The sequence below is a fragment of the Rhipicephalus sanguineus genome, chromosome 9, assembly GCF_013339695.2.
Source record: "Rhipicephalus sanguineus isolate Rsan-2018 chromosome 9, BIME_Rsan_1.4, whole genome shotgun sequence".
NCBI lineage: Eukaryota > Metazoa > Arthropoda > Arachnida > Ixodida > Ixodidae > Rhipicephalus > Rhipicephalus sanguineus.
This window is the reverse complement of record NC_051184.2, coordinates 32,114,193-32,258,371: the sequence shown is the minus strand read 5'-3', so window position 1 is coordinate 32,258,371 and position 144,179 is coordinate 32,114,193. Positions and strand designations below refer to the sequence as shown.

General features: G+C 46.1%; 3 protein-coding genes across 7 annotated transcripts in view; 2 read left to right on the top strand and 1 right to left on the bottom strand.

Moving 5' to 3' along the window:
• The window catches only part of LOC119404927 (uncharacterized), a 92,696-nt gene extending 75,063 nt beyond the window's left edge, over nucleotides 1-17,633 (top strand). For all 3 annotated transcript variants that reach the window (XM_049419121.1, XM_049419123.1, XM_049419122.1), the window contains exons 17-23: nucleotides 2,857-2,929; nucleotides 5,496-5,560; nucleotides 6,929-7,085; nucleotides 8,025-8,105; nucleotides 9,651-9,894; nucleotides 17,215-17,326; nucleotides 17,422-17,633. In XM_049419121.1, the coding sequence (XP_049275078.1) occupies nucleotides 2,857-2,929; nucleotides 5,496-5,560; nucleotides 6,929-7,085; nucleotides 8,025-8,105; nucleotides 9,651-9,894; nucleotides 17,215-17,326; nucleotides 17,422-17,551 (862 nt within the window). In that variant the 3' untranslated portion in view covers nucleotides 17,552-17,633. The remainder of the gene's footprint in view (nucleotides 1-2,856; nucleotides 2,930-5,495; nucleotides 5,561-6,928; nucleotides 7,086-8,024; nucleotides 8,106-9,650; nucleotides 9,895-17,214; nucleotides 17,327-17,421) is intronic.
• A 25,553-nt stretch (nucleotides 17,634-43,186) lies between these two features.
• Nucleotides 43,187-98,645, top strand: LOC119404926 (probable RNA-binding protein 46). Of its 2 annotated transcripts, none has more exons than XM_037671621.2 (8): nucleotides 43,187-44,369; nucleotides 70,774-70,948; nucleotides 77,981-78,212; nucleotides 80,655-80,754; nucleotides 90,220-90,345; nucleotides 91,985-92,114; nucleotides 93,974-94,087; nucleotides 96,619-98,645. In XM_037671621.2, exons 1-8 carry the CDS (start codon nucleotides 43,542-43,544, stop codon nucleotides 96,681-96,683), a joined length of 1,770 nt encoding a protein of 589 aa, XP_037527549.1. In that variant the 5' UTR covers nucleotides 43,187-43,541; the 3' UTR covers nucleotides 96,684-98,645. The 2 variants fall into 2 exon arrangements, with proteins under 2 accessions (XP_037527549.1, XP_037527547.1); XM_037671619.2 differs by having other exon boundaries at nucleotides 93,974-94,181.
• Nucleotides 98,646-111,850: 13,205 nt separating this feature from the next.
• Nucleotides 111,851-141,938, bottom strand: LOC119404925 (inaD-like protein). 2 transcript variants are annotated; one of them, XM_037671618.2, is made up of 10 exons: nucleotides 141,821-141,938; nucleotides 140,706-140,860; nucleotides 135,638-135,741; nucleotides 129,065-129,148; nucleotides 125,983-126,109; nucleotides 123,495-123,573; nucleotides 122,786-122,816; nucleotides 118,430-118,549; nucleotides 117,129-117,295; nucleotides 111,851-116,089 (listed from the first exon to the last, which is right to left on the bottom strand). In XM_037671618.2, the coding sequence occupies exons 2-10, from the start codon at nucleotides 140,833-140,835 to the stop codon at nucleotides 115,831-115,833; spliced, it is 1,101 nt and encodes a 366-aa protein (XP_037527546.1). In that variant the 5' UTR covers nucleotides 140,836-140,860; nucleotides 141,821-141,938; the 3' UTR covers nucleotides 111,851-115,830. The 2 variants fall into 2 exon arrangements, with proteins under 2 accessions (XP_037527546.1, XP_049275077.1); XM_049419120.1 differs by lacking the exons at nucleotides 140,706-140,860; nucleotides 141,821-141,938 and adding an exon at nucleotides 137,247-137,495.
• Between the last annotated feature and the right edge of the window lie 2,241 nt (nucleotides 141,939-144,179).

Genomic DNA, 144,179 nt, shown 5'->3' with positions numbered 1-144,179 from the left:
AAAGCTCTATTCCCGATCGTGAGTCTTGCTGTACATTTGCCTGAAGGCGTCATTACCTGGCCTCCAGCATTTCGAATATAAGGGCCCGTCCATTCCGTTCTGACTTTCTTGAGTTCGCCTGCCAGTCGCTCACTTATAATAGAAAAGTCTGCGCCAGTACCGACTAAGGCCGTCACTTCAAGCCCATCAATTGTCACGGTGAGGTCGGCAGTCACAGTTTTCTCGGCGTAATCTTCTTGTTCGTCGTTCTCTTGTTTCGGCAACAATGGGGGATTTTCGGCAATTCGAGGACCTGCAACCTTCCCCCCAGAGGTCGCTGCTTTCAGTTTCCCCGCCGTGGGCTGGGAGACCGACCTCTAACGGCGTCAGCAAAACTACGGCGGCTCGGTGAAGCAAAATGAGCCGGGGATGGTGAGCGCGTCCGGAAGGTGGCGGAGCTCTCCTGCCGGCCAGCCAGGTCGTCGTCGATGGGGGCGCGGCTTTCACAAAACTGTCGGCGCGTAGCAGCAGGTGCACTTCCGCGGTACCCAGCTGGACGATGGGGGCAAAAACGGTAAATGTGCCCTGGCTCTCCACAATTGTAGCACAGTGGCCGACGATCCGCAGTGCGCCATATATCTGTCTTACGCAGTTGAGGTCGCCTTATGGGATCCTGCTGGGCCCAGGCTGCAACAGGTGGTGGTTGGCGGTACTGCGGCGCGGGCATGGGCAACGGTCGACGAACAGTGTCTGCATAGCTGTATGCGTCCGGCTGGTACGATAGTTCTGGAGCCAATGGACGACGTACAGCGTCACCGTAGGTATATGTGTTGGGCTGGCACGACGCATCAGGGTATTGCTCGGGAGAGGCAAACGCTTGCCGAAGTTCCTGGCGGACGACTTCAGCGACGGATGCAACCGTGAACTCCTGCTGCTGCGGCGATTGCGACGGCGATGTGCATCTTGCGTTCTCCTTTGCAATCTCCTCGCGCACGATCTGTCGAATGAGTAAGCGTAGAGAACACTCATCGGTCGCAGTGAGTGCTGCGGCACCTGCAGGTGCACCGGTGGCTCGGCGATCGCATTGATGGTACCGTTGCTGCAGCGCCCGCTCTATTGCGGTGGCTTCCCTGATAAACTCGTCGACTGTTGTCGGCGGATTGCGCACGAGACCAACAAACAGCTGTTCTCTGACGCCTCTCATGAGATGGCTTAGCTTCTTAGCCTCGGACATGTTGGGGTCAGCGCGGTGGAACAAACGCACCATATCCTCGGCAAACATGGCGACGCCTTCATGTAGCTGTTGGATGCGTGACTCAAGAAGGCGTTGTGCGTTTTCACGTCGGTCTGTGTTGCCGAAGGTCTCGCGTAACCGACGGCAAAACTCGTCCCATGTTGTCAGTGTTGCCTCGCGGTTTATGAACCACGTCTTCGCACCGTCTTCAAGGGCAAAGTATACGTGGAAGAGCTTCTCGTCGGGGCTCCAGTGGTTCGACTTTGCTACCCGTTCAAACTCCTCAAGCCAGTCTTCCGCATCTTCGTTCGGGCGGCCGTGAAATGGTTCGGGAATCCGAAGATTCTGGACCATTACCTGCGTAGGGCTCCTTGAAAACGCCATTTCTTAAGCAGGGGTGGCTGTCGGCAGTGGGGGTCCTTGTAAAAGGCCAAATTCTGGTCTCAGACCTTGCAGGCGACGGCTTGAGCGGTGTACAGGCGTCTCCACGCGTGGCGGTCTCGTGGGGCTGGATGCAGGGCTGCTCACAGGAGTACCGATCATGAGGCGATGGTACCCAGCTCCTCCACCAGTGTCGCGGTTATAAAACACGGGGGCTTTATTTAGAAAGGCGTACGGCTTGTCGTACTCCAAGATAGCGCTGAAGGCGTGCAGCCGCCAAGAACGTCTTCTTTTTCAGTCTTTTCCGCTGCGCCTCTCGAGCGCACCGGTTGTCTTCCTTGTCGTCGCCAGCGTATAGACAGACACAAATATGGACGCGGCAATATGTTCAGTCTACATCATTGAACCTCAAGTGGGCAGCGAGCGTCGTTTGCCTGCTTTGCAATGTGCTCTGTGGTGACATGAGCTGCGTGACAGTGTTTATCTCGAGGTTTCTTTACTCGGACTCAGTGAATCGCTCTAGCTGAGTTGTGTGCCACAAATCAAGCGATTGGTGACTTGTAAAGCTGCGTCATCGTGTAAGGCTTGTAAAGCATCTGGCGGCGGGCGGAGTCACAGTGAGCGCTGGGCTCTCGCTATTCGGTCAACATCAGGATCTATGCATCTGCGGCTGTAACTTCGTCCTCGAGAACACAACCACATGGCCCGAGTTTACGCTAATCGGTGATCGTTGTCAAGTACTTTTTTGTTTGTCCGCATGCCTTTGCATATTGTCGCCGTACTGGAGAATAAAACAAGAACGGTTGGTAGTGTGGCGGCATCTGGTGGAGCAGATCTCAACTATGTGTGCTCTGTGTCTGTTGCCCGACAGCGCGCGCTGCAAAGGGCACTCGACGGAGCTCAACTCGTTCAGTGTGCTGCAGTTGCCAGCGAAACCTGGGTGTTTCACGAGTTTATGAGGCAAAGCAGTGGCGAGAAGGAGGGTATAACTAGAATTGCTCGTAGCTGCCTTGACACACAGTGCATCACTTAATTCGTGGTGTGAATGATTTGATAATGTAGCCTAAATGCAGACAAAATTTCATAATAGTTTCAGCGTCCCTTTAAGGTTTCGTACGCAAACCATGGTGGTCAGGCTCCACTGCCACTGACTCCCCCTCCCCTTTTTTCCCCCATTAAACTACTGACCTCTGCTTCCTCGAATAGGCTGTAAGCGATCAATGTCTGTAAAGGTCATTCATGTATTGGCATCACTGTTACAGGACATGTCTTCAGGACTTTAAGAAAGGCAACACTGCAGAATCGCCAGAAACTCCCTTGAAACAGTCCATTAAGGTAAGTGAGCAGTGACGTTGGTATAAGTTCCGTCAATCTTGTAAGTATATTTGCAAGTGTGTGTCACTGTCACTGTTAAACATTCATTGTTGGTCACAGAGTTAATTGCACAGTGTTAAAGAGAATCGGTTACTGGGCTGGTTGGCTGAAAATTAGAGCTGTGCGAATAGCAAAATTTTGGGTGCGAAGCGAATTCGAATAATAAAGATTGAGTGCGAATCGAATCGAATAATTTTCGAATAATTTTCGAATATTTCTCAAACATTTTTCGAATACTTCAAAGTGAAATTACAGAAAAAAGTTGCAGAGAACCTCTAAGTATGTTCTCATGAGATAGCAACATGGAAGTGTTTCTTTTTGCTAGGTTGATGAAGCGCTGGCGGGGTGGTGTTTCATAGTTGTCTTATCAAGAATGAGGCAATGTAGAGGCCGACTTGTATTTATGTACATGATTTGGTGCAACCAAAGTGTTGCCGACAACACTTTACATGTGATAGGCAAAGATGCCATTTCCTCAGCCTCTCCTCCTCTTTCAACTTCTGTGGAAGCCCAAATAATGTGGCGGACAACGGTGTGCGCCCTTCAAGTCCGGAGTTCCAAATCTGCCTCGTAGACATCGATATATAAGAACATCTGAAATTTTGGATGCTAAAAAGCTTCGGCTTCCGATTTTTCGGACTTCCTGCCCAAATTTCAGGTCCAAAACAGCATTAATTGAGCCCCCACCTCTGCCACATCTTTGATCTCCAAGTTGGAACCAGCGTTTTCTTGAGCTAATACATTGGCGACCGTAGCGGAACTTGAAAGGCAGCTTTGCCGCAATACCGGGGTGTGATGAGGTGAAGCATATTGAAAATCTAGGGACCACTTCCAATTGGATGTTGACTTTGTCTTGGCTAAATTCGACCGTAAAGGAGCTTGAAAGGCAGCTTTGCCGCAATACGAGGATGTAATGAGGTGGAGCATATTGAAAATTTGAAGGGGTCACTTTTAATCGTACGTTGACTGTATTTGTTTTTCGGAAGTTCGAATAGTTCGAATAGTAAAATTCTAGTGCGAATCGAATCGAATAGCAAACACTATTCGAAAAATATTCAAAATTTCGAATATTCGCACACCCCTACTGAAAATACATGGTTTATCTGAACTAAGCGCACAGACGAAGACTGAAAAGGAAGGACAACAGGACAAGTGCTTACTTGCAATTTTTTGAAGTAGCAATCGGCTAACACATGAGATGACTGAAGCTTTTCATATAAGAAAGAGGAGACCAGTGTGTCAGCCATCCTTCAGTTTTCCTACATGAGGAGTTTGCTTTCCTTGATAGTTTTTCTTGATAGTTTATTGCCATGGTTAACACAAAATTTTCATGTTTTGCCTGCGAGAATCTTTGTCTTCACGCGCACATGTCGGTCAGTTCTTTATATTTATATGCTTTGTTGTTAAAATCTTTCAATTGCAAGTAAACTCTTGTCCTGTTGTAAGTGCTTGTCCTTTTTTGTCTTCGTCTGTGTGCGCTTACTTGAGTTAAACCATGCACACAATGTTAGTCACACATGAGGAGAGACATTAAAAGTATTAACATATAGTGATGTGCTTTAGGTATATTTCTTTTGTAGATCTAGCTTCCTTTGAGTCTTGCCTTAAAAAAAAAAAGCTATTTTCTCAGTGTGTGGTGTAATTTCTTCTCACCGATATGGGTAGTACTAGTGTGTGTGCATCTGTGTGTAAGAGAGAGAGAGATGACTCATGCATGGCTTTTCTGTCAGGTCTTCATTTCTGCTGTTAAAGTAGCACAATAATAATGCATAGGTATCTTTGTCATGAATGTCGCACGATTTGTACGTAACTTGCTGTTTTGACCATATGAAACCAAGAGGTAATGAAGGAAAGGATAATGTAGAGGGTAGTTTGTAGTTGATAAAGGGAAATGAAAGTTTACGAGAAAATATGCTGCAGGTGGGATATGAACCCCGAACTGCCGCGTTACATGCGTGGTACACTACCAGTTGTGCTTCAACAAAGTACTAGCCATGTTACAAAATAATGGCTTCAAAATATCAAATAAAAAAAGTGTTCACTACCCTGTTTTCTTTTACAGCAACTTGCTGTCACAAGTGCAGACATAAAGGTGTCACATGAGCATCTGTGTACTGAACAAAATTTTCTTGTGTGTATGTATTATACACGTTTTCAAGTGTTTGGACTTTGGCTACATTTTTCATCGTTATTTGCATGTCATTAAATTTTTTCTGTTTGTATTTCTAAATTTGGTCCTCAAGGAAATTATTGTGAATAGAGGGGTTCAAATGTGTATACATGCACATAAGTATACGTGTGATGGCTTTCGGCACACCTCACCAGTTCAGCACCACATAATTCATGCAGCAATATTGCACTTGACTTCCACGGTGGACAAGTTTGACTCAAGGCTGCTCATGGTTTCTTCTGTATCATTGTTAGTTGCTTCATGCGGTTTCTAAAAAATTTCTCATTTTTTTAACTGCTTAAAGCTTTTCATTGTTCTTCTGTCTCTAATAAAAGATCAATGCATTCCACTTTGCAGTACTGGATGAAGCTTGTTGAAACACTACAGAGTTCCTGCAGCACGCAGGGAAATGTAAAAACACGGTGAGAAAACATTGAACTCTTCATGCTTAGTGCGTTACTGTGCCAGCACTATTCTTTGCCTTGTGTTCCGTCACATAGACTAGTTGCAAAAGGTGTCATGAATATGCAGTAGCCAAATACCACATATAGGATTTTTGTCTGGAAATGGGGTTTTGCAAACTTCATACAAAATGAAGGTTATATGTGCGCATGCGAGTGCATCTGAGATAAGTGATACCGTGTACATTAAATGAGGCTGTGATGTACTGCTAGATTTAATAACTTTAAAGCACCTCAGCTGATCAAAATTTATCTGAAGCCCTTCACTACTGTTGCCTTGAAGTCGTACTGTGATTTTGGTGTGCAGAGCTTTAGAAGTTAATTTTTAGTTTGTATTTGTTTCCGTGTATTTTAGACACTGACGATGCAGCTTGAGCAAAACGACTGGTGCTCTTGGGCAGAGATTATCAGATTATACGCAGTATACAAACAAGGCAAGCGTGCCGTATGAGTTTCTGTTACATTTTTAATAACTATTATCAAGGGGACCCTCACGTGGTAAAAAAATTGATCTACAATCTTATAACGTGTGTTATTTATGCTGCTTGCTAAATTCGTGCTTTATTGGTAGAGGAAGCAAACTCTACCAGGGCTACGGATAATTTTGTCTACTTGGGGTTCCTTAACGTGGACTAACATTACACAACACACAGATGTCCTTCCGTTTCGCCTCCATCGAAATGCAGCACCGGCCACTGAGATAGTTGTCTCCCGTCTCAGTATAGTTGAGTGCCCTAATCACTGAGCCAGATCAGCAGGGGTTCTCAGGCTTTGATCACACTCTGGAAGTAACAACAGTCATAGAACAAAGCCTCATTTCGTGCGTCCACTCTCTAAAAAAAATGACTCAACACGAAAGTGTTTTATACCAGGGTCCACCATGAATTGATGCAAGTCATTTCAGTTGGGAAACTGACATCAAAGAAGCACACACGCGTAGTTCACAAAGAAACTCGGGAAAAAAAAACGTTTAACTCGGTTGCCTGACCAAAGAATCCAGCCTCCGACTCCACAGCTTTCCAGCATGGAAGCCTGATGCACTGACCACTATGCCACATACTTCTTGTGTATTCAGATGCGTGTTCACCTGCAACTTGCAACAAGTTGCTTAGTCTACTTTCATTCTTGCTCTTCCTGCTGTTTTATGCAATTAATTTAGTGTTGCTGATTTCCCCCATATTTTCGCTGGCTTCATTGTATGCTGGCTTCATGTGATTGTAACCAACAGAAAAGCGAGTTCTCTATTTCCCTATGCTTTACTATGTATGACTTTCAGCTTTCTTAGGGGCCAGCTGGGCTCATAACATAGAGGATGCACTTCTCTTGCAGACAAGGTAGGAGGCTGAGTTCAGAGTGGACACCGGAGGACTCTTCCTTTAAAGAAGAGATGTTGTCGCTCAGGGACAGAGGTCGCGATCAAATAAAACGCCAGATGCAGAGTCTCCGTCGGCAGAAGCGAATGGAAGAAGAGTTGCAGCAAGACATCGTAAGTGCAGTCGCGTCAACTTATACTTCCGTGTCTCTTGAAATGCATGCTCTTTAGCAGTCTTGGAATTTCATGTTTCTACAGCATGTATTGGTAACGTTTATAATAACTGTCAAAGAGTGCTTTGAGGTGGGCATATATTTTTGTGGGTAAAAGTGGTTTGTAAGCAGCAGACTGCCGAGGAAAATTGCTAGAGCTGGGCAATTTACTGCGTGTCACAGCACTTGCTCCCCCCCACCCCCCACCCCTCTCTTCGTAACTCACGCCTGAAATTAATAAATATTAAGCTCGCGTATGAATGCTAGTGCTTTGAAGTATGTGTGAATCGACGGGAGTTTAAACGGGAGCCAACATAAGGCTGATATTAATGCTGAAGTTGTGTAGATAGAACCATAGGTCGGCAAAAAAGTGTGAAGCTCACTCAGACTCACTCAAGAAATATATTTTTCGCTTAGGACTCGCTCAGGCTCATCAAACTTTTCCTCAACTGGACCCGCTTAAACTTGCACTCACCAAAATTTTTCTCAGCCAGACTCGCTCGGAATCAAATTCATCAAAATATTACTCACCCGGACTCGCTGAGACTCACGGCTCGATGCGAGTCTGAATGAGTCGACTCATGAGTGATTTTGCCAACCTATGATGGCAAGTGGGCTAGCCACGGAAGCAATGGCCATCTCACTAGCCACTGCCAGCAAAGGTGCTGCTTCGCTTTGATGGTGACCCTTTGTCACATGGCACATGGCTTGAAAGGTGCATGTGCAGACAACTTCATGTCCTGTTGGCCGTAAAAGCTTGCAGGATCTGCAGCGCGTGGCGGAGCGATGGAAAACTCGGTGTTGCTGGAGTCACGACTTTTATGTTATTATAAATTGCTCATTCATGCCAAAGTTAGCAAGTATTCACTAGTTACTGAGCTGTGCTTATGCAAACATGCAGGACATTCTTGACAAGCTAGCCAAAGAGCTTGAGGACAGAAACATGGATGTCATCTATAAAATGCGTGAGAAGCATGTACATGTAAGTGGAGTGTTTTATACATGTGCTCTCATCAAAGTGATTCACAGTTCTTGACCTTTGCATTGGTACAGGCTTAATTGGGATAAAGTTATCAATCTGTGGATTGTTTGCATGCTTCTAGCCATTTCACCCGTTAGACGGGTTAGTCCACACGTCATTTCTTCAATGTGCTTAATGTCATCCTGTTGTCTTACAAAAAGGAATGGCCCTGCCCAAAGGCATGTTGGCATATGTTGGTTATTACTTCGAGTTCAGGTATGCATGACATTCTGTAGATGTGCTCGGGTAGCTCAAGCTGTTTGGGCTGCCTCGTTTCACCATGCTCTTGGAGGTGCATCAACCACAGAGACCTTTTGTAGCACAGTTTTCAGCCAGTGGAAGTGCTAAACGTAGCTCATCACGGCGCATGGTGGTAAGGGAGCTAGGCCTCATCCAAAAGTTCCAAGCATAATGGCCCTGGGCATGAAATGTTAGCGAGGGGAGGTACAAGGGGCAGGCACAAGACAAAAAATAAGTACTACACAAATATTACACGGTATCTAGGGGATAATGTGCACCATGAAAGCTTTGAAAATTTCCCTTTTGTCTATATCACAAAGTTTGTGGAATGCACATGTCCTTGAATGCTGGAGTGCATAGGCATTAGTGACAATGATCAGCCAAATCTCCTCTTGCTGCCTGCACTTTGATGGCTGCACACTGCTTTTGTTTGTTTTTTGTCATTAATGCACATTCCTGTCTGCCCTAGGCATACCTGCAGGGGCGTAGCCAGGGATGGGGGAAGGAGGTTGGGGGGTTCAACCCCCCCCCCCCCCCGAAATTTTTCAGTTTTGCTTGCGTATATATACACGTGCACATACAAACGCACGCACGAACATACATAAAGTATGGTTACCCCCCCGCCCCCCCGAAAAAAATTCCTGGCTATGCCCCTGCATACCTACCTGCTCATGATTTTGGCACACAAACTCCAGACTTCAGTTTTTATTTAAATACCTGCCAGCATAGTATATTTTTGTCTCGGCACTTTTTCTTGCATGAAATAAATGTCTGAAACCTCGAAGCGAAAGAAAAAATACTGCAAAATATCAAAACAGCAGAAGTTATTGACAGCAATACTGGCTTCTGCCAATCAGTTGTTTTTGGTATCTTGGAGGTGAATGCATTACAACGTCATAACGTATTGGGAGACTGTTGCTGCTGTCACTGAGGCTGCCGCATGTGAGGGCAGTAGGAAGACTGTCTTGCATATATTTTGCAAGGAACAATTTCCTCACCTTATTTTTCCGCAAATAGTGCTGCTGACCTCGCTGTCATGTGTTCATTCTTGACCACGGTGACTGCATTTCAGCGAGGGCAAGATGCAAACACTCGTACGCTTTGATTCTGCATGGTTTGCTACAATGTGCCAAAGTGTGATCTCGGCACTTATAACCCCGAAGTTGCTACGCGATGTTGGTGAATTTGGCTGTGCAATGACATCGTAATAATAACACTGATGTAAGGGGCAGCATTTAGATGTCCTTGTGTGTATACTGTACACAGGGCAAAACGACGGCTGCCAAGGAGCACCAGCGGCTACTGTTGAAAGTGAAAGACCTTCACACGAGTCTACAAGCATGGAATGTGAAAGCGCGGGACAGTCTCTTTTCTTCCAATGTGCGCATAGCTGATGAGAGGCCGCCAGCCTACACTGGTGGCTCGGCAAAATGCCGAGATGTGATTATCCAGGAAGCCCTCAACTCTCTTGACAACATCCAAACACAAAAGGGCGATGTTGGCATGTCAGGTGAGGCACAACGTATACTTCATTTCATACTTCAGTTGAATCCGTATGTACGGTATATTTTGTACGATTTCTGTGCTCCGTACGGCCTGCATACTGAATTGTTGTAGGAGCAGAAGCCTTTGTCATGTCACATGGCCTTTAGCTTCTGCTGCTTTTGTATAGTAAACAGGAGAAATCAATTTAATTCACTACTTGGGAGGAATGCTGTGGAAGTTGCACAAGGAGAAAATCATAAGTCTTATTCGGCACATTTGCAGCACTGTTGTGTTGGATTTACAGTGCTTTGTTCAGTACCATATTTTCTGGTGTATACAGCGCTTTTTTTTACATTTATCTAACATCTTATACAACGCATGTCCTATATGCGAAAGTCATGCGCACTGGCACAAGCAACGTATGGTTTTTTTTTTTTCATGAGTACTATAATCTGCACATGGCAGCATTTGGAAGAAAGCAAATATTGCTTCAACAGTGGAGCGACCATGATGACAGATGTCAGCTCATGCCATGTGAGCAGCATGGCTGCCACGGCAAGGTCTATTTTTGTCACTTGTACTGTCTTGCTCTTACTGCTGCCACAGTAATTTAGAAAAATGCGGCAATACTTTTCACTGTTGTAATGTCCACCATGTACTCATTGGTTGTGTCATAATCATTTTCCATGTGCATTGCCTTAGCAGGGTGCATATACAGTCAACTCTCACTGCAAGACACTGCACTAATCCAGCAGGAAAGATCCGTTATATTTGAACTTCATTCAGTCTGAAATTGGAGCTGCAGTACATTTGCGAATGGCAGAACCTAACGTATACCTGCACCTAGTTCTTGAATACTAGAACCCATATCAAACTGCTAAAATGGTAAATTGAAAGTCTGTAAACAATAGCAGATTCGCATGGTAATCTACACGCTAGTGGCACATGCAGCACCTTGTTCACCATTATTCGGATGCTGGTCAGCAAGAAACGGCAGTTTCTCCACGTAAAAGCAAGATTTTTCTATTGTTGAAAAAAGTCAGTTTCGCCGCAACGGCGAAGCAATGAATACGATAGCAATAAATTGGAATGTAACGCGAAGAACGAAAAGCAGCTCAAAATCGCCAGCGCGTCGCTCGAGCCCAAAGGACGCACGAAAATAACGCACACAGGACGAGCGCGAACTAATGTGTCACAGCTCGACACTTGAAGCGCACTGTTCAAACATAACTCAGGACGCACAAAACGAACGAACAGGTACACACAGGACGAGTGCGAACTAATTGTCACAGTTGTTACTTATTTCTTTTTGAACAGCGCGCTCCTTTCGAAAATGCGGCCACTGCAGCGAGCGAAGTGACCTTCGTGCCCCCCGCTCCACCCCACCGGCCGCCCCTTCTTTCCTCGAGATAAGCGCATGAAAGCGACCACGCCCTGTAGGGCAAAGAGCAACGGCGTTCGCAGGAGCGGGGCAACGATCTTTAAAGCGCACCACGCGTGCACTTCGCGCCATCTATGTGGTGACTAAGAAAGCATGCTGAAGTAAATGGTGTATATAAACAGCTTGCCGTTAGCAGGCTGGAAGACGGCATTGTTCGTGGCCTAACCGGGTAACTCCGCGCGTTGCGAAACGAGAGGTCGCCCGTTCGATTCCGTGCGTCGGAATGTTTTTCTGAATTATTTTTATTTGTGGCTTTTATATATATATACACACATATACATATACAGTGCATGGCAGCGGCGACGGGGACGGCAAAAATCAGCCGAGACTGTCCATATACATAATTGCTGTCGCAATAAAAAATGTCCAAGCGATATTGAGCCCTTGCGGCTGGTTTCTTGTTGTCCTGCCGGCCAGCCTGAGCACACTACTGATTAGAGCACTGCACGGGCTTGGGCTTGGCATTGGCATGGGCTTGGCTTGGGCCTGGGCTTGGCTTGGGCTTGGCTTGGGCCTGGGCGTTCACTACGAAGCTTAGCTAGGACCTGTGCATGCACAATTGGGCCTTACCCGGGCATGCTGCAGGAAATTTGTGGATGATGAGGATTATTATTGGTACCTTGCCCTTTGTAGCGGGGGATCAGATGGAAAATCCGGTGGGCACGTGCATCTATATGTCTCCTTAGCCACACTGGTGTCACAGCAGTTAAGCTGTTGCACTGCTAAGCTCAATTCCCAGCAGCAGTGAGCAGTGGCCACATTTCGATGGGGGTGAAATGGAAGAATGCCAGTGTATGTAGATTTAGGTGCATATTAAAGGGACACTAAAGGCAAATATTAAGTCGACGTTGATTGTTGAAATAGCGGTCCTGAAACCTCGTAGTGCTGCTTTTGTGCCAAGGAAGTGCTTATTTTGAAATAAAATCACGTTTTTAGTGGTCCGCATCGCGTTAGCGCGCTTCAAATCTCCCGCCTGAAAATACGACTTTCATACGTCTCTGCTGCCGTGCCCAACATTGCCCGCTTTTACTGCGCGGCCGCCGACACAGTAGCAGCCGAGCGGAAGTAGCGGGACCCACAGTAACAGGGGCGTAGCCAGAAATTTTTTTCGGGGGGGGTTCAACCATACTTTATGTATGTTCGTGTGTGCGTTTGTATGTGTGTGTGCCTATATACGCAAGCAAAACTGAAAAATTTCGGGGGGGGTTTGAACCCCCCCAACCCCCCCCTTGGCTACGCGCCTGCACAGTAACAACAACGGCGCTGCGGCAAAGACTTGCTCGGATGGGCACATTCAAAGCCTTCACCAAGTTGCGGTTGGTCTCATAATCCTCAGTACGAAAGTGCGAGCACACACGCAGAGGTTTTGACTGTTTAGCACACTGGAGCAATGACATGGCACGTTCATTCCGCGGCACCCAGTGAAAAGACACACCGGTTTCCTTGCTGCAGCACTGGCGTTGTGCACTATTCGGGCATCCGGCAATATCACACGCATGCGGCATTTTGTCGAACTTTCTGTCAGAGCGACTTTCACGAGCGCGCAAAACACGCACGGCAGTACGCGATCCCGAAACTACCACTGAGACGGGCGAGGCGCTGTTCGGCGAAAACGGAACCTTTGAACCACACGCGCCGTTCCCCATGGCAACGCCACGGAGGTTTTGTTTTCCATGAATCAAGCGGAAACGAACAAACAGCATTTTATTACGTCTTTTGATGCTCGGAATGTTCTTTTTTTACTGCTGCTAGTTTGATTAATAGTGATTTATTATAGGCCGACTTACATACGTCATCGGGATCACTTCGAAAATGTCCCACTCGTGGCGCTCATCACGTGATACATTTAGCTTAATTCCTCGGTAAGTAGGGCACTGCTGTTGATAATATTGCCGTTTTAGAAGTTGTCATACATTGGGCTTTCACTCTGACATAAATTGTTATTTGCCTTTAGTGTCCCTTTAAGTAGAACATCGGTCCTGCGCACCAGAAACTTCTTTTTACAGAGCCGATCCAAATGAGCCCAAATTCAAAGCGTTGGTATACTGCCCCCCAGAAACATTGTCACTTGACGCTGCAGATGCGAATGAGTCTCAGTACCGAAAGCTGGTCCTGCGCGGCAGAAACTTATTTTCTTTGCGCTGATGTGAATGAGTGTAGATTCAGAACGTTGCTCCTGCCCGCCAGAAACTTCGTTTCTAGACACTTGTGCGAATAAATTCAGGTTCAGAATGTTGGTGCTGCGTGCCCGAAACACCGTTTCTTGATGTTTCTGCGAATGAATGCAGGATGCAACAGGGTCATGCAAACATACTAAATATTAGAAGTGGCAATGTGAAAGTCAAGCAAACACGGTCCAAAAGTCTATAAGACGCAGTGTGAAAAAAAAAAAGTTTGAAATTATGGGGTTTTACATACCAGAAACACCGCCGATTTTTTAGAGGGGCGTTTGATCTGAACGAAATTGATTTGGGTGTATTTACGATATAAAAAAAGGAAGCCTTTGGAAATACTGATTCTTCGATTTTCGAAAGGGTCATCTGATTTGCATGAAATGTATCATGGGTGCATCTCTGAGCAAAAAGCTAAGCCTATTGCCTTTAGAAATACGGTATTTTTCGATATTTGAAAGGGTAGACCAATGTGAATGAAATGAATCTCGAGTGCATTTCTGATCAAACAAGCAAGACTCAGGATTAATTCTGACCACCTGGGGTTCTTTGACGTGCACCTAAGTCTACGTACATGGATGTTCTTAGAGAACAATCTGCGCATAAAGTCAAAATAAGTAGTTATATCATGGTTTTGTATATGATACCATACCCGAGAATATAAATGCGATGCATGAAAAATTTACTATAAAAGTATGCTAACAATGAAACGTAGCAGGAAAATGCTTTTAATGTAATGTGCACAACAAACACGAAAAGCTGATAAAAGCAAACCCTGGCCATTCTCTATTATGCTTTTGTCGACACTTCACATAGGAAATTTTAATGGCTACACAAATTTCTTTGAAGAGGCTCTTTAATAATTTGTTTCGGCTAGATAAAGTAGCTTCAAGTTATACACTCAAACCTCATTATAACAAAGTCACATCTGCCACGAAAATAACTTCGTTATATCCGAAAATTCGTTATAAACGCTTATTTGTAACACTATCTATGATAAGACTATTCTTCATTTACTTCGTTATAACCGATGATTCGTTATATCCGTGTTCGTTATATCGAGGTTTGAGTGTTATGTGGTTTCTTTGTTTGACACAACCTTAATGAAAACCAGCAGATAATGAAATAAAGGAAGGTATAGGGGATGTTAATTGTACTGTTCTAACTGCATTGTGGTAATTATAACATAAATGTGAAGAAAGTAAAGTGGACAAAAAGACAACTTGCTGCTGGCAGGGACCGAACCTGCAGTTTTTGGATGATCCGTCCGATGCTCTACCAATTGAGCTACGGTGACAGTTGTTCTCTCGTCCACTTTATCGGGTATTTATGTGCATGCAAACCTGGAAATGTTGGTCAGCACCGCTTGTAGCCGTGACAGCAAGTGTGGAACACTCTTTTTTGTCAGCTATCGAAAAACCGTTGAATCCAGGTAACTATTGAACGAAATCGGTCAATGACTGTTGTCAGTCCCTCCTACTAGGTCCTGCCTGCTGTGCATTTTTGTTCACGGGAAAGCTACCGATTTTTGGCTGTCTTGGAAATGAAACTGTAAATCCCTGCTGCGTTCAGTGCAATAGTATCTGGCTAAAATGTTCAAAAGAACCTTCACTACAGATTGCTGGTGTTTTCTGGTGATGTTCAAAAAGTGTTGCAGACTTGTAAAGGTGCACTTCATAACCTTTTTTATTATTCACTAGTAGAAATTACAAATTTTAAACACAAAGAAATAGCAGGAACATATCTGCTTAGTAGGAAAGCAGTGTTAGAATCCCTTCAGGATTATCAATCCCCATAATATGCATTGTCACTTCAGTTGTCATCCTCATGACCTTGGGCTGAAGAGTAAGGCTGTTTACCAGAATACCAATATATCTGAAAACACAAGTGTCAAAATTGGCGTTTGTCTAAAGATTTTGACTAAGCGGGCATGACTTCACAACTGATAAATTTCACAATATTGACATACTGGTGGAAAGCAGTTGTGGAACATGCTAAAAAGTGGCATTCACTGTGTGTTCAGCAATGTACTAAAGTTTGAATCTGTTGGAGTTACTGCCAAGAATTGTTTTAACATCGTCCCTTAAGCCTCTTACTAACACTCATATACTTCTTTTTGCCACTGCAAATTTTTGTTTTTAGAATGTCCAAGTATTTGGTATTTCGGGCAGTCACCACGTACTCTGATTAATCCTCTGGCTACTGTATATGAGAGGGTTCCAAAGGTGAACGGAATAGCACTGCCCTGGACGAAGGCGCTGTAGTACGCATTTGTCCCAATCGGCGAGCTTCATGCAACTTCTTTCACGTTCATGCATCCGGTGGCTTTTCTTTGGAAGGTTTTCTCCGGGTACACTGACTTTCTTTAAAATGTGAAATCACTTTCACACACTCCTTGCTTTTTGTGATGGCTGATTTAAGTGAACAGTATGTAGGTGTGGAATTTTGTTTTGGGGTCATAAGAATGGCACTACTCGTCAAAACTAACAACCTAGGAAAGAAAGTGAGGGTCACTTTGGAGCTGTTCTTTCAAAGCACGGCTTTCTTCCATTATACTACCATTTTGCTCATTTGTAAAAATTTTGGGCACCCATTTCTCAGTAACCCTTCACATTCCCAAATCTCCTGTTAAAATTTGCTGAACCGAGCTGCAAGACATACCAGGTAACTTCTCTGACTCTTCAATGGTCTGCCGTCAGTCTTCAAGCACAAGTGCACAAGATTTTTTCATTTTCATACGTCAAGGAAGATGATGAACGTGTAGAACAGTTTCTTGTGAATCATTTCCTTTCTTTTTTTACTCTGGTAGTCACTCATACCCTTGAGTATTTCCCATAGCAGCGTACTTGTAAGCAATGTTTACCATCGAAACAGCTTCCAAAACATTTTTCTGGAGCAAGAGACAAAAGTTCACAGCCATACGCTCTTCACTTAAATCGGCCATTACAAAAAAACTAGGGGCTTGTAATTAATTTCATGAAGAAAAGTCACACTACTGAGATAGAACCATTCTGGGAAAAGGCACCGGACGCAACGAACTCGAGAAGAGTTGCGCATCGCTCAACTAGCTGGAGAATTGCGTAATATGACAGCTCCACACAGCACATCACTATTCTGGTTACTTTTGGGTACCCCCTTTGTAGCATTACCTTGTAAAGGTGACCACCTTGAAGTAGAATAAATAATGCATGTCATGCACATATTTGCACCGTGTCATGAACTTCGTATTGCAACATATGGGTATTTAATGGGATAAATGTAAAAAAATATTAACACTTCTGAAGATTTTGAATATGCTAGTGCAACTGGAGATTTTGTCATCTGATAAGCGATAGGGCCCTTTAGTGATTTATTTTCTCCCGTATTATTTTTGTTGTCTTGCTATTTATACTAGGTGAGCTGTGAACCAAAGTGTGGCTGTGGTTTCTGTAGCATGGCTAAGCTTTTTTCTCTGCCTACTTTTTTTTTTTAACTACAATGTGGGAGCTGTGCCGGTGCAATTCCTCATGCCTTAAATGCCAACTACTGCACCTGTCTTCCTAGTGGTGGCACTTCTCCCAATACAGCGTACAGTACCAGATTTTTCGGGTCGCAGCTAAGGCCGCACCAAGTTGTTCAAACGTGAAAGACAATGCTTAGTCATGATAGTTGATGCCCTCCCACTGTACAGCATTATTTCTGCACCAAATACATACTCTGTCTAAGCACTTCTTCTTTTCCTATTTCTTGGCAGAAGTCGCCAACAAACTTGAAATGGCTGAAGGAGCTGTCAGTACTGCAAAGTGTTTTGTGGAGAGTGACCCTGCTTCAGAGGGATTAGAAGTTCGGCGTTCTGTGGAAGCACTGTGCGTACCTACTCCTCTTTTTTTTTCTTCTCGCCCGTATTGTTTGAAGATATAACATGTGTGCATGATTTTTTCCTCTCTCTCTCTCCTCTCAGGTTGGAACAAGACCAACTTTTTGTGGAACTCCAAACAAAAATTGAGGGTCGAACCTTTGAGGAGTGGGTGCCAGAAGCCATTGAGCTACTTGCCGAGAGGCTTCACCATGAAGGCGCTTCACAAAATTGATTGCTCTGCGAAAAAGAACAGCAGCTGCCCCTGAGTCTTGTTTTTGTTGAAAATGTTTATTTAGTAAATGGTTGCAACTTCACTTACTGGCATTGACCATTTAGGGAGGAAGAGGGAAGGAAAACTTGAACACCATGATTAGCAGTCTGCAGACAAAGGTGTCTGCCTTATAGAGGTACTCCAAGAGAGATTCCAGGACTCTCCTGCGCTGTGGCTACCCTTTTGGCCTCGTTCCTTGCTGGCAACTTTGCAAACGGAGGGTTGCAATTTGCGCATAACTCTGGGTTGATGCTTCGTGAAAGCTGCAGCTCTCATTTTATTGTAGTGCCTAAAAGAGTCATTTGTAAATGTGTCCAATTCTCCAGTGCCACAATTGTTCTTTTTCTAAAAGAATGCCTGATGTGGTTCTTGAGGAGGTGAATATGATGCCATCCTCCTCCAAGACAACATCAGGTGCTTTTTTTACAAAAGAGAATTGTGGTGCTGGGGAGAGTCTCTCAAATGTTGGAACCATTGTCCTCTCACCACCGCTCTGAAATATCCACTCACACTTGCTGCCTCTCTAGAAGCCATTCATGCAAAAAAGAATGTAGCACATCTTTTATGCCATCTATGAGGATATCAAACTTACTTAAATGCACAAAAAAAAAACTTTGACTGCAGATGAAGCAACTTTCAAAGTATAACCAAATTTGAAATGGGGGACCTGATGGGCAGGCCCTAAAACACCTTTTTCAGTTATCTTAAATGGCTTTACTATCGGACTGCATCAAGTGTCACACAAATATCCTGCCAGAGAAAAGGTTTTCATGTCATTTATGATTGGGTTTTCAAATCACAGGTGTGCTCCAAGCGGCTTCTCTCTTCTTTTGTCCCCACAAGCACGCTGCAAGCTGTAGAGGAAGAGGGTAGGGAATCTATAGTGGCAAGGTATTATTACACCGCCCCGATATTATTACATTTTGTATATCTATGTAAATGCACACACATACAAAAACATGCCTGATCACACATAAAGGGAAGTCAGAACCTGAGAAAAAAAGTTTTTGTCTACGACCCTGGATAGGTACGTTCATGGTTAAAATCATGCTTATGTGGAAACGGGCTTACACCGACCTTTTTATCTTATTGCTTTTCACGGGCTTGCATATGAGCAAAGAAAAAGGAGAGAACGAGAGGCATTCCGACGTCGTGGCGCAGAGACGCGCTCATGCAATGGCTACAAAATATAGCGCAAGCCTTCACCTCCTCGAGAACAATTTCAAGACAGAAGATACGCTGGACCAGACGAAAAAAGGCAGTGATGTTTACGCAGACAAAGCGCCGACAAATTGCATGTCAGAAGCCACAGCCTTCCAGAAGATAGTGTTTCGTTTGTTGAAGGAAAGGAGCACCATTTAACTAGTCAAAGGAGTCTCTAGCCTTACGGGTGGTACCAGGGGGTAAGAAGGCGAGGAAGGGGGTGTTGGAACAGTGTGGGGCATGCCTCCACTGGTTTCAAACCTGTAGGGGCGACCTTCAAACCTGTAGCACCCCATTTGTGTCCTCAGGAAATCCCCGAGCGCATGTCTGGCGGACTCGGCTCGGCGCCCCCTCCCAAGTGGCACCCGGGGCACTTGTACCCCCCTGCCCCCCCCCTCCCCTAGTTACGCCACTGACTAACACCACTGCAATCGCCGTCGTGAACAATGACATAGATCATTCTAGTGGTCTGCTAGTTGCGCTCATCGGAGCTTCGGTTTCGCCGGTGAATTTTGTTAAATTTCAGTGCGCTGCAATAATTACCGGAGGCAGATTTCTCAAAATCTCAAAGCCGCAATGGCATTTTCGCAGGAAGGAGAGCAATTCTCCCTTTTGACCCGACTGCCTGTCTCCGATAATTAAAAGGTTAATTTAGTTAATTTTATTACGGCCGTAATTGATGTCTAGTCATCTTAAGATGTCTCCCACCACAGAAAAATGTGAGTATGAAGGCAGCAAGCAAATATTCCATTTTCCTTATTTTTGATGATTTTGGGACACATTTCTTGAAACTTTTTATGAGATGTGTGTCACAGTGTCACGGCGTTTTTTCCTTGGGTGCCATTCTGGACACTGACAAGATGGCGGAATTTGACAGATTTTGCAATGGTGGAATTTTAAGCCAATCAGAGGCCGTAGCAGCCCCCTGGGCCAATCACAGTTGACCAATGTTGGAATTTGACAAAATGGCGGAATTTGATGATGTCCAGAATAGCACCCCTTGTCTGTGTATGCAGACGGTACGATTTTCCATGCGATGCGACGTCCGACACGGCGGTGGGGAAACCGGAATGGTGACCTTTCATAGCATCGGACAGCCACCATTCCCTCTCTCCCACCGCCGTGTCGGCCGTCGCATCGCATGGAAAATCGTACTGTCTCGCCTACGGCATCCCCCTGAATTTGCGAAAAGCGTCTAAACTTTTTAACAGCGAAGCTGTTTAGCAAATCATTCCTTGTCCGGCGAACCAAAAAACTATCATCATCACAAACGGGTATGTACCATAGAAATTGGGTAAAGGACGACATGCCCGTAGATTTATGAGAGGTGCGAACTCTTGCTTTGAGCGCGAGGTTCTGTCTCTGCAGTTTGTACATCCGTGTCGCGTGGCTACAATATTAATTTCAACCGAGTGTTTGTCTCGCTGTACCAGCCCGCCAGTGCAGCGCGGAACTCGAAAGCGAAACAAGCGTAAAGATAGTAAAGACACACAGACACGAACAGCTGGATAGATGTTACATCTTTGAAAAAGAGTAATGGCGTCTTCTTTTACTCCTGGATAAGAACCACCACTCTGACGAGCCGACAAATTAAACTGTGGTCATCGCTTGATTTCCAAACGCTACACGTGTGTTATCAGACCTCCTGGCCTAGTTAGAACGGACGGCTCTTGCAGTTATTGCGAAGCCAGCGCTGGCGAAGCTATCACGATTTCACTCTACTCTTCGCAGGCTTTGTTTTACGTCTCAAGCATGTGCTGCCTCTGGTGGTGATTTTAGAAATCGTTCTAGTAAAACATATTTTAAGATTTCGTTAAAAGCAACGTTTAAGCAAGAAAAGTTTTCACATTGTTTCTACGTTTAATAATAAATTGCTAGAACACATACTTCGGGCCTGTGGGGTTGACGCGGAAAAAAAACAGTCGTTGCAGACGTACAGTAGCGTGCGTTGTATGTTGACGTGCGTCGCCCATTATGAGCTTGTGATACAGTGTAAAATATTGCGCGTAATCTTGTACATACGCGACTTGTAAGTTTCATTTGAATCACAGCACCGGGCTGACCGTAATCGAACTTACGATAACCGATTTTGCAATTCGCTTTTGGCGCCATGCTGCCGGCGGACAACTTCGCGGGAGACCGTTCCCAGTGGCGGTGAGTTCCTTTTATTTATTTTTTTTTCTTCTCGCAGTCGGCGGGTGTTATGAAGTAACAATTTTTCGCAAACTTTCTCCGGTCTGTAAGTTACGCTATGAAGCGTCGCATGCCACGAGATTTGTGAGTCAGCGGCGAAGGAACAATTAAAGACCGAGAGTGCCGCCGAGTCGCCCAATTCGGAAACCACGATAGTCTCGCATGACGCGCCGACAACCGACGCAGTTAAATTTGAAATGAAAGCATAACCGACACGTAATTGTTGTTTACCTGTGACACTGCTGTTGATTATCGGCGTTGTTCCGCGTATTTTTTCAAGCGTGCGTTTTTGTTGATGTATTTTATACGCATCGGAGCGCTAAGCGAGTCGCTTGATTCGCGCAGTTTGTCCTCCCCACTTTCGATTTTATGTGCTGTGTTGTGTATGTGCGTAGTGTGAACGTAGGGTTCATCGTCGTATTGTTTTGCAGTAAAGGTTAATGTTTAACAGTTACCACGATGACGACTGTACGAAGGGTTGCGCAACGTGTCGTCTTCTGTCAATCCCAGAGATGACGCAAACTACCTACGGCTTATTACCACGTTTTTAGTTGTTTTTATGCCATGTGTGGGAGCTTTGAAAACGTGCTTCGAGGCTTGTTGCAGGTCGATGCACGCGTTTCCGATTTTCTAAAATTTTGATCGCGTACGTACAGTGTTTAATCTGACGACCCTTCGCTTTTCTTGTGTTAAACCAGCGCCTCCTGGTTAAACAGTGCATGCGCAGTAATTTTTTGAGAAATAGGAGAGCGAACATAGGGGAATTTGTATTCCAATCTGACATGTTTGTGATGATGGGGAGGGGGGGGGTGATATCGCAGGAAAAGGGGTCGGCCTGGCATACATAGCTCACTCTAGCTTGAGCATCCCATGAGGTGATATTAATGACGTGTCACCAGGTATAAACTGAATAAGAAGGGAAATCTGGGCTAGTTGGCTATAGTTCATTTTCGATCAGCTTAGAGCGCAATAAAAAGACGAGGACGCAGACCTCGTGTCGTCACATCCTTGGTCTGCGTCCTCGTCTTTTTATTGGGCTGTAAGCTGATCGAAAAAGTGTCACCAGGTGTTGGTCAGCCCTTGTGTATATCGTATGATGACTTCGTATGATGACGTCGTCATCATGTGATGATTGGGGGGGGGGGGTCTAGTCTTACGGTGACGGCAGTTCTTGCTGCTAAATCCTTTTTTATGTTTTTTTTAATGTTTGCTCGAAGAGACCTTGTGGCGGTTGATGTAAGCTTGCGAACGTCTGTGATGTTATATTCGCTTCCATAAATTTTCTTTTCTTTGCTAATTCCTGCTGCCGTGTTCGATGTTAGGTTTTCAGGCCGGTGGTGCAAACATCGTCTATTCGGATGTTCAGTTCTTTTCAAGTGACCGCTTGTGTTGCGAGTTTAGTTGGAGATGTTTTTCTTGCTGCCAAAAAAAAAAAAAAAAGGCCTGACACTTCATGTGCTGCTAAATTTCAGACTATATGGTTACGCGGTTTAGCCAGGGAGGTAGTTCATGCGCCCGTCCCCTCCACCCCCAAACCGAAATCTTTATATTTCGTATGTGTATGTATACGCGCATACATACCAACGCGTACGAACGTGCTATAAAGGGGTGTAGGACCGCACACGAAAAAAAAAAAAAATTTCAGGCTACGCTCCTGCTATACCTACTACAGTGCAGGAAGTTGCATACATCTGGGTTCTTTGTCGTGCACCTGAATTGTAGTACACGACCCTTATTGCTGAACGTTTGTTCGTGTCGTTCGCCCGCGAATGTGCAAATTGAAGGCTATAATTACCTGTGGTTGACCCCACTGCATGACGTGAAGTGCGTTTTAGGAGGCCACTCCTCCAGCTTGCGTTGCGACTGCGCTGCGTATTCCGCGCAGACCAGGTGCTTTTTTTTTGTTTTTTGTACTTCATGGGACCATGTACTTCATCATGGATGTCCCCACGCTGTTATAAAATATTGCTGTTGAACACTCGTATTGAAGTAAATCTGTGCGGCCGATTGTTGTACGAGAGCACATCTGACGATGTCATGAGGTAAAATCACTTCTGTATATCACTTCATTTTTGTTTCTAACATACACTTTTCTTTATTTCTTTTTTTTGCGACATAGCGGAACATTGTCGCTTGACACATCATTCGCACGGCGTTTTCGCGGTACCTTCATGGTTGCTTGAACTGGCGACCTCATACATATCTAACTAATACCGGTGTCACACGGTCACTTTTGATCGCGATCAGACCTTATCCAGAACTAATTTCGCGATCGTGATTGGCTCCTTTACGCAAGCTGCAGTAGGGAGCCGATCACTGTTGATAAATTCTATCCTGATCGCGATCGACAGTGCACCGCGTGACACCGATAATAAAACAGCCGAGGCACGTTTACTAAAAATACCACCTTTTCCGATGCGGTATACGTGGTGCAGTGGTTACGGTGCTCGGCTGCTGGCTCGGGGGATCACGGGTTCGATCCCGGCCGAGGTGGTCGCATTTCGATGGAGGCGAGATGCTAGAGGCCCGTGTACTGTGCGATGTATGTGCACTTTAAAGGACACCACATGGTACATTTACGGAGCCCTCCACTACGGCGTGCCTCGTAACCATATCGTGGTTTTGGCAGTTAAAACCCCGGATATTATTACTAGTAAGTCGAATGCTGGTAGTTAGAGGTGAGCGCTGTTGACACCGACTATACAGCATTGCTTGAACCCCCTAAAACTACTTTTCTATTCTTTGTTTCTGTCGCGCGCAATGCCCCGTCCTAACTTTTTCCTTCCTCCATGCCGGGAATAAGACCTTCGTCCACGTGATTAGAAGCGCCACGCTTTGCTACAGGCAACAACGACGGTCACGTGTGAAACAATGAAATGCGACAGTGAAACGTGGCAACGTGAAATGGCAGGCGACCTCGATAAAAGGTCAGACTGTTGTATAAGAAACGGCTCATCGCCGACAAGCCCACGATCGAGAGGTCAATAATAATTGGAGAACGGCGCATACAATTATGCGCGCGCCTTCGAGGGTCGCATTTCTGTACACTCGCCGGCGCCGGGTTTTTCGCGTATTATGCCGTCGCCGCCACTGAAATCTGTAACTCGTAGAAGCTTCGCTCATAAAGATCTCAGCACTTAGGACTCGCAGCAGGTCAACAAACGTCCGAAAGGGAACCGCGTGTGCGTATACAACCCGGAACTCTTGTTCCATGAGAGTATATCGGGTGCGTTGCATGCTCTTCCCGGCACGTTCATCGCCGTTATCGTCGCGTGCGCCGGAAAGAGCTATTCGCGGGAGTGGCCCGTTAACTTTTTCTTTGCGAATTCTCTCAAACATTTAACTGTGGCTTGGCTGCTAATTCTAATGCTTATGCCGTCTTGCCAAATAGCTCGTGCACACATTTCTGCGCCTTGCACCTGAGCTTTACCCGGTTGAGCAGTAGCAGTGACGCCAGGACACGGTGAAAGGAAAATTGGAGAGAGAGAGAGAGAGAGAGAGAGAGAATACTTTAATACTGGGAAGGAAGATAGGCTTTCGGGCCTCCCAGTTCCAGGGCGTCCCCTGAAGCATCCTCGATCGCGTCGCCAACGAAGACCTCAAGGTATTGTTGGCCTTGCTGTGAGTTGGCTGTGGTTAGCCACTAGGCAGTGGCATCAGTGCCGAGGGATGTGGATGGCTGTATGTTACAGGGTGTAGTGTGGGGAAGGACGCAGAGGAACTATGATGAAGCTGTTCTCAATGATAACCTAATTGGTCTACTACCTACTCTGTGTTTATAAAAAAAGGTTGAACTATACTCAGAGTACTAAATGTATACTTTACGATGAGATAGCCGTATGCAGCTGCACCCCCCCTCCACCTTAAAGGGACACTAAAGAGAAACAATGAATTGGTTTAGATTGATAAAGTGTGCTCGGAGAACTCTTGTGTAGTTTATTTCACCACCATAGAATGATTATTAGAGGAGAAAACCAAGTTCAAAGTTCCATTTTTAAATTTCGAGCCGAACTTTGTAATTCGTGACGTAAAATATTTCAAAGAGCATTTAACGTATTTTGGCGCCACTGGCTCGACGAAATTTCCACAAAATCGTTATGTCAAGTCTCTGGCCTCCTCAGAGGACAATGTACTTCGATTTAACCGATTAGGAACTACCAAGAGGCGCCGTCAAAATATGTGACGTCACGGCAAATGGTGCGGGAATTCCAAGGTGGCGTCGCCACCTGTATTTTCTTTTTGCGCGTTTTCTCGTTTATTGAGCGTCTTCGCGCAGAAAGCGTGGTTTTTGGTATCGTGGAAGACTACTTTACTAATGCGAGAAAAATCGCTTTGCTCTTTAGTGTCCCTTAAAAAAAAAAAAGAATTGTGCGTATTATAAAAGTCTAGGTGCTGTTGACTATACTCGCCCATTTGCGTGACGTCAAGCGATCTTGTGTGTCTAATTTGCTAAACTTTGTCATGCATACAAGCCTTTGCGTCGCTGGTGTTCAGGTCGAAAACGTGAACGTCCTGGCGAACATTGAGAGACGTTACGCTAAGATATGCATCTCTCGCATATTAAAAATGTTGGTAAGGACGGTTTTTTCATCATCATCGGCCTGACTACGCCCACTGCAGAGCAAAAGCGTCTCCCATAATTCTGCAGTTAATCCACGGTCCTGTGCCAGGGGTGCAATTGCGGAACGATGCCTTTTCCGATGCCAATGCTCTTCGTGCATTTCGCGCTTGCCCAGTGGTCAGAGCGACGGTCTGGCCGCGTTATCAACGGGATCAAGCAGCCGCGAGTGGTGGATGAAGAACAGCATCAAATAAGGCATCGCTCCGCGATAGCACCCCAGTCTCACGATCAGGGGCATAGCCAAGAGGGGGAGGGGTGTCTCGAAGGGGGGGGGGTTCAACCCCTCAACACCCCCCCCTCCTCCTGGCTACGCCCCTGATCACCATCGCGCAGGGGCGTAGCCAGAAAAAAAATTTTTGGCTACGCCCCTGCTCACCATCGGTTATATCGTGCCTTATCACATGCCATGCCCATTTGTGTGACCTCCTTCTTATCGTCCTCGTCTCGGTAGTTGCGCTGTGGTTCACCATACATCACCAACTCGCCCAAATTTTCACGTTACCATGCCCATTTCCTCTTGATTTCGACTAAGACGTCTTTAAAGGGACACTAAAGGCAGACAGACAGACAGACAAACAACTTTATTGTGGTCCTGAGAGGCAAGGCAGCGGGCCAACTAGGTAGGCCCCCACCCAGCCGTTGGCTAGTCCCATGTCGGAACAGAGAGGCCATGCCTCTCCGCTCTTTCACGAGCCCTCTGGACAGCCTGAAGCTGGACGTCTTGTCTGGGGTCTGTGATTGCCGTCGTCCAGTCTTCTTCTCTTTTAAAATCCTGTAACGCAGGGCACTGCCAGAGCATGTGACTCAAGGAGTCAAATTCACCACAATCTGGGCAAAGTGGATCAATATCCGAATGAAGCATGCTCAGAAAGCCCCTAGAGGGGTAAGACCCCGTCTGCAGCATGCGGAGCGTGCTTGCTTGTGATCTGTGGAGCTTATAATGGGGAAAGGGAAAAGTCTGTCGCTCTCCTCTGTAATGAGATGTTATCTCGTGAAAAGTAACGAGAGGATCACTTTGGACGAGCTCTCCCGAATTCACCCGAGAGGCCACACCGTCGCGGCTTGTGAAACCTCGCGCACGGTCGTGGGCTATCTCGTTTGGGTTCAGGTGACCCGGCAGTACGTCTGGTCCCATGTGGGCGGGAAACCAGACTATGTGGTGAATGGTGTCTGAGGGAGGTTTGCTGCGGAGAATTTTGGCTGCCTCTGTGGCTATCAATCCCGATGCGAACGCCCTAACGGCCGCTCGGGAGTCGGTGTACACCGTTGTGCGTTTCGTGTCCAGTAATGCCAGCGCTACAGCAGCCTGTTCTGCTACATCGACCAAGGAGGTCTTCACCGAAGCTGCCGAGAGGAGTTCTCCCCTGTCACTGAAGACTGCCACGGAAAACTTGGTGCCGCTGGCGTGGCGCGCCGCGTCAACAAATGTCTCCGTTCCGGAGAGGCGCTTTATGAAAGCCCTAGCCCTCGCCAACCTACGACCTTTATTGTGTTGGGGATGTATGTTTCGTGGAAGTGGGTCTACAATAAAGGAATTCCTCGTTAGATAATCAAGTTGCGTAGTTTCTCCTTGATTGAAAATAGGACGGAGGCCTGCCGCATCGAGCAGTTGTCTTCCTGTTTTGAAACTTGATAGCCGAATTATTTGTGCTGACCTTTGTGCTTCAATTAATTCCGAAGTGGTATTGTGCACTCCCAACTTCATGAGCTTTTCTGTGCTAGTCGTGATTGGGACGCCAAGCACCTTTTTGACACTTTTGCGCATGAGTGTGTCCAATTTATCCCTCTCTGTTTTGGTCCAATTGAGAGCCGCAACTATGTAAATTATATGGCTCATGAGGAAAGCGTGGTGAGCCCTAAGGAGGATATCCTCGCCTATGCCGCCCTTCCTGTTGGACACCCGCATAATTAATCTTAGAATATTCTCCGTTTTTGTGGTGAGATGGGCTATAGTTTTTGCGTTGCATCCCTTAGAGTCTAATAAAAGCCCCAGAATTTTCATAGAATCGACTCTAGGAATTGTGCGACCATCCTTGGTGCAAACGCTAATGGGCACCTGATCGAGTGGGGTGAGACCCCTAGCACCCCGTCTAGCCTGTCTGTACAGCAGGAGTTCCGGCTTTTCTGGCGAAAGCGCCAGTCCTGTACCTTCCAGGAATGACTCTGTAACGTCCAGAGCCTCCTGCAGAGCTTGTTCAACCGCCGCCTCCGATCCTCCGGGACACCAGATTGTAATGTCGTCAGCATATAAAGCGTGTCCGACATTAGGAATTGTTGACTTTCCGACAGCTTGCGCATGGCTATGTTGAATAGAAGGGGGGAGATAACTGCCCCTTGGGGAGTAACCCTTCGTCCGAGTTTGAAAGGCTCTGAGATTGATTGTCCCAATTTTATTGCCGCCGTCCGGCTCTCGAGAAAGGATTCAACGAAGGAGAAGAATTTAACTCCCAGGTTCAAAGCCGATATCTCCTTAAGAATATAGTCGTGTTTCACGGTATCGAAGGCTTTAGAGAGGTCCAGTGCGTGGACCCCTTTTACATCTTTGCTTGGAAAGTCAATTATTTGTGTTTTGAGGAGGAGCATGACATCTTGCGTAGAAAGTGAGGGCCTGAAACCTACCATATTATATGGGAATAGGTCATTCCTCTCGATGTAGCGCGAGATCCTGTTGTGCACTGCATGTTCCGCTACTTTGCTAAGGCAAGAAGTAAGAGAGATCGGGCGGAGGTGATCCAAGCTGGGTGATTTACCTGGCTTGGGGATTAGGACCACTGTGGCCCTCTTCCAACTTTCCGGTACGACGCCCTCCTCCCATACCCTGTTTATCTCCTGCACTAAGGCCTGAATGGCTTTATCATCCAAATTTCTTAAGACCCGATTAGTAACTCCGTCAGGTCCTGGAGCAGACCTTCCGTTTAGGCTATGGAGCACTTCCCTGATCTCAGCTTCCGAGAAGGGAGCGTCCAACTCTGGGGAAGGCACGCCCTCATACCGGTGGGGGACAGAAGTTAAGTTTTGGCTAATTGGAAGGTACTTGTTGGCAAGTATCCTAAATTGGGAAGCTTCTGAGATGCCTGCCATTTTCTCCTTATTAATAAGTCGGTCTATGGCTAGTTTCTGATTGCCTTTGGATTGTCCATCGTCTAGGAGGTGTTTGAAGAGGGTCCATTTGCCTCCTTTGCGCATTTTCCCGTCCGCAGCCGAGCAGGCGTCCCTCCACTGTTGTTTGTGGAGTTCGGAGCAGTGCTCCTCAATGTGCCGATTGAGCTCCGCAATCTTTTTCCGTAGTCTGCGATTAAGCCTTTGTTTTTTCCATCTCTCGATGAGAGAGCGTTTGGCGTCCAAGAGGTGCGCTAACCTTGCATCCATCCCCGGGGCATCGAATTCTGTGACTATTTCTTTGGTGGCCTTCTCGACATCCTTCTGGATTTGTACAAAAAGTTCACTGAAGGTGTCGTGTACTGACTCATCTTCACCTCTGATTTGCCTAAAAAGGTCCCAGTCTGTATATTTATAGGTTCTCGGGGATGGTGCTCTTATTTCCATCCGGAGTTCTATGATGCTGTGGTCGCTTCCCAAGTTCTCCTGTAGGTTGGACCACTGGACCACCGCATTTCTAGTGAAGCTGAGATCAGGCATCGTGTCTCTGGCGACCGAGTTTCCCAGCCTCGTGGGAAAACGCGGGTCGGAGATAAGCGTTAGGTTTAACTCTATACTGGCGGCAACTAGATTGGCCCCTTTCTTTGTCCTCGTAACATAACCCCAAGACGGGTGGGGAGCGTTGAAATCTCCAGCCACTATTAAAGGGTGCGATCTGGCGGCAGTTGCGACCCTATGAAGGAGTGAGCGGATGTTATGTTTATAAGCCGAAGGAGGGCTATACAGGTTAAAAACGAATATGTTACTTCGGATTTTGCCGTTGGGAATGATTTCAATTAATTGTGCCTCAAGGCCGGATCTCTTATCCGAGTCGCAAATTTTGACTTCGTGCTGCTCAAAGGAGGTATCTTTCCTGATCAACGTCGCGATACCTCTACCATTTGCGCCTTTTTGGCTAATCGAACGGTAGCCCGAGAGAACTACCTTCTCGTTAAGGGTTTCCTGCAAGAGCAGGACGTGCGGCCTTGATGCTTGTGCTTTGATGAGCTGCAGTAGAGCAGCTTTACGCCTTAAGAAACTTGCGCAATTCCACTGCCAGATAATTATGTTTCCGGTTTGGCCCGCCATGTTGAATTTTATTGAAGGAGCATAGCTTGCGGCGAATTCGTAGCGTCCGAATCCTGCTGCACTATCTTGGCTTTTGGAATCGTACCAGTGTTGGTCGTCTGGAGTTTGCTAGAGTCGATGATTTTCATTTTAGATTCGAGGAATCCTACTCGACGTGCCAGGTGGGAGACGCTGCCGTCCATACGCTCGATTGTGCTAGAATTAACGGCTAAGGCCTCTCTCATCTGCTTGAGCGATTCCTCAATCGCCGCTAAAGACGCGAGTACATTTTGCTCAGGGACCTGAGCGGAGGACTCGTCACTTTGCATTGCCTCGCTTTCCGCGGTCGCGGGCGGGGAAACGGCCTTGCGCTTATTCGACCCTCCTGCTTGAACCGGTATGGGTGTGACGACTGCACGGGGTTCACGCGAGTTACGGAAGAGCTCGAACTCGGACCTCAGCGTACGTAGTGCTTCTTTAAGCTCTGCATTTTCTTTTTTAAGCATTAAAATCTCTGATTGTTCTCTTTTTTGCTCTGGTAAAATGCCCTGCGTTACCTCTTGGCCGCTTGGGATGTTCATCCTGGCCTTGTCCGCCCAAGACATTTGTTTCTGGACTCGGCCCTTGGAACCCGATCGTCCTCTGGAACGGGAGCGGCCGCTGCCCTTGTCACGCCCTCTGGAGCGAGAGCGCGATTTGCTGCCGGAGCGTCCTCTGGAGCGGGAGCGTCCTCTCGATGCCGATCTGCCGCGATGAGGGCTGGAGAAGGGTTCTTCTTCCGCCATTGCTTCTTCGCCACCAGCTGTGTCGGAGCCACGCCGCGCGCGCCTTCGGCGGCGCCGCCGTCTTTGGCGCACGATGTACGGCACCTGGAAGCGCTTCTTGCACTTGCGGTCCGCCGTTGGGTGCGCTCCGCCACAGATCGCACACGTGGGATCACACTGATGATCCGGTGACGGTGACTGCACGCCGCATCCGCGGCATTTCTTTTGGTCATCGCCCTTGGGGCAAACATCGGACCTGTGGCCCAGATCACCACACGCATAGCACACGTCCACTTGCCTGCGATACAAGGAACATGGGTATCGAACACCATCACACAGGACGTGTTGGGGGACCTTTTGTCCATCAAACAACACGATCACTGTTGGTGTCTTCTTGATTCTTCGAACTCCCAGAGCATCGGGGTTCCTCCGGTTGACGATCATCTCCGTCAGTTCTGCGTCACTGAGATCCACATTGATTCCACGGATCACTCCTTTACATGTGTCGTCCGACGCAGCCACGTAAGCCGCCAAGCCTATGACAGTCTTGCCCATACTTATCTCTTGGACCCTGGCGTAGGCGCGCGCGTTCGCCTCGAACGGCGTGGCAACGACGAAAATGTTCTGGAAGGGGTTCGTGCACAGCGTGTCGTCGAACACCTGCTCCGCTGTTAGGGAAGCCGCCTTTGCAAGCGAGCGCTTGAAGATAAGAAGGTCCGTCTTCTTGACATCCATTCCTCCACGTGGCCGTATGGTCTTAAAGTGATCCCTGGGAAGGTTCGGGATCCTGGAAGCTTTCACAACACGCCTCAACACGTTCTGTGAGGCGGCAGTGCGGGAGCCGCCGTTACCGCTTCCTGTCGCTGTCGTGGGCGCGTTACCAGCGTTACAATCCGCCCGCTCGGCAAGTTTCTTCTTCTTGCTGGCTACTTCAATCCATCCTGCGCACTCCGCTTCTTCCGGACTGATGTCCATGCCTTCTACAACCGACACATTGGGGTTGGAGGCCATGCTCTAGCCCGACGACGCGTTAGGCGTCGTCGCGACGCTGTTGCAGAAACCGAGAAACGCGTCGACGCGCTAGGCGTCTGCGTGGCGTGGGGTAAAAAGTCCTGAGTAAGTCCAAGAATTTCACCCACCGGTAAGATTTGGTATCCGCTGGTTCACTGCAAGGAACGGCGTCAAATGATGCACAGTTCTTGCTGGTTGAGGCAAAAAATCAGTGCCAAAACGCTTGCACAAACGGGAGCCGACGTGTTCGCACATCCGCACTGGACCACACTAAAGGCAAATAACAATTTATGTCAGAGTGAAAGCTCAATGTATGACAACGTCTAAAACGGCAATATTATCAACAGCAGTGCCCTACTTACCGAGAAATTAAGTTAAATGTATCACACGATGAGCGCCACGAGCGGCACAATTTCAAAATGATCCCGATGACGTATGAGAGTCTGCCTACAATTAATCACTAGTAATCGAACTAGCAGCAATAAAAAAAAGAACCTTCCGTTCATCAAGACACGTAATAAGATGCTGCTTGTTCGTTTCTGTTTGATTCATGGAAAAAAGAACCTCTTTGTCGTTGCCATGGGGAACGGCGCGCGCGGTTCAAAGGTTCCGTTTTCGCCGAACTGCGCTTCGCCCGGCGCCCTGCTTCGCTCACGCGGTCGTGTCTCAGTGGTGGTTTCGGTACCGCGTACTGGTGCGCGTGTGTTTTGCGCGCTCGTGAAAGTCGCTCTGACAGAAAGTTCGACAAAATGCCGCATGCATGTGACGTTACCGGATGCCCTAATGGTGCACGCCGCCAGTGGACGCCGCCGCGCAGTAAAGGTGGGCAACGTTGGGTACGGCAACAGTAACGTGAGAAAGGCCGCTTTCAGGCGGGTGATTTGAAGTGCGCTAACGCGATGCGGACCATCATCATCATCAACCTGTCTACGCCCACTGCAGGGCAAAGGCCTCTCCCATGTTCCGCCAATCAACCCGGTCCTGTGCTTTCTGCTGCCGCGTTATACCTAGAAACTTCTTAATCTCATATACCCACCTAATTTTCTGTCTCCCCCTCACGCGTTTGCCATCTCTTGGAATCCAGTCAGTTACCCTTAATGACTACCGGTTATCCTGCCGACGTGCTACGTGTCCGGCCAATATGCATTTCTTCTTGATTTCACCTATGATATCCTTAACCCCCGTTTGTTCCCTGACCCACTCTGCTCTCTTCCTGTCTCTTAAGGTTACACCTATCATTTTCCTTTCCATCGCTCGCTGCGTCGTCCTCAATTTAAGTTGAACCCTCTTTGTAAGTCTCCAGGTTTCTCCTCCGTAGGTAAGTACCGGTAAGATGCAGCTGTTATATACCTTCCTCTTGAGGGATCGTGGTAGACTACCATTCATGATTTGATAATGCTTGCCGAATGAGCGATGCGGACCACTAAAACGTGATTTTATTTCAAAATAACCACTTCCTTGACACAAAAGTGGCACTACGAGGTTTCTGGACCGCTATCTCAACAATCAACGTCTACTTAATATTTGCCTTTAGTGTCCCTTTAACACGCGTTTGACGGTTGCTTATGTCGGCACGAATACGGTCATCTAGTTGGCCGCGTGGAAGACGCGCCCGGACCCATCTCTCTCGCGGCACAAAAAGGTGGCCGCCCGGCAGTCACAAAGGCTTGAGTTTTTCCTCTAGCGTGGTCGAGCTTTCCCTTCTTGCGGTATCGCACGGACCGATGTCGTCAGTAGTTAGCAGGACAAGGGAGACAGACAGAGACGACGGATGTCGTCCTTCGTTGGCCACTGTTCCGCCGCCGCGGCAGTTAGCTGCAGCGCGGTAGGTCTTTGTCGGCATTGCTTTTCTATCTCTTGCTCCGAGGTTCCCAAGTTCGGCCGCATCGGCCTTCGCCCTTGAGATCTCGTGAGATAAGTTCAAGCTCGTAACTTCCAGTTCTCCCGTTCTTTGAATACGTACCGGATGTCAACACACTGGGTTGAAAGTGTCGGGACGGGAAGTTCGCTTTTTAATCTAAGCTTTTGCGAGTTACAGATTTCGGTGGTGGTGGCGGCGGCGGCGTAATTCGCGAAAAACCCGACACCGGCTAGTGTACAGAATTGACGGTGTACACAAATAGGCCCTCGATGGTGTGCCGGTCAAATGCGTATTTGTTTGTACTCGCCGTTTTCCATGTAACTGATGCTCTAGCTGTCGATTGTGGGCTCGTCGGAGATCGGCCGTTTCTGATATGGAAATCTGATCTTTTATCGAGTTCACTTGGCATTTTACGTTCCCAGTTTTCATTGTTGCCTTTCGTTGCTTCACGCATGACCGTCCTGTAGCAACAGAAGTGTTGTGCTGCTAAGCACGTGGGTGAAGGTATATATATATATATATATATATATATATATATATATATATATATATATATATATATATATATATATATATATATATATATGCCGAATGAACTTGCAGATAGCACATTTTGAAAAGGAAAAATGCCTTTACTAACGTTACGGCCGTGGCACGGCCTTCGTCAGAGTAAGTAGGTCTGTTACAATGCAACCGCTTTTATGGGCTCACGTGTTGAACTATCGGTACAGCATCAATGACAATCGAAAAAAAGATTAATGATAAACAACTGGTAATCTGTCAACTGACATGCGATGGGTACATGAACATAAAAGTTTCAAATTTTGCTTGTGCATCAACACGTGGGACACAGTGTGGTCAGCAGGACATGTAAAAAGAGCTCTGAAGTAAAGAAACCACGAATGACTAATACATACATACATTAAAACATTTTACTAATCCAAGAAGCCGTTTTGTTATAGTGCGAGACAGGTGAGCTTTCCTACGTTTTCATTGATGCCTGAACGAATGGTGTTAAATTTGTGGATTAAGAAGGATTCCCTCACTTCCCTATCGTGATTTGTCTTGAAACCGGACTGAATAATGGTGGCCCTAATTTTGTCGAAACCGTGGCCAGGCGTACTGACGTGCTTCGACAGTGGTAGATTGGGGAGGCTTACGGCGTGTGCACGATGATTATTAAAACGAATTCTGAAGCTTGTCTCTGTTTGACCTATGCATTGAGCTTTACATGTTGAACACTCGAGAAGATAGACGACGTTGGTACTGTCACATGTGTAGTCACCATTTATTTTTAATGAAAAGCTGGATGAGCTGCTTGAAACCGTTTTAGATGTCGTCATGTGCGCGCACACTTTGCAACGTCGTTTGTTGCAGGGATGACAGCCTTCATCAGGTAAACACGTGGTTTTAGATGAGGTTAGTAGATCACGAAGGTTCCGCGATCGTCGGTAAACCACGCGTGGTTGTTCCGTAAAGATTCCTTTGAGCCGCTCGCTCTGTATTAAAATGTTGAAATGTTTCTTTAAAAAATTGGCAGATCCCATGTACCGTGGCAATCGATGTTATGCGAAGCATGCGCGAGGTGGTGACTGTGGCGTAATTTTTCACATGACGCTAGAGAAATATGGAAGTGGTATACGCACACTCAAATGTTGAGGAGTCGCATATCTATTATATAAGCAGTTGTTTACAGATGTGTGGCAATGGCAAGAGACACATGGGTGTTACCAACACCAGACGCGGTAAGCTGATATGCAGTGCTTATATTTATCAATACTGGATAGAGCGAATGCGAACAGGACAAAGAAGGAACACAGACCTGCAGGACAGGCGTAAGTCGCAACTAAGCTTCGTTCAATAAAGTTTTCATAGATATATACAAAGCCGAATGGCACGCGCAGGCGCGCTGCACGTACGATTCAGTCACAGTTACCGTTGTAATGCTTACACTTGTCCGTTATGACGGAAAACGCAAGCACGTTTGACGAACCCGTGTGTATGTGTAGAAGGGGTTCTTGACAGTTCTCGAAGAAGGCCATCATCACCGTGATCAGTGAGCACTAGGGGTGTGCGAATATTCGAAAGTTTCGAATATTCGTCGAATATTACGTTTGAAATATTCGTATTCGATTCGAAAATAGTGTATTCGAAACGTTTCGAATATTCGATAACTTCGAATATTCAAAAAATTCGAATATGTGATTCGATTATCATGCATAAAGTAACTCGTCTTCCACATTTCTGCTGCGTTCGTATTGCTAAAAACGTTGCCGAGAGGAGCGATAAACATCGTAAGTACACGGAGGCACGATATCTGCCTGTGACGAGCGCCCCAATACGTATGATTTATTGCTGGTGCATCTCTGACGTGCAGCGCTGTTGGCGATCATGTAACCGTACATTTTCAATATTATGCGGCCGTAACGTGCCGCATTACCACTCGTTCACTATGCGGGACCACTTCTGAAGAAAGACAGTGACCCACGTGACTGGTGGCGGACTGTAGGCACCTTCAGGTACCCCAGTTTGGCAAAGCTTTGCCCCATGTAACTCCCTATACCAGCCACTTCTGTTCCAAGCGAGCGTGCCTTTTCAGTGGCAGGGGGGGGGGGGGTGGGGGGGTTGTCTCTGTTACAAGGGAGCGCCTGCTGTCTGATCATGTGGAGCAACTCATATTTCTTCATGATAACATCTAGTCATTACTTTCACTGTGCCGTGATATTTGCTTGTGTTGTGATGCGCATTGTGCTAGCCTGGACATTGTGTTCCAGTGAGGCTGTTAATGTTTTTTTTTTAAATATCTCCATGTTAAATAAAATATTGTTACTGGAGGTATTTTTCCTTTGATATTCGATATTCGATTCGATATTCGAAGGCGGATATTCGTATTCGATTCGTATTCGAAAAATTTGATATTCGCACACCCCTAGTGAGCACCAATGATCTATGATGCCTCTTGTCGTGGACGTGGCAGCGAGGTCTTTTGATGCCCTCGCCACATCCAATCCGTCTTACACGCAATGTAAGGACCAGACATTTTTGGGTCTTGATAAATCAATGTTCAAGACACCGGTAATGATGAGAGGCCTGGCTCTCTCAGCAGATTTATTGTAGGAAGCATTGACGCCAGTTTTTGCGTAATCCACGGGGTCTACGTTGCGGACCATGTGGACGAGTGGATGGTACTTAAGTATCTTCCAGGGGTGTTTTGTCTTCTGTTTCCTCACTTTCCTTGCGTTCGCCGCGGTGGTGTAGCGGTTAAGTTGCTCGGCTGCTGACCCGAAAGTCGCGGGTTCGATCCCGGCCGCTGCGGGCGCATTTGGATAGAGGCAAAATGCTAGATGCCCGTGTTCTGCGCGATCTCGGTACACGTTAAAGAATACCCAATGGTCCAAATTTCCGGAGCCATTCGCTACGGCGTCTCTCATATCATATCGTGGTTTTCGGACGTAAAAACCCAGCAATTATTATTATTATTATCACTTTCCTTGCGTGTGAATGTGTGTGTTCGCGGTTACTGTGTTGGTTGAGACTCGGTATCACCTGTGGCACATAACATTAGCTCTGGTTTACGGGTATGTGCCACACGTGACTGAGAGAAAGGGTTCGATCCCGGCCGCTGCGGGCGCATTTGGATAGAGGCAAAATGCTAGATGCCCGTGTTCTGCGCGATCTCGGTACACGTTAAAGAATACCCAATGGTCCAAATTTCCGGAGCCATTCGCTACGGCGTCTCTCATATCATATCGTGGTTTTCGGACGTAAAAACCCAGCAATTATTATTATTATTATCACTTTCCTTGCGTGTGAATGTGTGTGTTCGCGGTTACTGTGTTGGTTGAGACTCGGTATCACCTGTGGCACAAAGCATTAGCTCTGGTTTACGGGTATGTGCCACACGTGACTGAGAGAAAGGGTTTCATGACGTACGCGACAGGTATTTTGCGTTATTCATGTCATGGCCAGTGAATCGTCTTCGTCATACACTGATCCCCTGCTAGGCCAATTTTGGTATATTACAAGTTATGGAGACGACCAGGAGAGCGCCCAGACGTAGGCGGCTAGATAGATAGATAGATAGATAGATAGATAGATAGATAGATAGATAGATAGATAGATAGATAGATAGATAGATAGATAGATAGATAGATAGATAGATAGATAGATAGATAGATAGATAGATAGATAGATAGATAGATAGATAGATAGATAGATAGATAGATAGATAGATAGATAGATAGATAGATAGATAGATAGATAGATAGATAGATAGATAGATAGATAGATAGATAGATAGATAGATAGATAGATAGATAGATAGATAGATAGATAGATAGATAGATAGATAGATAGATAGATAGATAGATAGATAGATAGATAGATAGATAGATAGATAGATAGATAGATAGATAGATAGATAGATAGATAGATAGATAGATAGATAGATAGATAGATAGATAGATAGATAGATAGATAGATAGATAGATAGATAGATAGATAGATAGATAGATAGATAGATAGATAGATAGATAGATAGATAGATAGATAGATAGATAGATAGATAGATAGATAGATAGATAGATAGATAGATAGATAGATACGTAGATAGAAACGGCCAAAGTGCCTGAGGTTCGCTAAGAAATGCTTCGCATTTAATATGGTTGACATTTGGAGCTGAGGCCGCATGTGTCAAAATTAGGTTAGTCCGCGAACTAACTTTGGATCTTTTGTTAGTACTCAGCAGATCTGAACGATCGAGCTCTTCTGCGCATTTGATGGCGTCTGTGATTATGCTGGACGGATAGCTCTGTTTTTCGAGCGCGCTCCGAAGTTATTCGCAGTTGCGGAAAAATTCGCCGCTATCAGAGCATATTCTTTTATATCGGACTGCTTGGCTGTAGGGAATACTAGTTTTATTGTGCTTCACGTGACTACTACTAAAGTGAAGATATTGCTGCCTATCCGTGGGTTTCCTGCAAAGATTAGTTATCAGCTTCCCATTACGTAGAGTGACCATGACATCAAGGAAGCTTATGTTCACAGGTGAATACGAGTACGAAAAAGAAATCGTCGGATGAGCGTTGTTAAAATCTGCTATGAAAGAAGTTGCGATTCACTGTGGTGCCAGATTAGGAAAATGTCGTCGGTGTACCTCTTATAGTGAAATGGCTTATATTCATGGTTTGCAAGAAATTGGTTTTCAAGGAGCCCCATAAATATATTTGCATAGTTTGGTCCGATTCTTGTGCCCATAGCTGTACCGCTAACTTGCGCATAATGTGTCCCATCAAATTCGAAATTATTAAGTTCTAGAATGAGCTTGAGCAACGTAGCTAATGTAGATGCGGAAACTGGTTTGTCGGCGTCGCAATCGTTGTACGCGCAGATAACTGCCTCGATGCCGTCTGAGTGAGGGATATTAGTATATAGTGACGTGACATCTAACGTAACGAGAAACGAATTTTGAGGAACCTGTAGGTCAAGAATATCGGTTAGAAAGTGATCCGTATCTTTAATGTAAGAACAAAATCTGGACGGAATGGTGTTGATGAGGCGATCTACATAACGGGAAAGGTTCTCAGTCACTGTTCCAATTCCAGAAATTATTGGTCTACCGGGATTACCTTTCTTATGAATTTTGGGAAGAAGGTAAAACCTGCCGGCTACTGGGCTTAACGGTATTAAAGATTTTAGAGTGCTGTAGCTAATTTCTTTATCATGAAAGAGGGCAGTCAGAGTATCACGGACAACAGCTTCGAACTCGTTTGTTGGGTCATGATCTTGTCGCTTTAATATGATGCATCACTGAGCTGCCTCTGGCCTACGCTGATATAAGTGCTCCTGTCCATCACAACAATGGCGTCTCCTTTATCGGCAGGTTTAATAATTATGTCATTTCGACTAGCGAGGGATTCAGGGGCGTAGCCAAGGGGGGGGGGTTCAACCCCCCCCCCCCCCGAAACTTTTCAGTTTTGCTTGCGTATATAGGCATGTACACATACAAACGCACGCACGAACAATCATAAAGTATGGTTGAACCCCCCCCCCCCCCCCCCCCCGAAAAAAATTTCTGGCTACGCCCCTGGAGGGATTCAATTGCTTTTTGCTCCCTGTCAGTGAGGTTGCGGTGCAATAGTGTACGTTCTTTATATGCCTGCATGACATCGCGTTGCACAGCTCTGATATATAGGTCCAGACTTTTGTCTCTTTGGGAGAGAGGTGTCCAATGCTTATAAGATGGCAATGATGAGCTATTGGTATCGTGAGCCGAGGACCGATCATGAAAATATTCACGGAGGCGCATACTACGTTCGAAATTGTGAAGATCCTTCACCAAGTGAAATTCACTATAGCCTCCAGTTGCAGGGCAAAAATTAAGTCCTCGAGATAAGACACTACGTTCCTCAATCGATAGATCGTAACATGACAGATTTACAATGTTATCCTGTCCCGAAGATTTACTTTCCAGCTCGGCCGGCGCATTATTAGCTGTAGTTGAAATGCTTCCTCGCAGTGAGCATTCCTTTTTTCGTATGTTGTCACGGGCGATCTTCTTCGACTTTTTCGCATCCAGCTCGGCTAACTTCTGTGACCGGTATAATTCGAGATTTTTTAATTCTTCAGTCGTAAACTGAGAAGATTGCACAAGCTGTTTTTCCTGATTGCGCAGGTCTTTTTCTGATGATTCATAGTGGCTAATAAGTATGCTGGTTAGTTAAGGTATTATTCCACCTTGACAAGATTTTCTTTGACATCTCTGATGTGGCCGGCTGCAGCCTTCGTTGCAAACATTTAGGAGCACTTGTTGCCGCGACATACGTTCTAAGCATAGAAATGTGCGATTCACAACGAGTCCGTTTTTCTATAACCTTCCCGGTCCTTAAAAAGTTCATTGAGCCATTAGACAAAGTACTCTCACCCAGCTGGCGTTGTGGTAGTCAGCTCGTTCCTCTCGTGGTTGTGCCCCTGTTCCGGAGTCCGTATCGTGGTTGAGACGGCGAAAGTGACGCAACGACCGCAGGCGGCGATAGGCTAGACGTAGGCTGTGTAGGTTGCGACTTGTTCATGGGGGCACGCGATGGTTTTGAGACGACGTTCTGTCTTACGAAAGGCTTGCTCGTCAGGGTGCGGGATCGGTGCGGTGTTGTTTCTTGAGTTAGGCTGTGCTGTAGGATGACTAGGTGCTGAAGGTTGCCATGCTCGACCTACTCGATGCGGAGCGTCATTCGTTGATGAATATATATATATATATAGTCGGTCAGGTACGCATTCGCCAACTTCGCCCCCCCCCCGCCAATTTTTTGATAGGGGAAGGGCTCCTAATTTTCGTTGTGTGTGCGTGTGTGCTAAACGTGAACATTTGTGAGCAATCTTTCTGGTTGGGAACAAGCTGTGTGTTTGTGTTGAGGGCATAGGTCGGCGAACAACTCACGAGTCTGACTCACTCAGACTCAGATCGAGCCGTGAGTCTGAGTCTGAGTGAGTCCGGGTGAGATTTAGTTTGGTGACTTTGAGTCCGGTTGAGAAAAATTTTAGTGAGAGCGATTCCGAGTGAGTCCGGTTGAGGAAAATTTCAGTGAGTCTGAGTCCTAGTGAGCCCTATATAAGCGCAAAATATATTTCTTGAGCGAGCCGAGGTCAGCTCCGCCCTCCTTTGCCGACCTATGGTTCTATCTACACAACTTCAGTATTACTATCAGCCTTATGTCGACCCACATTTATACTCCCGTCGACTCACACATGCTTCAAAACACTAGTGTTCATACTCCAGCTCAATATTTATCACAGGCGTAAGTTACGGAGGGGGGGGGGGGGAGGGCAGGTGTCGTGACCCCCCCCTCCCCCCCGCGAACTATTCCACAGAAAGTTCGTGATAAATATACCTCGTGTGAGTCATCTCTTTCCATAAAAATGTCCTTACTGGATTGCAACCACTGATAACTCATGTTTGAAGGTATGAGATCAAAAGGCGCGCCAAATATTCGTGATATTGGTGTTAAAGAGCATTGACACCATGGTTGAAAAAGCTAATTATACGCTAACGGACTCGTGAGCCATCTCACTCAGACCTAGATCGAGCCGTGAGTCTCAGTAAGTCCGGTTGCGAAAAATTTCAGTGAGTCGGAGTCCGAGTGAGCCCTATATAAGCGCAAAATATATTTCTTGAGCGAGCCTGAGTCAGCTCCACATATTGCCTACCTATGGTTTAGGGTGTCCGGTTGGGCCAGGAAAAAGAGGCTTCCGCTTTATCTATGTTGGACGTTCTTAAACTGCGCGAAATGACCAGGACATAAGTAAGAAAACACAGAGAATACCACGAGCGCAGTCTCTGTGTTTTCTTACATGTGTCCTGGTCTTTTCGCACAATTTAAGAACGTCTAACAGCAATGAATCAACCAACTAGCCCGCCTGAACGTATTACTGAAGTGCTTTTCTATGGGCTGTTTTGTGTAGTGAGGTGTGAGCGAACTTGTGTTTTTTTTTTATCTTCTGTCGTCAGACGGAAGGACTGGAGGGTGTTTCTCGGAAGGAAACAACGCACGGTGTAACTCTTTAACAAGGCCAGCAGCGAGTATAACAACTGGTGTTTCTTGGCACAGTCACAGAACACATATATGGTATGGTTGTGCTTCTAAATCGTTAAAAAAATCTAATCGAGTACGAATATTCTGGAAAATGTGGCTTTGAGTTACGCTAGAAGGGGAAGTTTTTTTTTTTCTTTTTCTTAGAGGCTGGTTCCTTTGTTAGACATAACCAAATGAATATGAAGTAGGATGGCAGACAGACTGGGCGAGTTTGGTGAAATGCATGGTACTTAAACAACAGCGCAAAAAACGGGACCGAGAAAGAGAAGATACGTGTATGTGTTGGTCCCGTCTTTTGCGTTGTTGTTCAGGTATCATGCAAATGAGTCTAATAGCGAAGGAAAGCATAGATGACATTATTTGTTGTTTTTTTAACTGCAGGATAGTAATTACGACATGAATTGAAATGGATTAATGTAGACGAAAAAAATCACCCTTTTCGTCGGTGGGATCCGAACCCAGAACCTTCGTAGCTCAATTGGTAGAGCATCAGACGCGTAATTCGGCGCGTAATATTGGAACATTTATTGAGAAACGGGGACACTAGCCAGCGAACGATATGGCTCGACATCAAACGACGTGTCAATGGTCCAATCTCATCTCATCTTCCCTTCCAATTGTCTCCTCTCTCTTTTTGCTTTTCCCGTGCCCCGACCTTCTCCTACGCTCTTTTGTCTAAACTGTTTATCTGTGGCCGCTTATCGGTGGCCGCAGGTTACAGAAAAAGAAAAGCCCACCCACCTCCGCGCGTATAGTGCGTTAGTTCCTCCGTAGCCTTTCCCCCTTGCCATCGTGTCCGTTATCTCCTTCACACGACGTGCGTACGGGTGGCCGGCCGCGACGGCGGAGGGGGCAAAGTCTCATAGCCCCCGCTCCTCCATCACAAACATACGTACGCCCTAAGCTTTTGTGTACGTGAGCGAGAGAATTGCGTAGGCTCGTATAACACGGAGGATGGAAAGAGGCATGCGAGGAGGGAGGGAGAGGGAGGCGTAACTGTACGCACACCGCGAGGGAGGGACGCGGACGAGACTGCTGGCCGGCTTTTTGACGTAGAGTGTTTGCCCGCGTCCACGGTGCAACATCGCACGCGCGCGTGCCGTCGCCGACGCGGAGTATAAGGTAGACGGGCGCGTTTCTCACCTGTACAATCGCAACGCTTGTAGTATAGGTATACGTCCGTGTGTAAGCGGCGACGAACTTCGTTGTTTTGAGCGATCTCCCAGAAAATGCTCCCGACAGGGGAGCAGTTTGTGAAAGTAGCGACAGCGCTCTTGCATCCGACTCGTCGCATCTGCTGACAAGAAGAGGCAGTCACGTATACACTCACGTGTGACTCTGCAACTCTTGCAGGGGCGCTGCCGAGCGCGACTACAACAGACAGCCCGGTCACAGAAGACAGCGAGGATCTCGCCACCAGCGGCAGCAGTTCGTCGACCCACCGGCCCCGGTGGACTACTGCTACTACCGCGACGACGTCGGTTACTACCCCGAGCCCTGGGCGATGCCGGAGTCCGGTATTCACGACCTCGCGACCGAAGTCTGCGCAAGTGACGGTCGGGCTGCCGGACAGGAGAGAGCGGGAGGTTCGCAAGGTTTCTCATCTTCGAGGTCTTCGTCTTCGGCGTCTTGCACCGCCGCCGAAGTCGCCGCGACGTCGAGCCAGTCGCCCTCCGGCCCGATAGCACCGCGGGAGAGACGTCTCCTGTCGCTCATGGACCGTACGGGTTACCCCATGATCCAGGACAACGGACAGCGGCGCTACGGGCCGCCGCCCTTCTGGCAGGGCGAGCCGCCTCCCAAGGGCTGCGAGGTGTTTGTCGGAAAGCTGCCCCGGGACCTGTTCGAAGACGAGCTGGTTCCTTTCCTGGAACGCGCCGGACGGCTCTACGAGGTGCGACTCATGATGGACTTTGCCGGCTCGAACCGGGGCTACGCGTTCGCCACGTACTCAACGCGACGCGAGGCCCGGCGCGCCGTACGCGACCTGGACGAGCGGGAGATCCGGCGCGGTCGCCGGGTGGGCGTGTGCGAGTCGCTGGACAATTGCCGCCTGTTCGTGGGCGGCATACCGCGCGACAAGAACCGCGAAGACGTCCTCGAGGAGATGCGGCGCGTCACCGAGGGCGTGGTGGACGTCATCCTCTACCCCAACGTGGCGGACAAAACGCGAAACAGGGGTTTCGCCTTCGTCGAGTACGTGGATCACAAGGCGGCGGCCGTGGCGCGCCGGCGCATGATTCCTGGGAAGATGACCCTCTGGGGAGGCTACGAGGTGGCGGTCGACTGGGCCGAGCCCGAACCCATCGTGGACGAGGAGACCATGAAGAAGGTGAGCCATCATTTTTTTCTTTCCGCGCTTTTGTTTGCCCACCACTTTGCGATGGTCCCCCCCCCCCCCCCCCTTCAATTCCTTCATTTACAGCGGCCAGTGAAGCACTCCGTATGTGCGGATGCGTGTGGCCTAAACACTGAAACTGTGCTGACGTGTCCGCGTGCCGTCTAGACGCACAATGTAAACAGTTTCTTTCTCTCTCTGTATCTTTCTTTTTTTGCCCGCGGATACATTGCTGCAGTTTCAAGAACACCTCGCGCACCAAGTTTGCACCGAACCGCATTCATTGAATGAGAAATCATCCAGTCGATCATTCGTAAGGGGGGAAAGTACAAAGGAGAACTCTATTTACGAATACGTACACTAAACACTACCAAGTGAATAAATTCAACGGTATATAGAATAAGTATTGTTGTACCTCTCCGTTACGCCACCGCACCGATGCTTTTAAGCGTTTTTTGCCCCCTTTGTCCGCAGTAGCATTTCAAAGTTTTAACCTCCCCTGCACTGTGATACCGGTTTTATAAGGCGTGAGTCATTGATTCTGCGCGGTTATGTTGCTGTTTTCTTTGTCTTTTTCACCTTTTAAAATGGTGATCTTCGCAGTCCTGTGACAACTTCTGCGGCCTGCACTGTGTTGCAATAAACCGTAAAGAATGACGACAAATAGAATAACATAAAATGGTATTACGAAGCATTAACTTTCAGAGGAAATGCCTTTATACAGCTTCGTTTAGGAGCAGCGCGACTGGCTGGCCTTTCCCGCAGTGAGATATCGAGGTCACCGCAAGATAAGATAGCTTGCTAGCTCTGATAGACAGGTCCGAATTTGTCGGCCCGTTATCAAAACAATTACGAGTGTATTGTGCTTTTAATAAGCTTTGCTGGACGAACGGTGACGAATGCTACGCCTTGGTTCGTACTTCCCCGTTCAGTGCAGGATGTTTTTGAGCTCTAATAATAATAATAAGGATAAAAATTGGGGGACGCTTAAGCTTCGCCTTTAAGAGTTGAACGCGATAGCAATATCCTGCCCCTAGTACGCACTTTGAACACTACGAGCGTTTGACAGAATGCGCGCAATAAGGTGTGTGGCTTATGTAATGGGTAGCATGCTTTAAACCAGGAGCAAGTATGCGCGAGAACCTTTTTCGAAGCTGCGATGCACCCACTACGTGGTCTTAAGGGAATACGCGCAGTAATGTGTGTGCCTTTTGTAATTGGTGGCTGTCTTTAAACCACGAAGTCGTTATGATACTGACGTGGTGTGACGCCCGATGGCAATGTGCGCTTGTACCACGCAATGTTACTGCCATATTACATATCGTACTGTGACACCTGTATACAGGACGCGTATTTTTGGTAAGCATCAAAGTTACTTTCAATGCAGCTCCAAGCAGAGGCGTGGCTGTGTGGTAGAACACCTGCTTGCCACGCAGACGGCCTGGGTTCGATTCTCACTCGGACCCAACATTTTTATTATTTATTTTATTTGCAGCTTTTTCGATTTTTCGGTCACGGACAAGATGATGATTTTTCGCTCACAACCAACGGCGCCGACGCCGACGGCGGAATTTCTGCGATACGAGCTCTTTAACGCTATCGCGTTAATAATAATTGTACGGGTGTCCTAAAACTATAATATGATTACGAGAGACGCCGTGTATAGTGGAGGTCTCCGGAAATTTCGACCACCTGGGGTTCTTGAACGTGCACATCAAAGCACACGGGCCTCTAGCGTTTTACCTCCATCGAAAGGCGGCCTCAGCGGCCGGGATTCGATCCCGCCACCTTCGGGTCAGCAGTCGCGCACCATAGCCAGAAGATCACCGCGGCGAGTTGTCTTTGATCTCCATTTCGGATAATGCAAGTGGGAGTGGAAAACAACGGCATGCTGTTTTTTTTTTTCGTTTTTTTTTAGGATTATAACGTTATCGACTTTTTTTCAGAGTGGAGGATCGGTAATTCATGATTTGGTGATCGGATTGGATTGGAGTGAATGATGGTGATTCATGAAGTTGGGTGATCCATGATCTTGGTGCACTGCGCAGAAGGAGACAGGGACGACGAAAAAGGCTGCGCTCGTCTCCCGTCTTTTTCGCCGCCCGTGTAGTATATACCAAGACTGCGTTCAGCTTTGTGCGATGTTGGTCATCACACGACGCGTCAATGAGCGGCAATCACGCGTAAATCACGCCGCGCAGCTTTGCTTGTTCGCAGTTTTGTGCCAATCAATCAATCAATCAATCAATCAATCAATCAATCAATCAATCAATCAATCAATCAATCAATCAATCAATCAAACTTTATCTACTTGAAAAACGCAAGGACTGAGGTGGCCGGAACAAGCTTTTATCGTGAACGTGGGATGGCCGGCGGCCACCCCCACAATCAGAAGCGTAGCCAGAAATTTTTTTCGGGGGGGGGGGGTTCAACCATCCTTTTTGTATGTTCGTACGTGCATTTGTATGTGTGCGTGTATATATGCACATGCAAAATCGAAAAATTTCGGGGGGAGGATTCAACCCCCCCCCCCCCCCAGGCTACGCCCTGCCCACAATGACAGCGCGAGCGAGCGCTGAAACATTTATGAAATTGCTTTTAAGTTTTGCGCGGGTTTTGCGGCCTAACTCAAAATATGGCATAATATATTCCAGTTACAACAAGACTTGTTATTTCACAGTTCACATTTCACACGTTCACACTGTTCACAGTCGCTTTAGGCCTTGAGAAGAAATAATAATAATAATAATAATAATAATAATAATAATAATAATAATAATAATAATAATAATAACGCACTTCATCTGTGCAGGTAGGAAGTTTACCCGTACCGTTTAAAAGTGAGCGATCTTTTTTACCCGCCGCGGTGGTCTTGTGGTATACGGTGCTGACAGCCAGTGTTGTATGCGTTACCGAAAAAAAGTAACTAAATACGTTACTCGATACACTAAAGAAAAAGGAACGCGTTACCGCCCTGCGTTACCCATAAACAAAGTTAACGCGTTACCGTTACAGTTACCGAAAAAAAGTAACGGACGTTACTTCTCACGTTACCCCTTAGTCAGAATTCTTAATCAGTATGTGCTCGCCTCAAGAACCTACAATAGCAACTTTATAAAACCCATATTTATATGTCATATTAAAGTGATCGCCTAAACACAATTTTTACCCGAAGTACTGATTAAACGAGAATAATTTGCACAAATATGCCGTATCTTCGCTGTACATTAGTGACCTAAAGTTGCTTATATAGTTACACGTGGTGGCTTCTAACTCTGAGGCACATGAGGAAGCTATTTTTCAGAATGGGTCAATAAACACAAAAGGAACGATTTCATCATCAACGCTCTCAGCAATGAAAACATTACTGAACAAACATGCAGTATTTATGGCGGCATGCTTCTACTACCAAAATAAATGCGCAGATTTTGTAGGAATAAAGCAATGCTTAAATGGCATAAATCGGGGGGAAATTATTTGCGCATAAAAACAAGTGCTTTTTTTGCCTGTGTAATTGCCGCAAATATTGCGACTGCGTATGTGAAAGTGTTCAAGGTCAGCCTTGCTTGCTTAGGAGTTCAGTAACCAGAAACGTAGGCGCAGTTGCAAATAGCAAGAAGCAAAACTAATTTTGAATACAAAGTTTATAAACAGTGCTATAGAGTAGTGCAGGAACAGATTCCTAATGTAAGAACAATCTGCTGAATATAACAGCTGCGTTTCAAAGCTTTAATCAGACAGCTTGACTCGCTGATTAGCGAATACGTCCGCACCTATGCTAAACAGGAGCACGACGTACGCACTATATGGTACTCCTGTATTCACTTTAAGGCTGGTGAACGCGCGGAAAGTTTCCCTTCAGCCCGCTCATGGCGATGACATACGGCATCAAAGGTACCGAGACAGTCGCTCATCTTCAGTTGGCGATTACATTCAGAAGGCATTTCCGAAAAAGCCATTCTCTTTAGCGCTGGAGCTCACACCGAGTCTTGGTGTCCACAAGACGAGCAGATCTCGACAGCTCGCTTTTGATGGTTACGAGGACCGCATCACGCTTCGCTTCATCGACAATCAACGACAACTTGAACCTGAATAGCAAGATAGCCGAAACGATAGCGGATCCATTTAATAAATTTCAGCAATTTGCTCCCCATTGCAATTTTCTCTGCGCATAAAAGGACCCCGTGCGGGGTCGCTTTGTCGACGCTTGGAGGGCCGATAGCAGTCTGCCGCAGCGACAACATAACGTCGGGGCGAGCTCTCAGAAAGGCGCTTCTAGAAGACGAATGAATTTTGTCGAAGACTGCGAGAATAATTGTAATGAAAAGTAACGAGTAACGTGACACCTCACGTTACTGAAAAATGGTAACGAAAGTACGTTACCCGTTACAGTTCCAAAATAGTAACGAGTACGTTACTAAGTTACTAGATAAAGTAACGCGTTACCGGTAACGCCGTTACTTGTAACGCGTTACCGCCAACACTGCTGACAGCTGACTCGAAGATCGCGGGATCGCATCCCGGTCGCGGCGGCGGCATTTCGATGGAGGCAAAATGCGATATGCCCATGGGCCGAGCCTGAACCGTTAAAAAACAAACAAACCCAGGTGGCTGGTCGAAATTTCCGAAGCCCTTCACTACGGCGTCTCATATTGGTTTTGGGACTTAAAACCCCAACATTTATCATTATCAAAAGAGCAGACTTCGACCTCAAGACGCGCCGAGTTTATATTTATAGTTCAATGTTCTTCTTTTTTGTTTGTTCACTCATTTGCAAACAAAAGAATTTCACAACACTCTTACAGCCTGACCTGACCGAACAGTTGTTGAACAATGAGCTCGAGCTTAGAATCGCAACAGGTTAGTCGTTATACTAACAAGGTAGGGGAATACATGCTATCGCCAAATTCCCCAACGTGCCACGATTTATTTATTTATTTATTTATTTATTTATTTATTTATTTATTTATTTATTTATTTATTTATTTACGCTAATGGCCTGAGGGCATTATATAGGGGGAGGAGTAGTATAACATCGATAAAATCAAAGTGATCAAAAAGTGCAAAAAAGTTTGAAAAAGTAAACAAAATAGAAACGCTACTTTGAGGACAGATTGCACTAAAAAGGAAAGCGTAACGCAAAAACTAGCTCGGCTGTACATTTACCTCCTAAACAATAGTCAAGTAAGCGAATTATCAGTATAGTATAATCACATATACGTCTGAGACGGTTATACAAAGTCACTCGGACACTATATGATGAAGCTTTAATTTGTGAGTAAATTCGTCGTGGTTTCTTAGACAGACAGTATTGTTAGGCACCTGGATCTCTTCCGTGTCGTGGTACTTCTGTTCCGTCTCCCATTGCGGCCGACCTCTCGCGACCTTGTAACGTCGTCAACCCGCGAAAGCTTCTCGTCGTTCTCTCAAGGGCCCCATGGCTCTCGGGGTGATATCGAGGAATTCGCTGAGAACGGACGAGCTGTCGAGTTCTCACATGCCATTCATTTTCGGCAAATTTGTGGAAAAGTTAGGAGTACATTTTGGGGGACGGGGTCGCTATCACAAAAGCGCCCACTTCATCCGAACACACTAAGTGGGCTGTGCACATGCTCCTTGACCCAGTGCGCACGTGAGGTCAACAAAATGACGTGCCTTGGAAGCACGTAGAGTTTCTTTATTTTTTTTTGTGTGGTGGTGCTGAGAGGGGGGGGGGGAGGCAACCCAGCAGGCCGTTTGACCATTGCCACTACGCCATGGCGCTGAGTCGTGCTCCCGCAAGGGTTGCAAGAGATAGCGTCATTTTCCTTCTCTCCAAGACCACCTTCTCTTGAGCGCTGGACGCATAGTCCTCTGCACCGGCGGCTCCTAGATTTTATTCAAGAGAGAGAACTGCACCTCCACAGGGCAGACGCCCTGATAGATAGATAGATAGATAGATAGATAGATAGATAGATAGATAGATAGATAGATAGATAGATAGATAGATAGATAGATAGATAGATAGATAGATAGATAGATAGATAGACAGACAGACAGACAGACAGACAGACAGACAGACAGACAGACAGACAGACAGACAGACAGACAGACAGACAGACAGACAGACAGACAGACAGACAGATAGATAGATAGATAGATAGATAGATAGATAGATAGATAGATAGATAGATAGATAGATATAGATAGATTGATTGATTGATTGATTGATTGATTGATTGATTGATACCCCTGATAGTTCAGTGACCCATTATGCCGTCCTCCGATCTCCTAATGTTACTCCTATCATGAATATGTCGTGTTTGATGTTTTTTGTTCTTTCCACCTTATCATAGTGGCAACCTGAGGAAGCAAAACAAAAAATAAAAAAGCGTGCAAACTCTTCTTATCGCTCGAACGGAGGGAGTCACCGTGTCACATTGAGCTAAAAACGCGGAAAGGGTTGATGCTCGGCCCCTCGGGGTGGCTTGTTGGGATTATTACGAGTGCGCGCAACCCTTATCTCCCCGCGCCGTACAGGTTTATGACCGCGTGTATATGGCGACCTCCGGCGTTGCCGATAAAGTGGACGGGCGTCAACCGCGCACCGGTGACTTCCTTACTCCTTGAGTAACATGGTGCACTTTTCGACTACACAGAACACTGACTTATCCACATGGGGACCATGGGCGTTGCATGAAGAAGCATTAAACAAGTGCTTCAGCCTATTTGAGGCGCACTTGATTTTGGTACAATCAGTGATTCCACTCCTGCGCCAACTGCGCCAAAGTGCGCCAAATTGTATTTACTGCGCCAACCTGATAATATCGACGAAATTTGCGCCAAACTGCGCCAAAGTCTCGGGTTTGGGGGCGTCTATCACCGGCAATCGCACCGCCAGCGCGTCAGAACATGTGCAGCTCGATCTTGGGGCTGCCAATAAAGTCGCAATCATGGACCAAGAATTATTCCGCTGAATAAACAGCGCTCGCGCGTGCGTTCCGAGTAAGCCACGATGCCATGCACGGTGCCGACGCAGCTTCTGTTCTGCAAGTCGGCTCGACAGCAAAACGCGCTCTCCGCAGAGGCTTGTAACGTCTAGGCCTATCGGTAGCGAGAAAGTGCGACGGCGATTCATCGGCGGACGTCGTCTGTTCCAGAACCGCTGCTGATAGCTCGTTTCAAGCGTCGCACGGCACGCAAGGAAAGCAATGTTCAGTAATAACTACATGAGTGCCGCTAAAATGTCTGTCACTTCTGTTTCCGGACATCGCGGAATGAAATCTGGGATCGCTCGCAGTAGATATATGGGGCAATATCGAATTTTCCTTGCTTCGCGTTTATGGAAGAGCACGCGAACGGTGGAAACGCGTTGACACTTTTCCTCAGATATACTTTATCCATGGACCTTCATCCAGAACAGCTTTTTCGTAATTCCTTCCGCCAGCACGTCCGAGTTTGTAATCACTCTGCGGTAAATACCCCCTAAAAGGCCCTGCCCTTTCGAGCTCGTCAGTGCTAGTGTTCCGAATCGAATTCTTTGCTTGCTTTTTTAAAAATGTCATCTCATTAGTAAAATCGTATCTCCTGGTCGGAGCAGCCGCAAATGCGCAGCTGTCAATAGCGGGCCCGTCGCTGACGGCCCACAGTGACGCGGCTACGCCATGTTACACGTCCGCCCCTCGCTTTCGGGGGTCAATAGCTGACGGTTAAAAAAACTCTTTCGCTTAAGAGCGAAGCAATGAATGCGATACCAAAAAATTGTATTGTGAAATGAAATAAGACTAGCAGCTAACTCTTTTGGATCCGATCTCGCGTAACTCAACAAAACGCTGGTTTAAGGGAATATGGCCCCTCCAGGAACCGAAGCGTTTTCTTGCTCTGAGTTTTCTAAACGCGAAGTAAGCGTTGAGAGGACAGCAAGTTTACGAGCCATCTCCTGATGCCTCGAGATAGCGCGCGCGCAAGCGAATGCGCCCTTCGAACGATGCGCCCCCCCCCCCCCCTTCCGCTCCCCTGGCGTCCCTTCATGCTCCTTACGAAAGACGGGTGGGGCGTTTCCTCTCTGTTTAATGAGCAATCGACGGCAGGCCCGCACGCGGGAAGATGTTATCTCATGCGCTGTCCGTGCGGCGGAGACAGACGGCCGGCTAGTTTAATCTCCGCTTCAGCCGCGTTCGTCGCCAGCGCTCGCGAGCTTTTACCCACGGCTAGAATGCGCGTGGTGATGTTATTAATTTGGACTTTATACGGAAAATTACGGCAACGGCGACGGCAAAAATCTGCCGAGAGTGTCTATCGCAACGGTCAATGTATGGGGCAGATTTTGCCCGCCCCCCCTCTTAGGTGATTAAGGGGGGGAAGCGGCCGCCCCCCCCCCCCCCCCCCTGTGCGCACGCCTATGCTCCTGAGATGAGTTTTTCCAGGAGATTTGCAATGAATCGAAATACTTCTAGCCTTCATAAGAGTCCCATAATAATACTCAGGTGCTTGAATGTTAATGCAATGTGCTTCTGTATTGCACTCCAGGATATAAAATTCGCTGCTCCAAAGTGCTCCCAGATGCAAAATTATCTGCTCCAAAGTGCTCCAAGATGAAAATTTTGCTGCTCCAAAGTGCTCCAAAACGGAAATTTTGCTGCTCCAAAAATTGCTCCAAATCAGAAGTCCTCGGTAGCATCACTGTACAATACATATTTCAGTGTCGAAAAATCCTCGAAACCTTCCCGCCAGCACTTATTGAGTGCTTATTCCCCTCTGTCCCGTTTTCGCGCTGTTTTTCGTCGAAATGCTACAAGAGGCCCTGACGGAGACGGGCCCTCTTTTGGGAACGACGGCTCCGACGGCATTTTTTGCGCGATGATTTCTCATCAGCTCATCTGAAGTTGCAATCCCACTGTGGCGACTTCAGATTCCTGGCGAGCGTTCACTCGGCGCAAGATATGCAGTGAACCTCATTCGACAAAGACCTCTTTTTCTATTATTGTTGTTATCGCGTGTTTATGATATGCAGCTCGAGTGCTTCTCTTCTCTTGTCAATTAGATATATACAATGAAACCTCGGCTGGTGGTGGGAACATCGCATTTACGGAATACAAAAAAAAAAGGAGGTGCTGGAGGGAGTAACATATTAAAGCATGAAAAACGACGAAAAGAAACGAGACTGTAGCTTCTTGGCCCGTTTCGAATGTTCTGTTATTATTTAAAAGAATGTTCTGTTACTATTTAAAAGAAGATGGCGAAACCCATCTTATTATTGCGATAGCAATTATATGGACAGTCTCGGCTGGATTTTGCCGTCGCCGTCGTCATGCGCCGTATATGTATAAGTATGTATATATAAAAGCCCCAAAGAAGAATAATTCAGAAAAATGCTCCCGAAGCGCGGAATCGAACCAGGGACCTCTTCCTCTGTAGCGAGTGGCGCTAGCCACTACGCCACGAAACGCAGACCCTCCACGTAGGTAACGGCGAGCGTTATATACACACCCTTTACCGCTGGACGGGCTCAGAGACGGCTGCGCTTATAAGCGTTTCTTCATTACCAGCGAGATGGCGTTAGGAGCGCGACAGGCGCATTTAAAAGTCGTCGGCGAGCTCGCTCGCTTCTTCTTATATTTGCGCAGGGAGAACCTTGCCCTTCCGCTGTCTGCTCGCGCGGTTTTCTCGTAGTGAGGGGAAGAGGAATGTTTCAAGCTTTCACCGTGATGTCCGCGCTCATGTTACGGAGCGTACGAAAGTCGCTCGAGCTCAAGGGACGCCGCTAAACGAAGAAACAGAAGATGAGCGCGAACTATCAAGTGTCACAGCTCGACACTTGAAGCACGCTAGTTTCCTTCGCTGCTTCGGCCGCCTTTGCAACAGGAGCGCTGTTCAAACTGAGTATCCATTGGCGAGCCTCACTTCATATATCATTAGTTTCTTGCTATCGCATTCATTGCTTCGGCCTTGCGGCGAAACTGTGACTTTTTTTTATTCTAAGCCGATCTATTGAACTTCCCACGCACCCCTCCGAAAGCGTTCTGCAACTAGCGTGGTTTTGCAATGCCTCCAAGATTGGAGGCATTGTGAGCTTTCTGCAGCCTTACCTTGTTTTGCACATACCTCCGAGATCGGCCCACCTTTAACTAATGATGTCATGCGATGACGTCATGATGACATCGCGAAATTTTGCGATCTGTGACGTCATTCTGACGTCATATGGTGACGTCATCACGTGGGCATGATTTTTTTTTTGCGTCACTCGTGTTGACGCCGCCGACGCAGGACGCTGGTCATTGTTCGCGTTTGATGAGGCATCTAAGGCGTTTCGCCTCAAAACAATTGACTGATGCTGATGATGCTGTAATTTTTCTTTCGATGCCAGCTGTGGTCCTTTGTGTGAGAAGTTAACTCGGTGGTGGTTCTTGCTGTGTTGTAACCTTCCTCCTCCCCTCTTTCCCCCACCCTCTCTCTCTCTCTCTCTCCAGAATTTGACGCGACGGAAAACCTTTCGAAAAGAGAACAGCAGACGAGGGGCGTCAGTTTTCGGGAATAGATTATGTTGTTGCAGTACTATTGCGTACCCGCATTTGCGGCACTCGGCGCAACTCTTTTGACTGACAATTGTTCCATGACGATAGATAAAGGGGCGTCCCCTTCGACGCGTAGGTCTCGATATAGGGGTGGGACAGCGTCTTTTTTTTGTGTGTGTGTGCGTAATACTGTACTTTTCATAGCTCGCAGCCGACTGCTTTTTTCCCCCTTTCTTTATTGTCTTTTTTCTTCTTTATTTTTTCTTCGGAGCTTTTGGCTTGTTGTAGCTGTTTCACATGCTGTTCAAGTCTGTTTTCTCCTCCTTTGTACTTCGCTCTTACTTTTTTTTTTTTTTTTTTTTTTGAGAACGGTTTTTCAAGTGTTGCCTCACAAATTGGCGTTGCAGGTATGACCGAGAAAAAAAAAATGGCGTTCGGGAGTGTACAGAAATGCGGGTGTACAAATACGGCCAGCCTTCGAAGGTCCGCCGGTCGCATGCATGCGTATTTGTGTGCGCCGTTTTCCAATAATTGCTGCTCTCTCGATCTTGTCGGCGGTCAGCCGTTTCTGATACAGCTGTCTGATCTTTTGTCGCGGTGACTCTCAATTCACGTTGCGCATATCATTGTTGTCTGATATGAACGCATGGCCGCGTCGTCGTTGTCTTGTCTGTAGCAACTGAAGTGTAGTGCGCTGCTAAACAGGTGGATGAAGGTCAAATTCTCGGCATGGAGGAAGGAAACAGTTAGGAGGGAGCATTGCCTTGTGCGAAAACAAAGACTGAAAGAATGTAGTGCGTCATGCACGCAGTCGCAATGTTTCGCCGTTAGCTGAAGAGCTCCTGAATTTTACGGCGAAGCTGTTCTTAGTCGAGGCTTTCATGTCCGGGGTCGTGGTAGCTGTGTTCACGTGGCCTCGCTGTGTGGCGAGAGTGAGGCTCGGCAGGAAAGGGGAGGGCTGCGTGTGCTGCGAGATGCGAAGGCGGAGGATGTCGAGGGGTGAACCTTCGAGAAACGCGCCAATACGGGGGTGACGCGGTGAGGCGCAGTGGAGTGTAAAATAGCGTGTCAGTATCATTGTTCAGGAGTTCGCACTTTCAAGATGGCGAACGTTTCTCATTCTCCCGATGAAGACGCCGCCCGACGTGAGCGATGTCGTCGCCGAGCCAACCGCGATGTTCGCGCAAGGGAAGCCGAAGCTAAGCGCCAGCGAAGGGAACACTTGAAGAACATCGAAGTACGATATAGCCTTATGAATGACATGCATAAGCTTCACTGTTTCGAGTTTTTTGAAGTTCGGGAATGTTAGAAATGGCAGCGCTCTCCCGTAGTGCCCTCTCTTAGCTTGTGCATGCGTTTATAAACAAACTCACAGTGACTTTGTAAGCAAGGCACTGCGTTTTTCTGCCCTTTCAGTCTCGCATTGTGTATAGGGTTGACATGTTGTGCCCGGTATCAGATATTTCGTGCTTGCTTGACGAATGCAACCAACCGACTCGCTTGCGTGAACTTAGGTAAATAGGTTTGACGTTTTAAAGGACGGGGACGAACCGAAGACGCGAAATGACAAACGCGGGCACCCGGCCACTTCGTCCCCTCAAGTAACGAACCAACTAGCTGAGCAACAAGCCCTGGTGAACATATACCCCCTCGTGATGCGCCGGGAAAGCGTCTAAAAAGGGCCGGCCGAAACACAGACGAGCACCGATACGCTCTTTGCAAAGCGATCTTGCCGCCGCAACACTACGCCTCCACAGGTCCAGGCCCGAAAAGTATATGGTGACCTTGTACGTGCACCTGCCGACGCCAGTCTCGCCACCTATGTTAGGGCACGTGTTCGGTTTAGCCTGACAGCCGTTGATCCCGTTTATAGATCCGTAACACTTCGAGAGCTCCGTACGGAACAGAGACAAGAATGAAGACAGACCGGTCGAGCACTTTTACAGGACCTCTAAACCACTCCCAGTTCAAAGACGAGAGTGTGGTTTTCTTTCTCGCCTTCATTACCCTTCCTACTGGTGCTATCTATCTCCCCCTCGCCACACATTTATTTATGAAACACGTGTTGAGCCTATCATGAGCCTATGTGTTGAGGCTATCATGGTTTCGCGCTTTTCGGCTACACGCTGTGATCTCCGCTTGCGCAGTCGAAACGCACGAAATGAAGTGAAATGAGTCGAACGTGCACGATAGCCATGTGAGACGAGGTAGAACGGGCGTGCGACTCGATGACAAAGCAAGGCAGTGGACAATTCACAACTGAAATCTCTCGTATATATGGAGCAGTCGAGAGCGTATGTCCTTATGACGTCACGTGAACAAACTGCCGGCGTCACGAATTGTGCCGAAAAGACTGGAAACACCTGTAGAGAATAACGCGCTCGTACTTTTTTGTATGTTCAGAGGTTGCCAAAGCAACGTCGAGCGGCGCCACTGCTGCGCGGCTCCGTTCGCCATAACACTGCCGCCCCTCACTTCCGCGCACCACAGATTGCATCTGTGGTGCGTCACATTGTAACTATTGCTGACTAGCAGTGCTTCAGGCCGAATGAGGAGCGCATGAGCGCACGTGTCCTTGCCGCCGCCGCTGCCAAATCCGGCGGCAAACCGCCTTCGCCGCGCGAGCGTCGCGCCCAAACCTGAGCTTGTAATATACCTTTTCAAGAATTATATTACGAAAGAACACCAACCCGCCCTTGCTGTTCTTGCTCGACTATAAGTTGACTTCGTGCTTTTCTTCTGCTGCTTCTCTCTCTCTTTTTTTCTTTTTTTTACACATTGCAAGCGGCTTCGGTGGAAGCGTGAAGTTGCAGTAAACGCAATTGTATACTCAATAGTGTCACATTCGTATGTTGCCGGGGAGGCGCTTTGTGGTATATGACACGCCAAGCGCGGTCGACCTATTCTGGCATCAACTTCCGTTCACGCTAAGCGATTTTGCACAGCCTGGCGCCAGGCCAGAGGCGATACGTGCTCAGCGCGAATGCGCAGCAGCACCTAGCTGGGCGGTGCTGCTCGTTCGCCGCCGCTGCGAACTGACGCTGCTCGGCCGCACGCGACCAGCGGACACCTTCCCCCTGCGCGGTCGACAGGCATCGGTTTGCAAACGGAAGCGGCGGGCGACTGCCCCTCCACCTCCTTCCTCCTACACACACTCCGGGTCGCGGTACCGTACACCCGGCGCGTGGTAAGTTTGGAGCATACATACCTAGCCGGTGCGCGTCACACTCGTATCATACCTCTCAACACACACACACACACACACACACACACACACACACACACACACACACACACACACACACACACACACACACACACACACACACACACACACACACACACACACACACACACACACACACACACACACACACACACACACACACACCACACACACACACACACACACACACACACACACACACACACACACACACACACACACACACACTAATGTACCCTACACAGTCACCTCAACTAGACAAGTCCCGCTACGTGAAGGTAAAGCTATCCGCAGCTAGAACTACCCGCCACAAATACTCTCATAACCTTGCCCCTTACAGATTTCACACAGATGCTTTCAAATTCTCGTTCTTCCCGCTTGCGATCATAGAATGGAATAAGCTGTCCCCCTCTGTTACCAGTAGCACATCCTTAGCCACTTTCTCAAAACTAGTAGAAGGCGACTTAATAGCCTCGCAAACTCAATATGGTGTTATGTGATATTTTTTGTTCTTATGTAAGAGTAAAGTGCCGATGTGTTTGTACTTTGACAAATGTGCCTGTATGTTTTCTTTTTTTTGTTAATTTCTTCTTATTTATTTTTCTATTGACTGTAGTAAATCACGTTCTTAGATTGTCCCCCTGTTTATAATCCCTCTGGGATTGACAGTATGTATGAATGAATGAATGAATAAATAAATAAATAAATAAATAAATAAATAAATAATTGTGGGTCTCTTACTTCCCTAAACCACGATATGATTATGAGGGACGCCGTAGTGGAGGGCTCCGGAAATGTCCCCCTGGGGTTCTTTAACGTGCACTTAAATCTAAGCACATGGACCGGTCTGGCATTTTCGCCTCTATCGAAAAACACGCGCACACACAGCTAGGTAATTAAAGGGACACTAAAGCGAAACAGTGAATCGCTTTAGAGTGATAAAGTGCTATTTGAAAAACTCTAATAAACCATCATAAGTTTATCAATGTAAGAGAAAATCAAGGTCGACGTTCCATTTGTAGATCTCGCGCCGAAATCTCGCCGCTTGTTGTCACGGGCATCAAAGTGTATTTGTCTCATTTTGGGCCACATTGGCCCAACGAAATTTCCTGAAACTTGTCATGTTAAGTCTATGACCCCCCTCAGAGGATTATGAGTTACGTAGGCCCTGGTATATAGGCGCCGTCAAAATCTATGACGTCACGGTGTTTGATGAAGGAACTTCAAAGTGGTGTCGCCACCCGCGTTTCCCTTTTGAACGTTTTCTCGCTTACCGGGTGTTTTCTCGCGGCAGGCCTGGTGGTTTTGGAATTGTGAAAGAGTAATTCACTAATAGAAAAATAGTTTTTCTCTTTAATGTCCGATAATGCCCATTCATATCTCTTATTTACTTCTTAATCGCCCACTCAATTTTACTTCGGCATGTATGGAAAGGTGCTGCTGATTGAGAATTGGGCGGGGGGGGGGGGGCTGATTATCATGTTGGGCGTTGTGGAAAAGAGGCGAATGAATACACAGGGTTACCCACTTTTACAGGGCAGGATACGGCAGTAGGAACTAGGAGTCTTTATTACATTTTCGTGAAGCTTTATTAACACACGTGACAACATGGAGTGGCAGTACATCGAGTAAAAATCTTGCACGATTGACTTATCCATTTAAAAATACGTAGTATTTAAAGGGACACTAAAGAGAAACAATGAATTGGTTTAGATTGATAAAGTGTGCTCGGAGAACTCTTGTGTAGTTTATTTCACCACTATAGGTTTATTATTAGAGGAGAAAACCAAGTTCAAAGTTTCATTTTTAAATTTCACGCCGAACTTTGTAATTCGTGACGTAAGAAATTTCAAAGAGCATTTAACGTATTTTGGCGCCACTGGCTCGACGAAATTTCCACAAACTCAGTTATGTCAAGTCTCTGGCCCCCTCAGAGGACAATGTACTTCGATTTAACCGATTAGGAACTACGTAGGTCCAAGCAGGCGCCGTCAAAAATATGTGACGTCACGGCAAATGGTGCGGGAATTCCAAGGTGGCGTCGCCACCTGTATTTTCTTTTTGCGCGTTTTCTCGCTTATTAAGCGTCTTCTCGCAGCAAGCGTGGTGTTTTTGGTATCGTGGAAGACTACTTTACTAATGCGAGAAAAATCGTTTTGCTCTTTAGTGTCCCTTAAGTACACTTGAAAAATAATGAAACGCGGAAACAGTTGGTACAACAAGCTGTTATAAGGTTGCCGCACGCAAGCTGCTATAAAATCTTTACGATCGCTGGCTTGGTGTGCCAATACATTGATCACTGGCGCCTCTGTTATGCTTCGGTAAACTGAGTTCGAAGCGATAGCACTCGTCCTGTGGTTTTTGGGTCTTCAGTCCCGTCCTTCGTGCTGTTATATTTTGCAATTTTGCGATAGGTAAGTTTCTCACCTTGAAAGTTTGTTTGCACCGGACAGTGGACGCATGTCTGACAGTCACGCTGAGGGTTGTTTTTGATGTGCTGGATAAGAGGCGCCAGTTAAATGACAGTTAACAAATGTTCTGCTATCGTTCGAAAACTCCGATCCATGTGCTCCTCGATTCTGTGTCCCAGGGATTCTGCGTCCCAGGGCGATTCTGTATCCCAGGAGAAAGAACAAAATATCTGCGTCTTTTTCGCCTATGCAGCCTCAACGCAAATGCATCGTGTCAGGTAATGCGGTAAAAAGCTCCAACGGCTAGCGAGCTGTGACCTGCGGCGACATCGCGTATAGCAAGGAAGCTAGCACTCGTATGGGTGAACGCTCAGAACTCGGAAGATAACCGAAAGTGGAAAGATGGACCTCTCGATCTTGCAACAGTTTTAATTGGGAAAGTTAGATTTAATTTGTCTAATTTTTTTGGTGTGTGTGATGATAGATACATCATATGAAGTACAGGAAAGAGAACCAGCTTGCACCCTGTTTGCTACCTAAAGGGGGAAGAGAGGACGGCCGACAGAGCGCTTGCGAGGCAACTTATCCAAAACCGACCTGTCACGTCCTTGCCACGTCCACGTATCCTGCCACGTCCATTTAAGTTGTTGGCCAGCTGGCAAGCTATCGTGTTTCAAGTCCAGTATCGAACATCCTGTAGATGTCGCCGTGGAGCGCGGCGCTCTTCAATCAATCAATCAATCAATCAATCAATCAATCAATCAATCAATCAATCAATCAATCAATCAATCAATCAATCAATCAATCAATCAATCAATCAATCAATCAATCAACAGTGTGTTAACTTGACAGATCGCAGGGCGTTGCGGGCTTTTGTGTCTCCGAACGTGGCGTTGACATCTAGTTCGCGTTAAATTTAGTTCGCGTAAATGCACCCATGATCGGATAGGAGCTGTGTCAAAGCGTGTGAGGAGACCTCGCTAAATTACCACGTGCGCGTTCTGTCTGGGCTTTGCGATAAGCCGCGATTCGCGCGGTGCGACACGCATGGGTTCTCAGTTCTAACCGCTAATCTCACATAGCCTATACTGTCGTCGCCTCTATATCCCACACCGTGTTGCGGTCTATCTCAATCGCCTGCAGCGTTTGCTCATGCCCACAGCGCAGTGTTGCGGCGCTCTTACTCAACCCGCTATCGGGTGACTCGTCACTGCTTATCGCGCCGCTCGCCGGTTGTGCGCGTGTTTGAGCGGGGCGACGCACGCGCGAAATGCGCTTGCTTTTCGTACTCGGTAATTGCAGCAGGTCGGATGTTGCGACTCCCGATACGCGCAGATATTGATCGAAGAAAAAAAAAGAAAAGAAAAAGCGGAGGCGGCCTACATCAAAAGAACCATTTATTGCTTCACTTTACTGCATTTGGCGCGTTCAGTTGAGTTCTCCAGGGCGGTGCGTCATGACGTCAAGGAAGTATGCAAGTATGGCTCATTCGATGTTGAGGGACGGTCTTTGTAAAAAAAAATGCACGGTTATACATGTTGCCTGTGAGCATGCGCAGACTCGGTGTATCTTATTTATTTGATTTTCTTGACAGTGTCTTCCGGGACATTCTTCTACCCATATTCGTTGACGGGTTCTGACGTAGACGATACCTTAATTTTGACCGATTTCAGCTATAACTTTTGGAAGTGATGTGGAAGTAATGCATGTAAGTTGGTGGTGTTTAATGTCCCCAAGCTGCTAAGGCTATATGAGACGCCGTAGTGGAAGACTCCGGACAAATCTGACGAGCTGTGGAATTGCGCAGAAAATCGCACAGTTCACAGGCCTCGAGCGTTTCGTCGCCATCGAAATGCGATCGCCGCGGCCGGTATCGAACCCGCGTCTTTCACGTCAGCAGCCGAAACACCGTAACCACTGGACCAGCGCGGCGGCTGATAACCGTGGAATAAATATAAAGAGGTAAATGTAATTAAATGTAAATGATGTTGATTGAAATGGTTCAGACATTGTAATTTTAGTGTATGTAGACCGGAAGTGTAAACAAGAAGGGAGTCAATGATAACCCTCATACGTCATCACTTCAATGTACCTAATAGTTTACTGTTGAAGTTTTTTCTCTTCGCATTTTGAAGGGACACTATAAGAGAGAGCAGTTTTTTTTTTTTCGTGTGAGTGAACAACTCTCTCACAATACGAAAATCACCACGCTTACCGCGAAAAGACCCTTGGTAAGCGAGAAAACGCGCAATAAGAAAATGCGGGTGGCGACGCCACCTTGAAGTTCCGGCACCAGTCGCCATGACGTCACAGATTTTGGCGGCGTCTACTATGACCTACGCAATTCCTAATCGATAAAAATAAAGTACATTGTCCTACGAGGGGGCCAGAGATAACATACCAAGTCTGAGGAAATTTCGTTGGCCGAATTTCACCAATATAAAAAAAAAAGCACTTTGAAATCCGTCACTCGCGGAGATTTTGGCGCGAAATTTAAAAATGAGACTTTGACCTTATCCTCTATTACTAAAGATATGATGGCCACATTAGACTTTTCTGAGTAATGTCTATGAATCTAAACCAATTAATTGTTTCACTTTAGTGTCCATTTAAAATGTTACTGAGTATTCGTAGAAGCCCCCGGTATGTGCTCAGGAGGGCAGGCATGACGTTTAGGCACGCTCTATCCACACTAAACACACACGCGTCACCTGCGCGCACAAGCTTCAAGTTAAAGCACCGTTAGTAGCTCTTATTATGCTTCATCATAAAAGAGTGCACACACACAAATACAAAAGAACTGACGACACGAGTGCTTCCTTCTTGCTTCTTATTTTGTGTTTGTGTGTGTGCGCTGTTTTATGAAGAAGTTTGACCAACTCGCCCAAATAGCTACTTTGCTCAAGTTTATTATGCTTATATGTTACCGTTTCCGCCGTTCATTTTATTGTATATAATGTGCGGAGTTATGTTTGCACGGCTCCGTTTTCGCCGATTATGTGTGAAATTAAGCGGAAACGAAGCACGTACTTAATTGGTGTCGATTATTGGTAGATAAGGCATTCAATGCTATTCTTGTTTTTTTTTTTTGTATTTCTGTAATGTTCGAGCAGCAGTGTGCGTACTTCCGGCTGGTGTCGTTGCTAAAGAGGGCAATTGATATTCGAATGTGGCCATTTGTTCACTTGTGTACGACTGCGCAGCACAGCTGTACGAAAACGTCGTTTAATTACTGCGCTCGCATTCGCATATCTGAGGCAGCCGGCTCGATAAAACGCCCTTTGTTGCGTCTGATGACGCGGTTGCACATCGTCTGTGCTTCGTGGAATTCAATTGCGGAACTATCAGGGCGCATTTGCATTTAATTCTGCACGTTCACGTTGTCCTGACCTAGCTGGTGGTATACCCCTTAAACCATGGAGCCAAATAATTGCGATGCTTAGATAAACATTATCAAGTACTATGTACCCACGAGCGAAACTGCGGTCGCCTATATGAGATGGGGTCCCGATAAGAACGTGAGATAATGACAATAAATCGGTGAGGATAAATTTGAGGTGGCTTCTTTGTTTTATTGCGAGGGCATGTGCATTTCGTTCTAGCTGTAACTGATCACTCGACCTACCCCTCAATTTACCGGTACCATCTGGATCCGCCAGTTTGTAATATTACTTGTTTGAAAGAACGTGAGCCTGGGCATGTTGGTGCTCCATATTAAAGGGACACTAAAGAGAAAAACGATTTTTCTCATATTAGTGAATTACTCTCACAATTCCAAAGTCACCACGCTTGCCGCGAGAAGACGCTTGGTAAGAGAGAAAATACGCCAGAAGAAAATGCGGGTGGCCCCGTCCCGCACCAAACGCCGCGACGTCATAGATTTTGACGGCGTATATAAGGCCACTACGTAGTTTTTAATCGGTAAAAATGAAGTACATTGTCCTCTGAGGGGCCCATAGACTTAACATACCAAGTTTCAGGAAGTTTCGTTGAGCCAATGTCACAAAAATACGAAAAATACACTGAAATTCGTGACGTCCTGCGCGGAGATTTCGGCGCGAAATTTAACAATGAATGTTTGACCTTAATTTTCTCCTCTATTAACAAACCTGTAATAGTGATATTAACAACATTAGAGACGTTTGAACTTAGACACGTTTTCCATGCGTTGCGAGCTTCATTTTGGGCTCTTAAGCTTACAAAACTACAAGGCATCTTACCTGCGCAACAAAAATTCATGCACAATGGCGGCGCCTCCTGTCCTCGCTATAGAATTGTTACGTGCAGTGTAGCGAGGACGGGCATTGTACATGAATGCACGATGAGAGGTGGGGAAATTCCTTTCTAGCACGGCTATGGCCAAACACGGGAAACGCTACACTGCATGTAACACTTGTAGTGAGAACGGGAGACAGCGCCATTGTGCAGGAACTTTTTGTTGTGCAGGAAAACTGCCTTGTAGTTTATGCAACGTAAAAAGGCAACAGAGAGCTGAATAGGATGTTTTACGGGATGATCTCCAATTTTCTCATCGACACTTATGATCTAGTTGTAATACTTGAGAAGTTTTTAATAATGCTTGTGTAATTGCCGAAATTTCGCATGCTAAAGAAAATTGCTGCTGCTTTGATTCTGTTTCGATTTAACCCAAATAAGTGCCATGCTGATATGGTTCATCGATGATTGTGGAATATTGGGTTCCTTTGTGTACAAATTTCTTGCCTTTGCAGTTTTTTTATTGCCTTAATTGTATTAACTTCTGATGTACAGGTAACATTACTTTCAATTGCGAAGTGTGTTTTTTTTACTAATCACGTCAATGTGTATCACAATGTTAATGATGCATTAATAAAAAGGGGGGGGGGCGGAGGACCAGTCCATGTTTTTCCTAGTTTCCGCTATATCTACAATTTTCTTGTGAGAGTGCATTCAGTTCAGATATGTGTTATTTCCAACGCAATCACTTTTTGTACCGTGGTTCATTTTGCTGCTGGACTTTGTAGGGGGCCGGAACCTTGTCAAGCTGCAGCACTGCGGCTTTTTTTTCCATCACCCTCCATTTCTCAATGAGAAATGAAAGTTGATTGATTAATTGAGTGATTGATTGATTAATTAATAAAAAAGGCTTACTTCGGCGGTTTGGAGCAAGTCGCACTTGTATATTATTTCTAAACTATGGCACAAAGTATGATGGATGATGGTGGATGGACATCTTGTGTATGAATAGTCTGCCACTCGTTTGACTCAATAAGTGACCCTCGTATGATATGCGTGATGCGAACGCTTTCTTTAGTATATTTTATTAACTGTAGCGTACAACCTGCGCTCTACTATCTCGTGCAACAAGCGGCGCCGGTTTTATTGCGATAACAATCTGCCTTTTACACTGTCCCGTGCTGCCCTCTGCCTTTTATGTGGGGTGTTGGCAGGGGCCGCGGGCGTGGCCTCCGAGATTGGCTCCGGCAGCGAGCGCGCTGCCGGAGCTGATCTCGGAGGCCACGGGCCGGGACAACTGCATGGTATTGCCAGCTAGAACGAAAAACTCCGAGATGAGAGGTGTTTCGCGACTTTACCGCTAGGGGAAGGGCGCGTGCGCCGTGGCATTCGGACACTCAACTAGACGCATTCTTCGCCGTGACGCGTGCCAGTGGTTCAAGGGCGACGACATCGCCCCGCGCGTCGCGCGTCGCATGCGCTCTATGTGAGAGTGAAAGCCTGAGAGGGCAGCCGAAAACTGCGGCCCAAGCGGAGTGGAAACGCGCCGTCTACGTCCGCGGCCTCCGAGATTGGCTCCGGCAACGCGTCGACGCGGCAGGATCTAATCTCGGAGGCCACGCTCCGTTGCGCGAAAGAACCATTTGTGGGTCCCGGTAGGGGGGGGGGGGGGGCAGGGGCTGTATCGTTTCGGCAGGAACTGCGTACGTTGATCTGTCGTGCGCGGTCGCGTGCGCCCTGTCTTGACAGGGAGTAGCATACGGGTCATAACTTTTTACCCGCAGTGTTCTCACTGCGCTGTTTGTGCTTAAGGTGACACGAAAATTTTCAGTAGTTTTTTTTGCGTCAAATGAAAGGCCAAGCTCTCAAGCACCTAGAAAATATACTGCTATGAGTGCACCCTGGAAAAGTAATTACAGTATGTTTTTAAAAGCTAGTTTCAGTTTCTACTGTACCCTGAGGTCACAACACGGTGTGAGCTTTTCGTTAGGTGCTCAAGCAAGATATCGTGACGTTTCCATGGCCGCTCCGCACCGTGGCTCCATTGGTGACGCACAAGCAGCCATTTTGAAACTTTTGATGCCTGACATCGTCAAAACTAGCCAGACTGCTGCGTGAGGTCACCAGAATTAGTACTGTAGCCTGACGTCAAGCTAGTCTCGACGTTGGTAGGCATACCGTGGAAAAATTGGTTTTAATATGAAAATAAAATGTCAACATTTGCTAAGCTTCATTCACGGCGGCTCAGAGCCGTCTCTTTATACCGAGATTTGTATGACAGAGTAAACTCACCTTTGAAGAATGGTGCCAGTACCCCTTCAAACGGAGGTCGCTTTGGTCGCTGCAGTGGCCACATTTCCTTACGCCAGCATTTTTTTTAGTTGCGCCAGGTCAGATATGCTGAAGGTGTTAGCTGCTAGCTTTACGCCGTATAACATTCCACTTCATTGCTATCGCATTGGCATTGCGCCGCAATGGCAAAGCATTTAATGCTTTGCCATTGTGGCGAAACCTGTCTTTTTTTCGAAATCTGAATTATTTGTAAAATGCACACGCCACTTATCCTTGGAACTGATCGAGGATATGCATGCTCACCTGCTTGGCCTCCCTACTCATTCAAACCTACTCACCTTCTCATCCAAATTTAGCCACTAGTTTCTATTTAAAGCAGCCCCTTAGCTTTTTAAGTTACTGTTGAATTTCTTCTGTGTTTCTCAAATTTTTGTTTTGGCTGCCCTATTATTGGTTCATTGAAAGGTGTACTGGGACAATTCATGATGCGCTAAAAAATAGGTCTCATTGCTGTCCTTGGAAGAAACAAGACAACCCCTGCACCATCCAGTAAACATGACAGGAAACAGAGTGCTACAAGAAGACTAATGAAGGTGACGCAAATGTGCTTTACCATGGTCATTTGACGTTGTAAAAGAAAACTTTGTTTAGGACTACCTTTGCGACTGTGAAGGTGCAGACTACAATCCTAGCTAACTAGTTCAATCCAGTACACAATGTTAAGCATGCATTAGCGATTTGTGGCTGCCCCTGGCGCAGTCGTATTCTCCGTGATAGATATTCTACGCCGTTGTAGTGTTGGCTATGTGGTACAATCCTGGACTGACAATTATTCGATCCTGTCTTAGAACCCTCGCGCCACAATCGGAAACATGTAATTGTAATTTTCGCTCGAAGGGATTTTGGGATATCCATATGCGATGGACACGAGCAGATATCAAAATGACCAGGGGACCCTAAAGCTAGCTTTCACAAAACAAAAGGTGTAGGCTTCTGTGCCAGTTTCTCCTATTACAAAACGGAGTGCATGAGCAGATGACCTTTATCATTCCTCCTGCTTTGTGTAGTGCAACCAGTTTTACCAACTACTACGTTGATGATGCCACAAGTACAGGGAGACCTTAAGTTTGCAATGTAGTTTGGAAAAAGGAACTTCATTTAAAATGGGCTTTTAGCATATTGTCTTGATTTTTATTTGAATTTTCAAAATAAGATTATTGTAAAGTGTTGAGAAACATGTGCCAATGAATACGTGGCATTCAAAGTTAAAGGGACTGTCTGCCATCCTTCATCGCTTTTCTGTTTTGTACCGCAATAGAAAGTGTAACGTCTGAAGTGTCCACCTTGCAGCGGTTTATTTGGAAAGTGAGTAGAAAATTTTAAAACAGAATTTTTCGATGTGCGTTCGGTCTTCTTCCATTGGCGTGAAACATGCCCGCAACACTGGTTGGTGGACGTGATGACGATTGTAGTGCCGGTAAAAATTAAAACCGAAAGCACACGTGATTTCTGTAGGATTACTTTATTTTCGCTGAACACTATTGTAATGAATGTAACAGTCGTTTTCAGTGTGCTAGCGGTTAAATGAATCCTTATTATATGATTACAGAACACTTATTTTCTGTAATCATAGTCTATGCGTTTATTTTAGCACTGCTGCCGCAATCCAAGCCAAGTCATTTCATCAAAAAGAGACAATATATGCGCGCCTTCACAGCACAGCACATGTGAGACATCCTCACAACAATACAGGGGCACAGTACGACCATCGCGGAGAGCCGCATGGCATAGCGCATGAGTTGAAGCGGAAGAAATCGAAGACTGGCGCCGCAAGCAGTGCCACCGGGGGATGCGTGAGAAAAATAAAGGCAAAAAATTACTCTCTGACGCAACTGAAAGGTGCCTCAAGTGCGTAAAATACAATTTCAAGTTATACATGTTTGTTTTTAAGCAATATGAGTCCACTTTCGAGGATTTCTTGTCCTACCAGTGGATTGAACCACATCGCCGCTGGGTGATGCTAGCGGTCATTCTTTCACGATTTTCAACATCAAATTAAAAATATAGTTCCTTTTTTATGGGGCAAAAGCATGCTTGTTGCCGCCGATGTGATGAATGATCTTCATTTTCACCACAATCAGAAAAATTTTTCCGAGCGGTAGACAGTCCCTTTAAAGCCTGTCAGGGGTCCTGATTTGATAGTAATTAAAGTTATTACACTTCTGAGAGGGACCCAGCACTCGTAAAGGGATAAAGTGGTTGCTTGCACTATATATTGCTGCAACTCTCGCTTCTCTGCAGTCTGATGTGTGTTCCTCATTGTCGGTGCTGTGTTAGTGTTTCTTTATGTGGTGTTTGATTATCCCTGCACAGCATCTCTTAAAGGGGTACTGACACAAAATTTCGCGGCCGAGATAGCCTGCTGGATCGATTCCCGTGTACGTGCTTGTACCATCTGCAAAATATCGACAGCGAATAAAGCTTGGAAGGTATTTTATATGAATTTTGAAGTTCGCGAGCGCGATCCAGCATTATAGGCCGTACCTAGTGCATTGACACCCTCGGAGGTGACCGGAGGTGACCCCCCTACTTCCCCTACGTAACCGTTGCAGCCGGTACAAGTTATGATGACGTCATAGCCGCCATTCCTGTTTTGACGCGCTTCCCGACGAATCGCTCCTCGCCAGCGGGTCAAACCTGAAGTGATTCGCCACGTCGAAAGTTCCTTCCATCCCCGCCGCAAGAAAATCGTTGCCATCAGACGACGATGAGCCCGACGACGACAGACCGCGTGGATATGCGTCACTGTTCTGTGTGCTCACGTGACCGAGCGTTTCACTCGCTAGGTGGTGATAGTTGCACCCGGCGGCTTGTCGTTTTTGGAGCTCTGTCAAACCGAAACTGAGGCTGTGTCGGTAATGAGGAGCTTGTAATTAATTATCTGTCGCCCGCTGCAGCAAACGATGTGCCGTGTTATGAATAACAGACCCCCAGCAACACATTGCAGCAAAAAAACGCGGGGCGAAAATTTTTGTGTCAGGACTCCTTTAAAGGGGACACTATAGAGAAAAACGATTTTTCTCATATTAGTAAATTATACTATCTCATAAATAAAAAATTCCATGCTTGTTGTGAGAGGACGCTTGGTAAGTGAGAAAATGCTCAAAAAGAAAATGTGGGTGGCGACGCCACCTTGAAATTCCTGCACCAAACGCCATGATGTTGTACGTTCTGGCGGTGTCTACTAGGTCCTATGTAGTACCTGGACAGTAAAAATGAAGTATATTGTCCTCCGAGGGGCCGTAGACCTAACATGCTGTTTCAGCCAATTCCATCGAGCCAATGTTTGCCGAAATGTGAAAGACACACTGTGAAATCTGCGGCGTCACACGCGCAGATTTCAGCGCGAAATTTAAAAATGAAATTTTGACCTTCATTTTTTCCTCCGTTTATAAACCCATGGGGGTGAAATTAATATGTAGGGGAGAGGTAGAAGAAGAACGATGCTGCTACATTGACGTACGAAAACCAACTGATTTATTTAGATGCCCAAGCGCTCGCCCTGCACGCGCCTTTACTGACCTCGTCGTCGTCGGTGCCTCGGTACGCCAGCACACGACAAATAATTAAACATTAGAGTTCTCAGAGTACAATTTATCAATCTAAACCTATTCATTGTTTCACTTCAGTGTCCTTTGACAAAAGAAGGTATGGAGGTAAAACTGAGAGTGCAGTTCTTGCTTTGCTGTTTTGTTCTCCAGGTCACAGTGCTGTACGTTCGCAACCTGTTGCTGAGCACCTCGGAGGACGCTATTCGTGAAGCCTTCACCCTTGAGGGCCAGCTCAACGTTGCCAAAGTCAAGAAGATTCGGGACTTCGCTTTCGTCCATTACACAAACAGAGAAGATGCAAAGCTTGCACTGCAAGAAATGAGAGGTAATGTCTCTTTTCCCATTCATGGCACACTTCTTCGTGCCTGTGGTACTGCTCTCGTGGCTAGTTTTAGCTGGCCCTGTACTCCAGCATATGCCACGGCATTTGCGTGATACTGGGTTACGAGGTGCTGATAGCAACAGCTTGCAGCGCTTTGTCTGACCACAGTGCCTTCTACACCAGTTTCTCTGTTTCACAAGTACTGTTATAAATGAAAAATGCTAATAAGCAACTTCGTGAAAGCAACACATGTGCTGAAAATTTGCACCACCTGTGAAATAGAATACGCTTGGCTACCAAAGTAAATGTTCTGTAATTGCCTGGTTGATATCTACAATGCCAGGTGGTTGCACCAGTCCGGACACATCATGTTTATTAACCTTATGATACTCAAGTGCTGAGACAATTGTGGGCAAAATATAGCTCTCTTATTATATATATGTCAAGGTGTAGCAATTGTGTTGAGGTAGGAGGACTAGGAGAAGGCATATAAAGATTCAGTTTCATTGAGTTAGCTTCTGTTGAGAAATGAAACGCTTTTGTGCCAACAGTTTAGTGGGGAACACACCTCCTGGTGTTCAAACCTAATGTCAATAATCAGGTCAGTCGGGCTATTTGTACATGTAATTATGGATTACAGAGCAGTTGATACTGCTTGCGACAATTCAAGGCCGTACGGCCCAATTCAGTGCTGTGCATGCCACCCAATTTAATGTGATTCAAATTAAAACTCAAGTTGCAGTGATAAACCATAAACTGTTTCAGAAAGCTTCTAAAGTTGGCAGAGATCTAGAAAGGAAGAATGGAACATGTAAAAGAAGCCAGGCTAATGAGCCAACAAATGTACTTTGCTGTGGAGGCGAAACAGAGAGCTTGCGTGACACTGGATTAATGTTTACTACCTGGAATTTTTCAACATGTACCTAAACCTAGGCACACGGGCATTTTTGCACTTCGCTCGCACCGAAATGCGGCTGCCGTGGCTGTGAATTGAAGCCATGCCCCCATGCTTAGAAGTCCGACGCCTTAGCCGCTAAAGTACCCTTGAAGGTGAAAGAAAATAGTACCATAATAGACCTCTACCGGCCTACGTCACTCACGCCCTGTGACGTCAGGTCACGTGACCTCTCAGCGGACGTGCAACGGCGGGTGGTTGGCAAAACACTCCCGCTGCCGGCTCGGTGTGGTACAGTCGCACGGTGTTTGGCACACGTTTTTTTTCTTTTGGACATTTTCCTTAATCTTTCGGTTCCAATATTATTTGTGGTATGTGTCAAAGAACGTATAAATGTGTATGGACTGCGTGACGAAAAATTTGCCACGCTGCTGGCTGTTTAACTTGGAGAAGTGAACCTACGTGGTGGTCTGTGCGAGGAACAGCGATATCTTCGAAAATGTGCCTCGTTTACTGTGGCGTGTAGTGTGCGTTTAAAGGCAGCGACGATATCGGTTCACATTTGCGGACGTTGAAACTGACAATATTGTGCGTGGTGTGTGCTGTGTGAATAACGATGCATCTTGTTTGCGAAAACATTGGCGTGCGTCGTATCTAACAGGGCAATTTGCAGTGACCGGTTGTTGACGGAACCTCAGGATTGGACATTTTATTTGACGCGATGATCTGCGAGTGCGTACTGTCGAGTGCATCGGACGAGTAAGTGACACGACAGCCGAGTCTCCAGGCGGACAAGTGACGTCAGATTTATTGGCAGCCCTTATTACAGGAAGCAGTACATGCCGCGCTGCCATCTGGCGGTACTGCTGTACACTACATCCCCCCCACGGTAAACTTTAACAAAACACATGCACCTGCACTAGAACTCATGGTCCGAAACAAAACAATGTTCACAGGTCGAGTCTTTTCGGCCTGCGGATCCTCCTGCCATACCGCGACTGTGAGACGCGTGGTGTGGAAGCAGAACCCTGAGGTTCCTCTGCAGTGGAGGTGCTTTCCCGAGGCGACGTGGTTTGCTGGTCTTGTGCTGCATGATCAGCTCCAGGTGTTGTAGTCGTCTCGGGCTGATCCGCCACTGGGGTTCCAGGAGGGTTGGCAGTGGGGGTTCCCGTCGTTGGCACCAGGTGCATCCGGTTACGCTGAAGTACACCTGTCGGAGTCTCCACCACATAGGAGTGCGGGCGTTGAGCTGGCCCTAAGACTGTTGCTGGGGAGTTGACATCTCGCACCCAGACCTGTTCTCCCGCCTGAAGAGGCCGCAAGGTGTGAGCTGCATGTCTTCGGTTGAAGTCTGACGCTTGGCGCCTTCGATTGTCTTGGTCACGTTGAGTGATTGTGACCGAAGGAGGCCAGGCTGGCTCCAGCAGGTGCGACGTCTTCGGCAGCCGGGTTTGTAGGCGCCTACCCATGAGCAGCTGAGCAGGATTCACTCCATTTAACCTAGGTGTGTCCCGGCATGCCAAAAGGGCCAGGTAGGGATCATCCGCCTTCCGCAACAGGTCTTTGACTGTCCTCGCCATCCGTTCCACCTCCCCATTCGACTGTGGAAAATGGGGGCTGCTGGTGACGTGGCAGAAGCCATAGGACTTGGCGATGGCTGAGAACTCTTTCGCAGCAAACTGGGGACCGTTGTCGCTGCGCACCAGTCTCGGAATGCCATGGCGTGCGAACACGCTCTTGACGGCATTGATGACCGCAAGGGCTGTGATTGAACATAGACTGATGACTTCTGGGAAACGTGACCGGTAATCCACCAGAAGAACAAAGTCTTGGCCGTTGAGATGAAAAAGATCGATGCCGACCTCTTCCCAGGGCCGATTTGGAGTGGCTGAGGGCAGCATGGGCTCCGAACGCTGCACCCTGGTTTCGGCACACATGTGGCAGTTAGACACCAGTTTTTCTATCTGGTTGTTGATGCCCGGCCACCAGACCGATTCCCGAGCTAAAGCTTTGCATCGGTTGATGCCTTGATGCCCGTCATGGAGAAGCTCGAGCATGTGGCGCTGAAGGGCATACGGCACGAGGATGCGGGACCCTTTCAGAAGCAGTCCCTCGCAGACGCTGAGGTCTCCTTGGTACTGCCAGTACTTTTTCCCATGGAGAGGCAAGTGGGACTGCTGAGGCCAGCCGTTGGCGCAGTATTGAAGTAGCAGGCTGCACTCGCCGTCATTGGCTTGGGCCTGGCGCAGGTGCTCGAGCTGCGATGAGACGATGTCTGGGAAGGAGCGGACGACCTCTTGGGCAAAGAGCTCTACTTGATTCACCCGGGTGGATGAAGGGGAGTCCAGCGGTGCGCGCGAAAGCGTATCGGCTGTTGCCAGCAGCTTCCCTGGTACCTAGAGTACTTGGTACTGGAAACGCATGAACTTCAAGTGAAACCGCTGGATCCGCGGTGGCAGTAGGTCAACATCCATGGTACCCAAGAGCGCCACTAGCAGTTGATGGTCCGTCTCGAGGAAGAACATGAGTCCACGGACGTATTCCTCGAACCTTTGTACCGCCCAGCTGGCTGTCAAAGCTTCTTTTTCTGTTTGGCTGTACCGGCGTTCCGTACATGTGAGGGAGCGCGATGCGAAGGCGACGGCTCGACGCTCGCCGGACGGCTGTTCTTGGAGAAGTACTGCTCCGAGACCATAGGAGCTGGCGTCAGCTGAGATCGTGGTCTTGTACGTGGTGTTGTAGCGAGCCACGCAGAGGTCTGAGCACAGTAGCTTCTTCAGTTCGGGGAAGGCAGACTGTTGCGCCGGGCCCCAAGTCCAGACAGAGTTATTGAGCAGCAGTGCTCGGATCGGCGCAGTCACCTCCGAAACGTGCGGTAAGAAGCGTCCGATGTGGTTCACGAGGCCTAGCAGGCGACGGACCCCTGCGATATCTTCGGGTGGATGCATGGCTCGGATTGCTGCAACCTTGTCTGGGTCTGGAGAAATTCCTTCCGCGCTGACCACGATGCCAAGGAACTTGACACTCGAAGTCGCAAACGAGCATTTCTTGCGGTTGAGCGTGACTCCTGCCTTTGCTAGCCGGTCCATGACTTGTCGGAGACGGAGGTCATGCTCGGAGCATATCTTCCCAAAGACGAGGATGTCGTCAATCATGTTCACCACACCCGCTTGGCCTTCGAGGATCTGGGACATTTGCCGCTGGAAGTATTCCGGTGCAGACGTGATCCCAAACGGCAGCCAGAGAAAACAATAGTGTCCAAACGGGGTTATAAATGTGGTCAATTCTTGGGACTCTGGGGACAGCTTGACCTGGTGGAAGCTTGACGTGGCGTCTAACTTGGAGAAAACTGTAGCCTCTCCAAGCAATCCGAGGCATTGTTCCACTGTAGGGAGCACGTGACGCTCTCGAAGAATCACCTTATTGAGGCTAGTCAAGTCCACGCACAGCCGATAGCCGCCCGAGACCTTGGGGACGACAACCAGCCCAGCACACCAGTCAGTGGGTGTGTCCACTCGACGAATCACGCATTCTGCTTCTAGCTTGTCTAGCTCAGTCTTGACGACGTCGCGGAGAGGGAGTGGAATGCGCCCGGGTACGCTCAACGAGAAAGGCGTAGCATTGGGTTGCAGCATGATAGTGTAGGCTTCGGGGAGCGTCCCAAGTCCTCGGAAGAGACTGGGATCGAGACAAAAGTCGCCAGTGGGCTGTGAAGTCCTCGCGACTTCGTCGACAAACGTGCAGACGCCCAAGGCTTGGATTGCCGGGAAGCCTAGCAGCGGGACCGTCTTGGTTGCTAGGACGTAGAGAAGCTGCTTGGTTGACTTTCCGTGCCACGAAAGGGTAGCGACGTAAGTGCCTATGATCGGCAGAATGTTGTTGCCTGGGCCTTTCAGCTCGCTCTTGGGGTCTCGAAGCTTCGACGGGACGCCAGAAAACGTACTGGGTACAACTGAAACTTCGGCGCTGGAGTCCACCTTGAAGGAAAGTGGGCGGCCATCGACGAGTACCTCGACAAACTTCGCGTTCGGGCGCTCTCCCGCAACTGCATGCAACTCGATGGAGCTGGCCAAAGGCTTTCATGTGTGCTTCCCGTTTACGCGCTTCTTTTTGCGGCACACGTTCTTGAAATGGCCACTCTTGTGACAAAAGTTGCACGACGCACTGCGAGCGGGACAGTCGGCGCGAGGGTGTGACGCTCGTTCGCAGAATGGGCACAGCTGTTGCGTTGTCTTATCAGCTGGCGCTTGCTTTCCCTTGGGAAGGCGAGCGGCGTCGATGGCGAACGAAGATGCCTCTGCCGAGTCACGAGCTCTGCGCTCGTTACCTGCGTCTTCGTGCTGACGAACGTACGTCAGCGCTTCGCGTAGCGTCATTTTCGGGTTCCGACAGAGCTTGTCCGAGAGTTTGCGGTCGAGCAAGCCCACGAGAAAACTGTCTCGGACGAGCCGTTCTTCGACGTCGGGCGACGGATAGTTGCAGGACTTGACCATTGTCCGGAGCGCCGTAAAAAATGCGTCGGCCGTTTCACCTGGTTGCTGCGTACGGCGGTGGAACCGCGCTGACTCGTACAGCTCGTTCGGCGGGTGCACGAAATGGTCGGTGAAAGCCTTCATCACGGTGGCGACGTCTTCCATATCCGCTTCGCCTAGCGTGGTCGATGCGAGGACAACTCTGGCTTGCGGGCCTATACAGTAAAGCATGAAGCGCACTTGTGCCTCTGTCAGAGCAACGTAAAGTCCGGTAGCGAACGAGAAGTCCTCGAACTGCAGCAGCCATGTAGGCCATGAGCTGGGGTTGTCGAAGTCGAACGGCGACGGTGGACGCAGCTGGGTCATGCCTTGCAAGAACGGAGCTGCCGACATCCCGGCGGAGCCCTCAACACTGGTAGTCGGCATGGCAGAGCAGCGGCAGCAGCGGCGGGGCCGTGTCACGAGAATGCAAGCACGGGATCAGCGAAGATGAATCCCGCCCACTTCTGACACCATGTCAAGTGCATCGGGCGAGTAAGTGACACGACAGCCGAGTCTCCGGGCGGACAAGTGACGTCAGGTTTATTGGCAGCCCTTATTACAGGAAGCAGTACATGCCGCACTGCCATCTGGTGGTACTGCTGTACACCACTCTCAGTGTTTGTGCTGCGTGCACAGAAAGAAAAAAAAAGAGAAACGCGCATGATGCAAAAAAAAGAAACGTGCAGGTGAGACTACGCATGAGCTACCAGCGTGTTTTAGCATTGCCGAACATGCATGTACGGTTTACCACGGCGAATATACAGAACCATACGCGTATCGCCTTTTATTGAAGATGTACGTCTTAATGGAAGCAGTGGAGATTCTTGTTTCTCATATTCTAGTTGCCTTATCTTTACGGCTCGATATTTATGAAGTGACATTCCGAGTTTGTGTACCAAGTCTAAAGAAGGGGAGTAAGTATGGAAACATGTTGTAGGCATCAGATACAGCGAAGTAACCGCGCAAGAGATTATTTATAACTAAATTATTGTGTTTAACATCTCAAAACTGCTCAGCGGATTATGAGGAATGCCATAGGGGAAAACGTCACTTTAACTTTCATGGGGATTTGTTAATTGAATGCACGCGAATGAGTGTTTCCTTCGTTGTTTTTTTTTTCATTCATCTCCGATCAGAATTTTGCACCGTGAGTGAGAATCTAATCCGTGACGTCACGCACAGTAGCCGCCAATGCTGTACATCGTTTAAAACTGTAGTGCAGATTTTGCGACGGAAATTGAGTATGTTCACATCTATGCCATGCTAATATTTCTCCAAACACCAGTCGTCGTGAAAATGTACAATGTTTGCTTTTGAGGAGCATGATTTTTTTTATGGCTGTCATCCACGACGAACAAATCATATGTTGACCTAACAGAATCGTTCATTACAGGCAGTAACTCTTCCTTCTAACAGCTGTGAGTTCAGAAAATAGCAATTTGCAAAAACTTCTATCGAAGTAACGCAGACACACGCAGCGCTGCTATGCAGTGAGATCCCGCTGGCGGAACTTTCTTGCCAACCAGCGCCTGCTCCGAAGGCGGGACTTGGGGGCAGGACACTGCCAGTGACGTCACACTGTTTGCAAACAGGGAGAGGTCTATTTGGCGTACCGTTGTACTTCAGGTGCTGAAATCGAAGGGACTCCAATCGAGGTTGCGTGGTCGAAACCGGCGAATCGAGGGAAACGTTTCGACCGCCTCACCAATTCTGCAAAGAAAAGCAAGGCGCTTCCACATGGCAGTAGCAGCAACCTTTACGGAGCTCCTGTGGTAATGCCATCACACATGGGAGCTGTTGGCTACGGATTCTACCCTCTGGCATCGCATCCTGTCCCTCTGCCAATTGGATCTGGCAGGTTCGTTTCTGCAGACTTTTGGGTCTTGGGGAAAAAATGTGGGCTATGCATGCAAGCCTATGGGTGCTATCCCCTTGTTGTGGATTGTTTATTTTATTTATTACAACACCCACAGCGCCTCACGGCATTACAGTAGAATGTTTTAAAAATGTTTTTGTTTTGTGCACATTTGGTGGTGTCTTCAAGGCATATTTTATTCTGCAGGTTTCAAATGTATTTTTCGATTTTTATGGAGTGTTAAGTGCCATTAGGTCAACCAGCCTGTAGACTTCATGTGCTCCCCCAAGTGCGCACGTGATTCTTTCTTACCTCTCTCTTTTATTGTGTCTCTCTTTCTGGCCATTTACCCCTTCCCTCAATGCAGGGTAGCAAACCAGATGTGCGTCTGGTTAACCTACCTGCCTTTTCTTTCTTCTCTCTCTCACTCAATGTAAGGAAATGTGCATTATTTCGAACACTTAGGTAATGCACTATTCATGCTATGTGATTTCTCTTCTCCTCCTCCTTCTTTACGTTCTTGTTTGCTGTCGTTGATTTTCGTAGTGTAATTTGATCACTTAACGAAAATATGGCAACACAAGTGGACATTAGCCATTATTAGCCGGCTCTCGCGTAATATATCCGCACTGTCATTAGCAGCCAGCATGTTCCTCGTCCACGATAATTCTCAGGGAAGACGTTTTTCCACAACCAGCCATCCCTGTAAAGAACATGCGCTTGTCCCTGTCTTCTTGTGTCCCTGTGTAGTTGCGCGCTCATATTTCAAGTACCATGGATTACCAACCCACCCAATCAGCCAATCTGTAAAGAACACTCGGAAAGGAGCCCCATTAGTACACACACCTCATCTGCTAAGCTTTATCACTTCAACTTTTTAAGTGCGGAGCACTTTAGGGGCACGGCTTGTCGTCCACCCATGCATCGCATGTGGTGTGATCACGCTCGCAGTAAAGCGCTCAATACAGGCCATAAAAAGACTAGCAATGCTCGAAACCGGGTTAAAATGAACGAACAAGGTCTAAAATAATATAACAACAGAAATAGCCAAGAAGTAATCGCAATAATTAACTAAAAATCTCTTTAAAACGTTTCGAAAACCTGCGGCTGTTTCAGGGGCCGTGCAAGAGAGGGCGCCACCGCCTTGCTGAGCGAGCGAATGCCCCTCCCCCCACAGAGTTTCCTGAAATTAACTAGAGGGGACTCTAGCGCTGCGATCGTTCAGCCACCATGGGAACGATGGGTAGTACATGGATTTGCCTAGTCTTCGTACTTGCGGGCTTCGAATGCACTTGTGGCTTTGTTTATTGATGTGTTTTGGTTTTCTTTCGGATAAAAGAATGGATCGTCGCGAACTTCGTGACCAGATTTGAATTGGTGAACCTAAAAAGGTTAAAGTGGTGAAGTGGAACTGCTGACTTCATTTTGCTGAACTTCGTTTTGCGACAAAGCGGATGCAGGCGACGCGGAGCCAAACGGAGCCGAAAGAACGAAGTTTAGACAAATCCGTGTTCTACCCATCATTCCCATGCTGGCTGAAGCGCTATGCGTTGTAGCTCCCATAGACACTAGCGCCAGAGTTCCCTCTAGTAAGTATTGTAGGAAACTCTATGCCTCCCCCTACACTTCACGAGCGCTGCGTCGTTACATCTGATGGGGGGAAACAACCTGACAGAACTCGCTGCAGACGACACGTATCTCAGCTGCCGTAACAAGCAGGAAGTCGATAAAGTGCGGCAAAAAGTAGCGCACATGTTGCACACCGAGTTTGCAAATCTCCCTAATAAGATTCTACTCGTGCCGGGGAAACCCTACATGCTTACCTCAAACATTGGCGTAATCAACTCTTTGGTAAACGGAGCAGTGGGGACTCTACGAACGGGAATCGTTGGGTGCCCGTGCTACACAATTCCGCAAGGTTCACAGCAGTGGAGCGGCCATACGTTTTTTTTCTCCTTCCTCGCTTTGTGGAAGATTTTTCCCTGGATGGCATTGCTGCACTCAGTGGGCTTATTTCCCTGGTGAGCGGTTCCCTTCTCCAACACCCCCATGCCTTCCTCCTTATGCGCTCATTTCATCATGGGGACACAAACACAGTCAAACCCAGATATATTGAACTGAAGGGGACCGCAATATAGTTCTATATATAGGTAATTTGATATATAAAGTATATTACGTATCGAAAATATATTCAAGGGTATTTTACAACTGTTTGATATACACAACATTTCGTTGTATGTGGGTTCAATGTATGCGGGTTTGACTGTAACATCGTCAGTTTAAGAGATGGGGCATGTATGCTTGTGCGTAAAAAACACAATGTCAGTTTGCCTATGGCAATTTTTGTTGTGTGACAAGATGACCGAGAGAATGCAGCAATCTTTAGTGTGTACTGTAGAGTTTTTAGGGAAGGTTTCCACTGACAAACTCTTCTTTTGCACCCAGACCCGGCAGTGCCGAGGCCATTATGCACGGCCACAATGGAGTGGCTCCCTTGCCCCGTCAAGGCAACACAAGATCAACACGCTGTCAAGGAACAATACAGGTTAGATCCTTACATCTCTGCAGCACTGCTTAAAAGGCCAAATGCGACAAAATTTCGATTTGGTTAAATTACGAGTGCCGCATCTAATCAAAACAGCAGCGGCTAATAAAAATGTACTGCAGTCATTCCATTTCTAGACCCTAAAAAGGTTATGTGCAACAGAATTTTGTTTTGCTAAATCACGGGCTGATTGTACACTGACCAAACTTTGCTGCAGGGATATGTGTATGTGTGCTCTGCACATAACTATTTTCAGCCACTTGCACGTGTGGACATTCACTTCATCTTTTTTAAGAAGCAGATACATCAGCGGCTGGCATTTTGCAATGACGTTCACGGTGCAACGCTTTACCCCTTCTGCTAACGAATAGTTTTCACTTCAACACTTGAGTGTCTTAACACCACCCACTGTGCCAAATATTTCTGTTGCCCCTATGCATTGGTTTAAAAGAAGTCATGTAAAGAAGTAAGTATTACTCCAAGTCATGTAAGTTGGCCTTGCTGCCAAAAACTTGCATATAGAAAAACATAAGGTGCGCACACGAAGACAAGTAAAGGGAAATTAGACAGCACTCTTGTTTCCTTTCTCTTGTGCCCATATCTGTGCACCTTACATTATTCTGTGATGAATCCGAACCAACTAGCTGAGCCTCCTGTAGGTCCACAGAAGGAACTACATTGGCATAGTTTTATGTAGCAGGCAGCAGTTCCGTGGGCTAGTATGAGCAGCTGGTGAAAAAATAGTCGGCTACACAAGTTCAAGTTTTTTATTGCAGGAACGCTGCACTTGCTGAAAACACGTTTATTTGCCGTGAAAGCTATTCCTTAACACAAATTGTTTGAGCTGGGAATTTCTACTTTTCTTCAGTGAGGCCAGTTTAGCTTCTTTCAACTTCAATGCCATGAAGAGTGAGCTCTGTGATCTTGAAGACTGTGGCTGTTGTTGGAGACACTGCTTATCGAGAAATGGAAGCTGCCGATTGTTTCTGCAGAACTTGCTCTGCTAAAACAATCGGTAGCATAATTTTCTTGCCAATCGAGATCTCTTGCCAGATGCTGGCATTATTGCGTGTAAGTGAGGTAACGTTGCTTTAGTGTCAACACCTCTACATGTACTTATACTGTTAACTGACGATCCAAGTGTTTGTAGAAGTTCTTTAGCGGCACACACTTTTTCCCATGCTTTCTACAAGTAACTAAGAGTGTTGATGCTTACCGTAATGTACCGTGGAAGCACCCACCCCACTTTCGCTGAAAATTGTGTTAATAGTATAAGTATGGGTGCTTGTCCGGTCGAAGCACCAAAAACCAAGATGGCAGCCAACTAAAAGCTTCGAGTCAGTGCTACGGTGGCTACGGAATCGAAAGAAGCATGTTTATTTTGAAATTGTAAAACATGGGGTACACTAGTGCCCACTCATAGTCACTGAACACAGCGAACAATGTTGTCCAACTCTTCATTCAAGACGTGCCCGCCATCTGTGAGCTTGCGCTTCATCTTCTCTGTCCTAGTTGCTGTGCTTGAGGGCATCATACTTGCGAGTCCCGCTCATGGATTCTTTTTCTGTCTTGAAATGCTTAGCAGTGCAGCTTGCATGCTTTCTTGATGTGTGGTGCCACTTGATGACTGAGATAACTGATATTTTTTCTCCAACCAAAGTTACGAAGACACGTAAAAACCCGACGTTTCGGAACCAGCTCGGTTCCTTCCTCAGGGGGGACTGCGGCGGCTTGGCAGCGGCCTCTTTAAGGCACTCTCGCGGCGGTTAACGACCCCACGCATTACCGAGGAGCGTAGCCCATGCGCATACACCGGGGGGAGAGTTCCGAGTGAACGGTTGATATTTTGAGTGGTCCTCTGTATATGCCACGACTCCAGTAGTAACCTCCTCCTCCACTTGGTTTCACTTTCGAGGATGGCGGTTCCGTTGAAGTCTATTCTGTGGTCAAACGTCTCTGCGTGCTCGGCGACGGCGCTGCGTTCTTTGTTGAGTTTACGGACGTCGTTGACGTGTTGCCTAATCCGTTCGGGGAAGTTTTTGGTCTCGCCGATGTATGACGAGGGGCAGTCGGCACACGGTATTTTGTAAACGACGCCGGGCGCCCTGTCTTTTGTTGGTCGGTCTTTCGGGCGGGGAAGGAAGCGGCCCAGCGTGCATGAAGGCACGTGCGCGATGTGCACGCCTTCTTTCCTAAAAATCCGAGCCAAAGCCTCGCTGGCTCCCTGGACGTATGGGACCGACACGCGTTTTGGAGAGCTGTTCGTCAGTGCTGGCTGGGAGTCGCGTAACCTCTTTTTCTCTGCGCGGCGGGCGACGGATCGAATGAAATTTCTGGGATAACCGTTTTTTCTGAGGTCCGCAATTACGCGGGCCTCTTCTTTCCGGCGTTCCGTGTCAGTGGAACATATCTTTTTGGCTCTCTGAAGTAATGTGGACACAACGGAGGCCTTGTGGGTGGAGGGATGGGACGAATCGTATTGAAGGTACCGGCCGGTGTGCGTCGGCTTCCTGTAAACGGAGAACTCCAACCCAGACAACGCAAAGGCATCCTAGGGACACCCAAATGACATCCCTTTTGGGAGTTCGGGACATCCAAAAGACGTCCCACACAAGGTGGAAAAACATCCCAAGTGATACAAAAAAAGACCTTTTTGGGATGTCCCAAAACTGCATGCGTGTGGGATGTTATTGGGACATGTGGCCACTTTTTACTGCAGGATTATTTCAAAAGGGTGGGACATCTGCTCCCATAACATGTTAACTTGCTTCATCGCGCTCGACCACCCCCTACCTGAGAGAGCCAGTTGCCTCTCCAGGAAAGCATATTCCTCGTCCAACCAACCCACTTTTTTTTTTCACATAGATAACTTAAAACCAAGTCGTGTTCAGAAACCAAGCAACATGCATGGAACATCAAGTGACCAGCAAAAATGATTTATTGCCTCACTATTATATGGCACTACAATCATGCCGAGAAGGACAGAGAACTTGGTATTGATGAGCGTGTAGTCCAAGGTGCACACTTTCGAGTGGAGGGCCTTCCATGGCGTCCAGCAAAAGGGCTTGCAGAGGCAGCTGAGGACAACAAAAACAAAGCCTGCATATATGTATACGTACTGCACACAACATGCATGAAAATGGTGAACAACAGGAACATAGCATGACTATATTGTCTTATGTCTCCTGAGACAGGGTTAAACCTCATTCCAGATGCATAAGTGCCTGCTTTTACTTTACACAAACGCACAAAGATGGTGCACAACGGGGATATAGCATGCCTATTTTGTCCTGTGTGTGTGTTAAGAGGTTAAAGGGACCGACAACCAACTTTTATGATCCCTATTTTCTTTAACGCGACAGAAAGCTTACCAGTCAGAGTGTATAATCAAGGAATGGTGATGTGGAAAATGCCGTGAAACATTTGTAATTAGAATTTTTCTATCTGCAACGGATATGAAGTCGTATACACACGTGACAAGACATGTTGCAAACAGTGAGCGTGACAGCGGTTCGTGTTTGAGCGCGGCGGTTTACTGCGTGTGTGTACTCGCGCGCATGCGCTGCGGCTCGACATGGTCCACTGGCTACCGCGAAGGCAGCGCCGTTACTTGTCACCATGCAACTCCTTTTACCTCATAAGCAGCACAGAATAGAGCGGGGATGGAAAGTAATATACATACTAATATTTTTAGGACCAATAATGGCACACATGACGGTATCAGACTACGTGACTTTGTACAGCAAAGTGATCAACTCCGCAATCTAGCTTCAAGGCTCTTGCGATAGGTTGCACAACATGCCTTTTTTTTTTGTTACTTTTAAACACAATTTAGAGATATAAATCCTACTCACAGCGCGAAAAGGATGCTGGAATATGTCAGTATATAGCGCGGTCTTTTCATTTCTGACAGGATCTAATCACAAGTTCTGGCCAGTTGTCGGTCCCTTCTCCTTTAAGCCTGGTTCATACTGAAGTGCTTGTAAACAACAATGCACAATTTTAGTTATTGCTTTACCAATGAAATTCATGCCAGGAATGACAAAGGAATTGGTATTTACGAGCATGACGTCCAAGGTGCACGCGTTTACACACAGAACCTCCCAGCTGTCGTCCAGGAGCGGGGTTCGCAGAGGCAGCTGAGGAAAACAAAAACAAATCCTTCATGTATATGCATATCCACTGCAAGCACAAATATGCATGAAAGTGGCGCACAAAACAAACATAGCACAACTGTGTTGTTGCATGTCTGCCAGTTTAAGAGGAGTAAAACCTGCTTCATAATTGCTTGCTCATACGCAGAAATTTCTCCTTTTAGCTTACTCTAATTATGTCGGTTACGACTTTCGCATTTACAAGCATGAAGTCTAAGCTGCACGTTTTCCGTCTCGTAACCTGCATGCCTATGTCCAGGAAGCTGAGCACATTCTAAGTCATTACCGGTAGGCAAAGGTGCACACCAGGGGCACCACTACTAGAAGCAGCTGAAAAAAAAGAAAAAAGATCATGTAATATGTGTACACAGCTAGCACATGCAAAAAGAATATCATTGAGCAACAGTGCATATCACAAATGTGGTACATTTGTTTGGAAGTAAAACCTACTTGACAAACAGAGTGGGCTAGCTGGTCATTTCGGTTGTGTGAAACCACTTGACTGCTGGTAAAGGATGAAAACAACATGCACTGAAAAAAGGCGGAGGTATCGGGAAGCCAGACAAGGTGCCAGTTGCTAATATGCACCAAGTGACTGAGCAACAGGTTCTGCTGCTTCATAGAGATCTAGAAACATCAACATACATTTTTCAGTTTCTTGTTTCAGTAAGACAAAAATCATGATCATAATCACAAACGATACGGTATATACCAGTACAAAACTGGGCTGTGCCCTTTTCTTCTGATAACCGGCTAACTGATGGCCAGCAGCAGGACTCACACGTGCAACTGAATAAAAGAATATGCGCTGTTTTGAACATAAGTTCTGGCTTTTCTTACAAATGGTGTCATAATGAGAGCAAAAAATTTGGTACTGGGCATAAACTGAGGGCAAGCCAGTCTTGTGTGCAGCAATGCTTAATTCATGTCCACAGCCCACTACAATTGGTTAAACTTGACACATGCATTTGACCATTCCAATTTTTTTTACGTTTATGTCAGTTGCCGTGGAAAACATGTACAACAAACCTTTGAAGTTTTTTTCTTTGTCGTCCAGGACTTCTGATCGTTCTCCACGGCACTACGCACGCACCGGCTTGCAGTTATTCGAGGCAGATCAGCCCTGTGTTCCACGATCGCGGTGTCAATCTACACACGTGGCCGACAACAACATATCAGCATTGTGAGCGTAACAGTTTCTGCGGAAGATAAACCAAATCGCGTCACAAATAAAACTTACTCCCACGTGCCATTCTTGCTGCGAGGGTCCAGTTCAGCGTACGCCAACCTGCGCGCGGTGGGGAGCCAAAGAAGAAAGTGCTAAGAACGTGCTGATTGCAGTAATCCAGGCATGTCAAGTACTTACCGAAGGGGTGGAAAAACGTTGAAATCGGCAAGATCTTGCAACCAGGCAAACACCTACGGCATGCGCGCTTGTGATTTTTCGACGAAACGTCACGGATCAAACACCTAAAAACGAGGCCAACGAAGAGTCCGAACTACAGTGTTCTAGAAGTTTATAGTGCGCTCACTGAGCGGCGGAGCGTGACGCACTTCATGTCGCCGCCGACAGGCGGCGCGGCTCACAGCGTCACCTGAAACTTTCCGGCGGGTTGCAGGGCGCGGATAGCGCGCGTTGTTGTTTTGCGCGCAAGAAAAGTCAATCTTACGGTGCGCAACTCACGGAAGTTCTTTTGATGCAAGTTTTCTGTGTGTTGTGAAATAAGTTACTGTCGTTGTGACTGATTTACGGAGGGCGAGCGATGTTTTAAGCGGCTATTGCATAAATGAATGCTCCTCCACGCAGCCGCTGCAATAACAGAGTGTGTAGTTGGGGGCGTTCGTTTTTTTTTTTTTTTTTTTGTCCTGCTGATCGATACGATTTTCAATGCACTTGCGCCACTGTAGCTATCATAGCGACTTCACTCCCGCCTTTCGAGCCCCACTATGCCGAATATAAACAACGCCTCATTTTTAAAATTTTTTCGCGTATATATGATCTAGCTGGTCTGTGTAACTAACCCACTTTTTGTTCTTTTTTTTTCGCGAATCAATAATGGGGGAATCACTCGGCTTCATAATAAATGTATCCGCACCGTACGCTTAAAAAATTTTTATTTGCAGACGTAGATCGTACACGGTTACCAAAACTTTTTATTGCACCTTGGAATTGCACCAGCGCGGATAAAACAGGACACGAAGAAACACTCGACAGTGTCACGCACTGACATACTGATTATATGTACACAAAACCCTGCCTATGTATGCGCAAATGTTTGCCATATCACAATATGAATTATCAATGCCGAAAATGTCACTCGTGGTCGAACAATAAACAGATGCAACAAACGTGTATGAACATCTGCTAGTCGACTACGAAAATGAAAAATAAAGGACAGCAAGAAACGCCGGCGATGTTTGCAGTCGACAGCCGACGACAACGTCGATCTACCAGGAACTGGGGCATCCCAAAGAGAGCCCAATCCCTTTGGACCTCCATCGCTTCCTAATGAGAGCTACTTCAGCCCCCCTCTACATCTCCTTTTCTGTACGTCACTATCCAGCCCGTTTCATCCGTAAGTATAGTTCTGTGCTTAGGACTTCGATAGCGAAACAAGCAGCGATGTACCAGCGTTCTTTAGTATTTTTTTTAGAAGTACTACCCCTAACCCCCCCCCCTTTTTTTTTACTAAAGAACGAGTATGGTTTTGTTGTCACCACCCTCGCGCGTTTTCTTGCTTTTATTGCTGTCACACTTGACTCTGCGGTCACTCCTAGCTTCGTTGGGTCCAGCTGTTTTTTGTTGTCAAACGCAGCCCCAGAAATTTCTCTGCACGTACGCTGCATGCTCTATGTGCACGACCGCCTGAGGCTGTAAAAAAGCGCGTCCCTCCCGTCCAGATGCAGCGGCGGGCCGTCTTTGAGACAGCTGCGATTTGGGGATAGACACAGATGCCGATCCTTCAGAAAAACAAGCATATATAAGTGCAGTAAAGCAGCACGGGGGGTGCCGACAAAGGTCCTTCAAACGAATGAACGGCGTGAACATGCGCTGCAGGGCACACACAAATGGAAATAGTATAGCTTCAACTACTTGGGTCAGTTAAAAAAAAAGAATAAAATGCTCGACTCCCTCCCCTCCTCATTTTTTTTGTGATCTCTTTTTGTGTCATTGTGGTGGCCCTCTCCCCGCCACCAACCCTGCGTTTGTTGATACCCCCGCAACTACAGCGTAACCAGCCTAACCCCCACCGACGAAGGGGACGCGCTCCACACCCCGCAAGAGTTTTCAGAAGAAACTGGCGGCAGCGCCCCTGGCGGGCGCTCAAGCTGTCGACGCGGAGAGGGCCGCGGCGGCGCGGCGCAGGGATACGGCAGTGAGCCCACTGCCCCATTCTAGTACACTGTAGTCCGAACTGTCCAAACTCCAAACACGCCGGGCGCCATGATGGCGATGGCAATGTCTGCGCAGTGCTCGCAGCAAATCCTCCACTATTTGAGGAGGTGTTGGCTCGCAGTAAGCGCAATTAAAGAACAATTGCGTATTAAACCTAAGAAAGAAAACAATAAAATAACAATATTTCATTCAATTCTTCTAAAGTTAATATGTCGGTGTTTTTATAAATACGACACCACCACACCACCGCTCGTGCGGTGCGGCCGCCGTTCGTGGCGCGAGTACGTGCGCCGTACCGCTGTACCGCCTTTACCAAGTGCAACACTTGCTCACACAGACAGCAATCGATCCTTCGTCCTCATAACGGCGCGACATTTAGAAAGAAACAAAAAAAAAAAACAAACGAACACTTTCACAAAAAATGCGGATATTGTTTTTCATGTGCATGTAGATATGCAATTGTGCACGCGCGCCAACCATGCTCTCCGGCGGAGTTGCTGTTTCCGATTGTTTAGGATCACCAATTTTCAACACGGTAGCTTATTTCACCGCTAACTTGAAGTCCCAATCAGATCCTACAAGGGACGTTTTAGGAATGATCCCTATGCACATGTCTAAAGGACATCCTAAAAACCACCTTGTTGGGATGTGGGACGTTTGGACTTTTTTGGGAAGTCCCTGGGATGTAGTGTGTTGTCTGGGAAGTCACTGCCCCTTCTTGCCACCTGGACGTCGAGAAAGGGGAGGGTGCGGTCGCGTTCACACTCGACCGTGAACTGTATGGCTGGGTGAACGGAATTTAGGTGCAGTCTGAAGTTTTCAATTTCAGATGTCTTCACGACACAAAAGCAATCGTCCACGTAGCGAAGAAAGAGCTTGGGTCGCGGCGAGAAGGAGCCAAGTGCTTCCCTTTCTATATGTTCCATGGTCAGGTTTGCCATTGTGACGGAGATGGAGGCTCCCATTGCGGTTCCACTGTTTTGCCTGAAGATTGTTCCTTTGTAGGAAAAATACGTGCTGGACAGGCAGAATTCCAGTAGGCGGCAGAGTTCGTCAACAGTGAGTGGGGTCCTTTGACTCAAGCCATCGTCACCCTCAAGAGCAGCACGGGCACAGGATACAGATAAGGGTACCGGCACATTGGTGAACAAAGATACGACGTCGAACGAGACCAGGCTCTCGTCTTCGTCGATGCTCACCTCTGATGCTAGCTGCACGAAATGGCTGGAGTCGCGGACATGAGTTGGGGTATTCCGGGTGAGAGGGGCGATGATTCGGTGCAGGAAGCTTGAAAGGGCTCGGCATGGAGAGGAAGTGAAGTCGACGATCGGTCGGAGGGGGGCGCCAGGCTTGTGAATTTTGGGTAGTCCGTAGAAACCCGGTCCGTAGAAACCCAATCCTCCTGGTGACTAGTGTAGGAGCACATAGTGATGCTAGCGGATTGCCATAACGGCTGGAATATTCAGTTGAATACTTTGTCTGAAGCTGGCATTTTGAAAGGGAGGGCGCTTAACAAATACCGTATTTTCTCGCATAAAACCCGCACCAAAAAATGGAAAAATGTGCTTAAAAAGGTGGGATATGGGTTATATGCAGGGGTTATTCATTCATTCATTCATTCACAGAACTTCATTTACAAGAGTCCTGAAGCCTGTTCTTTTCGGACTGAGGCGGGCCGCGTATATGCACATATGCATATTTTTTTGTAGGGTTAGAGTTAGGGGTGCAGGTTATTATGTGAGAAAATCGGTAATTTTGAAAATTATGATGCGTTAATTATTGGGTGCTTGCGCGACAATGGGAGCTTCCACAGTAGTTCACGGTACATTTGGTGCATTGCAAGCAGCAAAAGGCAAAAACAGATATTCCAGGTGTTTGTACTGTGCTAATGTTTTGCCTGTCTTTGTCTTATAGGTTCTGACTGATGTGTGTGAAAGGCAAGGATGGGGTGTGCCACAGTTCCAGCTTGTCACAGTGATGAGCTCAGAGTGCAACCCTGTGGACAGCAGTGAACCACAGATGCCCCTTTACTTTTTCAAGGTTTGTGCACATTCAAGAAGCAGGTGTAGGACTGTGAGAGACTCTTTAGCCTTGCAAATGAGTTCTGCAGAATCCCACAAGGTGGCGGGGGGGTTAAGAAAGGGAAATTGACAACCATTTGTAGCACGAAGCCACAAGGAAATCCATACGGATTTCTCAGAAAGAAAGCTAGTTGCCAAAAAAGTCGTCCTGCTCCGGGGATTGAACCTGGGACCAACGCCTTTCCAGGCCGGTTGCTCTACCATTTGCGCTAACCAGGAAGCTAGCAATTGGTAATGCAAGGGCGAATTTCTTAGCGTTCAGTTAAAGCTTTTTATAAGGGCATATCTAGCTGCATAATTTAACCTGTGGCTTGTAGTAGGCTTATGAATGTGATTACGTAACATCGTGCCTTGGGAGTGCTTCTGTGATGCGTTTCATGTAATCACATTGCTAAGTGCACATTGACTAGATGCATAGATGGGCTATCGAGATACACAAAAATTTTAAGCTTAAAGAAAACCTGACATGGATAACTACTATTATGCATTGCTTTGTTTTTGTCTGACCACTACAAGAAGAAAAAAAAAGAAGTCATTACCATTTTGAAATATCGAGAAAGATTACATAACGCTATACTTGTGTAGTTGCCTAATAAAAACAAAAAATACTTGAATAGCCAGATTATGCTCACAATAATTGTTATGACCTGATGACATTATATGATCGTCAGATAACTTGTTTAGCTGTAGTGGTAAATAATAAATGGTTGCGTTCCGTAGTTGGCAGTGGTTACTGAAGCAACAGTGTGTATAGTGTATAAGTGTTAGGAACAAGAGAATCAGTTGGCTCCAGTTAAAGGGACACTATAAAGAGCAAAACGATTTTTCTCATGTTAGTAAAGTACTCTTTCACGATACCAAAAACACCACGCTTGCTGCGAGAAGACACTTAGTAAGCGGGAAAACACGCAAGAACAAAATGTGGGTGGCGACGCCACCTTGGAAGTTTCTGCACCATTCGCCGTGATGTCACATGTTTTGACGGCGCCTACTAGGGACTACATAGTTCCTAATCGGTAAAAATGAAGTACATCGTGAAGTACATTGTCCTATGAGGGGGCCATAGACTTAACATATACCAAGTTTGGGGTAATTTTGTTCTGCCAATGGCGCTAAAATACGATAACTGCTCTTTGAAATCCGTGACGTCATGCGGGGAGATTTTGGTGTGAAATTTAAAAATGAAACCTTGAATTTGATTTTCTCCTCCATTAATAAACCTATTATGGCGAAATTAACGACATTAGAGTTCTCAGAGCATGATTTATCGATCTAAACCGATTCATTGTTTCCCTTTAGTGTCCCTTTGAGCAGGTTTCTGTCATTGGTGCATGGAACCACGCGGGTGTGCGATTTGGTATTACAATTTCAGTTTGCCTTGAACACACATACAACAAAAATCTGGGGTTTTATATGCCAAAACTATGATAAGATTACGTGACAAGTAGTCCGTAGTGTAGGGGTGTGGAAGCTTTGACCATGTGGTGTTTTTTGGCGTGCTTTGACATTGCACAGTGCACGAACCTCTTGCATTTTGCCTCCATCAAAATGCGACCACTGTCGCAGTTGCAGATTAAGTGAAATAAACTCTCTTGCAGGTGACACTGCCAAACATCTCACCAGCAATGTACAATACCATCACACCAAACAAATTCTGTCGTACCATTGAAGAAGCTCGGGAGTATGCTGCTGAGTACACCCTCCACCATCTGCTTCTGAGACTTGACAGTGAGTGCTCTTGCTTTCTTTTTGTTTATTTGGTGTGCTTCACTGACGTTGTCTGCCTAGTATGTAAAAGCAGTTGTAAAGGTTGTGTTTATAGTTTCTCTCTAAACATCCTTGAACTTATATAGAATGTGTGATACACACAGCGTTCAAGCACTTCCTCATGTCAGCGTAACTGGGAGCTCAAACCTTGCAGAACTGTTCAGTCTGAGAGAGAGAATCATTATGCCCATTCCATAGTGCGCTACTGGATTGCAGTTCACGAAGTCAAGTCACAAAACCTACATTAACTATATCTCACTTTACAAACTTGCAAAGGCGTGTCAGGAGAGGTATAATAGCGTCAGAATTTCTAACTCGTAAACTATAATGATGCACAAATAGTCACTTTGTTTAGGCAACATTCTCAGACTCTTGATTTGTTTGTTGATTGCTGCTGCTGTTCGTAAAGTTCTGACCCCTCCGGTGGCGACACAATTTTATCATTTTTAAATGTTTACTCTTGGTAAACATATTGGTGCTAGACCTTGTTTTCAACTATAACGAATAATTGTTTTTAATTATAATGAATTCGAAGTTTCCTGCTTGTTTGGAATTTACTGAGCCAATGAACCCCCCACGCCAGGTGTGCATCTCCTTTTGTGCTCGCGTCCTAACGTGCTGGACCCCTTCACTTTGTCATCGTTTACAACTGGCCCAGAAAATTACACTGCTAAATTTTTTTAATCATGTTAAGTCTCTGGCTCCCTTAGAACACAACGTAGTATATTTTTACCGATTAAGAATTTTGTAGGTCGTAGCAGGTGCTGTCAAAAACAACGTCACTGCAAGTTGGTGGGGGGAAATCAAGGCCTTGCTGCCTCGAGTACTTTTTGAGCATTTTCTGGCTTTCCAGGCACCTTCTCGTGGCAAGAGGGGTGATTTAGTATTGTGAAGGTTTAATTTACTAGTACGAGGTAAAATTCTTTTTCTCTTTACTGTCCTGCAAAGAAGCACAATTTTCACCGCTATAACGACACATCACCATAGGTCTGCAAGAAATGTTGGAGCTCACTCCGACTCGCCAAAATTTTCCTCAATGGGACTCACTCGGACTCAAGCTCACCAGCATATTACTCAGCTGGACTCGCTCAGACTCACACTCATAGCTCGATCTGAGTCTGAGTGAGTCAACTCATGAGTGCTTTAGTGTAAAATTAGCTTTTTCAATAATATGTCAATGCTGTTTAACGCCAATATCTCGCATAATTGGTGTTCTATATGGTGCCTCTTGATCTCGTACCTTCAAATATGAATTTTCAGTGGTTGGAATCCAGTAACGACATTTTTATAAACGACGAGACTTACACGAGATATTGCTATCAAGAACTTCCTGTGCAGGAGTTCGGGGGGGGGGGGTCAAGGCACCCCCCCCCCCTAACTTACGCCTCTGATCAAGAAATTTTGAATTGGTGTATGAACGCTAGTGTGCTGAATGTGTGTGAGTAGACGGGAGTATAAACATGAGCCGATATAAGGGATATCGGGTGGCAGTAATGCTGAAGGTGAGCAGATAGGACCATAGGTTGGAAAAAATATGGAGCTCACTCAGACTCGCCCAAGAAATGTTTTGCTCGTTCGGGCTTACTCGGACTCAGACTCACCAATATTTTCCTTAATCAGACTCACTCGGACTCATTAAAATTTTTCTCAACCAGACTCACTTGCATGCAAACTCACCAAAATATTACTTACCCAGACTCACTGAGACTCAGATTCATGGCCTGATTCGAGTCTGAGCGAGCCTGAGTAAGTCTACTCATGAGTGGGTTTGCCGACGTATGCACGACATCGCTGAGTGCATGTCTGTGTTCTTCCCACAGTGGCTACCCCTGCCCAGTACCCGCACCTGACGAGCCCGGTTTTCATAACTACCCCAACACCTGCAGCCCTGGGCCAGGGCTACCCTCAGTATGCTGCTGTGCTACCCGGAGCAGGTAGTCCCGCCATTACTGGGCCCCCTTGGCAGCATCACCCAGGCAATCCGTCGCCTCCGCAGCTGTAGCTCTGCCGTGTGCTTTGCTGCCTTGTGTAAGCGCATTGTTGCCTGCTTCGTCCAGTCTGGCTTGGCCAGCTTGTGCTTGCATCCTTGCCAACTGGCTTCAGCATTTCTCCGCTTCCCATGCATTGTTGTGGAAAAAGATACCGTACTTTCCGATAGGTTGTGTAACTAAATGTGTTTGAATATTGAAAACTAATAATTGAAATGAATGTCCTTGAAGAGAAACATGCAGGGTCTGTCCATAAAGTAAAGAGACTGGGTCTGGTAAAAAAACATTGATCAATCCGATCGGTACATATTTAGTTCTTCAAGATAGCTACCTTGGGTGTTGATACACCGCTTCTAACATGAATCCCATGCTGCTGCAAAGGCTCCCGAAAGTTGCCTGCCGCGACCTCTATCAGAGAGACTGTGAAAGCCAGTTTGATGGCGGTAACATTGTCGAAACTGGGATCTTTCCGGCTTCTCGTGAGCTTTGGGAACAGGAAAAAGTCTGCTGGGCTCACATCAGGGATGGATCAGGGCTGCATCAGTCCCAATACAAACAGGTTTTAACACTGTATCTCAGATCATACACGCAGGTTATAACAATGTATCGGTTATAATAAGGCAAGTGCTGCTGCGATAGCAATTGTAGTTTACTGCATAATGTTCGTATTCCTCGTTCATTTTCTATGTGCCCATACTAATTGCTCTGTATATATGGTCTCTTTTTTTTTTTCAACTTTTGTGAACTGTATTTAAGTTCAACCCACTCCTGCATGGGCCCAAGAAGGGCCTGCAGTATTGTGAAATAAAATAATAATAAAAAAAGTTGTGACGCGCTGCATTTCAGTGAATTTTGGCTTGGTGTCATTGCTCTCGATTTTCTAAAAAATATCTCGTTAAAACGTTTGCTAAAATTTGCACTGGGACCTGGTTAGGGGGATCCATTAAATGTTGCCATCTGGTAGGCAGGTATGAAACACTTCTATGGCTCAGTGGCATCTCAGGCCTAAATAATTTAGCAATAGGAACAACTGAAGTAAACGTCACTAATGCTTTCTCCTTGGTGTGAGACAAAACTAAGGCTGTCTATACTACACTTAAACCTCGACATAATGAATATGGATATAACGAATTATCGGTTATAACGAATGAAGTGATGAATAGTCTTGTCATAGATACAGTGTTACAAATAAACGTTTATAACGAATTTTCAGGTATAATGAAGTTATTTTCATGGCAGTTGTGATTTTGTTATAATGAGGTTTGAGTGTATTTATTTATTGCTGTCTTAATGAAGAGCAAGTAGTAAGACTGTATACAGACTTAAGTGTGAAGCCTGTGTACTGTTATGTTATTTATTCAAGGCAACTGGTGAAAGCATGGAAGCTTTTTAGCGCGCTCCTGTGGAGAAACCACTCAAAGCCTGTAATACGCATAGCGCCCGCAATGAAAGCTGTGCCATCTGCTGTATGTATTCACTCAAATGCTTGACGCGTGTGCAGTTTTATTCTTAGTGTTATGTGTGCGTGTGCAAGGCTCTTGCAGATGCTAAGCTAAAGCTGTCAGTATTGCTTTGTCCTGCATACTTCATCTCATCGTTACTAAATCCAAACTATCTTGCACCTTTCTCACTTTCTTTCAGGTTCCTTTTATTAGTTCATTGAAATATCTTCCTTGGGCTGTTTGACATTACAAAAGGATGTGGTGTACTGGCAATGGGCTTATTGCAGAAAATGGGTGCTTATAATGAGAAGTATGGCGAAGCAGGAACCTTCAAACTTATATGCATGAGTAACATACTTCTAACGTATACACTCAAGTCGAACTCCGAAACTTAGCTTAGTGTTAGCTTATAGCATATGACAGTACAAGAGAACAGGGAATTGTTTGAGGGGCTCAGTTCTTTTTTTTAGACAAAAGTAATGCAACCAACATACATTCAAGCCAAGGAAAGCTTAGGGGACATTATTTGTTTTTATTTTAAACTGTAGTGTAATGATTTAGACCTAAATTTAAAGGAATTAAAGTGGACAAAAATATCTACCCTTTCTTTCGTGAAATAGCATATGTTCACTTAGTACAAGTTGGTTAATTACCGATAAATTCAATGGGCTTTTTATTGCTAGTTTAAAGATTTGTTTTGAATAGTGGCCCTTACATTCGTATTTGTGGTTACTTACACTCATTGGCATTCTTGTGTCTATGCCTACTCATTGATTTTCCCTCCTGTTCGTACTCACTTGTGTAGACAGTCACGTCTACTCGCTCTGATACACATTCATTCGTGCCCACTCACACTCACTCGTTTACATTCATGCTATTTGTCGGCCATTCACGACTCTTGATATCTGCATGTGAGTGTAAACTTGAGTAGGTCTACATATAGACTTGAATGCAAATTTGGTATGCTCCTTATCCCTTACTTATTTTCCTATATTTCCAAATATGCACACTGCATTCTTGTGCCGTCACTTACAGGTTTCTTCGTGAACACGACAGCACGGCCCATCTACATTCCAGCCTATCACAACGCAACATACTGACGTGCCTTGTGTCCTTGGGACTGCCTTCATCTATAGTATCTCAAAGTGTTTCGTTTCGCTCCACATTCTTTCTTGGCCACCAAAGGGGCGAGGCCAGTCTGCCGCGTCTTTGGCTTTGCCATTGAACCTCGTGAACATTATGCTCCAAGGAGAGATTTTTTGCTGATTAATGAACACAGCCCAGCACAGATAACCAAAAGAACACCTCATTTCCGGCACTCTTTGAGCACTTGATGCTACGACCTATGTGATAACAGCAGGCGAATCGATTGACGTTCTGAAGATGACCACCTAAGGAACAAGTTTAGGGGCATGCCGTCTCATCAAAATTGAACTTGACCATTCCACAAAGCAGGTTCATTTCTAACGATTCCTGGGACCAGTGTCAGGTTAGAGAAATGCGTGCTTGAAATGTATGGTGAAATATTGCTGCCGTCCAATCCCAAGTTTTTGTAAAGCTATGTCCATAGCAGTGTGGAAAAAAAATAGTTTAATTGAAGCAGCGGCACACTTTTTAACATGCTTTTCACTGCTCCTTTGAGACGACAGGTCTGCTTTGAATGGGTGTGCTTCGCATACTTGTTGACTCAATTTTGAAGCCATACTATGCAACCTGGAATCACTAAGTGAAGTTGACAGTGAAAATGGTTGTAGTCATTGGGGCTTATCATGTGGACTTCCGCTGCCAGGAATGATGGGTCACCATCTCTTAATCTGTGCTTGCCTGTGTTCAGTAATCACTTGTGTTCCCTTAAAAACTTGGCGTACTGTACATCTTTCTTTTTACAGTTTATCTTATATATTTTTTTATGCGTTTAAATGTTCGGTGTTTGACGTGTTTATGCATTCCATGCTTTTATCATGGTAGCATAGCCAAGTAGCTGTGCCTACATTTTTTGCCAAAGAAACCTCTTGTATCTCATTGTGTTCCCTTGCTATTTATGTGCACGGGAGGTCTTGCCAATTCTTTTAGCTTTTAAACTCAGAAATTTACAGTCTTGCAGCCATTTTAGCTTTGCCTGGATTGTAGGCTTTTACTGTCTACATTGAAAGATGAACTGCACCACGTCAATATTGGTTAGTGTGATGCTGCCCATAATTGCGCACTGTTTCCAGGTATGTGCATATTGCTTGCCTCGAAATTCATATATTTGGGACAGCATTAAACTTGGAAATACCACATAAGTATTTGCATCAAAACTTTATGCTGTGTGAGGCGCAGAAGGTTTACAATCTGCACAATGAAAAGATCTATGAATTAAAAGAAGTTTTTGTGTTTTTTTTTGTTGCAGAACAATACAATGCGCATTAATTTCATAAACAGTAGTTTGAAAGGCTACAAATACAGCATGAGAAGCTATATATAAAGAATTTCGGAACACAAATGTATTTTTGGAATACTTTTATCTCTGGTGCTTCGAATTGTGCATGTTGTTTCCCAACAATGTGTTTGAAAAGACGGGGCACTTTTGAGACAATCGCCTCACACAAATGACCAAACTGGATGTAGAAACGAATTAGAATCGTTATTTTACTTCAGTAACAACAGCTTTATCTTTTAAGGTGCATGGGAAGCAAACCTGTGTTGTGTCAAAAATGTACAATGGTGCAGTCTTCGTCTTTCGAATCAATCCTCCTGCCGAAGGAGGTAAGAAAAGGATATGAAAGTGTACAGGGCTGACCTCACTTAGTGGAAACAGCTTATTAGTAATGAAATTGAAGAGCTCATAGTAACTTATGTATAACTTAAAATGCTGAAAGCGATTCTTTCATTTATTGGCATCAATACTAAGGACTCACATAAGGCAGATTTACATGAAATGAAGCAAAAGACCCGTAGCAGTTACGCTGGCTTGAATACTAATGAAGTGCTTTCTCCAAGTGTGGTCGACCCTGTACTATTAGCACAATTCAAAGGCGGTGCAAACGCAAATGGTGCCATCTTTTCCCTCCTCTGAATTTTTTTTTACAAAGCTTATGATGGGGTATACTATTCCAGCTGTTTATTTTAACCACTAATTTTAACTTTACCTTTTTTTAATACAACTTGCAAGGCCTTCCTAGTGCACTGTCTTACATTCTCATACAAGCACAAACCAGTGCATAGTATTGTGAAGTGCACATAGTATTGTGAAGTGCATAGTATTATTAAGTGCACATAGGAGTTGTATCCTGTTTGGGACAAGGTCAGCTTGCACTTCATATTTATTACTTCTCATGCGGAGTGCTGGCGTTTGACTAGCTTTTAGAATTTGAGAAACTACAGCGCGTGCCAAAGCTTGCACATTCCATATTTGGGTGAAGCGTCCCTTGTCAGTGCAGCGCTGCTATTTGCTTTGTTTACTTGTGTTGCTGTTTGATTATTATTATTATTATTTGCTGTTTAGAGTTTATTATGCTCTATTACTAAGCTTATTTTATTGCACACATCTTTTTCTTGTGTTTCCCTGTTTCCGCTTTGCCATAGAAATGTGCTAACTTTGGGTTTGCTTGGGTGAGTCCATCTAGTCACGTGGTACCAAAGTCTTTGTTTTATCACTGCTTAGTGCTGGAGCTACCTTGCCTTCTCTGATATTTCATCTTAAACTTTGCTTAGCTTAAGTATTTTTCTCTTCATTGACATGCACCTTGTGCTTCCGAGCCCTTTACCTTTATATTTATGTCAAATACTTTTGGTTGCAAAAAAACAGACCAGCTGTTTGAAATGTCTTATCTATCGACTTACTAACGCATTCCATTGTTGAACTTTGATTTCTGTTTTTAGCGTGGACTCTTTTGCTTTACCAAAAAACGTTCCATTTTTTTTTTACCTTTGTGGTCGTGAATTTCACAAAGTGCCACACCTCTGTCAAGTTAACTATTATTAATGCTTCGTGCTCCAGACTTGAAGCTTCATGGAGAGTCAATTTGACAGTCACATTGATGCCTACTAACTTGGTACAAATGTGAGCAAATGTGTAAACTGATGGAAGCATCCTATTTTATTGTTTAGAGTGAGAACAAAAGCTCTTATTCATGTGCTTGTCAAATGACCTGTTCATGTAGCCGCATTAAGAAAGCTGCCTCGTTGCATTGTTAAGGTGTTACTAGTTTGACGTACTGGCTTTCGGTGAAACTGACATTTGCTAGCAAGAGAGCTTGTAGATGTTTCTAAAATGTCATTCTTAGCTACAGAAGTGCCTTTAGTGAAACATTCCAGTGAGATCTCTTAATAACTGCAATCTTCTTGAAATGCTCGCGATATCAATAAGTGGTATTTTTTGGGCTGATGATCTTGTTTAATTAAAAGATCTTGCCAAGTAATTTCAAAAACAATAACAGCCGTTCGTTGCCCTGAATATTGAAATCTGTCTTAATCCTTGTGCATTCTGCCGTAAAACATTATCACTTAATATTGTCAAATATTTTAGGACATCACATGTGCCTTTAATTTATTCTAAAATATCTTTCCACGCTCTTGTGATAAAGATTCTGAGCCAGTTGAAACATTGTAATTTGTCCAGATTATTTTGTGGAAACTGCCACATGCTGCGGATGGCAAGTGAATTTCTTACTGGTGAAATTTGTAGAATGCGTTTATTCTTTACCACGGCATGTACGAGATATATCAGAAATGAAAAATTTGTTCCTATGTATGATGCGAATGTCCATGCTCATTGGCTATTGCTACTTATGCTTCAAAGGCACAAGTGTATCAACACCACCATCATAATATAAAGAGTTGTATGCATGCACTGGTCATGCAGTGTTTGTTTTCTCCTTTCTTGAGTGTAGTTTGCAACTACGTTTTTGTTATAGAATTTGTGTGCTGATGTGTTATTTATGGTTTTTCACTGTCGCCCCCACAAGTTCTGAGTGTGCCCTTGTTGAAACACTAAATAAAGTTGCGTTCAAGATTACATTTTGTGTAACCTTCTTTGTGAAGAATGTTGGTAATTGATCGAGCATTATCCTGTATAAGCATCACAATGCAAAGTGTGTGCTGTCAAAGAAAGAAAGCATGTGTTTTAATTATTACGTATAGCATGAAACTAGGACACTAAACTCATTGTCAGTTGCTTTAGAAAAGTCTAAAAAACGGCAGTCAGTTTGTAGATCCTCGTCAACGGTAGCATGTAAATCATTTGTTAATTCCAATAACTACGTCTAGAAATTAATTCGAAGTTCCTGTTGATTAATGTAGAAAAATTAGCTTCCAGGTGCTTGCAGACATTGGATGCAGTTTTCCAGTGAATATTGGTTACCCGATTTGAATGTGCCTGTAACCTTAGCTACCTTCTAGTATGTATGACGGTGTTCTTTAGAATTTTAGGATTCATGAAGTCGATGCCCCAGGATAAGGCTAGCTTGAGGTTATGAGGTACGAGGCACCTTCAACTGAATTATTTCTATGGGTGAGACATATTGGTAGCTTTGTTCCAGCACATTTGAAAGTTTATAGACTGTTCTGTGGTGAATATAGAAGAAAAACGGGAATTAAAAGTTGAAGCACAGTGAAAGTGAATGTTTGTTAGGGGGAGGGGGGGGCTGTTATCGTTTTCTAAAGACATGCAATTGTGGTCGTGATCTGGGTTTATGTTGTGCCAGAATTTTCTGGGATTAGTGTTTCGAAGAGACGATAAGTCATTGGTGAAGTATTCACCTTTAGCCGAAAGGAGGGTATTGCAGAGCAGTAAATTTTTTAGCATTCTGTGCACGTGTTCCGAGCGCGCTTTTCCATATTGTACTCATCACCTGCCGGAGAGCAGTGGCGTAAATCCAGAAAAATCACAAGGGGGGGGGGGGGGACACACATCTTGCAATGCGGCCATTTTGTTTTATAAATATGTTTTACTTTTAATTGTCCGAAATAAAACCATGCTTTCAAATTAGATTTAAAAAAAGAACATCAACGACGGCGCCGGGTCAGGGAAAACAGCACTGAACAGCCAATAGTATAAGCGTACGGCTTATGGCAAAATTAGTTTCTAAGCGTTTTTATGTTCACGGGAGATTTTTATTTTAAAGTAACACAATCATAGTCGAGTAATTGGATTCATACGTCATTGTGAATGGCTTCCAACAAATATTCGACATAAATAACGGTAGATGATCGGTGATTCTGTATTTACTTTGCATTTCAAATGCCAGCATAATAAACATTTGCGGCACGTAAACTCGCAGCATTTCATGGAGCTCGTGCTGTACTGTGCTTTTTGAAACGATCAGCAGCTTTTACTAGGGATGTGCGAATATTAAATTTTCTGTTCGAAGCGAACAGTGATTTGGTCGAATAATTTCGAATCGAATATATCAGTTATAAAGAATATCAGGAATATCACAACATTTATAATGATGTTTATATCGCGATATTATAAAGAAAAACTAGCATATTTGTCATGAACCTACTAACCTGCACAATATATTTTTTTGATTGGAAAAGGCATGTGCAAATGTCATTCTTTTTGGTTCAAAGTGAAGTGGAAGCAACTTTCAATAGTAGCAGGATTTGAATTTCAGTAGGATGCAAGTGATGACCGGTAAGGTACATTACGTTTTAATGCTTACTATAATTCGAGCATATAAGCCCGTATAACAATCACTAAACTAAAAAAAAGAAAGATTAACCGATGTTAGGGTGATCTGTTCATTTAACCTTGAAATGTGGCTTTGCGGCAGTGCGGATTTTCCCTGAAAAGGTGGTTTAGCAGCATAGCATTTCTACGCTGCAGTGAAACCCTCTTTACAGGAGCACTACATGCTGTCTAACGCTCCTATTTGTTTACTTCGAAATTTGGAATAATCTGAATTCGTGCCGAAGCGAATTCGGATACTGTAATATTCGTTCGAATATTCCAAGTGCTAGAATATTCGCCCGTGTCAAGCTTTTACTTTCGTACTTCATTTCTACTCATTGGAAGGGCTTCAGATTTCAGAGTTCATTTTGCGAAGAGTGCAGTACACTTGTCAAGAAATTCAAATACACTATGACGTTCTAAAGATATATCTTTAGGGGGGACACTGCGCATTATCCACTCTTATTGTATAACATGAACATTTTGTTGTCTTCTTTTTTCTTATGTTTCCATTAAGTGAGAGGGCTCTATGATCACGTGTAGTGATAGATTTTGAGCACTGTGCTCGCTGCGTATGATCCTCTGGTCAGTTTTCTCTATATAAGACGTGTGCTGTGTGGCGCAACGAAATGATATCAGTTGAGAGTTCAGCGCTCTGTCCTGTCGTCTTTCTTGTGTCGTCTTGTTGCGCTAAAAAGTTACTATTGACAAGGACACGTATAGTGTCACAGCACGAGCTCTCCAGGCAATGACAGATTTCGACACAGCGTGTAAGGGTACCTAATTATTTATTCGTAATGAACGATAACGTTGAAACAATTGAAATACAACTCCTCAATATTATGAAATGTGCCAGTTTCCACGGCTCGATCTTTATGCGCCTGGGAAGGCCCGAGTAAGATGCGACAGCTGCAGCGCTAGAAAAAAAAACATGGCGGACGCTTGAACTTCGCCTTCAAGAGAAAACGCGATAGCGTAATCGGACCCCGTTCGATTTTGCCTTCAACCGTGCTACAAGGAAAGGAACGTTTGTGCGCGCAACTTTGGCTGGTTAAAACTATCCTAGAATGCCTATTGCAAGTTGCGAAGTGCCCACTACGCCATAATTCTTCCTTTTGCAAGTTGGCGAAGTGCCTATATACTACGCGTCAGTAAGGTGCCACGCGCACCTGCGCAAGTGCGCACTTTTTAATGGGTGGACAGCTTTAAATCACCCACTCGTTGCGCAATTCGCATGTTTTGACGCCTGGCGAGACTACTATTCTGCCAGGTAATATTACATCCGTTAAAGGGACTGACAACCGATTTTTTTCGACCCAATTTTTTACGGCGCAACGGAAAGCTCACCCTTCGTAGTGTTTGTAGCTGCAATGGTTGATCCCGAAAGCACGTGGTTATTTTAAAAGCAATATTTTTCGATCAGAAGACCCTCTAAAACTGTACGGAGGCGTCCTCCAGCAACGTTGTGAAGCAATAGCGAGGCTCATAGCCCTCCTCGCAATCACTTTATTACGCTCAAGTTTCTGCTTTCACAGTAGTGTGTGAAACAGTGGTAAACCACCATTTTCAACCGTTTTGGAATATAAAAACTAGGTACAATAAGTTGTCCGAACGCTAGTCGTCACGTGAGGTCCCTTTATCGCTTCGCCAGTCAGGCGCTCGTGGCCTCCGCGATTAGCTCCGGCAACGCGTTGCCGGAGCATCTATCTCGAATTTTAGCTCACGGACAGCGGCGATTTCTCGCTCACAACAAACGGCACTGACGCCGAAATTTCTGCGAAATGAGCTCTTTAAAATAATAGCACGTAAGTCTCTGTACTTTGGAACAGAGTGAGTACGCTTCCGGGCGTAATATGATCGCCAGTTTTAAGAGCAACGAGGTTTCCTCCTCGTCTCTCTGTAAATTGGAGCAGGCTGAGACTTCGTTTAGCTATAGCCAACGGGATACAAACCGAGATACGTTGAGCAGCCTGTAGAGCCCATAGCCTCTGAGCACTTTAGAAGATATGGGGGAATGTCCCTGTACTCTACTTGCACACTGAGCTTACTCCCGATGAGCCCCATCAACATATTCCGCTAGATGAGGGCATCTCTTTCAGGCGGAGCAGGGTGCTCGATTACCACGGTGGTATAGTTCTAACACCGTGCCCGACACCAACCTGGAACACCTTGCACCAACGACTTGGACTTGGTCTCCCATGACCGATGCGAGCGCTCACGTTGCTCGAGCACCAGCTCTGGTGACATATCAACATCCCTAAGGCATTATATAGCGATAGTACACGTTGGTGCATAGCGTCTTCCTCTCGGTCGCCTGATGAAATAGCTCGAGGCGATAAGAAATCGCCAAACAATGAAGTGGCACGGTCTCAGTGGCGTAAATCCACCAAAAATCACAAAGTGGGTCACATCTTGTAGTGGCGGCCATTTCGTTAACAGAAATGTGTTATTTTTAATTATAAAAAGAAACATTATATTGAAAGTGCGTTCCTGGCGTTGAAGCAAGCCCTTACATCCGACCCGGTACTGTGCCACTTCGATCCAGGCGCGCCCACCATCCTTCACACCGACGCTAGCAGTCATGGTCTCGGTGCCATTCTCCTGCAACGTGACAACACCTCGCGGGAACGAGTCATTGCTTATGCCAGTCGTGCTCTCACCGCTGCAGAGAAGAATTACACCATAACAGAGCAGGAATGCCTAGCTGTTGTTTGGGCAGTACAAAAATTTCGCCCATATCTCCATGGCCGCCACTTTACCGTCGTTACTGACCTCATCGCACTGTGCTGGCTTTCGTCGCTAAAAAACTTATCGGGCCGCCTTGGTCGCTGGGTGCTTCGCTTGCAGGAGTACGATTTCGACGTCGCCTATAGATCCGGAAAGAAGCATCAAGACGCTGATGCTCTATCTCGCTACCCTCTGCCCAGCCATGATATCTCTCCATCGCCTCCTGCCACTGAAAGTGCTTTACCCATCGCAGCACTCAGTTGGCTAAGATCTAGCAGCCCATCCGTACTTGTGTCGCACCAACGTATCGACCCATACTGCCGCACTATTTTGGAGCGCATCGAAGGTTCGTCTGCTCCTCCGAACGCCCGACTTCGTCGACAGCTTAACCAGTTCAAGCTTCACGGTGGTGTTCTACATCGCTATGTTTACCACGTCGACGGCAACAAATGGGTACCAATCATACCACGTTCTCTACAACGTGAGGTTCTTCAAGCATTTCACGATGATCCCACAGCCGGTCATCTAGGCTATCATAAAACCTATGACAAAATACGAAGCCGCTGCACCTGGCCTGGCCTCTCTTCAGCAGTTGCCAAATATGTTGCTTCCTGCGTCCATTGTCAAAGCCGCAAACGACCCACGACTGCTCCTTCTGATCTCCCGCAACCTCTTCCTTGTCCCGCTTTGCCTTTCGAAGTCGTCGGGATAGACTTGTACGGCCCCCTACCACTTATGAGGAACCGCTTTATTCGAGTCTAGCTCGAGCTGTTCTACAATGATGATGATATATACAGATGAGGAAGTTGCACAAATGATGATGATATGTCGAGATGACAAAGAAGAGTCACTGATTTGCTGCGCTCACACTATTTTCAAATAAATGTTTAAAAAGTTGATCGCAAGCTTGCAATAAGCCGCGCAAAACTCATACACGGCGAAGCTGATCGGCGTCATTCAAAGACCTCGACTAACTCCTCTTGTTGTTGTTGTTCCCGCTGCCATTGCTGTGCTTGCGGCGACTTCTTGGCGAGCAGTTCCTTGACCAAGGGAGAATGGAGTTCAGCCGGCTCGTATCCGAGTCGCCAGTTGCTCATTGCCGCATACAAATCTTTGTTGTATCTCGGAGGAGGCAGGGGTACCCAAGCTGGCATCACGGACATCTGTACCACCAAGGCCTTGTGGCCACTGTGGTACAAGGTGAATGGTTTGCACAGTTGTCTTATCGAGACATCGCGGAACTAATGGAGTGTGCAGAACTAATGGACGGACGCCACTATACCTGGACATTGCGCCTGGGGAAAACATGGGGCCGATCTTGTTCCTCTTTGATAGCAAGGCCGAAGCGCTTTTGTCTCCCCAGCACAGTGGCACATACCCGTTAAGATGTTGATAGTTTTCTGCGATCGACTCACAAGGAACGATTTGCTAAAGAGCTTCGCTGTTAGAGAAACGATCATGAGCGTCGGCGCCGGGTCAGGGAAACAGCACTGAGCAGCCAATGGTGCAAACGCACTTTGCATGACAAAGTTAGTTTCTAAGCGTAGCTCCTAGGTAGGCTCTAGCGTATTTCCAGTTAATATATATGTCATTCGGGTCAGACCATGAAGTAAAAATGCTAGCACTTTTTTTTGCGATATCGTGTAAACGTACAGTTTTTGTTTAACTTCAGCTCCATCGCCCATCATGCATACCTTTTGAAATAGCCGCCCACGATTTACCTTTGAAAGGCTTTCTTGCGAAGCATTGTTACTGTCCATCGGTGGTTTGTTTGAAATGACACAATCATAGCCGAGAAATTGCATTTATACTTCATTGTGAATGGCTTCCAACAAATCGTCGTCATAAATAGCGGTAGATGATAGGGGATTGTTTATTTACTTTGCATTTCAAAGCCCGACATAATAAACATTTGCGGCACGTCAGAATTGTAACCCGTATAATTTCCGAAAGCTCGTGCTGTACAGTGCTCCTTAAAACAAGAAGCTTTCACTTTTGTACTTCGTTTCTGCTCACTGTAAGGGCTTCAGATTTCAGAGTTGATTTTACGGAGAGTGCGCTATCCTTAACTGTCAAGAAATTCACGTAGTGCGTTTGAAAGATAAATCTCAAGGGGACACTTGCAAGGTGTTTAGATTGTGTTTAATAGCTCGTTACGCAGAAATTCCGGCGTCGCTGTCGGTGGTAACGTCGTTGGTAGTGAGCGAAGATCAGCGTTGTCCGTGACCGAAAAATTGAGAAAGATGCTAATAAAATAAACAATGAAAATCGTGGGTTCGGTTGAGAATCGAACCCAAGCCTTCTGCATGGCAAGCAGGTGCTCTACCACAGAGCCGCGGCATTGCTTAAAACAGCTTTGGAAAAACTATATGAATGTCACGTGATGAGAAGAATCACCTTATCGTATGAAATATTGCGTGACAGAAACGTAGAATCACGCCTGGCGTCAAAGCACGGGAACTGCGCAAAGAGTAGGTTTTTTAAAGGCCCACCCACTACAAAGCACTCGGACATATTAGGTCTCTATCAGCAAAAGCATCAACAAAGTGAGCAGCTGCGTAGGTTCGCGAGTTTCCTTACAACGCGTAGTGGGCCTTTCGCTGATTCGCAATAGGAAGAATTGTGGCGTAGTGTGCACAGGGCAACTGTACTAGCAGTAGGCATTCTACGATAGTTCGAAACGGCCAATGTTACGCGCACAGTCGTTCGTTTCCTTGAGGCACGGCTGAGGCATGCACCGAGAACCGAAGCCGGCCTAGCTATTGTGAAGGCGATGTGCACGGGGCCTGATTACGCTATCGCGTTGTACTCTTGAAGGCGAAGCTCAAGCGTCCTCCAAGTTTTTGAAAACTTAATGAGCATTTGACAGGATTAAGTTCGACTTCGCAAAAACATAAATAAATAAATAAAGGTTAATCTTAAGAGAAAAAATTGGGCGTGTGATGCCGTTTATTATTTGGAGACGTGTCTACGCCTGCCTTAGGGGGCGAAGCGTATGAAAATGTGGACAATACTAGTCAATAGCTAGCGAACATTAATAAATATACACAGTTTCTGTTTATTGCAAGCTCATCAGGCTAATTATTTATAGAGAACCCGCAGGGGCGTCTGCTTCTAAGGACGTTTGGTGAGCGGCGTCACCACGGACCCGAGCCAACGGGGGAGGGGGGGGGGGAGTTTCGACACCCCTTCCTTCCCGCCCCCGTTAATCTGTGTCGCACATTACATAAAATGTTTTTGTTCTCTACTATAGCTATGAAAATTGTATTTTTGATACTGATTGAGCATGTGGTTAATGTAATTCCAGTTTACTTCATATGAATGGTTTTGCATTCAATGTTTTTGTCTTGTGCCAAATGTTTAGCGTGTCGTGATGGAAGTCTTGCAATCGTATGTGGCTCAGTTATTATTCATGTTGCACTTTCAACACCATACTTATTACAAACAGGGGGGATCATAACCTAAAAATACATGCTTACAACAAAGTAATAACAAAAAATAAGGCCACATATTAAGAAATTTGGCATTGTCTACAAAAGTTACTAACCTAGCGGTGAAGATGGCTTTAATCATGCAAAGCTGATTAATATACTTGCAGAAAGCTTCAATGCGAAACACACTGCTGAATTCCGGCAACATTGGCAGCGTAGTCGTAATGCGGCAGATGGCTATTCTGTTCTTGCAAAACAGCAATGGGCTGGAACTTGGCGAGATAAAATAGGCCCGAGTTGCAAATATGTTTTATAAACATTTAGTGTGACGCTATCGTGCATTTGATTGTACGTTATTGAAACGTGTAGTGTTGCTCTGAACAAGTTGTAGAGAATGGGTGTGGTGGAGCAAAGCAGGGATCCAAGATAGCTGCCCCTTATTTTCTGCGAAGCAAAGACTTGCACAAAACTGACTTCGTGGGAGAAGCAGCAGGAGTTTTCATGGAAAATATAAACAGACGTGTCTTACAGGTGTCTGGCCTGATGCCACACCACTAACCCGAACACACTTGGTCGTGCCCTTCCACATCCCAAATATGACAAAAAAATTATTTTGATCGAGATGTGTAGGCTTTGCGGAGTAAGCTGCTTCTAAATCGTCTATGCAAAAAACCCTGGTGTTTCATGTTCTGTAGTTTCTTGTGGTTAGCTTACCATCATGGTTGACTTACCTTGAGGCGAGTGTAACTAATTTTAGAAAGCTCTGTGAAACAAGGCATTGTTTTCTGTTTTCTTCATCCAGTAGAACGAAGGAATCAGCTGCTTCTAAATCGTTTATACCGACAACTTCGGTGTAACGTGTTTAGTTTCTTTTGCATATCGTCATGGTTAGGTTACTTTGAAGCCAGTGTAACAAATTTCGGCAACTTCTGCGAAACAAGGTATTGTTTTATGTTTCCTTCATTCAGTAGCCCGACACCCAAACACGTACGTACCTGCCTGGTGCAGCACAACGTTTGAGATCTTAGGAGCCTGGTCGCGTAGCATATCAGCCCAGAAAGCCACACGAGCCCTCCTGCGGTACTTGAAAAGAACCCTATTGAGCGACCGCCTGTGAAACTCGGCACTGTGTGTGTCTGTGTGATGTGACATGTGTCTATCCTCCTCTCTCTCTCTCTTTTACTCATATTTTCCCCCTCCCAATGTGTAGGGTAGCAAACTGGACGCATAGTCTAGTTAACCTCCCTGCCTTTCCTACATTCCTTCTCTCTCTCTCTTGAGAAGACCTGTAAAAGACCCGCCACGGTGGTCTAGTGGTTATGGTGCTCGACTGCTGACCCGTAGGTCGCGGGATCGAATCCCGGCCGCGGCGACCACATTGTCGATGGAGGCGAAAATGCTTGAGGCCCGTGTACTTAGACTTCGGTGCACGTTAAAAAAACCCAGGTGGTCGAAATTTCCGGAGCCCTCCAGTACGGCGTCCCTCGTTATCATATTGTACGTTAAAGTCCAACAATTATTATTAATTAAAGGGGTACTGGCACGAAAATTTTCAGTTGTCGTTTTCTTGCGTCAAATGAAAGGCCAAGCCCTCAAGAGGCTAGAAAATGTACTGCTAAACGTGAGTGGACCCTGAAAAAAAAAAGTAATTACAGTATTTTTTTAAAAGCTCGTTTCGATTCTTACTGTACCCTGACGTCACAACGCGGTATGAGCTTCTCGTCACGTGCTCGCGCAAGATATTGTGACGTTTTCACGTGACGGTTAGTGACACACAAGCGGCCATTTTGAATGTTTTGGTGACGCACAAGCAGACATTTTGAATATCTTGGTGACACACAAACGACCATTTGGAAGTTTTGGTACCTGGCGTCATCACAACTAGCCAGCCCGCTGCGTGAAGTCACCAGAATTAGTACTGTAGCCTGACATCAGGCTAGTGTCGATGTCGGTAGGTGCGCCTTGGGAAAACTGACTTCAATATCAAAATATAATATCTTATCAGCGTTTACTAAGTTTCACACTTGCTCAGTGTGGTCTCTGTATACAGGAGATTTCTATGACGGAGTAAATTCAACTTGGAAAAATGGTTTCAGTACCCCTTTAAGATCTGTAAAAGGTAAGTTGAAAGGCACAGTGAAAAAAGAATATTCCTTTTATTCACTTCTTTACAAGAGCAGAGAGAGAAAAAGCGCTTCCGGTCGGTACGTGTCGCGAACACTTGCGACCAAAGTTAACGAAAGCGGCATACGCGCGCAACCAAACCCGTGTAAGCGTTTATTGCTCGAAACGGACCGCGACGGACAGAATTTGCAACAACCATGCTTGTTTAGCGATTAATGCGGCCTTCTCAGAGACTGCTATGCGTTTTTCGCGTTGGTTTAGCATAAGTACGTACCAGAAAACGCGTAGGAAGATGACATTTTGAACACCGGAAATTACGAGCTAATGATCTTGTGAGGCACTGTTCTTTTTTTGTTGTTGTAGCGGGCATGCGTCTCAAGTGCATACGCAATAAAAGAGCTGCAAATAAGGGAACGAGTTCGTTGGTTATGATTATCTCTCTAAACAGTAAAAGGGCGAGATGTGCGTTTTCGGGAATTGAAGAGGTTGCTTCGCTCTGCCCATTTCACTATGACAAACCATGGCGTATTAACTTAGAGAAGCTCATTTCGAGAGAAGCAAGAGATTATGCGTGTAAATATGGATGCTAAACAAGCCGTTGTCAACTTGATAAATGAACTCTAACGAATTATCTACAGCACACAAGCTTTTCACGAACACACGAGCTTCACTTCAAAAGACAGCACAACCAAACTACGCAAGCACTGAACACAACACAGATACAAGTGAGCAATACGGTAACACGGCTGACGTGGCGTCGAAGAAATAAAAACTGCCTAAGGAGTAACGCGACAGCTATGTTTTCGTGATAAGGATAACATAACATAAGGGCCTATAATTACGCACACCACAAACATCCACACAAAAGACAAAAACTAATAAGTTACTATAATATAACGCGCTGGAGGGCTGCGCAGTCATCAGTCCACGGGTACGTACCTATCGCGACAAAGGGATTAAACTGTGGCCTCCGAAACTGGAGGTCACAGGACTCCTTCCTTCGGTCATCTCGGAGGCTGCAGATTGAGCGGCGTCACAAAACGATAATGGCGATTGTTATATCATGATCCCACTGTTTGTGCGATGTTGATCCACTCACCAGCTGCCTATAGCGACTGCCCTATCTCTGAACTTCTCGTTATTTAGACGTCCACAAGTTGAAAGTGAAGGAATTGTCAAACTTCGCTATTTCACACAGCAAGTAGATATAATACATTTATGTAGTAGTAAATCCATCTTTAGAGGAACTGGCGTATCGTGCAGGAAAGGAAACTGGCCATATGATGGTCGTCGTCTGGATCGGTCACCTTTTTTAGTTGCAATTGAAATATTTTTGTCTTCGTTTAAAGGACTCCAAATAAACGCTCACTGTTACGAGGCATTCAAACTGTGTACAAGTGCCTATTGAGCGAACTCAGTTTCGTATGCGAGTTCGTCTACGGAATTTGTCTAATTCGGTAGTGCTACGTTCGTGTAGAAACATGTATCGAGAAACGTGCGACGTTTTAACTAATTACTTCGGTTTGTACCAACTTGTGCTCTATTGGGTAGCGAGGTCACTTGGTCAATTAACAGGGCCGCTTAACAAGCCTTTTTCTTTCGCAATTCACGTTCACTCGGTGTCTGTCTAGACGCCTCGTGCTATGTCATTGATTCGGGAATTGACAGGTCGTTCTGCACGGAAACACGTGTAATGCTCTCACCAGTGCAGCTTATGTGCTCCAGAGTTCTACGCCTTAAAATGTACGCTAGGGTTTCAAGCCTTTCCACGAATCGGGGCTGTTCATTTTTTGCAAACCACTTTTTGCTTCTCAAACTCCTTTTTTTACCGGAAGGTAGTAGCGAGACTAGCGACGATCAAATATGTCCCTGCAATCTAAATCGTATGTAACAACAACAACAACAACAAAAAAGTTTTAACTAAAGTCAGTATTTGCGTATACCATACTGGCCCTATACAATCGGGCCAGCTCTTCTAAATGTTAACGCCTTTGAAGCTTAGCGGCTGTGTCCCGGAGAGGGCCGTAGCCGCTGAACGTCATATCATAACGCATATAATATCGCATATAATATCGCATATATCGTCGCATATAATATAATAGCATACAATATGATAACAATACGAAGAGGTGAAGGCTCTCTGTCGAAACAAAAGCGCTTGAGAAAGAAAGTAAACTGTGTTTTAGCGAGTGACGCAGCCGTATCTGGGAAAATTAAAAGCAGCATGCGAAGGGATGAAGTAGGCTTCTCCACAGAACGACTATATTTGTGGCGAAGCACGCTTTCAAGGCATTTCTTTGAAAGAAAGTGCTTGAAGGGAGACCTGCTTGGGTTATTTCAAAGCAGGATATCGTTTTTGACTAAAAAGAAAAAAAAACGATACCATGGTTCTGTTGCATAAAATTAGTTTTACAGGATAGCTCTTTTCTTTTTTTTTTTCCTGCCGAGTTCACAAGAACGGTAGATGGCTTGCTATGTGACGCTTTACGACGAAACTTGCAAACGCTGCTGGCGAACAGACTGCATTTTTAGGGTGGACGTCGAAGAAATAGCAATTGAAGGGGATCGTCCGTTTTCGCGTACAATATTCCTTTAGTAGTTTGCCCTTTCATAGCTTTTTCACGCATTCAGTCGTTTCGAAGCAACGCAGGACGACGCATTCGCTACGCGATTGTCTGTCACGAAGTTGAGGATATATAAAATTGCTACCAAGCCCGACCTTCATATCTCCATTATATATTATAATATTTTGAAGATGGCGTTATGAGTTGCGCGTTACCACTTGCAACAGCAACGGATACTACTGCATACAACTGCGTACTATAGATACTGTTTGCGTCATTTGAGTACAGTGTTTGAGTCGCGTTATGTTCTTACCTTTAGAACGCGATTGTGCCTCTGTTGCTTGTTTTAAATTATGCGTACCGAAAACCAAAGCGGGCATCGGGAAATGGTTGAATAATTTCTACTGTATGTGATCCTGATCCATCTCCTGTGTCTTTTCTTTACCATAAAACACAGTACAAAGTGCTGTAAAAGATATCGGCTGAATATGTCTCGCTGTACAGCCTGATTCAAAAAGAATATTAAGATAGCTTTACTTTTTCACGCAGCTTAGCGACAAATCGAAATGAATTAACTGAAGACTTCGTGTTCTTAACTCCTGTATGTTATCAACTCTCTTGTTGAACATAGCTGCCTATGGCAATAACTGTAACTGTATGTACAGACATTTTCATTGTACAAGTGTGACAACCACAAGCGAATAACGTTTCGTGCATTAACAAACAAGCACATCAATGGAGCACATCACTTAAAACGCGCCCGTACCACTCGAGGAGCCATTCGGCCCACTCGAAAAACTTTTGTGGAGTACCACGTCATAATTTCTAGGTGCGCCTCAGGGATTCATATTTTACTTTGTTTAGTGCCTTATAAGTTGTAAAAAAGTCTCAGGGCCTCAATGTCACTTCAGAGAAGTTCGCATATTTAAAATTTGAATAGCGTATAAAGCCCTCTGACATTGCGAATTTGGCTTGAGATCGAGATTACTCTATGTGTCTATCTTAATAATTCGACAAATTGAATAATCGTATCTCACACACCCTGACGACGTTAAAAAAGAAAAAAAACAAACACGCAAAAAAAAAAAACAGATTTATGGTTAGTATAGTGACAAATGATCCGTTCTCATGCGCACTATATACTTTTTTTATCGCGCATTGTGCATTCGAAGAGACCGACTCGTATGCGGTTCAGGGTAGCGCGATCGCGATCGCAGCGATTTAAGTGACGGTTACATTTTACACTGTTGATGTGAGCGTCTCGCGTGGCTAACTCATGGAACACGAAAATCCATTTCTATAGCGGGGTACAACTTCAGAAGTTAGGAGAGGCTCCGCACAGATGACCGAAGCGCGGCGGCCGATTTTCTATGCAACTAAAGAAATAGTTTCGTTCATGTCCTCTGCCACGCTCTCAGTATCACTGGCTGTCCGTCTCATGACGTCACTCTTCAGTGAGCGCCCATTGGTGCAGGCTTATGTGCATCCGCCAGTGGTGGAAATGCCACCGCCTTCTAAAGCTGTACCCGACCATAGTGATGCGCATAGGTTTCCCAGAGGCCTGCGTACCATCCCGACAAGTATTTTGCTTTCTCGTAAGGAATGACATGATGGTACAAAAGACAAGGGTGCACCAGTCTCTGCATTAGCTTTTCAATGCTGCAAACGAACCACCTAACGCACTGGAAGTTACAATGGCGTGCGCTGTTACGCATTTAGAACAATAGCATAGCTTGATTCGAAGCCTGTAGTTGCAACAAAGTGTAGCCATCAGTAACACAAACGCTGACTGCGTTGTACGTTAGCGTGCATCTCCTATCCAATGTTGAAAGTTGGAACAGAAGAGGCGGGCGGTGCCTAGTGTCGCACGTGCGTTCGCAAGCGGACATGGTGGTGCACCTGCCATGCATTTACAATCGGCATTGCTCTCAGCGCGGTGTACGCTGTACGCCATTGTATACACGATATTCACACAGAAAGGTCACGAGGGGTCACCATTTTCAGTGTCTCACTATCGAATCGGATACGCGGCCTCGTGCTCTGTGAGTTCAGATTACTCCAGAAACAGGTCTGAACATGTCACCAGAGAGAGAGAGAGAGAGAGAGAGAGGGAACAGAAGACAGGGAAGGAGGGAGAGAGGAAGAGAGAGGAGATAGAAAACTTAAAGGAGAAAGGCAGTGAGGTTAACCTGGCGGAGTCCAGTGGGATACCCTGCCCGGGAAGAGGAAAGGAGGTGACACCTTGCACGGACACGCACACCGGCATAACAAGAAAAGTCAATCGTCCAGTTCGTAACAAGCGGTCACATTGACTGGTGCATCTCACGAAGCGCAGCAACGTTCTTGCACCTTTGCACATCGCAGACGCACGAGGGTCCAAGATCTCTTCTCTAAGGGGCCTGCCTTCTTAGAGCCCCAACGCTGTCCAGCGGTTCACGGGCTCTGTTGATTATCCAGAAGCCGGAAATTGTCGTCGTAAGATTGGCGAGCCCCTCACGATCCGAACGATTTAATTAAAAATGTAGCTTGCAACGGATGTGAAAGGGCAGCTTGTCCTCCACACTAGAATCACCAGAAACGCTGTGTATGCCAAGCAGGTATCCGGAAGCGGATGTTCTTGGTCTGAAAGGAACCCCAAGGGCCTCGAATGGCCAAATCCTCGGGGAAGAGACTGACGCGTTCGCTGGCTCGAGAGGGGAAAATCTTGAAGATTCGACCGTGGCCGCAGTGCTATTTGCACCGTCTCTCAGCAGCTTGTGACCATGATGCTGGGCACACCGGAAGCACTGGGCGTCGCGGCGTCGTCCAGCGAAGTAGTCCGCGTGACGCCGCTCGAAGGTCGAACGTCTTCGGCGACGATGCTGAGCCTGGAGCGTCGCAGCGACGAGCTGGGGCTCACTTCCCTCGATCGAGAGGCCGGTCCACTCGGGGAGCTGGTGGCCACCAGCATGGAGGTGACGCAGTTGCCCAGGCTCACCACGTAGCTCTCGCTGCTCAGAGGAAGGCTGCGGCGAACAGAGAGACAGGGGGAAGTAAACATTGTTGTCTCTGAAGACGAGCTACGTATAATGTTACAAACTGAAGATGCGCTGTGACGTGTAGGACAGAACCACAAATAGAGCAAGAGGAAAAAGAAAAGAATTATCCAGTTCCATGCCACGAAAACCGTCGGATAGCGAAGCTATAAGCACGCGAGATCACGTGCATTATCATTGTCGTCATCATCATCATTTCGTCTTATTTATTTGTTTGTTCACTCCCCCTGCTAGGCACGCGTCCTGCGTGACGCCAACAACAACAACTACAACAACTACAACAACAACAACAACAACTACTACTACTACTACTACTACTACTACTACTACTACTACTACTACTACTACTACTGCTCCTGCTACTACTACTGCTACTACTACTACTACTACTGCTACAGCTGCTGCTACTACTACTACTACTACTACTACTACTACTACTACTACTACTACTACTACTACTACTACAACTGCTCCTGCTACTACTACTACTACTACTACTACTACTACTACTACTACTACTACTACTACTACTACTACTACTACTGCTGCTGCTTCTACTGCTGCTACCACTATTACTACTACTTCTACAACAACTACTACTGGTACCACAACTGCTGCTGCTGTCACTACTTCTAGTACTGCTACTACTACTTCTATAACAACATACTACTATTACTACTACTACGACGGCGAGGACGGCAGCACAGGATAGGCTATGACAGCTTCTCTGTAAAAAATCAGGCATAACTAACTCGGGTTGTTGTCAACGTATAATGAAGAGCTTTGCTATTTTTACAGTGAATAGTCTAGACTAGGTGACACTCACCATCATTTAGCCAACACAAGCCATTATGTTGAATTCAAGTTTCAAGTTTATTCATGAAAAGATGTGGCTTTCAATTTCTCTTCTAATAAGTAGCCTATGACGGCAAAGTTAACGACAGTAGAGTGCTCGGGGAATACATTGATTAGTTTAAAATGATTTTTCTTTTCACTATAGAATGCCTACCTGGGCCTCTGTATCTGCAGCTTCTCCTTGTTGTTTCCCGTGTAAGAGGACCAGGTTGAGGTTCGCGTGCGAAGGCTCTGTTGCGCCTTCTTGCGGGCCCACTCCTGGATGGCCGTCGAGAGGCTCGGCACCCGACCCAACAGCAGCACGATGGCGCCGTCCAGGTTCTGCGAGCGAGGTTATCGTCTGGAAAAATATCTCCCTTTCAAAGGAATCGGCGTAACACGAAAGTGTAACGTGTTAAAATTTCATTTTTTTCTTTGTGACCTGTTCATGTGCATTTTTACGAACTTCATTTCCGTGACGGATCTGACGTCAGTGAATCTTTGGAGGACACCGACATAAAACACTTTAGCGTTAAAGAACGGTGGCGCTGTCTTTCGCAATCCCACGGCCCAGCGCCACAGGTAATGGAATAGCAGATAAAAGGCGAAGAGAGAGATTGAGAATTTAAACAGTCGCGCGGAGCGGCCGTCCATACGTCGGGGACCTCCATCGACCAAACGACGATAGGGCTGGGGTGTCCAGGTAAAGGAGGGGGTGGAAGAGAATCTGATGAAGAGCAACCAGGAAAGGTCGGTGTGGAGAGCGTCTCTCTAGCGTGCTACTCTTCGCCGAGATAAGTGGAAGTGGAAGAGACGAGGATAGAGAGAAGTAGATTATATTACTGTAGTACGAGTTGTAATAGATAAGCATGGCGTCCTGCGTACACTATACATATGCACGCCGTGTAGTACACGGTGTCCGATGCGCGCATGCGCACTACAGTTGCACTACGTCAGAAGTCTTCACAACTCGCGCGCTTTAGAGACGAGCATCTAGCCCGGTCCGATTTAGATTGTTCAAAAGGGATATTAAAACGCGTTGGTATGGTCGTCTACACATCTGCGTACGGCCATCAAAAGCTTCTCCTCGGAAAACTGCCACCGCTGAGCAAAATCTCACTCACTCACTCACTCACTCACTCACTCACTCACTCACTCACTCACTCACTCACTCACTCACTCACTCACTCACTCACTCACTCACTCACTCACTCACTCACTCACTCACTCACTCACTCACTCACTCACTCACTCACTCACTCATTCATTCATTCATTCATTCATTCATTCATTCATTCATTCATTCATTCATTCATTCATTCAACCAATCAAATGAAATCAACACTCCACATATTACGTAGTGTGCATCTCTTTAAATGCGGTCGTCTTTACATCATGCGCCTGTCCTTTGCACGCAGCTGCTCGGTGATACGTTCTCGCGTTAATTGTGTGCATTGCGGCAGGCATCAGGCTCACGTGTATCATCTGTGCGACGTCCTTCTGGTTGCTCTCGCGCACGTTCTGGCCGTTGATTTCGAGTATCTGGTCTCCCTGCATGACGCGGCGGCCGTGCCGTGCAGCGATGCTTCCGGGTTGCTGTAAATGGGAATTATAGAAACGAACGCTTGTTCAGCAGATGTGCCTGGTGCGATGCATCCTTTAAAAAAAAGAACAACACGTTATTAACATACAAGTTAAAACGAACTATACGCAAGAGTAACACCGTATTATTTTTCGTTTCTCACATCACTCGAAATGAAGATTGCTAAAACGGCGTGCGCAACCAGAAGACCTATCACGCTGCCGTCTTATATATATCCCGTTGCTACTTCACGCACTTTTTCGCACACTTATTGGCAGCATTCATCACTGCGTGGTGTGTTTTTTTAAGGCCCACGAGTGGTGTTTTGTCGACGTGATCACACGTGCCAAGTCACGATGGCGGTCAGCGCGCCGTGCCAACAGAGCACACAACAAGCAAGGGCGAAGCGAACACACTGCGTTTCTATCTCGTTTTCTTTCTGTCGTTTGTTCGGCGTGGTGCGCTGATATGTGTCGCGACTGGAATGTTCCATATCACACCGCCTTACTAAACAATAACGTATTCGCGCTTCGCCAGGTATTTCACTGGACAAGCGAAGTGAGATTCGAATAACCCGTCATCGCGCGCATTGCACTGAAACTGTTCCTGAACGACTTGATTTCGTTGCCTTGTTCGAAGCGCCTATAAATAGGCCATGGTGTTGTGTAACCTTCCCCCTTTCTCACTCCACAGCTATCCGCCTCGTGCGCTGCTGCTTTCAGTGGTACTGGTGGCGCCACCAACGGCGGACGGTGGCGATAGGTGGATATGCGCGGCTCATAGAAGCCGTGGGCAAAGCGCCTGTTACTCTCCGTTTTTCTATTCATGTTTCGTTCTGGTTTGATATTTGTACTGCCGACGCTGCTCCATTAGACAACCATGCCGTCTGTTACGTCGATTGTTCTATATTATTTGTTTTAAACTGACAGGCCCGTTTTTTTTATGCGTGCGCGCGATGCACTGCGTACGTTTCTTACGTGTATGTGTCCAAGTTGTTTGCGTGATCTGTTAACACAGATGAAATAAAAATTGTTGCAGTACAAAACAGCATTCTTGTTTTATTGAACACCCCAAACAGTACAACAACAATGACTATTACGGCTGTATGCCTGCTTAAGAAACGCACAAAAGACACGCGATTTTATCTTCGCCCAACACTCGTAGCACTCAACTAGGCCAAGAAAACCAAAATCTAACTTGCTGAACGTTTTAACAGCCGTCACACAGCTGCATAATAATGCGTAAAAGTACTGCAGCAAATGACCAACAAACATTCACGCAGCGTTTTTTTTTTGTTCACAGACCGTATTAACATATGAGAAAGTTCTAACTGCATTGCAATCACATATTTCAGAATATCTAATCACTTTCACCATTGAAGCCACAATCCTCTAACACATGCGCTTTAAATTGAGCATGGCATTACTCAGACTTATATAGGAAATGCACACGCGTGGCATTACTCAGATTTATACAGGAAGTGCGCACGCGTGTAGTGTATCTCGTATGCTAGATTCTCCTTTGGTACGTGCAGCTCAACATAAAATGCGATTCTAGAAGTAATCTTCGTGGAGTAGCGAGCATATAGAAGGACAACTACTTACAGCTTCACTTACCTTTGCAAAACGGTATTCCAATTGCAATTAAATATTAACCGACGCAACAGCGATAACAACACACTTGTTGCACACAGGCGTACCAGGTTGACGCGCGAGGCCAAGCGCGGTATTTTAAGTGTAGCACAATCGTGCGCGTACAGTACGCTAGAATATTCTAGCACAATGTCGTCAAGCTTGCAGTCACTTCAGCGGCTCCCACGATGTAGCACCAGTTGACGTCCTCGCGTCATCAAACTGCTACGACGCCGAGAACTACGCACACAGCTGACTGGGAAAAACGCGGTCTTGCAGGAGGCCATCTTGTCCCGCAACCAACGGACAAAAGTACACAACTGAGGCGTCTGAAACATTGCCGTTGATGAGATGGCAGCTGAACGAAATCAGGGCTCATCGTCCGACGTGTGGCCACCGCCTTAACACAATATTAACGTTGCAACGTTCAAGGAAGACGCGACGAAAGCGACGAGCCCAGCCGGTCTTGTCGGGTGCGCTACAGCACAGTGCACAGCGCGCGCTCTCACGGCTACCGAAAGAAATAAAAGAAAGTGGAGAGAGGGGCACCTAGGAGTATCGCGTATCGGTGGAAGTGTGGTGCAAGCAAGAGGAAGTGTGGCGTCGTCGGTGTGGCGTATTGTCGAGAGATGGCGCTAGTTTGTTTTTGCGCAATGAAATCGCAAACTTCATTCAAAATGCATGGGATCCTATGGGGGGTTGGGAGAGGGTACAACCGCCTTAGCTGAGCGGTGGCGCCACCATACCGATGCACGAGGCGGATAAGCAGGGCGCTTGCCATTTTTACAGTTAGCCGAAGCTGCAGTAGTGTTGACTTTGGATTGATTTACATTGACTTAACTAACAGGGGCAAAAAGGACAAAGGACAAGGTAAAGGAAACAGACAGGGCGCGGATCTAGATTGACTGTGACAGACAGACTTCAGATTGACAGGATTTAGATTTAGACAGACATGATTTAGATTGAGTGTGACATAGCTACCACGCATTGTTCTTTGTACAATAGTGCCTATACTCCATCTCAGAAGTTCCCACTGTGGAGGATACAGGGCACCGTAGCCAATAAGAAGGGCGAAAATCCCTCGCGATGTATTCATCCGCGCCGCGTCGTCTGCTCAGCGTCCCCATGGCGTCTGCGCGCCCGCGTTGTGCGTAGGCGTTGGTAAAGCGAACAGACGGCAAAAAAAAAAAAGAAAGAGAACATGGCTGCACCCATCGATGCTGGTGCCGTCCGCCTGGAATTTGTCACGTCGTCGTCGTGCGCTCTGTGGCCCGTAAGTTTCAAACTGACGCATGTATTTGCTTTATATTCACGTCGTGACGCTTCGACAGCAATGTATTCGTGACTATATTGCGCTATTTTCATGAACCGTTATCAAATGTTCGGCACGTTAGGCTTAGCAGGCGTGGCTAACCAAAAGTTCGATCTCGCCGATGACGACAAAACATACCTGCTGCTCGTCATGAGATGGCGCGCGATGGCTCATTTCGCCATTTATTTCTTGCTGTCAGCTCTGTGGGCAAGTAACAAGTGCAACTTCAGATCGAAACGGGTGGTCGCGTCTTCATGGACACTGCCATGTTGATTTGTAACCACAGTTACCGGCAGTTAATGATACAACAATTAAAGCAACACGAAGTAAATGTGATAAAGAATAAACACATCACTCATTGATGCGATGTAACACATGCTAAACTAGCGCAAATGTCTCAACCCTGAGTATCGTAAGGTAATTATATCTGGAATTACATTTTGCAGCGCAAGCATATGGCTTGCTTACATCCCGTAGCTTTGGTAGGGCTGAAAAGTAGTGGTGAGATGGAGTATAGAATATACATGCATGTAGTAGTGATTATGTCAGTCATTTGGAAGCGTCGGTTTTGTTATTTGTACATTAATCAACGTGCTACTCACCATGTACTTGATTTCTCCCCATTTAATAGCCCCGTAAGAGAGCGCTTATGTGCATTTAAGATAATACCTATAAATTTTCAAAGCGACCCAAGAACAGAAAAAAAGAAAACGAACTGCTTGATTATTTGCTTCCGGCGACGAATTATCTGTTTCCGGCGACGGTGTGTGACTGAATGTGCCTTCTTCTTCGTCCTCGTTACGAGTTTTCATTACTTTCTTGCATCTAAGGCCGGTAGAACTTTTTCTTTCAGTTGCAAGAACTTTGATCGAAATTGGTGCATCGACTGCCAAATCGGCGAATTACTTTGTCACACAGCGAGCGCAGAAACCAGAGGTAGCTTTGAAGTAAGTTTATTTTGTGATGGAAAGTTACAGGTCGTAAATGCAGAAACATAGTTGCAATCCGGGGTAAAAAAACTTTTGATTTTGTCATTTTTCGAACACGATTCATGGCTACAAAGCGTTGTCGCTGAGCGACGCGTCCAGAAAACGAGTTTTTGATGACTTCGAATTATGGCGCAGACTTATCGCTACAGTCACTCAGAGGCAGTAGTAAAGACACGATGATACATGCTATGCCTATCGTCTATAATGAGCTGTTGGTATGTTACGCGAGTGTTTTCCACCCTACCGATAAAAATTTCGTTGACGTCTGAGATTACGTCTAGCGAATGGAATTTGAGCGAGGTGCGGAATGATACTTACGATGTACGTGATGAAGACCCCCCGTCCATTTCTGAAAGATGAAAAAAAAGATAAGGAAAAAGCGTGGCGTTAGGATTACGCAAGAACTAGTTGTGTCTAAAAGGAGAAGACAATGCGAAGCGTGACCGGGCGGTTTCGTGCGCGTTTCCTTCTTCTAATAGGGTTGATTTATCGTATTACCGCCTTAGTAGCCAGCGCTTTATGCAGTTCTTTCGATAATTACTCAGGCTTTATGCGCCAAAACCACGATATGATTACAAGTCACACCGTAGCGGGGGACGTGGATTAATTTCGATCACCTGGGGTTCTTTAACGTCCACATAAATCTAAGAACCCGGATGTTCTCTCTATTTCGCCTCCATCGAAATGCGGCCGCCGTGGCCGGGAGTCGAACCCGCGCCTTAGAGCTTAGCAGCGCGACACCTTACACGTTAAGCTTGCACGGGGATATTGTGCTCCTACTTCAAAGTTCTGCTGAATGACGTGAACTTTGTCGGTGGTAAGCAGCAACGAGATTTGCAAGTAACCTGGCAGTTTAGCCTGGTAGTTTAGCCAGTATATAGATCGAAAAAAAAAAGTGCGCAAATTCGCGTTGGAACAATCGCAGTATGCGGTAGATTCACAAAAAATAAGGAAGAGAGGGATAGATTTGCAGTCCTTTCAAAGTTAAGTAAAGTTAAGTTAGCAACGGCGAATAGCGCGTACTCACGTTCTTTGTATGAAGCTAATTCCCAGGCGGTCCTTGACGCTTGCTTTTCGCATCTCCACTGTGATAAACTTTGAAGGCTCTGTGAAAAGAAATCAATAAAGAATAAAAAGAACAAATGTTAGCTATACAAGCAAGGGAATGCAGCCTCAATCGAGTTACCTGGCTATTAAGGACTGTCTGTAAAGCGGGGGTGGGGTGTTGCCAGCTGTGAGGAGATCTAGCGCTAAATATTCAGGCTGACAATTGTTTCACATGGGCGGTTCCATTTAAATTGTACGGTTGCGAGCAAAAATTTAGAGACCAACCAGTTCCGCAAATAACGTTTTTTCTTTGCAGCCTAAGCATGTTGACTGAAATCGAGTGGTGCAGCATAAGCGGACATGTTGTGCCAATGCAATGCATTAAAGCAATCCTGCGCTTGCTATGAGGGCTTTTTATTTTTGATGGTACCGTGGTCTCTAAACTTTTGCTCGCTATACTGTACGTTGGTAAACGTGCCAATGAAATAAATGCGACGTGAGCATAGCACATAGTCGCTAATATCCTAGCTCCAGTGGAACAAAAAATGAAGTTTGCTAGAATGGAGCGTGTGTAGGCAGGATGAGCTTGCTCCATTAAAGTTCACTCTCACTCATAGAGCTGTGCTGCCCGTCTAATCAAACCAATGGCGATGATGAGCAGGCAACGCTAAACGCCTCCACTTTCTGACCAAGTTGGTGTATCTAATTAAACAGAAAACTCGTCTAGAAGGCCAACACACGCCCTTCCGGAAATTGAGTGTCCTGCAGGATTGCCTAATTAAGGGGGACAGAAGAATTAACGGAATTGACTGAGAACGCGAAAATAATTCAGTTTCTCGTGAGAGCATAGGCTTTCGCCCGTGCTCTCCGTAGCATTGCCTAAAGACGCTGTCACTTTTTAGGCGAAAGGCCTAGGTGCCTCATCAAACGCGAAAATTGACCGTCGGCGGCGTCGGCGTCCCGTGGTGTCGACACGAGTGATGCAAAAAATAATCATCACGTGAGGACGTCAACATGTGACTTCATCACAACGTTACATATCGCAAAAAACGCCAGGCCTGCGCGGAAAGCGCAGCACAGTCACAGCGAAAGCTCGAAGAGCGGCATTTCTAGAGCCCGTTATAAACTGTCTTGTGGCTACTAATACAACTACACTAGCAACGTACCCACTACGCCACAAACGATCATTTTTGTGAAGTTGGAAGCACCCACCGTGACATTACTCGTCATTCTGCGGAGAAGCGAGGTACCATCTTTAAGGCATTATGTGCAGTTTCTTGATGCGACGACTGATGACGATGAAGAATTATGACTGAGCCTTTTGTAATGAGTTGGAAGCTTTAAATGACCCACTAGTTACGTACTTCGCATTGTGTAACGCCCGGTCGTTATTTCATTCTCCCACCGCACTTTATAACATACGCTAACGTGAGAAAGAGATAGAGAAAGGTAATTAACTTAATGAGACCCCGAGGAAATGGATCATGGGAGGCTTATAGGCTTCCTTGGCAACCAATAGAAGTGCACTTGCGCGGAACCCACTATGCTATAAATCGTAATTTTTGTGAAGGAAGGAAGCAGCCACTGCTTCCTTCCTAAACAGTCGTTATGTTTTATGTTGGGATGCTTCCTTCTATCGACACGTCATTCTGCGCAGAACCGTAGTATCTGCTTAACACCTGTAAGGCATTATGTATACTTTGTTGATGCTGTGGCTAATGACGATGAAGAATTATGGCAGATCTCTTTGTAATGGGTTGGAAGCATTCAACAACTCGCTCGTTGCGCAATTCGCATTGTGTGACGCCTGGTTACAGAATTCGCATTGTGTGACACTTGGTTGTTATTTTGCTCTTCTGCCACGCTACATTACACATGTTAATGTGGTTCCTTCCCGACATGAAGACTGTATAGGGTCTTTTTGCAAGGCAGTTTCAAGCACCGGCATGGCTCAGAGGTTGAATACTGGGCTCTTACGCAGAGGGCCCAGGTTCGAACCTCGTTCCATCCTGGAATTTTTTTCTTATTTCGTTTGTTTTTCTTATTTCGAGCGATAGTGGTTACGGACACCGGCGGCGGCGGCGGCGGCGGACAACTACGGCGCCAAAAACGGCCGGTGAAATGATCTCATAACAGCTTTCGCTGTAAAATTTGTGACGTCATACTGACGTCACATAACGTGACATCAGATGACATCATCGCATGACATCGTCGCTTCGTCATAGGTGGGCCGATCACCGAGGCAGTGCAAAACCAGGTCACGTGCAGAAAGCTAGCAATGCCTCCGATCCTGGAGGCAGTGCAAAACCACATTAGGTACAGAAAGCTTTCGGAGAGGCGCGGGGGAGGATCAATAGATCGAGTGAGAAGAAAAAGAAGTTGGCTTTCGCCTTCGAGCCGTCTTAGGCGAACGCATAAGGGACGGTTGTGAAATTTTGTCCCTTCAGTATGAGGGACCTACTACTCACTCTCGGTGGTTGTGAAGAGCGTCTGCGGGTTCTCCCGGAGCACCATGAGCCTCACCGGTGACGGTGCTTCCCTCAGAGCCCGCACGGCGTCCGTCGAACACACGTCTCGGAGGGAAAGTTCGTTCACCTGCAAAACCAACAAGTCGCAGTGATCCACCGTAGCAGTATATAATTTGAGACCGCTCCGTGGCGTTCTATAAACAGAAGGCGACAAACACTGGTGTGGTGGTGACACTCCAGACTTTTCGAGCCCCGGCAAGTCAGTGGCGCATTCTATCCGTGGTTAAACGTTTTTTTGGAGTCACGTATTGCTGTGTGCACCGAGCTACCGCCATTTAGGTCCCAGTCCTCGTCTCATTTTCTCTTTTATTTGCATTCATGCTGGGAGACAGGCTATAATATATTGTAGCCGAATGTGGCAATACATAGCTACGAAAGTTTAAACTACTCATCTCCCTTTATATTTTGAACACACTCAGACTGCACGGGTAAATAACACGCGAAGTCTTAATAATTAATAAAGTTTCTGGGGGTTTTGCGTGTTTTAAAAAGCACGATATGATTACGAAGCACACATTAGTGGGCCAGCGCGACTTAGTTTTGACCAGCAAGGGTTCTTTAACATGTCCCTACAATCTAAGCACACGTGTGTTCCCTCATTTAGCGCCATCAAAATGCGGTCGCCGTTGCCAGGTATTGAACCCGCGTCCTCGAGCTCCTCAGCGGGCCAACTTGTATCTGGTAAGCTGCCATGTCGGGTAACACTACGCATACAACAAAAAATATAAAGAAAAGACATCAACAAAACAAACAAAACCACAAGCGACTAATGAGCGCACGCATTAAAGTGCATGTACATAACCAACTGAAAAAACCTGCCACTTATGCGCGAAATGTGGGATCGTGATTTTTCGAGTGTTGCGTCGAACCCACAGAACACATAGAATTCACAAAATTTACACATCAAGTCAGTAAATGTACTAATCCAGTAAATCAAACTTCATAACGCTGTCAAGACATTTCCTTTCATTTTATCCCTACCTCTAGGTCCCCACACGGATGCTACATGAGGGATGGACAGGGGAAAAAAAAGAGCAGCAGTTCCTGTGCACAGTTAATATGATAAGTAATGAATCTGTGCAGCCGTTTTAAATTGAGTGAAATTAGTTAAAATGGCGATGTGGGAGGGAAGGTCGTTCCAATCCCTTGCCGTTTGAAGGCAAAGAGATTTCGGGAAGGTCTTAATTAGCAGTACGTGTGCGTACGGGATATACGGCTGTGGGATATGCGATAGCGGGGAATGATCATGGTTAACGTTTCATTGGCGAAGAAAGCTCTTGCTCGTAGAAATAAACCCTTAGGGCCACATACAATCACACAAGGATAACCCTACCAAATTTTTATCCATAATGACTGAGCCATAAAGAGGGGAACAGTGGTGCGACACGAGAGCTCGCATTGGAGGAGGCATCACGCAGTCGCATTTCCGTAACTCGCTTTCTTTCAAACATAAAAAGAAAGTTCAGTGATTCATTTGCTGCTTGCTAGGATCTTTGTCGGCTCTCTTCTCGCGTCGCTTGCTTTTATGCCCGGGTTTTATGACAGTTACTTGCAGCTGTTTCAATACTACTGCAGCTTACAATAACTTCGCAACAGAAAACACCGCAGGAAGCCTCGTCGTCAGTCCTCGCGTTTGCCCAAGTTTTACGAGTTTTCATTGAGTGGGATGAAGAAAGATTGAGAAATAGTCGCGTAATTTACCTTACGAAGGCAGATAAAATGACGGCTGCTTCTCTTGGGGCGACAGTAAAGGCGACGAGTAGTAAACTTGCGTTTTGTTCATTTTTTTAAAGTCCTCATCCGAACTCCGAAGCTTGACATAAGTTACGCGTCACTGAGTATTACGACGTAAAAAAATGGTATTAAGGCCGTCATTTGCACGAACGTATTTTCATTCTATTGCAGCAAGCACCTCCGTAATGACCGATCACTGTAGTAGTCAGTTCTAGATACGAAGATACGAGACACGATAAAAAATGGTAGGCGTGCGAACACGGGCATTAATTGATTAATTGATTACTTAATTAATCAAGGCGTGACGGGTAGGGCAGCAAAGTTTACAACTCCAGAGCAGTTGAGCACATTATCAAAAGATGCCTCTATACTTAGCCCCATCTGGCGTTATTGTGACGTCCCTACGATGTTGCACGTTGCTTAAGGGAGCGTTTTGTTAACTAATATAATAATATCTGGGGTTTTACGCCCCAAAACCACGATATGATTATGAAGGACGTCGTAGTGCAGGGCTCCGGAAATTCTGACCATCTGGTGTTCTTTAGCGTGCACCTAAATCCAAGTACACGGACCTCTAGCATTTAGCCTAACCGAAATGCGACCGCCACGGCCGGGATCGAACCTGCAACCATCGGGTCAGCAGCCGAGCACCGTAATTTCGTTAACCAAGTAAGGGTAAAAAATGAATTGTAAATGTAACATTGCTTATCTCAACAGTGATGCTTAAATGCAGAATTCTTACCACCATGGCTAATGAAAGAACTCTTTCACGCTAATCTCCAAATAAATGTTTACTCCCTCTCTTTCTCTACCATGTTAACGCGCATTGAACACCTACATGCTCGAATTGACCAGTCGCAACATGTTTGCTAAAGTGATTAGTTATAATCGAAACAGTTAGAGCTTGCTTTAGGTCATATTTACTGCAATTTGTTACACGATGTCCGCCTCTTTGAGCAGTTTACCTCCAGCAGTAGCGTTGCGATTTCTGCCGCAGGTCAACAAAATAATTTCTTAAAATATATAAAAAATATAAAAAGCTGACATTCGGTAGGAAAATTCGACACGTTTTCAAGCTGAGGGTCTCTAACAAGGACAGTGCCAGTTTTCAATTACGTATTTTTATCAGTACTCGCGTTGCATTAAAACTACAAACATAACTTGATGGAAGAAATCATTCGTTAATTAGCAGGAGTGCAGTAATAAATTTTGATGGCACGCTTAAATCTCAAAACGCATCGCAAGGCAAGCAGCCGATCAGACTTTTAATTGTTGTTTGCGCACTCACCGCAAGGATGACGTCACCTTTCTTGAGTCGACCGTCCTGGTAGGCGACACCGTCCCTGTGTACTTCACTGACGCAGATGGCTTCCTGGAAGGATGAGCATGAGGCAGTGTGATATAAATAAATAAATAAATAAATAAATAAATAAATAAATAAATAAATAAATAAATAAATAAATAAATAAATAAATAAGTGGTACGACGACACAGGTAACTTGGCTCGTTAATTACAAACGCCGCCACAATGTTCGTAATGATGAACTATGTTGTCACGAAGGGACGCGACGACATGTTGAATGGTACGCGCAAGCGCGCGCGAGAGACTATAGTCGTTTACAACCTATAGTCGGATACAACTTAAGAAGTCCGGAGAAGCCCCGCCCAGACGACCGAAGCGCGACAGCCGATCGCCTCCGCGACTAAAGAAGTAGTCCCAATGTTCTCATTGGGACTACTTCTTGCAATATTCACCCCCGTATTCACAAACGCTCCTCGACTCGACCCTTCACTCGAAACGCTCCTTGAGGGCCGTTTTCCGATTCACAAATCGCCCTTCACTCGAAACGCACCTCGACTTGAGGAAATCTCGAGTGTTTCACTTGAGATTGTCAAGGTAGCGCGGGAGCTACCTTGAATCGTTCCTTGAGTGAAGTTTCGGCGTCAGCGCGTGGTCTCCGAGATAGCGGGCCGCGCGCTCGCCATTTCGGAGGCCACGGTCAGCGTGGCATCCATGCGGTGCGTCGCTCACTTGTTCTGCATTTCCCGATGGATCAAGCTGCCGCCCTGCCGCTGCCTTTTTGCTTTCGACAGTGAAGGTGCGCATTTACTATGGCGCTGTCTTCGAGTGGTTCGGCAACGGCTCTCCGAGAGAGGCGGGCATGATGTCAAGAGGACCGCGCTCTTGTGCCGTGATGTGTTGCATTCCGTGCATGAGCCAATGGATTACCTGCTTTCGGATAGTCATCGTGCGAGTGTTCCAAGTCTTACTATGGTCGCCAGTGCTTTCATGTGTATTTAGTTGAAGACCTTACGCCGCATCAGTTCAAGCCCGGTGCGAAAGACTGCGCGATAGCGAAGGGAAAGTGAAAGAGCGAACTTTTCTCCAATTAATGGGTGAATTATTCATGCTAGCTTCATGGGTGCGTACCTGACTATTCATGCGCCGGCATTCACCGTACGCCTGAGCGGCTTTCGCTCATGTAAATCTTCACTACCCTAACCGAAATACAAAGAAGCATACCACTGCAAGGAGATCTTCTGTATCAACGTGAAGGTGCGTTCTTGTATTTTGTTTTTCACATTTTTCCTGTGTTTGATCAGATCCATATTTGGGATGGTTTATGGAAAACAAAAGACAATGTAATGGGTACAACGAGTGTGCAGCTGCTAGTATTGAAAGTTATAACTACGTAATTCGTAGCTTCGTTATACAGTATTTATGTAGCCCACAATATCTATGGATGTCCAAGCCTAGCTATATGAAATTAACCAGGTGCTGGTGCAGTATGAAACCCCCATGTATGCAAAAATGCGTGAAACGTATCAAAACACAAAAGATACAGCAGAGAATGAATGAATGTTTTATTTTCAAGCATAATAACACTGCTTCTAATTAAGCAAAGACGGCAAATTTTAAGAAAACAATAGGACACGCAGTGTAATTGTAGACGTTTGAGCCATTATATAATGAAGCTAATGGGCGTTGGATAGCCATACGTCTGTTCAGATGCACAAGTGCCTGGCCCAAGCATGTATCAAAATAGTGAAAGCTCATTAAGTCAACAAAAGACATGCCTGTTATTCAAGGCGAGAAGTACTGAAGAATGTGTGTAGAACGAGAAGTAAAGAAAAATGCAGCTTTGATGTAGTACTATGTTCATTATTTATAACCCCTTTCTTTTGTGCAGGAATCTGGCTGCTGAGACTAGAAGATACACCAACACTCTTTACAAATGTGCAGTATTTGCAGCGTTCACATGACTGTATACAAAGGAAGAAAAGCTGCACTTAATAGCTGCACTGCATGGATTAGTCACACTAGTGTGGCTACCACCTGTATCTTCTTTATGATGTCCTACAAGCTCGAATTTCATGACAGTATGTAGGCTGCATATGCTTTATTGACGGACAGCTTGCAGCTTTACACACTTGTATTTTGTCACCTACGTTATTCTTCATCAAGCACATATAATAAAAATTCATTTACCCTTTGCAATTGATTTAGAGCTTTCTCTGTGCTTTCGTGTTCAGACAGTATCGCAAAAACCTCATCTGCTCTGATTATATAGAAAAAGCAGTTCTACAACAATCAAACACACTCTATAGTATGCAGCACTGTTCCTCTTCCATGGAAGGGAGGTGGCGTGGTTCCAACAGGTAGGTAAGCTGATTTTGCTTGATAGCGTATATTTACAAATATTTACACGGTTCTTGTGACCAGAAGTAGCTGCGATGACTGCAAGGCCCTTCAGAATCTTTCACCATTTCGGTGCTGTCGTCTTCGTTGAATCAGCAGAGTAAACTACTCTGCTTCTTTGCAACACATCCGCCCAGGTTGAGTGTGTCCACACGGTCGTCGTTAAGGCAGAACAGCAGTAAAAAGCAGAAACGGCTTCAGTCTCGTGATGTGCAGAATAACAAAAGATGCTCTGGAATGCCAAAGCGTCCCTATACAGCACAGACGCCGACGCCCTCCTCAGCAGGTATTCCCAGGGGTCACGAACTGCAAATGAATGCCAAAACATCAGTACACAGGGCACTCGTGCACTAATTAGAGGCTGCCTGCGCTTCCAAAATAAAAAAGACAGGACAAACATTTTAAAATATGGCCGTTGCGTCCATTAGAATTAGTCACGTTAGGTACATCGACAAATGCACGGCGAATAGAAAAACGTTTATGGAAGTAATGAACTGCTAACTTATGCATCATCCGAATATTAAAACTTTGCATAAAGTATACCTGATGTCAAGAAACGCTGTTAAGAAGAAACCAAACACACATCAGTCCAAGTTAACCGACAACATACGCTGCCAATTAAAAAAAAAAACGACTTTAAAACACTGCTTCCGTCGATAGTGGAGAAAACACAAGCGAATGCTTTCCTCAACCTGCATTACAGTCTAATTTGAACGCTCTACCACATGCATAGCATACGCACTCCTTAACGCGACACTGATAACTATGAGTAGCAGCTGCGAGCAGTCTCTACCGCATTTGTAAAATAAACGAAGCGGAACCACTACCAGTGTCGCGTTAAATGTCTCAAGAAATGAAATGAGAAAATAGCAATTGCACAGGCTCCTGTAATTATGGACTATGCTAGCACTCCGCATCGAGAGCAAATTTACCTACGATAAGTAATTCCTGCACACAGTGCGGTGGCGAATTCACCAAGCACATCAGTATAATGTGATCGTATGTAAAAATGACTCACCCGCATTATCCGTTCTGCAGCTGTATCAATGAACAGAAGGCTCTCAGCAGCAGGAAGCTAAACAAAACGACAAATCGTCCGTGCGATGGGCCCTGCTTTTCGCTATCACTCAAGTAGTTCGTCAGTCACCATGGCGAAAGCTGGGTCACGAACAATACACAAGTAGACACTGCCGTAATCATATACAGCGATTAACAGACGCATGCGGCATAAAAGAAGTTAAGCGCGTGGAAACGATCAGCAGCAGACACATCGGAATCAGCTGTTCTTTCAGCAGCCGGGATGCGACTGTTGCCAGATTTCAAGCGGGGGTTTCGCTTACTCTATCGGCTCAAGCTTACGGAAGCTACACTACAGATTTAAAGGCGTGTATTTTGCCGTAACGTCGACTGATAAAGAAGATTAACTAAGAAAAGCACATAAATATTGAGCAGAAACAGCTATTTCCTAACCACATTAGGAATATTCTCGTTATCAGACGCCACTCGAGTCAAGGGAGCGTTGGCAAAGTGTCCCTTGGCGAAGGAAAGGCCGAGGAGCGTTCTTGAAACCCAGCGGCTCCTTGAGTGGAGGAGGGCGCTTCGCCTTGACTTGGTCAAGTCGAGGCGAAGGCTCGAGTGAAGGTGCGTTTAAGAATACGGGGGTCAATGTTCTAGCAATGTTCTCCGAAGGCGGGGTCACCGGCTGTCCGGCTCATGACGTCAGCTTGGAATGAGCGCCCATTGGTGCAGGCTTATGCGCATCCGCCTTTGAGGAAGAAATGCAGCGGACTTCCAAAGTTGTATCCGATAATAGGAATAAATACAAGATCCGCGCCCTGAACTGCGGCGCTCCCGTTATACATCTGTATAAGATAGTTGTGCTAGGTTGTTTCTCTTCTAACTGTGCAGCAGTCGAGTATTCTACCACAGAGCCACGCTGGTGCTTGAAACTCCTTTGCAAAAAAGACTATACAGGTGTCATGTCGGGCAAGGAATCGCGTTAACCTACTGTATTTTTTTTTTCGAAAGTCTGCCCTTAGGCATAATAATTATTGCTTCAGAATCTAGGCCGGCCCCAATTCTAAACCAACCCCCGAAATTCGCAAGGCAAAAAAAAACTTAATAATTGTACTCGAAACTATAGCCGACCCCCCACTTTCGCACATCGTTTTTTCGAAAAAAGAAACATCGGCTTAGATTCGAGTAAATATGGTATGTAATATAGAGTGGCAGTAGAGTAAAATAACATCGAGGCGTCGCGCAATGCTAACTGCGCAACGAGTGGGCCGTTGAATGCTTTCAACCCATTACATAGGGGTCAGCCATAATTATTCATCGTCATCAGCCACATGCAGCATCAACAGAGTGCACATAATATCTTACAGATGTGTAGCAGATACCACCACGATTATCCGCCGAATGACAAAATATTCGGCAGATCTCCCGCCTTCTTGGAATCGGTTTCATGCGAAGCAGTTCTATGTCACATTTTTCGGCTTTAAACCAAGCGTTACGAGGTGGACCGACGTGTTTTTGTAAGTGTAGTAGTTATGGGCATATCGTGGGCTATCCATGCACGCCGACAACACTGGCGTTTAAAGGGTAACTCTGACGCAACGTGAGCACTCACGTTAGAGCACATACGTCGGTATTATCGAAATGAAGTGCACTTTACGGTACGATGACGTGAATATCATACGTAATTTTCGTTAGCGTATTCCTCCGTGGTCGAGCAACGCTTGAATATAACTTGCTGAATCATACAAATACAAATATAATGTTTATTAGACTGCTATAAAAGCGGAGCCAACACTGGAACCACAACTGACGTTAACCTGACATGACGCCTGTATCGTAGGAGTACATATGTGGCGTTTATTGCTTTGTTATAAAATTACGTAGCCAGCACTACAACCGCAATTGACTTTGCACCGACATTACGCCTGCATAGGGTGGTTTTCCAAAGCAGTTTCTAGACCTGGCGTGGCTCTGTGGTAGAATACCTGACTGCCACGCAGAACGCTTGGGTCCGATTCCTGCTGAGGTACTAATTTTTATTCTTTGCATCCGTCAGGTCAACGCTGCCGATGTCGGTTTCTCTTAACGCTCTCGCATTTAAATTACCAATGCCTGTTCTCGCCGTTCCTGAGTAGATATAAACTGCCATTCATCTGTGGCGCATACCCGTATACCGCGGCCCGTGGTAAATGGGTATGCGCCACACGTGTCTGGAGGGAAGGGTTTGACGGCGTACGCGACAAGATTTGCACGTTACTCATGTCATGACCAGACAGTCATATTCCTCAAACCCTCTTACCTTCCCATGCCATTTTTGGTCTACACCAAGTTAAGGAGGCGATCCCGAGAGCACTTAGACGTAGGGCGGCTAGATAGATAGATAGATAGATAGATAGATAGATAGATAGATAGATAGATAGATAGATAGATAGATAGATAGATAGATAGATAGATAGATAGATAGATAGATAGATAGATAGATAGATAGATAGATGGGAACGCTCAAAGTGCCTTGGTTTCGCTAAGGAGGAGGAATAAACTTTATTATCAACCAGCAATTTAAGTTCCTTGGCCTAGGCCTAAAGAAATGCTTCCTATTTAATAATGGCATACTGGGTGCTCCCTTCTTCCTAAAAAATACGATTTATAGCGTAGTGGGTACCTCGCATGCGTACCTGTATTAATTGCCTCATGAGAGTCTACAAAGGGCTCCAGAAAGGCCGCTCTTTCAGGTTTCTCTGTGACTTTGCTGCGTATTCCGCGCAAGCCTGGCGATTTTTAAAATTAATGGTTTGTTCACATGCATAGGCGTGTGCACAGTTCCCCTTTGGGGGGGGGGGAGGCGAAGGCGGGCGAAGGTTCATCGCTGCGCAGACTACTAAGTCAATGTATGGGAAATACTCCCCCCTCCCCCCCCCCCCCCCCCACTTGCGCACGCCTGTTCACGTGTAAACACACGAGGAGGGCTGTTTTCTTAGGTAGAAGTGGTATCGTTAAGCTGTAATTTTGTTGGACCTGCGGTTAAAGGTTCGAAAGAAGGTAATCACTCTGCCACGTTTATAAGGACAACCTCGGTCGTCAAAGATACATGATGTATCGTGCATAGTGAGTTGTTGAGAAGTACTGAGGGGACGGCACACTCACCAAGTAAGTATCACTGCCTCCCGTGATACTTATTCCAAGCTCGTTCCGCTCTTTCCTGAGCACTATCGTGGTTTCCACGAAGTCCTGCACAGTGCTGAGGGCAGCTGCAGTCGTGGAGAAAAGAAAGCGAGCACAATATAAGACAGGCTTGTTTTGCACTTCCCTGCCGATACGTTATTGGAACTGCTCCTTAATGCACAGATGAAAGTTAGTAATTCCGTACGGGACCCACTGACCATGGTTCGCTCTTGACCAACGAACAAAACGTCTCAGACGTGTTGCGCCATCCGATACATGCAGTGACACTGAGACCAGCAATGGCGCAGGCAGTGCCACTAATGGTACAATGAAACTTGGTACAGCTGTACAACTTTATCTGATGTTAGATGTTATACGTAATCAAAAGCTTAGGATGACTTGCAGTTATGTTAAGTGGAAAGACTTACAAATTGTCTTGTTTTTTTTTTCTCAGAAAGAGGCGAAGCAACTGTATTCAAAAGAAAGAAAAACAACGTAATTATGTAAAATTAAAAAAGAAACCACAGTGATAACGTGACAACCTACCGTAAACAGTCAGGGTATAAAGTTGCTCCCGAACTTTTTCAGTGATCCATATATCTGGTGAGCACGTGACAAGTTTTCGGCATCATGTACACACACGACTAGTGAAGCGTTTGGATAGCTGTGATTTACTGAAGACGAGTGTCCGGTCTACGTCTGATCTAACCTCTACTGCATGCGCTATTGAGTGCCGCGGTAAATAACATGCCCCACGTTCACCGCAGTGGCGTGTTAAACACATTACTGACTGAAAGACGACGCTTTCTGAAGGATTGCTAGCGCCTTTTCAAAGCAATCGCACTGATTAGCTTTCAATGTTGTTCTCCCCCAATAAAATTTTTCTTTCATGTGAGTGAGTACTTGCTTTCACTTAGAATGGACTGATAAATCTGATTCAATGCGTCGCCCTCATCACCGTTGCCTTACACGAGATGAAAGATTTTTGAGCAGGGGGTGTCGCCGGAGTCGAAGCTTCGACAAGTGGTCCTGCATTCAGGGCAGTTACTGTCTCGAAGACGAAACTTCGGCTCCAGCGACACCCACTGCTCAAACATTTTTCATCTCTCCAAGCTTCCACCTTCTCCTGAACTTCTGCCTTTGTTCGGATTACCTGACACGAGAAAGTCTAGACACATATGCTGGGCGATTAACCTGGTTAACGGCTTTTACACAAGTTTCTAGTTAGCAAGCTCGGACCTTGATCAAGGTGTCACGCTGGGATCTACTTAAAAAAGCGGAGTGATTATTCTGATAAGGCAGTTGATTTTCCAATAAGAAGAAACATCAGAAACGACTTGTAACGCAGAAAACACAGACGCAGAAGAAGACAGGAGACGACATACGGCACGATATTACCCATAAAAGCGCACTGCACCCCCCCCCCCCCCCCACTTTTTTTAACACGTCGCCTTGAGTCAACCAATCTACACATCACATAACACGTGCTGGACTAGCTGCACTCGGGAGCGTTCCTGCAAGAAGAGTAACGACAAACTAACTCGCTGCACTATTTTGTAGCGTGAATGTAGTCCGACGTGGCGTTTCTTACAGGAGCGTCGCTGTCGGCTGTAAACACCTCTGAGCATGTCTGCGTCGTCGACGCATCGTCGTCACTGCGCGTCGTTCGCTTCCAGCAGCCGAGAGGGCAAACAGGGCGGCGCATGTTAACGGCCTTCTAATCTAGGACGGCAAACAAGCGGATGACGTAGGCAGCCGAAATTTCCCAAATGGAGGCCCCGAGCACGGCGGCGGCAATGTTTGTGGAGAGGCCGGCAACGGCGGGTATCGAAGATGAAGCTACGGAGGAGGCGTGGGAGGAGGGCGCGAAGCGTTCGAAATAATTCGAACGGTGTCCGCCTCGTCTGGTACTTTCTCACGCTTTGAAGAAGGGGTGCTGCTAAGTTTGGTCACAACGCTTATAGAGCTGGGGAGGCACAGCTTGCGGCGTTCTCACAGGCGAGGTGGGGGTGTATGCGTGTGTTTAGAGTGGTACAGTAAACTCAGGTGCTTTTCAGTTTCCCTCTATCGCCAGAGTTCGTTCTAAAACCATTAAACGCCATGAAAATGGCGTACTTCAGCGTGTTCGCAGCTTTCTTGGTCTTGTGTAACCAGGCTGTAACGTACTTGGATGGACTAGCCACACCACGACACGGAGCGCAATGATAACACAGGCACGTGCCGATGAATGCGTCAGTTCACCATCAATTAGTCTTTATCCAAAAGAAATTCATTTCATGCTAGAAACTTGAGTTCTAGCGTGCTCTCGTTCAATGTGCTGTTCTTTATCTTGCACCATGTATCTTCAGTGCTACACATGCGTACGAAAGAATTTTGTGAAATAAGCAGTTTGTAGTTTGCGCACCCTGTTGTGTGTCCAGTACACACGAGTACATTAGAGCACGATTACCAAAGACCATGTATAACCAACTGCGCCCTCTTTCAGCTCTTCTCGCAGCTTTCTTAGCTCAGAAAAATGTTATCAGAACCCTCTAAGCTGAAACCTTGGTTGCGTGGCAGCGTGGTTCCAGTTTATTGATAAAATATCGACTTCGTCTCGAGCTGATCCTTCAGAAATGTTCATGAGGGCTGCGACGAGCTAGCGCCGAATTCGAAGCTGCCCATCGTTTCTGCACGTTTTCTGGCTTACCTCCATAGAGGATTAGCCATAGAGGAGTTCCATAGAGGATTAACCTCTATGGAACTCCAATGTAGTGCGATGTGATAAACGTTATTAAGTTAATGTTCTTCATTACTGCATTTTTGGGAAGGGTAGTTGGTGCTGCGTGAGTAAATAATGCAGGTTGGTATTAGGAAAAAAAAATGCCGGAGTACGGCCCAAAAGTGCAGCGGCTCAGCTGGAGATGAAAAAGAAAAAAAGAAAGAAAAAGAAACAGAAAAAACAACAACAAATAAACAAATGAAGGATTAAAGCTATGTAAGGTTCTTAATTGGGCTTTTAAATGTTATGAAAACCTGTGCCGATCATTTACTCAGCAGAGTCATATGCGCAATAATATAGGGTGATTCTTTAGAACTGACCTATTTCATTGGGCTGTAGTTTTGCTAAAAATTATCCGATTTTATTACGGTTTGCGGGCAAAGGTTCAAGAGGGATGAAAAATTACTTAATGATCCGTCCGGTTTTTTGATGTGCAACGTCGAAAAAAGAACAAATAGGAAACTGTTCTGAGTTCAACTGTATGCAGTCACTCTTGTACGGAATTTCGTTGAATATCGCGGTTTTAGTTATTTCTTTTTTTCTGGCGTTGCATGCAAAAAATGGGACGGGGACGGGTCATTAAATTTTCATCCTTCCTGGATATTTTGCAACAAACCGTATTATTCCAGTATGTTCCAGTATGTTTTACTGGAATGCTACTGATGTTAGTGATGTATAACTGAAACGGACAATGTGTTCAACTTCTACAAATGTGTTATTGCTTCGTGTCATTTGCTGTTATATTTTGTTATATTGTAATATGGTAATGTACCAGATGTCTTTATTGTACAAATAATCTGTTCGCTGCAACCAAATTCGTGAACGGAGCAGGAGCCTCTGTCAGGCCTTGGTGCCTTTTGCTCTTGCCACCTTTCTGTAATGTTACAGAAGAAATAAAGCCTTATTATTAAAAAAAATCGGATAATTTGTAACAAACGTACAGCCCAAGGAAATTGGTCAGTTCCAAAAAAATCACTCCGCATAAGCTGCCTTATGCCTCTGCTCAGTGTAGGGTAGCATACCCATTTTTCTAGACTGGTTTACTCCCGTGTCTTTCCTCTCTCTCTCCCGTTCCTTCCTTCGTTTTATGTTCTTGGTTCCTTTCAAATACGACGCCGATGTACCGCGTGTAGTGTTAAGTATTACGAAAGTAAAGAACAGAAACGGAAGTGCAAGGACCGCCGAGTGCTTTCTCTCTAACGACAAATCTCATTTTCCGAGAAAAATCCTTTGCAAACAGAAACAATCGGTTTAGCGAGGCAGTGGTGTGCTTCTGGCGTTCGAGCCGTTTCGAGTGATGGGCCTTAGCGAATCGCGTGCGCTTAGGTGATCCGTAAAAGTTGAAAAAAAAGAGAGAAAAAAAGGAAGACGTCGTGATCGTTTACAGTGGCGGATGGCCAAGTTTAGAAGACATTGCGCGTGTTCCGAGCTCAATGTCTCGGAAAACAATATCATGTGACGTGGAGAACCGATTTGAGGAAACGCATTATCGAATGGCCGTCGGCGGACGGCGATTGAACAAAGGAAAGCGTGTTTCGTAAGCGTTATTCTCTGCCCCTCTCGTGCCTCGCGGGAAGAAGCGCTTGCTAGAAACAGTTCGGATCCAGGTCATCGCATTCCTGCAATTCTCCATAATTCGTAACTGCCCTAGCATCGTTTGCACAAAGAAAAAAAGAAATGATAGCGCTGCGTTTTTTTTTTGTAAAGCTTGCTTTGCTGTTAAGCATTTGTAACTAAGGAGAAGCCGTCCTAACAAAAGGGCATCGAAATGGTATTACAATATAATAGAATGCGAGACAAAGGAAGGGAGGGAGAGAGGGAGAAATAGTATTAGAATAGGATGGTGGCTTTGCTACTGGCCTACGTCGTAAAGAAAGAGCGAGAGGAAGAGAGAGAAAGAGAGAGAGCGAGGGACTACGCTACTGGTGTTTGGCGATTCCCGTCATCTGCTTAGTTCGCTGTTTGGCTTGTCGACTGCAGAAATCAGACCGGGACCCGGAACGAAAGTATATCGCAGAAGAAAACACACCGCTTTATTTTCCGCGAGTGTAACTTCTATTGCGTTTTAACTCGCGCAGAAAAAAGAAATTGCGGCTATATTTCTAAGGGGAGCCGTTGTAGTGTGCGAACCGTTCAGTGAAGTCAGGCGGAAGCGCCAGTGATACGCGCGTATTATTTTATTACTGTGTATCCGTGTTTGCTCCCTTTATTACAAAAATGCTTCGCAATAGTTCCAAAATACTAAAAAAAAAGAGAAAAAAACAAGAAAATTGAGTCGAGGGCGCGTACCCCTGGGTAAGACCGCGTGCCGCGGTGAGAGCCGGTTTTGGTCGCACGGTGGCGTCGAGTCGATGTACAGCTGGACGGCGTCGAACAGGGCATCAGCGTCGGCAATCTTGTAGTTCTCCTTGTTCGTCATGCTGACACGCACCAGGCGCACAAGGCTGCACCGTAAGAATAGGCATAACAAGTATGTTACAGGAAAAGAAAAACAACAATAACAGCGGTAATTTGCCCTGAATGCGAGAGAAACGAGTTTAGAGTACCTTTAGTTACCTCTAATTACCTTCAGTGACATTGAAAGCCGAGACTACCCCGCGCTGGGCAACACTAGCCGAAAGTCGGTCAACATTGGTTAGAAATGCCGGTGTTATGCAAGAAAACACGGCAGGCCTGTCACGAACAACCAGTCGGCTTTACGCAAACTCGCGCACTTTTTTGCCATGTTTTCTATCCTAACGCTAACGCATTAAAAATTTCGAAGTCCTTCTACCACTGTACAGATGGAAGCAAATGAAGCCAGCGGCTACGGCTGCACCACTCAGTGGGCTGCACGTTCTGCGGCAGCAGCTTCGCGTCGTTTTTGCGTGCATTCGTGCTTCTGTGCGCGCTGGCGTTCATTCAATTCTCGCTCTTCTTCCTCCGAGCGAACGACACGCATCCGTCCCATAGCGAGTCCAAACGGAAATTGCTGATAACGGCGCTAGCGCGATCTCTACGTTACGAAACAAAGGGGCACGACGATTGCTGAGAGGTGCCTTCGCCCGAGTATCGCGACACTCGCGGACGAAGCATCGGCAGTGGCGAGATAGGCAAGGGGATAAGGACACCGAAATTTGTTCTACTTGTGTTTTGTCTACGGATGCTATCCGCCGTAACCTAGTCATATACGGGTTCGCTGCGATATCACTGCGTACAAGCGTCAAAAGTTGAGCGTCCAACAGCCAAAGTCCGGGCAAGCGCGACCTCGCGTCCCGTGGCTACCATTGACGCTTGCCTGTTTACTGCGCCGTCGTCTTCTCTTTACTACAATATAATTTACGGGTGCAATACGACTCTTCAGCTTTAGTTACAAGGTAAAGTGACGCGGTCATACTAAGGACGAGTGAATTGAGGCTCATTACCATAATTCTGGGCGATCTCAGCACGGCAAGGGAGGTTCCGTCGATGCTGACGCCGTTGTCCCGCCTCGGGTTCCTACGCAGTCAGGTTCCGCCCGGTCGCACGTTGTATCAGCATCTGTCGAAAAACCATACACGAAGGTGTTACGAAAGAGGCATCGTTGCGTCGGACAGTTTATATATTTAGGCATGTACAGTTGAATCAGCGTAGAAAAGTTTAGCCGACCGACGATTGCGGTCCACTGCGCGTTTTCCTTCCTATTTTTGAAGGCACTTCAGTACTCTCACTTCCGCGAAACTGCTTCAAAACGATTCATCCCAGCTCACGTCCTTATGTATGCAAAAAGAAAAATAAAGACCAACAAAAAATCAAAGCCAGTTATACACCAAGTGAAAGTTGTACGAACATCGAACCATTGATTCGCCTGTGTTTCCCTGGCGTTTATCTTGTGTTCATCTGCTCTTTCCTGCTATTTTCTGTTCTTTTCATGTGATTAAGCGATATTTTATATCCCTTTCTGTTCTTTTTTTGTGATTATCTGATTCGTTTTGCGATTATCTATTCTGTGTTCTATGCTCTCCTTTCCACTGTTTTTCTATTGTTTGCTGCTGAGCGCGGCGCGTCTATCTCCCGGTGCTAGAGTTTAGCCTCCGCTCCTCTGTTCCGTAGATCTGCGTCTATCTCTCGACGCTGGCGTTTCGCTGTCGCATCGCTGGCTCGGACAGAACCAAGGAGGATTTCTTTTGTAGCGTTAGCTACACTGGCCTAGCCAAGCCAGTTTCGCGTGGCTCCTCAAGAGCCGTGCTGCGCATGCGCGAGCATCAGTTATGTCACACAGCTGACGCATCGGAGCCGGCACCTCCCGCGCATTCCGCCGCTGCCGCGCGCGACTCGCTGCCGCCGGTCTGCGCTTTCCAGAGGAGTGATGCCGTAGCCGAGGTAGACGTACCGGCGCCGGCGCGCGCGCAGCTAATCGCCTTCGCTGTGCAGTCGCCATCTGACACTGCTCTGGAGCTGCTTGATAGCGCCTCTGACTGGCGTTTGCCAGTGTGGTTTAGCCATGGAGAAGGAGAGCGCAAATGCTGCTCAACGGTGCAGAAGAGCAGAGAAGCTTAACTCATCGGATCCCGAAGTAGTTGCCTGGCAAAATAAATATACATGTGCCACATAATACGTATACCATGTGTGTGTCATTGGAGCAGCAGTAAGCATGGTAATCAAGCTGATCCTAGACAAACATTAAAGCTAAGAATAATCAGCTGGACTTTTGCTAACGCTACGTTATCCTGGCATAGCCGAGCTAAGCCACTGCGACATTTTTTTTAAAATCCTCATTGAACAGAACGATTTAGCCCTTCGGCGATGCTGGAGTTCGCGGGCAAGAAAGCGTTGGCGTTATAAATGTGCACCCTGCTCGGCTTATGTATATGAAACGTGGGAACTGCGTGACGCCAACGCGAGGCACGAGACGACGTCAGGGCGGTCCCTTAAACGGCTCCGCAGTTAAAAAGTGAACGAGTCGGAGAGGTGTCGACAGCAGAAACGCGGATACAGACAGCGAGAGCGGAACCGTGCAAAAGCGGGGAATACGTCGAAAGACCATGAGTCAGAGGAAGTACGCCACCGTCTGCAGTCGCTCACGTTGGAGAAACGAGCGGACAGGCGTGTACAGAAATGCGAATACAGCTTCGCTGGTAGTTCGTTCCCACCTGAATTTAGCGGCCCCATGAAAATATTGAGAAGGCTCCAACAACTGACTTCGCTACGATAAACTATGCTTACGCATCATTTAGTGGTAGTAAACAACTTTTTTTGGGAAAGCCGTCGATTTCCTAAGAAGAGATGGCTGTCAGGCCGTGCCTGGTCGCCACCTCTTCAACGTGTTTGATGGAATGGAGCTGGGCGTCCAGGCTTGTGCCTCACTTGACGGTGATTGTCCTATAGGAGGTCTGGTGGGGGGGGGGGGTCCTTGCTGCATCCCCAGATGATGTGGTCCAGGGTCGCGGCCTGTGTCTTGCGAAGGGCGCGAGTACATGTGAATAGGGCTGTGTAGATCTGTCGATAGATGTAAGGGGAGGGGAATGAGTGAGTTTTGAAGTCGCGGCCAAGTGACTGGTTGCGCTTTGTTTAGTTTCGGGTGCGGGGGTGGTTTAGTTTGACTTGTTAGCTTGAAATACTGCGTAATGTCGTGAAATGTGAGGAGTGGTTCGTCTGCTTCTCCGCCGTGCTCCGTAGTCTGGCCCACCACTCGGCATACGAGTCATCGAGCTTGTTTGTGGGCTGCTTCGTTACCCGGGTTGCCTGCATGCGCTGGGACCCAGACGAGTTGGACGAAAGTCAAATGAAAGACACGCGAGTAAG

Excerpts from the sequence above, each read along its gene's own strand:
- LOC119404925 (XM_037671618.2), bottom strand. The coding sequence starts at position 140,835 with ATGACGAACAAGGAGAACTACAAGATTGCCGACGCTGATGCCCTGTTC. Across the intron at positions 135,742-140,705 it reads GCACGCGGTCTTACCCAGGG|CTGCCCTCAGCACTGTGCAG; the intron begins GTACGCGCCCTC and ends CCACGACTGCAG. Across the intron at positions 126,110-129,064 it reads AAGGTGACGTCATCCTTGCG|GTGAACGAACTTTCCCTCCG; the intron begins GTGAGTGCGCAA and ends TTGGTTTTGCAG.
- LOC119404926 (XM_037671619.2), top strand. The coding sequence starts at position 43,542 with ATGCCGGAGTCCGGTATTCACGACCTCGCGACCGAAGTCTGCGCAAGT. Across the intron at positions 78,213-80,654 it reads CTGCCAATTGGATCTGGCAG|ACCCGGCAGTGCCGAGGCCA; the intron begins GTTCGTTTCTGC and ends TTTTGCACCCAG. Across the intron at positions 90,346-91,984 it reads TGCCCCTTTACTTTTTCAAG|GTGACACTGCCAAACATCTC; the intron begins GTTTGTGCACAT and ends ACTCTCTTGCAG.